Source organism: Acipenser ruthenus, chromosome 6 (genome assembly GCF_902713425.1).
Source record: "Acipenser ruthenus chromosome 6, fAciRut3.2 maternal haplotype, whole genome shotgun sequence".
Taxonomy (NCBI): Eukaryota; Metazoa; Chordata; class Actinopteri; order Acipenseriformes; family Acipenseridae; genus Acipenser; species Acipenser ruthenus.
This window is the reverse complement of record NC_081194.1, coordinates 46,523,711-46,667,889: the sequence shown is the minus strand read 5'-3', so window position 1 is coordinate 46,667,889 and position 144,179 is coordinate 46,523,711. Positions and strand designations below refer to the sequence as shown.

Here is a 144,179-nt window from a genome sequence, read left to right as displayed (position 1 = left end):
AAGCTGCTGCAGGCAGGAGATGGCAGCAGCCTGAACAAGGGAATCTGAATGGTCCTGCATGATTGCACAGCCTACCAGGCAGGAGGAGCGGATGGTAGAGATTGTGGCACTATTTCCTGAAAATAAAAATAAGTTCTTTCAATGACTGTGTCAGGTACATGGAGCGGGAATTAGATATATGATCCTAGGTTTTAATATAAAAATAACCAGAGACAAAAGAACACTGGAGATCACTACTTATTTTGTGTTCACCTACCCCTGAAGCTGATAATATTTTTGCTGCAATTAAGGGGCAGAGTCCCCTGTGATTCCCGTAAGTGCCGTTTTTTTTTATTTGAGCAGTTATCAGGATGCCTCAACACAGTGCAACTTCAGAAAAGTACTTTTGGCTAATGCCATAAAGAATGGGTCAAATCACCTTCTGGGGTGTTTAAATTAAAAAAAAAAAAGAAATCTATAAAGACAAAACATGATTCCCTAAAAGGTGAGTTGAATAGGTATTTTTGATACTCAATTATAGTGCAGGATGTACAATCTGGAAGTTTAGATACAAACCTCTCCTACCGAATTTAAAGTTATTGTTTATGCTGTTCATTACTTAAACCTGTGGGAGAAATATGTAGGTGTAACTGAATGTACTTTATAAAATGACATTTCAAATCTTAAACTGAAACTTGAGTTAATTAAGTTTCTCCCCCCTTCATCCCCCCATAACCCTCTCCAGATCTACTTCAAAGGACTAGATATTAGTAACAGAGGGTCATAAAGATTTAAATTGGAGAATAGTTGAGATTACCTGCTGTGCTGATCTTTACAGTCTAAACAAACAAAGCTGATTATTATCTATTAAGAATGTCTGTCCTAAAAACCAATATACCATTTTCTTCCTATAAATGGTTAAGAAGTGTGACACCTGGTGGATGAGGTGCCATGACTTTCTCCCATGAAATGAATTGTTACCATGCAACATGGAACATTTAAGTGAATAGAAATTATTGAATTTCCATATTCTAAAAGTTAATTGAAAAATAAACCTTTACAAGGGTATAATATGAACTTGTTTAACAATCTCAAGGTTTTAGATTTACTGAGATTGAAACATAACAAATAAAATAAAACTTAAGTGATAAATTGGTTTTAGAATAATTTTAATAATCTTGCGGACGGAAGTTTAAGAGTTGTTTAATTATGTTTTCCCAATAAAATTGAAATGTTTATTGTGTTAATGAAGTTTAAAGTGAAAATAGTTCTAAAATTAGTTTACTTTAATTATTTTGGAACGGGTTTAACATGCTTGTAATGGTAATTTAGTAAGGAGAATGAAACATACAATCATATCCTTCTATGATCAATATAACTAAGTTAGAACAAAAAGTTCTATAAATGTTAATGTTTTTACTCATCTCTCTGTGAAGGAGGGGTCGCTACCTGTGCTAATGACACACCTTGCTTGTGTAAAAGGACGCGTCATGCAAACTTTGTAAACCAATGAAAGGACTGATTTTGGTCAGGGATTAGCTTCCTGTTTTACCTGGAAGGGACTGGATCACCAAAAGTAAACTCCTCTTTGGGCGCTATATTTAAAGAAAAACAAGCATTAACTCGCTCTCTTTCTATCTTGGATCCGTACTCTCGTCTCACCATGAGGCAACCACAAAGCCTTCGCTTTTAATGGGGACCCATTCAAGTGTCATACCTATCTTCGTCCTGAAGACGACTCCTCGCCACTACATCCTGCAACTCTACCTGTTATGAGAAGCCCAACTGCATTCCAACTTTGTTTTTCAACAACGACCACATCTCCAGAACAGAGATGGAGTCTCGAGACCTGGTCTTGGTCTTGATCTCAACATGTCCGGTCTTGGTCTTGATCTCAATCTTTTTTTTTTTCAAAATTCACATGCATTCATAGACATAAAACGGTTTATGACAAAAGATATGGTTTGTAAAATACACGCCAGTAGCATTTAAGTCCTCTCAATATAGACCATACAATTACCATGGGTAAAACCATAATAACGAGAAAAGATGACCACTGATTGGCTAGAGAGATGAGAGATTAGAAGGCATACCAATCCCGTACTAGCAAAAGAGAATGTGAGAGTGACGTTACCTTTTCTGGTTATTTATTTTTCAGTAATATTTTGCAACGAAATTACCAATAAATAATAGAAAGTCACTGTAGGCACATAAAAAATTGCAGCAACTATGAAAAGTTTTAGTTCAGTTTCTGCAACAAATTCACGCCCCTCAAGTTTTTTACAGCTTAAATATTACTATTAGTAAATGTGTCAACATGTTTGAACACTTCAGAACTGAAGTGGCATCCAAGCAGCCAGTCATCGTCCAATTTGCCTTCATCAATTTTGAAATTGTTGAGAAATATAAATGGAAAGCAAAGTGCAAGCATTGCCACACAAAGGTGTCAGTAGAGTGGGGATCTTCTCCCTTTTTAAGGTAAGCCAATTATTGTATATGTGTATAGCTTGTATGTAAAGATATTGATGAGTCCTTTTTATTTTCTATTACACAAGTAATATTACAGTTACTAGGAAACTGTGCACAATAAAAACGAGTCAGATTGTAGCGTAAACAGGCCCCCACACAAATCCAACTGCAGCCATCGCAGACCAAGTTTTTTTTTCTTCTCTTATGCATTGAGTTTTATAAGGAACAAATAACATCAGCATGGTAAACAAGTAAGTAATTATTGGCTTTTAACTAGTCTTTCTCTTTACTACTTTAAACCATGTTAAGTTTTTTAAGCACTGTAGAAATACATTTGTAAAACTGCATTCTTGAAAAATACGTAAATTTGATTTTGCTGAGTTCCCTGAATCTCTGGAATACAATTTATTTGTTTGCACTGAAATCAATACAACATCAATACAAAACAAAGTTGAATGAAAAAAAGAATAAATCATATAAGTTATAATTCATACTTTTAGAGTTTCTTAATTCACATCAGAAAGTCAATGAATCAGAAACGTCAATGAATTCACCTGGCAAATTAGTGAAAATCTAGGCACTAAAGCCTCAAATCGAAAACTGCCTACCATCAAACAGGCAGATATCAGACTGATATTGCAGAAGGACTGATTGATTAAAAAAACAAAGAACGGCAGAATAAATACCACTTAATTTACCAAAATGAAAATAATTTATAATGGATGGGGGAAAAACACATTAACAATATGCTGTGACCGGAAAAGGCACTCTGCGTGGAGTGCAGGATGTGCCCTGGAGAGCGCAGGTTCGGGTCCAGGCTATTCCACTGCAGACTGTGGACGGGAGTTCCCAGGGGGCAGTGCAACATATCAGATCTTGGTCTCGGTCTCGGTCTCAACATATCCGGTCTCGGCCTCGGTCTCAACCTCAACATATCTGGTCTCAGTCTCGGTCTCAACATATCCAATCTCGGTCTCGGTCTCGGTCTCAACATATCCAGTCTCGGTCTCGGTCTCAACCTCAACATATCCAGTCTCGGTCTCGGTCTCAACATATCTGGTCTCGGTCTCGGTCTCGGTCTCAACATATCCGGTCTCGGTCTCAACATATCCAATCTCGGTCTCGGTCTCAACATATCCAGTCTCGGTCTCGGTCTCAACCTCAACATATCCGGTCTCGGTCTCAAAATTTTGGTCTTGACTACATCACTGCTCCAGAAAAAGTACTACGTTTTAAGATTCAAGTAAAATACTATGTTTGTATAGGAAATATCTACATGCAAATCAGAAGTAAAAGCGTTTAACACAGCGTATCACTTTGCTAAGATTAACAATACAATTATACTTTGATGAACAACTGAAGCAAGATAAGACTTTAACTGAACAGATTATATTATGTACATTGAAAACAACAACTATGAACGTCAGAACCATTTAAACATTTGAGTTTATCTACAAGTTTGAACTAACTCTGAATTAAAACGCAGAACGAAATGCAATTGAAACTGCTTCCGAACAGAACTTGTAAAAACTAAAATGCAGTCTTCATTCCAACACAACAGACGCTGTTTAACACAGTGACTGTGCGTAATGTGCACGGATCCTGCTTGCACGTAACCATACTGAAGCCTGCTTGCTTACAGAAATATTTGTTTCAATGTTTTATTCCTTCTTGTGTCTAATTCTGGTACCATGATTTCTAACTTCTATATTCTTACTTTTGTGAGCCTTAATAAACTTAATAATTCTGATGTGTTGACTTTCTTTTTTGCCGGTTATGAGTACTAAAGTAAGCATTTATGATTGACTTGAGATCCATGAGATCAACATTTTGTTGGCACCTGAGCGTACTCCACGCTTTCAAATTATACTTTACATGTAGAATCTACACAAACTACTCCACATTGATAAAGTTAAAAAATGCATATAAAATATAAAGTAGTTAGATTTACAGGGAAAAACAAATTAATCTCAGTTGCAGAAGTATTCAACCCCTTTGCTAGTACAGCCCTAAATCAGCTCAGGTGCAAATGATTTGTTTGAAAGGTCACAAAATTAGTGAAATGGTTTCAGCCTGTGTGTACTCAAAGTGGTTTAACTTGTAGATAATATCCCTCAGGTATATAAAGACTTTCAAGCTGCAATTCACATAGTGATCCAACAAAGCAACCATGATGACCAAGGAGCTTTTAAACAAGTCAGGGATAAAGTGGCACAGAGCAGGAGAAGGGTACAAGAAAATGTCAAAGGCGCTGATTATCCCTCTCAGCACAGTGAAGTCCACCATTAAGAAGTGGAAGATGCATCATACCACCCAAACACTACCCAGATCAGGTCACCCTCCCAAACTGAGCAGCCGGGCAAGCAGGAAACTGGTTCGGGATGTCACTCTGAAGCCAACAATGACCATGAGAGATCTGCAAAGTTCTGTGTTTGAGATGAGAGACAGTGTTCACACATCAACAATAAGCCAGTCCCTACACAAAGCTGGCCTGTATGGACGGATGGCAAGAAAGAAGCCATTACTCAAAAACCCTCATCTTAAAGCACATATGGAGTTTGCGAAAAAGCATGTAGATGATACTGCAGACATGTGGAAAAATGTTTTGTGGTCAGACGAGACAAAAATTGAACTTTTCGGCCTAAATTCCAAGCGTTACGTCTGGCGCAAGCCCAACACTGCACATCACCCAGTCAACACCATCCCAATTGTCAAGCATGGTGGTGGCAGCATCATGTTATGGGGATGCTTCTCTTCAGCAGGGACTGGGAAGCTTGTCAGGAAAGAGGGGAGAATGGATGGTGCAAAGTACAGGCGAATCCTTGAGGAAAACCTGTTTGAGTCAGCTAAGACTCTGAAACTCACATTTCACATTTCAGCAGGACAATGACCTGAAGCACAAAGCCAAAGCCACACTGGAGTGGTTGAACAAGAAGAGAATGAATGTTCTTGAGTGGCCCAGTCAAAGTCCTGACTTGAATCCAATCGAAAATTTATGGCGAGACTTGAAGATTGCAGTCCATCGACGATCCCCAACAAACTTATCAGAACTGGAGCAATTTTCCCGTGAAGAATGGGCAAAAATTTCACGATCCTACTGTGCAAAGCTAGTAGAGACCTATCCAAAAAGGCTCATAGCAGTAATTGCTGCAAAAGGTTCTTCTACCAAGTACTGACTTAAGGGGCTGAATACTTATGCAACCAGTAAATTTCATTCTGTACATTTTCTTTGTAAGTTTTGCTGACATTTAACCTCCTCCTCATATAACAGTGTTCAGTTTAACCACTACCGCTTTGAATAAATAAAGTTTGTTCGAAAAACTGTGCATAAACTATTTGTAATTCAACAAAATGTGACATTATTGGTAGGGGGTGAATATTTCTGCAAACCACTGTATATATTAACATTTAATGTTTGTTTATTGACTGGTTAACCTCTCGAAATTTCTTTTCTATTTTGTTCTTTCGATATATTTGAAAAATTGAATAATGGAATTGTAATAATAAATTTTAGAAGAACTACAAAATTTGTTTAGGACTAAAACCCTAGTTTTATATTTAAATATTAATCACATAATGGAGGTATCGTCCTGTATATTAAGAAATTAATATTAACCACTATGTTTGTACACCAACAGGGTGGCCTAGAATATTGCGGTATTAATGTTAAATATTATATCTTCATAAATATGCACTACAAACCTTTGCACTTAATTTGGCTTCACACTTGTCAAATCAGCTACAATATGTTCGAAGGCATATGTATAAAATGTTACTCATCCCTTCTACAAGTTTCGACTTGGAAAAAACACACATAGAAAAACACAAGCAGGTTTGTTTTAATTAGTAGGCAGATATTTTTGGTCCTTTTTTCCTGGCACAAACCCAGTGGTTGTGCCTTTCATAACTTTACTCCCCTGTTGCCTTATCTTTCCATTTGCTCTCCATTTTATTTATGCAGACCTTTCCATGCTTTTTAAAAACCATTAGAGAGAATACAAAACTCTGTACCATTGTTTGGTTTCATTTGTTTAGAGTGTATGATAAACTAAAACATTCTGAAACAATGTATTTAACTAAAAATAAAAGACTGTTCCCTGTAATCATAAGTCATCATTATTATCTCAGTTTAGAAGCTCTGTATAATATTAATGCATTTTTTTTCCTTAGGTTACACTGTGCCATCAACTAGACACATAGTTAATAATTTAGATATCCTTCAACAGGTATATCAAAACACCAGGTTAATTAATTACCTTGGAGCTCAGGTCCTACGGTTGTGATCAAAGCTCCCAGGCAGCGTCCGAGACACTGATGCACTTCTGTGTGCGATGGAGGAACTGTCAACAGGAGGGTCAGCACTAAGGACAGCGTGGGCTCCACGTAGCCCCGGTACATCGGGCCACTGGAGTCCACGATCAGGGCAAGGGAGTGAAGAGCCCAGGTCTGAAAAATAACAAAAAGACACTCCAGCCTCAAATCTCTGTAGCCTCAAAGTTACCAAAGTACCATCACAACTCTACTGCTGCCTAGCATGTAAATGCTTAAACATATCTACGTGACCTGAACCAAGTGACCTCAATAGATTAAAATAAAAATAAATTAGAAATGGGTGTTTTTTTTAACAAACAAAGCATCCCCAGGAATAAATGCCAGATGATCATCTGTAATGGCACTTTATTGTGAGACTCATGGAATACAGTTGAGTATCACATATTAAGATATTAAAGCAAAATCATATTGTCGCTATACCCCAGAAACTTGTCACAACAAATTATGATGTTGTCAAAATCAAAATCAAAAAATACAAAAATGACCACTATATTCACTACATAATTGAAGACTTCTTCCTGGCTTTACAGCTAGATAAATTATAGAAAATCTAATTATAGAATACAACATTGCTGAATAAACTATGGTGACTAACAATATGACAGGGTTCCAAACTGTTAATTAGTACAACTATATACAACTGTAAGCCTTGTCATATAAGGTAGATTGAGTGCACAGGGCTCATAACAAGAAAATATATTATTGGACTGGAGGTCAAAGGTCTATCATTGCCACAAGTAATTTCACTTTTAAAATGTTTAATTCAACTCAAGGTGTGCCTCAGTGCAGTAGCTTTTATTTGTAGGCTCAAAACCATGGTGTCCAACAACCTGAACAAACTTTACCTGGACTTCATGGGAGGTTCCGTCCTGAGCGAGAGCCAATAATATGCTGACACTGGTCTTTAGATGCTGCCCTGAGCCTATTCCTCCGACATACCGATGAAGACATCCTAGAGCAAGGGAGTGCCCAGTACGGGACACAACATCCCGAGCAGATTTAAGCCTGAGAAAAGAGCAAAAAATGAGAACTTATACCAAGACGTGTCTGTGTTTTGCCAGCGTGACACAACCATCCCTTTAACCAATCCCAATAGCAGGTTTGCAGTTGCAGTCAAATCCAAATGCCAATTCAGTACTATTGGTTGAGAAAAACCTGCTAAAAAGGCCAACCAATATCAGCAACAATTGAAACGGGTGTCAAAACTGTTCACTTCAAATGGGCAAAATTATTGATCTGGTTCTCAATAAAAATAAAAATTCTATTCAGTAAGAGAGCTTGCACATTTCAACTGACAGCCTTTCCATAAATACGATGAATATGTCTAATCTGGAGAAATAAATAAACATATCCTTAATCATTTATGCACTTACTTATCAAAGCTGAACTGAGCCATTCTAGCAATAAAAGTGGCTTCTCCCACCACTTGAGCCATCCTGCCAAGAGCTTCCCCGGCAGCACATCTCAGGATAGGATTAGGGTTGTCCAGAGCTCCCATAACTAGCGCCAGGGCAGACTTTCGAACCTCCTCTGGGCCCAGGCTGCTCTTATTCTCTGCTAGGCCCTGAAGACAAACAGGAATAAAAAGGATTGTTGTTATATTAAAAGGTACATAGAGCTGACAATGCTACCACCATATTTACATTGCCATCATTTTGTAGGTCTCACATTTCACTATATAATAAGAGAGACACACACATTATTTTAGTGAAGGCAATTTATTGATTTTGCAAATATACAACACTTCCAGGTCACTGCATTCTACTTCAAAAGGCTGCATGGCAGAAATATACTGTATATTTTAAAAAAAGAACTCCGAAGCAACTCTTAAATTCTCTGTCATTGACCCATCACTGCATTCCCTATGACTCAGTGTTTTCATTGTCAACAATGTTTTTCATGATTGGAAATGAACCATTGAAATATGTACTGTTCTCAATTTTTTTTTGTTCACTAATTGCCAAGAAATACCATTAATTATCAAATACACATTCACAATAATTTGTGCATCTTTCGTATAGGAAAAAAGCAAGATGTACAAAAGTGATGGCAATACATATTAGGTAAGATTTACTGGAATTAACGTGTTGGCTCCATTTACAATACTAAACACATCTTTTTATTAATTTATTTTTAAGTAGATCTTACTTCATTGCAAAAAACAAGTCTCTCCATATTATAGGAGGAGTCTTAGAGCAATGGACTAAGGACACTGGGTACAATTATCAGATAAGTCATTCCACAGCAAAGTTTCAGGCGTGACCCAAACTTGGCTATGTAATTTGGTTTTAAGCATCTATATATCTATCTGTCTATCTATCTATCTATCTATTTTCTTTTTATGAATGCATCTCTTACCTTCAGTGCACTGAGCACTGCAGTAAAAATGTTTAGCTGGACAGCTTGCTGCCGAACACCTTTGGCTTGTTTGATGCATTCAGCAAAGTGATCCAACATCTGAAGCCTGTCACAACGCACACAAAAGCCTGTTACTAATAAGTTAAAGTGGTAACTATGGTTGTAGTTTGCTAAATCATTTTCAACTCAGCATTGCAAACAGAAAAATCAAGGTGAAAACTTTTCATTCAAGCTGACAGGCCTACCAACCAATGCCTCTGACAATCAAGGCCAGCAACATTAATATTTAAAAAAAAATAGTACAGGATAAGATAAAAGTATAAAAAAAGCATGAATACCTTCAACTTAATTTGACATTTAGTTGTGAAATTGAGAAATATCTAATCTGAAACATTCTGTTGCATCTGCAGCTGACATTGACTGTATGGCATTTACCTTGAGTATAGTTAAGAAAGTTTATAAAGACAGGATTGTGCTATATTTTGCTTGGCTGCTTTTGCAATGGAATGGTTCCAAGAAGACCACATTAAATTTGCAGCCTTTCACTAAACAAACATAATTCATGAATACAAAAATAATATCTGTTAGGTTCTCACCGATGTTTAAAAGAAACATGAGGAAAGACCACACCAAATAAGGCCACAGAGGCATCAATGACTGAGACTCCCAAAGGCAGTGGACCAGGTATAGCTTCACCCACTGGGACTCGCAAGTAAATGGAGGAGGGGTCATGTTCCAAAGCTCCGCTCCCGGACGCGCTGTTCGGCTGCAGCTACGAAACAAGACAAACACTCTGAATAAGGCTAGAGATTATACACTGTATTGTTATAAGCAATACTGTGTACATGATAACAGAATCACTCTTGAATAAAAGCTCCTTAAAGATCGAGTGAACGAAGGCATACAAACTTCAGAAAATCCATATGCTTTTTTCTACACTTCAAAAAGGGAGTAATAGACATAAAAGGAAAATATGTCATTTCAAAGTGGTAAATAATCCCTATCATACAAATTGTCTGATTCTTACATACAGTATATATATATATATATATATATATATATATATATATATATATATATATATATATATACACACACACATATACATATACACACACACACACACACATACATACACACACACACATATATATATATATATACAAGCAAGAAACTAAACATACATTTGAGTACTGAGAACACTTAAGAACACCTCAGTTAACCACATTCCATTCCTAACAAGTGTGTATAAAGTTGGCCAAGCTAATCTAGTGTTGCCTTTACACTGGAGGAAAAATAAGGCAGAGTTCCCTTTCAACTGAATTAACTAATCCTAACCCCAAAGATAGCTTTGATGCTGAATTAAATCCTTCAGGAGTAAATAATTCAGAATTACTGTGTGTGTGTTCTGCAACCCACTATCTGCACTGCACATGCATAAATTAAATAAGACTTAATGTGCTGTCAAAAACAATATTCAGGGTGGAAGAGTTCTGGACTAGTTCCCTATTGTGAAGGCAAAAAAGAGTCATAGCAAATTAACTAGTAAATACCAAATTACAACTTCGAGTAAAAGGGTATGGTGTATGCAAACAAAATAATTCACCTGATCTTCAATAGATTTGTGGTCTGTTTCTTGAAGCCAGGATCCGAGCAGTACACTGTCATCGTAGTGGCAAAGAGACCTCAGCAGGGACGTGGTGGTGTTTGCTGAGTTATCAGTCAGGGTGAACTCGGCAACCAGCTCGCGAAGGAGTGCATTGAAACTTCCTGTGAAAACATTTTAAGACAAGAAGAAAAATAATTGAGAAAAATAATTGACTTAATTCAAATGTTACTAAAATGTTAACTTCAAGAATTATGGTACGACAGGCGGTTGCGATATGCTGAAATATCACAACGGCTGCGGGCAGAGAGCCTAAATATTTTAGCATCTCACAACACCTTGGAGTACCATGACTCAATTATAAAACGGCATCAATGGTGATATTGTGACATTTTCCAATGGCTGGAATATGTGATAGACCAATCAGAAAGCAGTATCTCTGCCTGCTATTTCATAATCTTCACTATGAAACGTAAGCATTACTGTAGTGTATTACAGTACATTATTTACCTTCATATGTTTTTGGTGGTAACAACGCCAGAATATCATAGAGTCTCAACCGAACCATTGCAGCACTGGCCTTCAAATGAGCTCCATGTGCCTTAATGACAGAGGGGATGCTAGGGGACAGAAAGTTAAATTCAGAACAAGTACAAGACCATCTCTTTCTACAACTTCACACAACGTCTTATATTCATCTTGTCTTTACAAACAGTTGGCAGACTCTGAGCCAGACTAAACGTTGCCCATTATTATTTCTTTACATTTCAGGTCCATGTTTGGACGCCAAAATACGGTCTTGGGTTCCGGATTATTACAATCACTAAAACAGCATTGCACCTCAGCAAGACACTGACTTCTGCAAAAAGTCTGTCAAAAATCACACTGTTTTCAGTAAAACAAAAATAATGAAATGACAAATTAAAATGCAGGTACTCACTGAGACATCATTGTCATTGCACACTCGATGGGTGTCATTAGTCTCCGGATGACATCTTCTGTAAGCAGCTCAGGGCAATGAGCAACAAAACTCCTCATTGCTGTTGACAGAATAGGCTACAGTGTCACCATCTTCTCTGCAACAAAGTGTCTCCTTCTGAAACAAAACTACACTTTCATTCTTTATTAGCCTTATGGAAAGTTGTTCAGGAACCATAAACCTGTCACACTAATGGACTTTGATAGGAAATAATGAACACAGTCAAATTCTGCAATAGGCTATTTTCAAACACTTTGTTTCTGGTATACTACTTGTGTTTTCATTCATGTAATATATTTTTTATAACATTTTCATTAAAAGTCATGGGAACTATTTAGCTATCTTAGGATAGTCTACCTAGTGCTACAAGAGCTAAACTTGTGTTATAGTACAGTATATAAATAGGTATATATACAAGTTATTTATCAAGCTAAATAATTACCACAGAGTGCTCCAGCACGGCCTTCCAGAGTGACCTGCCAGGTGAAAGAGTCTCCTCTCGCCTTCTCAGCCTCCAGCTCCTTCTGTGAGCGGGGAAACACGTTTCGCCAGAGAAGCAACATCTTTGGAAGGTGGTAGCGAACAAGAGAAGGGCCTAAAAGTAGCAAGATCACTTACAAACCACTTCAACCAAGGACAATAGATCCCAATATATTATAATAAGGTAGGTACATAGAACTGCATATCATACAGTTGTGTATAGATTTTTTCTGTATCAAGGTACTTTAAATTTGGCTGGGCAACCTGGCTTAGCATTGCCTGTATAGTAAAAATGAGTTGAATAACATGGAATATTTGAAAAACATGGAATATTTGTTTAGAATGTTGTTATAACAGGACAAGCCGATTACAATTTTGCACATGAATGCTAAAACATTTAACTGACAATAATTGAAAGAAACATGTTGCAAATTTGGTTCTATAAAAGTATGATTTTCCACTGAAAAATCAAAATGTCACGACAAACACCTGTTGAAATGTATTGCATTATAATGAAAACAAGACAGATTAAGACAACATCATTGCCTTATGTACGCACCTAAAGTCATCAGTGCACCCAGGAGAAGCCATCCGGCCTGGGTGCGCTGTAAGGACAGACGGCTGTTCTGAGCAGCAGTACGCAGAAGATCTTCTGCAATGCTGACCACCATCTAAGAGGAGAGAAAAAAAAAATGTATGGTAGCCTTTTGGGCAAAAACAGACCTTGTTCTCTTGCAATGGTGGGGAAGATAGATTTGCTATTTGACAATTGCCATGAGATCTGATACAAACTCTACACCATGCAGATGCTCAATATTGGCTGGGTTTGCTTGCTTCCAATCTGTATTTGAATCACTGCCATGTCAAGAATATGAAGACTACCTGTAATATGGTTTCTTCGTATGATGAACTCCACACAAAGTGAACTCCCAGTCTCCATGTTGCTTGGGTCAGGAGAACAAACCGATCTCTTAACCAGAGATCATTGTGATATAATCCTTTATTTGGTGCCAAAGTCAGTGTCCATAAAACCACACGTCATTTCCAGATCATTGTCTAAATTTTGAAAATAAGACAGCATAGGAAAAGGGGGGAGGTGGGTGGTGTTCATCATCTCATCTTCATAGTCTTACCTCCATAGGAACCATAGGAAAGGATGTAGACAAGATGGTGGTAGGTTAGATGTTAGGAGAGGAAGACACAGATAACACAGAGTGAGCAAAATTAGGCAGACACATACTGAGCATCAAAAGAAACTTATCACTATTATAACACATTTATTTTCGAAGAAAAATAAGGTATATAAATGATGGACATTGATGAAATGTTTATGGGTTCTTTTTAATCACTCGATCATTCATCCTTGACCATGACACGCTTGAGTGACTATGACTGAAGCATATGCACTTAATCACCTAATTAGTGAGACAGTTGATTGGACACTGGATATGGAGTGATTTCAGCTGTTGAATTGCAAGCTTGAGTAAAAGCAATAAATAAAATCACAGAAAAAAACAATATGTCTGTCAAGAGAGCAGCACCTTTGTGCAATCGGCATGTTGGAGTCTGAACTAGGGCAGCATATTGTGGCTCGCCGCCTTGGGTGCTCACAGCCAGCAATTTCAAACCTGGCGAGACATTATAAATCAGACACACTCTGTCAACGACAGGCCACAAACTGGGAGACCAAGAGTCACAACACCTACCCAAGATCGACAGATCATTTTGCAGCATCTTCGTGATGTCAATTGTTAATCAGCACAATAAAAAGTCACTGCACCTGCTCTAAAACAGAGTTTGTCATTTTTCGATCTAGTGAATTTTATCCAAATATAAGTGATACGTTTCTTTTGATGCTCAAATATAAGTGATGAGTTTCTTTTGATGCTCAGTATACAATTAGGAACAAGTGAAACCCAGAAAGACAGCTAGCTGAAACCGAAGGGGGCAAAAATACTTTTATTATTATTATTATTTTTTTTTTTTTTTAATGGTTTACCAAGAAAAACAAACAAAAATGCAAACGCTTACACTGAGTCTGTACTCAAGCAAATGCAGGAGCAATTTGGGCAATAATCTGGAAATGACATCTGGTTTTATGGAGGAAGGACACTGTCTATGGTGCCAAAATTGATTATATCACAATGATTTCTGGGTAAGAGATCGGTTTGTTCTCCTGACCCAAGCAACATGGAGATCGGGAGTTCACTTTGTGTGGAGTTCATCATATAAGGTAAGAAACTACTTTAGATTTATGTGGCATTTCAAAAGCATTACCTGTAGAACTCACATTTTTTGATTTTCTGAAATAAAAAATAATAATAAAAAAAGAACCAATGGTCTACATACAAATTAATTTGACCACCAAACAGTTACATGAGAGCCATTTGAAACCGAGTGTTTATCTAAAATGTTTAATATGAAGACCCTCACTAACCTTTCCTTTAGCATGAGGAATGCCCAGAGGACATTGGTGTACCCCTCCCAGCAGTGCTGCCATAGCAAAGCTGTAACCACCGACAGCTTCAGGCGAGGTTTTCAGGTTGTTTATACGTTCAGCGCACCGGTCCAGTAAGGGTGTGAGCTGATAGGGCAGTGCTACCACAATGCAGCGCAGACACCACGCAGCTGCCAGCCGTGCAGCCATGCTAGGGTGGAGCAGCACTGAGGTCACTGTCTCCAGGAGGCCTGCAAACATAGCAAAGAGGCACAGTGAGCAAACAGGGACGAACTTCACAGTCATTTACAATAAACTGAATTCATCCAACATACCATTAATGTACTCAGTTTCATTCCCCAGTTGACCTAGGATGTGTGAACAAACATCATAATAATAATCATTATGTTGAAATATTTATTGCTGCAACACAGGATACAGCAAAGGTAAAGTAATGCAGGTTGTTCTGCAAACCTTAAAACACATGTTGTGTCATGTCATTTCACTGGGGGACAGGCAAATATTTCCACTAAATGGAGAAGTCCAGCACAGAATACTAAAAAAAAGGTTAGAAACGAGAGGAGGCCATTCGGCCCATCTTGCTCGTTTGGTTGTTAGTAGCTTATTGATCCCAGAATCTCATCAAGCAGCTTCTTGAAGGATGCCAGGGTGTCGGCTTCAACAACATTACTGAGGAGTTGGTTACAGACTCCCACAATTATCTGTGTAAAAAAGAAGTGTCTCCTATTTTGTGTTCTGAATGCCCCTTTATCTAAATCTCCATTTGTGACTTGGAGTGAAACTTTTAACCATGGACTGACATTTTTACTTATGGCTACAGCAGCAGGCCTACAGAAAAGAAACTACACTTTATTCCTCAACACAGGTAAATGAAAATATTTAGTTGTCTAAAATCAAAAAGCTAGAAATATTGGGAGGCACCTTCATGTATCTGTCGCTCAGAAGCTTCTCTCACAGCTTTACTAAGTAGCGAGGAAAGTGTATTTTGCACTGGTGCAGCTTTTACTCACCAATGGAGGGCTCCTGTATCAGGGGTGATGCCGTGGCACTCAGGCTCCGCACCAGGCTGCCCAATTCTTTGAGGGCGCACACCATTACATGCTGGCTAGCAGAGATGTCTGCTGCACCTGCTTTGTTTTCACTGTTAGCATCATTCACAACAGCTTCTGAAAAAATATAAATATAAAAACTACATTTTTTTATATCCATAAAACCATTGTAATGTATTACTTTATATATTATATCAAAAACAATAATGATAAAGACATCTATTATAGCAATAATAATAATTTATACTCCATTAACTACAGACCGCTTGACGTTAACTATCAGAGAAGAAAAAAGACAGGGTTTCTGAGGCAAGGCTGAATGTTGCAATGTTTATTAATGCTTTAGTGTTATTAAGTACATTTAAGAGCAAGTAGCTTCAAATGTCATTTTAATTATTAACCTTTCTCTTGTCTTTTTATGATGTTTGCAATTATTATTATTTTATTTATTTATTTATTTTTTTTTAATTTAGTCGTTGCCAATTATTTTTTATTATTTTCTCCCAATTTGGAATGGCCAATTATTTTATTACGGTCAGCTCACCGCTACCACCCCTGCGCTGACTCGGGAGGGCGAAGATGAACACACGCTGTCCTCAAGCCGTCAAACCGACCGCTTCTTTACACTCTGCAGACTCACCATGCAGCCACCCAAGAGCTACAGCGTCGGAGGACAACGCAGCTCTCCGGCAGCTTACAGGCAAGCCTGCAGGCACCCGGCCAGACTACAGGGGTCGCTGGTGCGCGGTGAGCCGAGGACACCCTGACCGACCTAACCCTCCCTCCCCCCGGGCGACGCTCGGCCAATTGTGCGCCGCCCCTTGGAAGCTCCCGTCCCCGATCGGCAAAGGAATACCCTGGATTCGAACTCGTGACTTGCAGGCTATAGAGCGCATCCTGCACTCACGTGGAGTGCCTTTCCTGTATGCGCCACTCAGGAGCCCCCTGCAATTATTTTGAATGTTTTTGGGTTCTGTTGATCCTAAATTTTTTCTATATCTGTCCTTTATCTGTGGTCTGGACTGAACAGACTTCCTCGTTCCATTCAAATTATGTGACAAAATGGCCTTTCATCTTGGCCTGCCCAGCCAACGAACCCTCACTAGTAGGTACAGAGTACAGAGTTTAAAGGCACCATTGTCACATGATCTGAATTGAATGAGGAAGTAAGTTTAATGTTATGCAGTTATAATTCTCCAGACAAGTTTGAAGTCAGTTCAAAGCCAGGTAAAGACAGATATCGAGACAAATGATAACTTGATATTGAGCACCACTCAATATTATGACTGTGAATATCATAAAAAGACAATGGCAAGCAACAAAAAATGAAAAAGACATTTGAAGCTACCGCACTTGCTCTTTCTGATGAATGAATTTGTCAAATTGAATACCGTATTTCTTCGAATTTAAGACACACGGTTTAAACCCAATCTCATATCATCCATGACATACAGGCAGCCATTTGCAAAGAAGTGGGAGTCATTGTATGGGAGATGTCAAGTAACGAAGAGGACTCCTCCAACTCAGAGGATGATAACTAGAAGAGATTTGTTGTTGTGACAGGCATGTTAATTTACCAATCAACAATATGCTTTACCAATATGCTTCACAGAAGAGTTTGTAGCATTTGATTGCAAAAGATGGAGTATTCCTTTGTATAAATGGCTCTTATAAGCGTAATTGACTTTCTATCTTTGTAAATGCATCTTTATATTATGTATTATTTTTTCCTGAAATTGAGGGTGTGAAATAATTTGAGGGTGTCTTAAATTTGAAGGAATACAGTATTTTTGACAAGCTCCTGGAATTAATTGTTTTCCGCAGTATTTAGGAACTACAATCCTAAAGCGATCCTGGTGGGAAGGTCGATAGTGGTGTGTGCATGGAATCAGAATGAATAAAATTGATCTGTTTTAATCTTTCAGTTACAGCCAATAAACTGAATGTGTGCTTTGTCATCTGAAACCCCTGGCTTTTTGTTTCTTAATAATAAAACAATGAAAGTAATTTTCTTATTATTTAAAACATATAATAACAGAACATGTTCCAATATTATTCAGTTACATAATTCTTGGTATTTTTTTAATTTAAATTATACATCTGAAGCAATATTCTAAAGTAGTTAGAAATTAAATACCAATATACATTATATACAATAATTGTACTTTTATAATGAGTTTATTATAAATTAGCTGTACAAATCAAGGAATTATAGATGACATCAAAACTCAGATGCATCTATTTTGGACTTTAGCTAGCCAATTTGCAGGTGGTGAATAATTAGCATATCAGCTAGCTAATTAGATACAATTTCTGATTATAAATTAAAAGAATTAGAAGTAGAAATATAAATAGTTTAACAGGTCATAATACAGTCAATCCTGTATTAGACAACTTATCCATGATCATTCTTGTTTATATTTGGGTTGATCCAAGCCAGAGCCTACATTTATCATTCGTGCTTGCACACATTCGAACAGACAGTATGTGATTTATCAACACATACTCTGGACCTTGCATACGATTGTTTCCTTGTGTTAGAATAATGGTACTGCAAGACAAGATCAAACTCCTATTAAATTGGCTCAGGATATGCAAGCAGTGCAATATGTAAAATAATAACGTTCTCATTAGGTTTATGTTATTGATAAGTATTGCTGAAATTGCAATGTTTGTCATGTATAATTTCATAAATTATTGCTGTTATATAGTAAATATGTTTTTTATTAAGAGTGTTACTAATATTTAGGCAGTAGTATGATATAAATGTTTGTTACCACCACGATTATTGCTTAAGAAGCAGAAGGTAATGTTTTTGTGACTTATTTCAGTTGTGCACTGGTAATTACAGAATATGATAAGTTGTAGCAGGTGTGTAGTCTATTAAGATATTTGTTTCTATAAATTCACATACGGTAATACGTCAAAATAATTTCAAAAAGGCTGATCTCATACTTCTGGTAGACCTTGCTAATGCTGCTTTTCGGCGAGAGTTTTTCAGGATTGATAGGACTTATCTTCAGCAAGTACAGAAGAACTTTTCACAAGATACCGCTTTCCAAAGGCAGTCCTAGTAGAATTGTGTGAGATGTTGGGGCCACTGGTAGCTTTTAAAGGCAGATCGGAGACATAACTGGCATTTCACAAGCCTGTTTTAGAGCATTGATACCTGGGATTTTGGCCTCGATCATTTAATTCTGTCCTCAGCACGTTCAATTTCCCTACAGGGAAGAACAGCAGATTGGAATAAAAAGGGATTTTCAGTCAATTGCTGGGTTCTCCAATACAATTGGTGCTAAAGACTGTACTCATGTAGCAATTAAAGCACTGAGTGAATTAATTGAATTTTGTGAACAGAAAACAGTACCATTCAATTAATGTGCAGGTTATATCTGAGGCCTGTCTCAGTCTTCTAAATGTTGTCGATAAATGGCCAGGTGGAACCCACGATTCATTTATTCTTCAAAATAGCAGTGTGGGCTTTCGCCTAGAAAACGGAGCAGTGACAGATGGCTACATTTACAGTATAATATCCACCACTTACACCATACAGGGTTTGTGACGGGGGACTGCCCCGTCTTTATGAACGTGGTTGGGACTGGCAGGGAGGGGGTTAAAATTCCTCCCTGCCAGGAAAACATGTGAGAATGGGGATAAAAGCCAGGGGAGAGGCCCTGGCTAGAAGAGAGAGTTCTAGAAGAGGATAAGTGTTTTTGTGTGTGATGTGTTTTTTGACCAGTGAAGGCAACGCCCAGCCTGGAAACTTTATTTGTAAGTTTTGTTTTGTGTTTATTTTGTGTTGGAAACCTTTTTGTTTGGCCCTTGTGCCTATTTATTTGATTATTTTTGTTTATTAAAAAGCTTTATTTTGAACTTCAAACTGTCTCTGAGTCTCAACCTCTGCCAATCCTGTCACAGGGTTATTTCAGGCAGCCGTTTATATCGGACAAATAGCGTTTGCCTTTTGCCATTCCCATTGATTTCAATAACAAAAGGCATTGTTTATACCGTGCTAAGCACGCCATATATTTCGGGCAAACTCAACTGTTTGGATCTCGTTTATGTGTGATTCACATATTTAAATACCCCGGTACTGTACCATGGCTATTTAATACCTGTACGCAGTGTCGGGTTTACAGTTTGAAAAAACAGCGTACGCACAAGTACCTTACACAACATTGATAAATCAGGATTTAATTATGCGTGCAACAATTCCAAACTTTATATGTACAAACTATTCAAGTAATTTATTCACCCACGAAAGATAAATATAGGCCCACATTGTACACGTTAGTCTGGTTAGGCTCTTAAGAATTGTTCATATCAAATGATGTGGTTTAAAAAAATCCCTGTATTACAGTAGCCATTTCTTATATTTCAGTTAAGTTTTCTATACCTTGCACAATCATAGTTCCAAGATTCTGAATCACCATTATATAAAAGGCCACCAATTTAAAAAAAAAAAAAAAAATATATAAACTTTTCAATGGTCGTTGCTAGCAGGTTGGACTGTATTTAAAAGATAGGGAGGAGCAGTTGTTGCTTTAAAACACAGCCTAGGACACCAATTATCCTTCAGATAGCTTTGTTGGAAGTATTCGCAAAGCAAATCACAGAGTAAGAATTTGAAATGAGAAGGGAAACCAAACAAAAATATGGAAAAAAAACAGAACATTAAACAATGTTATGAAATACAGAAAAGTGAAATGGTCTATTTTTGTTGAAATGTGGATACAAGGTTCTGATATCCTGAGGCAGTTAATGCCACCAGTGGAAATTGAACACTAATAGCTCACTGACCTAGGGATATCTACAGTCTGTAAAATTAATCAAGTTTGCAACACAACGGAGCATCAAATGTTTCAACCATAGCCTAGTTTATGCATAAATAGATTTGTGCATTACTGATGCTCCAAATGTATGTTGACTAAAGATCTAAGAAATAGTTATGGCACAGCATAAATAAAAAAATAAAACTATGCAGGTGCGTATTTATAGGTTTTGTTTCAGTAGGAAGTCACTGTAGGTGCTGAACTTGTCAATAGTTTTCAAGGTTATACGAACCAGTGTCTAGTTACCAGCATTTATCTTGAATATCCTCAAAACAAATACAGCCTTATATTTGAAATCATAAAACACAACCCAATTTAAGCAGTTTTTGGCTCGGAAAGTTTTGAGCTGTGTCTCTTCTAGGGTCAATTCAGTCATATGTCATAGGCTGCATTCACACTGGGTCCGTTTCAAACGGACTTGGTCTGGCTCGTTTCGTTTGAAACAATATCAATGTGCTTGCTGTTCACAATTATCTGTGAGCAAAGGGACCGAGTTTGTTTGGATGCAAACTAAAGTTCGTTTTTGGCCCCTTTCCATTTTTTTCACCACCGAGTCTGTTTGTGTTCAACAATGCAGTTTTCAGGTGCACTCGGCTCGTTTATATGGTGTGTGAACCAGATGTTTACAATATCCTAAGATGGCAGCTACTGATGTATTACTCTGGTTTTTAATACAGCATGTTTAGATTCTTATATATTGCTGTGGAAGAAACCACTGGGGAGCACGTCGCTTACAGTGGTTTGCAGAAGTATTCACCCCCCTGCAAAGTTTTCACATTTTGTTGGCACCTGAGCGTACTCCACAACGCTTTCAAATTAGACTTTACATGTAGAATCTACACAAACTACTCCACATTGATAAAGTTAAAAAATACATATAGAATATAAATAAGTAAGCTTTACAGCGAAAAACAGATTAATCTCAGTTGCATAAGTATTCAAGCCCTTTACTACTGCAGCCCTAAATCAGCTCAAGTGCAAATGATTTGTTTGAAAGGTCACAAAATTAGTGAAATGGTTTCAGCCTGTGTGTACTCAAAGTGGGTTAGCTTGTAGATGAATTTCCCTCAGGTATATAAAGACTTTCAAGCTGCAACTCACATAATGATCCAACAAAGCAACCATGAAGACCAAGGAGATTTCGAAACAAGTCAGGGATAAAGTGTTAGAGAGGCACAGAGCAGGAGAAGGGTACAAGAACATTTCAAAGGCGCTGATTATCCCTCTGAGCACCATTAAGAAGTGTCTTGAGGCACACTGATTGGTTTATTAAATCTATCCACAAACGCCGTCATATCATTGAGTCGTTTTGTATTCTGATTTCCAAGAGTGCACCTCATCGCTACAAAATGGCACATAAACAAACAGCAAAATGTACCGCTGTTTCTCTTGCTAAAAAAAGTTAAATTGTTCAAGCTCTTGAAAAAAACCTGAATCAGACACAAGTTGCCGAGCAATTTGGTGTTTCCCGTTCTGGTGCGTTGTTTCACCATTCTGTTTAATAATGTGCATATCTTGTATATTGCTGCTGCATTTTTTTTTAATATAAATTTGGAATTGCCAATTATTTTTATTGTTTTCGCCCCAATTTGAAATGTCCAAGTATTTTTTATATTTCAACCCAGCTCACCACTGCCATCCCCGCGCTGAATCGGGAGAGACGAAGACATGTGCCGTCAGCCGTCTGCTTCTTTTCACTCTGCAGGCCTGCCATGCAGCCAAATCAGAGCTACAGCGTCGGAGGACCATGCTGCTCTGGGTAGCTTACAGGCAGGCCCGCAGGCGCCCGGCCAGTCTACAGGGGTTGCTGGTACGCGGCAAGCCGAGGACACCCTGGCCGACCTAGGACCTCCCCCCCTCGGGTGGCGCTTGGTCAATTGTGCGCCGCCCCCTGGGAACTCCCGTCCACGGTCGGCAGTGGAATAGCCTGGACACGAACCGGCGACATCCAGGCTATAGGTCGCATCCTGGACTCCACGCGGAGTGCCTTTGCCAGATGCACCACTCGGGAGCCCTTGCTGCTGCATTTAACGTGTATAAGGGTGCTGTGTTAATTTAGTTTGACAGTTAGTTTATTAACATACACTTGCCTATTGCTTTTCTTTTAGTTATTCAGTTAATTTCATATGTTGATCCACATGTGTCATGTACAAGTAATACATATTTATGTATTTATTTATTGATTCATATTGTGTCTGGTGGCTAACTCTGTCTTAGAGAACACTTCGGCTATAAGAACACTGTGCTTGTTCTCCAAGGGATGTTCTTTTAGCCGGAGACTACTGTAGTTTAAAAAATTAAACATTGGGTGAATTTATTGCATATCATAACAACTCATTTTCTTCATATTGTCATCTACACATGTTAAATGTACAAAAAGCCAGACTTAAATAGATCAGCTATTACAATTTAAACATATGGTATTGTGATGGGGTGCAGCCTATTTTGTGGTGGTTTTGTGTTTTTGTATTGTTTAGAGTGGATATGAGTGAGTTTGGGGTGTGGTTCAGGGAGTGAGTTTGTGTGAGGAATGTGTGGAATGTGCCTGGGCTAATGAGGTGCGAATTGCCCAATTAGCCCAGGCACCTGTATAAAAGGGAGTGGTTGGGTATGTTAGTTGGTGAGTGTTTGTGAGAGTGAGAAGATCTGTGTGAGAGAGTGAGTGGTTCTTTTTGGATAGTTCGAGTTTAAAGCCTGTTTTTGTGTTTTTTTGGTTGGCCATCGTGCCTTTTGTTTTGTGTATTTTGTTTAATTAAAAGTCTTTTATTTTCCCTGCAGATCCTAACTCTGAGTCTCCTTACCCCTGTCAGCCTGTCACAGGTATACACAATCAGAATGACTAAACAAATAATCCATATCATTGTTTATTTTATTTTTGAATGGTGCTAACACAACCTAATACATTACTCTTCTATTAATTTGTAGCGCACACTGATGCAGTTTTGTACTTAATAAAAATAAAAAAATTATATATCAAAATAGCAAAATCCCGGTTTCCGACCGGGACAACCAATTAAGGCTGAAACTGTAACCCTAATGTAGTTCCCAAAGACATTTTTTGCTCTACTTGTTTCCTAAGAATATGAACTAAACTAAGCGCGAAATGTTTACTTCCGGGTCAGGTTACTTTGTATAATTCGTCCAGCAGTTGCTCATATTGACGTTTAGCAAGCGATGTGTTTGCCAAACGGACGAGACCACCTCTTTAGGTGGACTCTGTATGATTCGTTTCCCCAACTGGACTTTGTTGTTTACACATCATACCAAACGTACCAAACCATACCCAGTGCGGCCCAAACCCTCTAAACGGACCCAGTGTGAACACACCCATAGACAGTTTAGCCACTGTAGGCCCATGGGAGAGATTATGGGGTTTATCAGGAGTTTGTGCCTACAGAGATCACACCTTACAAAATGCTGCTAACATATTGGAATGAGCAGATTTTTTAGCTCAACTGTCAGTTTATTTAGTGCGACATAGTTGGTTTTACTATATGTACTGCAGGGTAGTTTATGTGGAAACAAATTAGTTAGCCAGTGCGAGCTGTGTACTTATGCCAGTAAAGTGTAAGTGGGAATATATTTAGTATATTTCATAATATAGATTAGTAAATTGTACAGTCTACAAGTAAGGAAATAAGTACAGTGTAAGGGCAGGTAAGTAAATTGGCAAGTATAAGTTAATTAATTTGTTAAAAAACTTGGAATGGAAGTTCAAGTTAATGATTTAACATGCAATTAAAAAACATATGAAGGTGTAATCATTCTGTATTAGTATGTTAATTAGCCTAAGAAAACTGTCCTGTGAAAGTCATTAGGATAGTAATGGTGTATATAAGTGTTACTACCTGGCAAAATTATGTTGACAGAATGAGGGCTACTTAAATAACTACACTGTACAAAACCACAAATTATTCTTTTAAACCTTGTATTTATTTATGAGTGCAGAAAATACCAATTATTCCAGGGCAGTTGCCTTAAAAAGTAAGTAGCGGGGTTCCAAAAAGTATAGCATTATATTGTAATATTTATTTTCATTGTTAATATCCTGACAACTTCTTACACTTTAAAGTCTGTTTCAAAGCTCTTTTCAAAATTGCTCTAGTGCACTGGGGTTTGAGATCTGTCCTCTAAATCACTGAAAGAAGATAAATTAAAATAAACAAATAAATCAAAAATTAACTGTGCTCTGGCTTTTCTGTTCCATTACCTGTTTGACAATGTGGGCAATAATCCTTACGCTATCAATGCACTAGAGCAGACATTTTGAAAAGAGCTTTGAAGCAGACTGTACAAGTGCAAGTTATAAGTGTAAAAAGTTGTCAGGATGTAACAATGAAAAGAAAAATTACAGGTACGTTATTTAAACAGGGGACGTGGTGATGTGTAACACTGTATTTTTTCAGAACTCCATTACTTACTCTTTAATGGGGAAGTATGACTGCACGCAGAAGGTAAAAGGCAAGTATATTAGTGTAAGCTGGTAAGAAAATTAGTAATTACGGAAGTTACTAAGGAATTATTCCGGAAGTTAATGGAATAAATAAAAAACAAACAAATTAATAAATTAGTAATAAAAAAACAAATACTTACTCTGTAATGCTCTGAACCTTGTAATTTCCCCCCCCATCAACAATCTGTTCCTTACCAACTGCCCTCATCTGCTTGCTGATGGCCTGGCAGATCTCTTTGGTGGCTGCAATTTGAGCTTTCTCCCCCAGCAGGCTGCCCAATGTGGCCCGGAGCAGGAAAGAGACGCAGCGGCGTGAGTACACGGCCTCCACATGGGTCTGAATGGCCCGGGGGTGGGACACCAAGTCCAGTACGTGGGACAAGAATGTGGCAAAGTTACGCTCCAGCCACTGGCCACCCAGTGTGGTGACAAAGACGACGTAGGCCTGTGAGGATGTAACAAACATAAGCCAGGAAGTCAAATTTTTTTTTTTTTCTTTTACATCATTTTAAACCTGAAAATTAACAATGACATATTCTACATGGATAGTACACTCAGCACCTTTCACAAAATGCTACCCACTTTCTAGGAATAAAAGAACAAGAAAAGCCTACATTTTTATAGCCCATTAACCCCACTGAGGCCCAATGTTTACTAAATATCTTGGTATCTCTGAATTATCACCTGTTTAAAAATGAGGAACAGATTTTAATAAGCAAGACTTCCGATAAGACATCTAGATGTGAAGTTTGTCCTTTTTGCAACCAAATTTGACTGCCAAGACAGATATCGCACTGAATGTTGCATCAGTCTTGATAGTCATATTTGCAGATTTATTAGAATGTGCTTAGTGTTGTGGAAAACCAAGTCAATTATTCTAACAAAATAAATAAGTAGATTACTTATTGTCCGCAGCTACATTAGTTTACTCTTGCAAATATGTATGCTATCTGCTGCACAGTACATTTAGAGAGGCTTATGTACTGACCTGTGTGACACCAACCCGCACCTCCCTGCTGACGGAGCCGCCTCCCTTCAACATCTCCCCCCCGCTCTTCAGGAAGCCCGACCCCCCACGCAAGAATCCAGTGGACATAAGCTCCAGCACTTCATCTAGCGTGGCCCGCTTCACATTCTGTCGCATTACTTTGTAGGAAAGAGGAGACAATGACATCATGTTTGTCACAGCAAAAGTATCATGTAACACTGAAGCAATCAAAATGGCTAGCCATTCATTTATTTGTGTGCCCCACCACCAGCTTTACTTACGGCTAATGCATTAATGTTTATTAAAGCAGAGCCATTCTGTATTGTGCTGTGTTGTCACACCTGAAAACCCACAGTATCAATAGAAATGATTACTTACCAGCTGCTTGCTTTGGCATCAAAGCAGTAGCCATCACCGTTCCCAAAAGCTTGGATACTGCTACACGTACCCCATAGTTCGACCCTTCCAGAGCTTTGAAACACAAGGTAGCTACATTTTCCAGTTCTGTGGTCCACATAAACACAGCTTCATTCTGGAGTTCAAGCAAGCACTGATTTGGATAAAACAAGACAATCATTACATCATGATTTTTTTGCAACTGTTTTAGAACTGAAAACAATTAAAAAGGTCTAATTAAAACAATTCAGTTAAATTATGGGTCTAGTTAAGTAATTGAGAGATTAGTTGGAATGAAAACCAGCAGACACAGGGGGTCACTGTCTGAAAACTTTACGTCCATCATCTGGAACCCCCCCCCCCCCCCCCCCCCAAATAAAATAATAAATAACGGTCATTATTTTTCCATACCTTTACTGCACATATAAAGCTACAATTTATAACGTGTCTAGTTTCTTATTGTTTTGCCTCAACTTGTATACTCACCCTAGCTACTGCACATCGAACTGACATGGATCTGTCCGTGAGTAAAGAACGAGCATTCTTGTAAATGTCGCGGTGGCAGGAAGCAGCAGCACCTCCCAGTCCATTTAACACTTTCTGCAAGCTGAGCAGAATCTCTCCACGGCCCTGAGACTGTGGGACACAACACAAATACAATGGGGATTCATTACAGCAAATGTTATTAATCTTCTACTGTACATTATATGTTTCACAAAGAGCTTCTAAAGTTAGAAGCCAGAAGGCTGCTAAATCAAGATTTAGCGTGAGTCTATTAGCGCTTCTATCCGATTTGACAAAGGCTCTGCGACTGTCCTGCTAGCTAGTATGATTCTAGGTGATGCGAATGATCGGTACCATGGTAACTGTACGTGTGTGAATAAAAGTTGAAGATGGAGTACACTTCATTGAACAGACAAAAAAAAACGAAGAAAATTTTTAGAAACTAAAAAAAAACTATTCCGAAATCTAGGAGGTGAATGAAATGAAATGTATAAATGAAAATAGTGTCTTATGTATATGTACCTGTATATAAAAATGTGATGCTATATTAAGGATACATACATTGGTTAAGCTTAATGTAGATAAAGAGAGAGCACACATTATTATTTTTGTATTCATTTATATTTCTCTTTCAAACAGCCTTTGAATTAATTCCTCTCACTTTTATTCTATCTTGTTCTCCAGCAATAAAACAATCATTTTCATTTTCTATGTATGACCTAATATCATTATCATCATCATCATCAAAAAGTCAAATATTGTGCAGTACAGCTACAACAACCACCACCATCACACAGACACGCTGTGGGGATTAACAAATGGCTCCTCCAAACTTACTCAGGCACATAAATCTGGACTTCATTATCCCAAAACATCTTTTAATTGTGCATCAAGCCTTTTTGTGCTTTCTATTAATTTCCGTCCGCTGGTGTTACAAGACAAAGACTTGGTCTCTTGGCAAGGCTGCAGGAAACACAGGCAATAATCCATGAAGCCGTTGTCTTACTAATTTCTTTGAAATTTACCAGATACATAAAATGCCAACGCTACAGACGTCTGTATTTCAGGTTGGTACAGCATGGCTTCTCTTTGTTTCATATTCAAGAGCTGGTCTCAAAATATCAGATAATTCTAGCATAAAAATTCCAGTCAGTCTGTTACGTTGTTTGAGTTCATGATGGTTATATTTATGTAGCGAATTTCTTCTTATGAAATTTCTGTTGGCTAAAAATAGTAGTAAAGCCACGATTAAAGGTTTGCCATTGTTGGTCAATGTAATACGGTATTAATTCAGATTTGTTGACACCATTAAAAGATAGCAATTAGAAGACCCTCTGGTTGATAGTTGGTGGGAAAATCTTAGTTTGAGTCATCTCCCACCACAGCTGTAAATTGAAAATTAAAGCTATCAGTATGTTGAACAATTTGATGACTATGACATACATCAATAGTATGTACAGAAGAGTACAGAATAAGAATTAGCAATGAAATGTTTAACCACAATTGTATAAGCGATTCTGTAGACATATGAAGAAATATCAGTGTGACATACAGACAGGTGGATGAACGGATAGATAGGCATCACCATATATCCCTAGAATAAGAAGGAACCCTCACATGGAGGAAACACCTCCCCAAAATGTGGTCTACTTGAGCTGGATAAACCTCAATGGGTTACATAAACAATCCAGTATATATCATTTGAGTCAGATATGGTGGAAACCAGAAATATAAGGGTTGTACATTGGGATACTGAATCACTGAATCACTTGCTACACAGCTGCTGCTCTGGAGCTGCCTGTGTAAACAAAGTCACCACTGTCGCTAAACATTAAGAAGATAACAAAATCACCAGTTTAAAAAAACATTTATTTCAAATAATTTTACAAATGTAGATTGTTTTGTTTCCAAAAAATTGAAACAAATGGATGAAAAATGCAAATCTGGGCAATATTCATCACCGCCTACTGCAAAGGTGTTAATTTCTGCAAGATCTTACCTCTGCACTTTTCAAAGCCTTCAAAAGATTGTTAATCGTCTCTGGGAAGGAGCTGCCAAGCATTCGGCCCATCTTCTCATAAAAGGCACCAACGCAAGATACTGCAGCCCTGTAACAGCAAGAGAAGAAATGGTTATTTTGCTCTATTTACATATTTGATCAGCCTTTTAATCCTGGACTGAAACAAAAACATGAACATAGTTGTACTCATGACTGGTTCAAAAGTTTGCAGCAAATGCAAGGAAAAATGGTGTGGCAAGAAACACATCTGCAATTTATCAGTTGAATGTCTTACATATTTTATTTGGATTCATAAGCTACAGTGGCTTTCCCACAATCATGTTTTATGATTCAGTGATGACCATTTATTATTTTCTTCAACAGTTTATCCTTCTGCAGACCTAGCTTGAATCTGTCCGTTTAAGAGCCCTCGCAACACCAAATAAGATACTGATTGCAACAGGTGCTTGTAAATAACACTGTAAAGCTATTGTATCTCTATTAAAATTAGAGCATGTGAACAACAGAGTAATGAAGTGATCACATATACAGTGCTACCTCGTTATAAGACAGCCCTTTATACCACAGAACTGGATACACAGTGTGATGGTTATGGTTACCAATTTTTCCCAGTTTTTACTCACAGTTTGGTCGGCAGGTAAGCAGAAGTGTCATCCTTGCTCTTGATAAGGTCATTACACTTGTCGAGTGTCTGGAAGACTGTGAAGGTGTCACCAATGCTATAAAGAGTAGCCATGTTCTTAGCCAGTAGTTTCCTGGTGGGAGGTCCTGGGGCACTGCTGATCAACCCAGTCAACTGCTCCACCAGCTTTTTCTGCTTCTCCTTCACATCAACCTGAATAACCAATGCACACACACACACACACACAGAAGTAATAAGAAACCACTTCCCAAATAAAAAGCCAAAGATGAGCACAAGTCAGTCTACTTTGATCAGATCCTCTCCAGAATCATATCAGCACACCTTTATATGAAGGGTCAGTCAGCTGCATTGGATTTGCATTTATTGCACTTTCAAAATTAAAAAAAAATACCTTATTAGCAGCAACAAGTACTTTATCCAGGAAGCGTAACCATTCGAATATAAAGACTGGTCTCTTGGCCTCTGTAATCTGAGCCAGGGCTTCTTCATTGAGCAATAGACTGTGGGCCAGCTCCATCCCACCTCACTGTACGGTAAAGCACTGCAGGCTGCAAATACACTTCTGTTAATCCAGTCTCCCTTTGCCAAGTGCTCGATGAAATTAGCTTGTACTGTGAAACAGAACAAAAATAACTTTATAAACATAGACGTCTGATATGTATGGTTTTCTGGAGAACAGACATCACTGCAGATGGTCATGTATTAATTTAAACACCATACAGAATTTCAGAATCAGTGCTTTTCCATGGTAGGCATTTCTATATTTTTATCCAACCCATATACTGCATTTCCTCAACATTAAACATTTTCTAGAAGAATATTAAATGCATGTAAGCTAGCTGTATTATATATAGGGCCTCTGATTTTCTATTTTTATTAATTTCATTTTTTGGTGCTTAATTTTAGCTATTTTTCAGTTTTATGTAAATCGTTTTTTTTGGGGGGCTTTCGCTTGTTATATACTATAGGAAATTATTGTTTTCGGTTACTTTCCAAAATGCTCTGCCATTTTTTTGTCACAATATGTATAGTAACTCGACAGTACTCGCACACTTAAGTTGTACCTTCTTTGTCTTCCACAACAAAATCCTTAGTTCACAAGCACATTCTTCTGGGGTTTTGCATGTAGGCTTTTTTTTTACATTTCGCTACAATTTGCAATTCTGCTTTAAATCTTCTGTATCTTGACTGTAATACAGCTTTAAATCCTGTTAACAACCCTCCATTCCTAATTTGTAATCTTGTTTTAAATCTCGCAAGTGGAGTCTCCAATAGAAATGTAGGAATGTGCTGTCACTCAGTAGTTGGGGCGGGTTTAAATTATTCAGAATGAATCAATGATAGATACAAGGCAGGAAGGAGGGACATTGCCCAGCTGCACTGGGAAAGGTAGTTTTTTTGTAGTACTTTTTATTTAATTTTTTTTAACGGGAAAGGGGTGAAGTCAACGTGAATTGAGTAGCCATTTCCAGTGTTTTTCCAGTATTTATTGGCTATACATTGATTTCATTTTTTTTTGTATCGGGGTGTTTTATTGGTTAAAACCGAAAATCAGAAGCCCTAATTATATATTATATTCCTAGTGTACCTGCAAAATCAACTGCCATAAAACAAGACATTAGTTTAAATGACAAAATAGCTAGGGAATGCTAACTGGTGTATGCTAATTTCCATTGCTGAAGGGAGAACTCATTTGTAGGTGGAGCATGACAACTCTCAATTACAAGGGACTGAGGAGAGTTCTGCTGGCATGGTTACTGTATACATATATATTTCTCAATTACCAACTATCTTGAATTCCTATTTACTTTTTTTCATTAGTTCTTTAAAAGTGATCTTTTGGAAGTGTAATAGTAAAAGTACTAGGGAGAAGCAGACAACATTGTAATACTCCACACTATCTACAAAAACAATATCCTTTAAAGCCGATCGTTCACTCCTTTCAGGATTTGAATCCTATTGAGCTTCCTATTTTCTTGGAACCACTGAAATCCCCATGTGAACATATCACTGTCTTATACAGTACATGCATTGTAGCATGTAGTACCACAGCAGCACCTATCATCCACTGTAAGGGTAAGATTGTGTGTACCAATCTAAACTACTGTACATATCCTTTCAACAAGGGTCTAGCATCAGAATGCAACTAAATCGCACCAGTTTCATGTGTAGTCACAATACAAGCTATAGCTAGTTGCACAAAAGTAAAAAAGGTGACTACCTGTATCATGTTTTTACATAATTCTTCATTTTAAATTCCTTCACGTACCTTCAACATTTTCCTGACAGCATAATAAATGACAGCATTCCGTTATGCCTGCTTAGTTTTGTTTTACTGTATTTTTCAGGGAAATTACATTTCTCATCACTTAGACTGGAAGCTCATTACTGTAGGTATCTTTCAAGAGACCATTGTCTGCCATCCTGCCACAATCTTAAGTGGGGCTGATCTAATTGTGATGCCTATGGAATTAAACAGGTTTCAGATACAGGGAGAAAAAAAGACATATGATCTGATTTGAAGAGATAGATGTAGAACACAGAGAAAGCAAAATTGTTTTCCTGAGCCATGAACTAACAAATAACTGCACCACTGTCCAACATACAGCACTGTTCTGGGAAATAGCAGACAAGGCAACAACATATATAGTTGTTTTTGTCTCAGAACATGTAAACCAATTAAAAGTCATTAAAATAACTACTGCAGTAAAATAAAAGTGGCACACTGAGTGAATTAAAGAAAATTACAAAGAACACAAACTGGTATGCTGCAATTCATGTATAGGTGAAAAAATGGTGCATTTTTTGTCAATTGCACCAATCTGGTTCACCCATGTGGGCCTAATTGGGTCACAGTGTAATGTGCATTCTATATCCATGAACATCTCATGTTCTTATAGTTTGTTGTATGGAATTTATCAGAATATCTTTAGAATTAAGGACATGGTTGTAACAAACACCTACACTTAAAGGGTCTATACCTCTGCCTAAGTTATGTCATGAATAAATAAAAAGGCAAAGTGATTTTAAATCATGACGCTTTTTTGTTTTAAAGACGACTTTTACCTGCCAGGCAAATACACCTTGGGGTCCATTATTATTACAGTATACAATAATTACCCCAACTTAAAGAAGCCTTTGTATTATCTAATCTCTGCAGATCAATTCTTCCATTACCGAATGCGTTTTTCGAGGATTTAGCATCAACAAAATAATCAAGACGGCCTCTGCATTTACCTGACGTAATTGCATTTTGACAGACCTACAGTATGTAGTTGAACAGTATTGATAGGCCCTTTAGTTACTGGATAAAATGTATTGTAACCACAGCTTGTCTGCACTGAGCTCATGAGATTGTATTTACAAAACAAATATGTAGGTTTGTTTATTATTTCAGAGGCTTGAACTTTAACCTGCAGACGAGATGCCACAATACCTCATCTTTTGAACACAGACACTATTTCAATTAAAAAATAAAACCTTTTTTTTTTAAATAGACGCCTCTTCTTTTATCTCAGCTAGGCAGTAAATAATGAATGACTGAAACGATCACAATTGTATAAGTAGAAGAAACGACAACACAAACCGTTTTTACCTCACATAATACAATAGATGACAACACATGTAATATTTTAATAGCACCAAATAGTATATTAATAACCCAACTCGTTTATTTCCTACCTGCTGTTTCACCACCAACTCGACCGGCACAGGCGACACTGAAATGTTTCCGACCAGAAACCTTGTGTTGTTTGTAGTATATATAAAATAAAATAAAACACCTCATATAATGGTAAAACTAATGTGTTCTACGTGGCAATATGGGGTCAATTAAAAAAAAAAAACACTTAACACATTTGTTAAAAAGTTTACATCATTGTAACCATCATTTCAGTAATATAAGACAAGTTGTATGTTTTAAACCGGAACACAACGTTATTCTGCTCTCAGTCCTCGGGCGGATTATGTAAAATGGAAACCATCACTTCGTCTTAATAGTATTTCCTGCATAACAGACCTGCTGAAGTACTGTTGGTTTTGTTTTGTTTTTTCCAATTTTTTAATTACAATGGCAGAGGAGGAAGAAGATGATTATATGTCAGACGCTTTTATAACTAAACAGTAAGGCGTCATTTCTCTTTTTAGTAAACGTGTTTAGCAAGTCCATTTAATCGTAGATGTACTGTTTCAATGTACCACCTGGTATGTGCAGTTATGCATTAGATCGATTTTACTGACAATTATTAACTTGACAAACTGTAAGTTGGGCTTTGTTAATATAAAGCAATATAAACCGTACGAACCACACACACGTTATTATTATAAAATGAATTGTAAGAACCTGTAAGTAATTTAACGTTTCAAACGATGACATTTATTTCTGCACGTCTTTATTACAGGTCATTATTTGTGTATATATTGAGTTGTATAGACTTTTTAAAATTATTTTTATTTTATGTTATATTTTTATTGGAAAAAGGCCATATGGCTATAATTAGGTCGTTTACAACGACGTCCAACAGCAACTTACAATCACATTAAAAAAAAAACACGGAATACACATTTACAATTCTACACATCATACACATACACAGGGCTTCAGATAGTGTAACAACATTTTTTTTGTTAATTGACGATGGTTAGTCTCGGATCTAAGTCCCGTCGGCAGTGCATTCCAAGGTGAAACTGTAGCAAAAGATTTTCTTCCATTAGGCTATGTAAGATAGCAGGATCCTTTTGGAGATCTGAAATGGGAAATTGGTCAGCTTAGCAGTGAAGGCATTGACCATATATCTTAGATGAGACCCTTGTAACTTCTTCTGTCTGACCCACCAGGGAGGATCTGAGGCCGGGGATGCCCATGTTGCGGAGAGAGAAAGAAGCCCTGAGGAAGGAGGTGCACCACAAGGAGATGAATATAAAGAACAGGCAAAAGAGCTTCAAGGAGGAAGAGCAGGAGAGGAGGGAGGCAGTGATGAAGAGCTCATTAGGCAATGAAAACAAGGGCTTTGCTTTACTACAAAAGATGGGGTACAAAGCAGGTCAAGGGCTTGGAAAAGCAGGTGGGATTGCATTAAACACATTAGGTTTTCAGACGATGATTAAAAAATAAAATTTTCACCACATATGTGTATCAGACATTTATACCAATGCCTGATACAGATGTATGTGGTGAACATTTTATTTTTTAAATTCATATCCATATCACACACACAAACTGGCAGATACATATATATTAGACAGCTGTATTTTGTGGAGGAGCAGTCAGACACTGAATAGTTCTTATTGCAGTTAATGAAATATAGTGCATTTTTGTGGTCTGTCTTAAGGTGTTTTCACAGAGTTCAGTAGCTGCTCTTCATTGTAGGCAAGATCTTCCAGTGTTTTTATGCTAGTAGCAAAAAAACAGGAAACTTTTGGCCGCTGGCTCTTCTATACATACCTTATACTACACAGATCTGACTGCTCCTACGTTTCGGACATAAGAAACGTAAGGAATGGAGTTTTCAGATGTATTAGTCATTTCAGGTGGAAAATGCAGTTGTCTCTGCAACTGCTAAGTGCTTCACAGTACTAAGTTAATCCACTTGAACAGGATCATCACGAATCTGATTTGGTATGCTGCCATTAGGATCTTGTTTAGTCTGATCCACCTGTGATGATTAACTTGTGGTACGTTGCAATCGGGATTAGCAGGTGTACCAACATTAGTCAAGTGGACTAAACCTGCTTAATCCACTAGTTAGACACATCAAGTGGACTAAATGTGGTACACTGCAGTTGACCCAGAGATTTTAAGCAGTTGTAAAGACATGCTGAATAATTGTAAACATCATTTAAAAAAAAAGTGAATGGGACAGTACATAAATTAAATTTTAAAGCTACTAATTGTGTCAGGATAGCATCAGGAATGAAACTCAGTGACAAGAAGAGCTGCAGTTTGAGCGCTGTTGCACACTTTTAATATTAATATACACACACACACACTTTTAACAGGCACAAGGGCCAAAATAAAAGGCCGGGCACATCCACCCACCTGACAAAGGATCGTTCCCTTCTTTTATACATGTGGCCACCCCAATTAGCACTGAATTACCTAATTGAGGAATAGCTACACCTGTGATTTCGAGCAGGGACAGATTTAACCCCATCCCTGCCAACTTTACATTCCCAGGAAATCAAGGATGTTTTGTTTTTGTTCATGCAGTGAGTCATTTATGATGCAGCATGTACTGTAGATGACCATTGAAAACATGTTTGTGTACTTCAGGAGCTGGCAGGGTTGAACCTATCCCAGTGAACATTAAAACAGGTAAGCACATTTTAAATGTAAACCCTAATATTTCAGCTATATCCCATTGCAAATGTTATCTTGTAATTATGGCAGGTGACACCAGTTGTTTGAATGCACCTGAGTAGCACATTGCCCTGAAACCTAATGTTTGTGTGCATTATGAGTTCATTCAAATACTTAATTGTGATTTTTGTGTATATGCTCCTGACCCCAAGTTAGCAAAAGTCATAAAAAATTATAATTGTAAAAAAGACAAAATTCAACCATTGTTGGAATACAGTAAACAATATCTGACCATTGTTCAGTTGCTAAAGTGGTCAGTCCATGTCAGGTAAATCACCCTCGAAAGGTCATGGATTTTGATACTGTTTGGCAGGTGATGTTGGTACCATAGAGATATAAGATTTCACATCTCAAAGTCAAACAGTTTTTATGTGAGGTGTCACCAAATATTTGATCCAAAATGGCTCCCAGATCAAACCAATAAAAAGTACATAAAAAGTACCAATAACTTTTTTTTTCTTAATGCTACAGTAAAAAGTAAACTCTTGCTTGAAAGATGTCTTTGTGCTCTATCCAAAAATACAGAATTTTGACCTTGAATTGTTGAGCTTTGACCTCACTTGGACTGTGAGCCCCAACATGGATGACCAAAATCAAGGATGGATACTGAAAGTTCACACCATCCTCTAAGTTTGTACCAAAAACTGTGCTTGCCGCCTCAACTCTCTCTATGCCAGCCTTCTCTTCGTTTTGAGCATCTTTCTATCAATCTCCCCTCTCCCATGTCTCTCACCGTTGCTGTTATCTATCGTCCAGAATAACTCTGCTTTTATTGCTGAGTTCTCACAATTCTTCTCCCTAATCTGCACTTCAACTGACAAAATTCTACTCCAAGGTGATTTCAACATCCATGTCGATTTGCCTTCTTCCCCTCTAGTGACCGACTGTCACGCTCCTGGACTGTCTTGGACTCTCTCAATCTGTCAGCGTTCCCACTCAGACCCGTGGACACACCCTGGCTCATCACCAGGGGTCTTGAGATCTCCAGTCTCTCAGTCACGGATATCTCTCTCTCTCTGACTATTTCTTAATCACTGCCAATATTAATCTTCCCGCACCTTCAGCTACTACTGATACTGTTATTTCCTTCCGTCCCAAAAATCTGTTAAATCCTACAATACTATCGGAATGTGTCTCTTCTTCCCCTCTGACTGGTACTCTTCCATCTTTGGTCGATGATGCGGTGTCCCTCTACAGCGCCACCCTTACTCAGATCATCGACACAGTTGCCCTGCTTACAACCAGAACAGTGAAGAAACATTGCAACTGTCTATGGTATCCCCTTTAAATTCGACTGCTTAAGTCTGCCTGTCACAAGTCTGAGCGCAAATGGAGGTCATCTGGACTAACAGTTCACAGAGAGATTTGGACCGATCACCTCAGTAGCTACAGGCGTGCGCTCGCTGCTGCCAGGGTGAAGTACTCTCTAAGATCATATCCATGGGACACGGTAAACCAAATATTCTCTTCAAAGCCATTGACCAAATCCTGCATCCAGCCATCGATAAACCCACCTGCCATGATTTCTCCTCTTTCTTTTGGAACAAAATCTACTCCATCTATTCTAAGCTCTCCTGCCACAAACCCAGTATAGTACTTGACCACCTTGACTCCCCTCCAGTTGCCCCTCCTGCTCTCTCTTCCTTCTTTCTACTCTCCATTACTGATGTCTCCAGCCTACTGTTGAAATCAACTACTGCCATGTGATGCCACTGGATGTCCCTCTGCCATGGTCCGGCTCTCGGCTTGCATCCAAGACATCGAGGCATGGATGTCTGCCAATTTTTTTCATCTCAACACTGACAAATCTGAACTACTTCTAGTAGGATCGAAAACTCAACTCAAGAATCTCAATACTGCTTCCTGAACCTCGGAAACTGCTGCTGCCTTCCACCACGGTACGAAGCCTTAGTGTACTTCTGAATAGTAACCTCTCCTCCTTTGGTGTCCAAAATCTCCTCTGTAGTCAAATCCTCCTTCTGCCACCTCCAAAACATCTCAAAGGTCCGTCCCTACCTTTCTCTCCCGGATGCAGTGATACTTTGTCATGCATTCATCTCCTCTCGACTCGACTACTGCAACTGTCTATGGTGGTCTTCTGTTACGCGCCATAAACTGACTGCAGCTGGTTCAAAATGCTGCTGCTAGGATCCTTACCAGATGTAAAAAACATGATCACATTACCCCCTGTATTGCCCAGCTGCACTGGCTACCTGTAAAGTTGAGGATTACTTTCAAAATTCTCCTGCTTGCCTATAAGGACCTTCATTACACAGATCCAGAGTATCTCTCCATCCTGCTGACTCACGATGTCCCTGCAGGCAAGCTGAGGTCCTCTGACTCTGGCCTGCTTGTTATACCCAAGCAAAAGTGCACCACACTCTGAGAGCGCTCTTTTAGCTTCATGGCCCTGACTCTGGAACTCTCTCCCAGCTTTAGTGTGTGCAGCTCCCACAGTCGCTTGCTTCAAATCAACTCTCAAGACCCACTTGTTCTCGCTTGCTTTCAATGCTCTTTAAGCCTGATGTCTGTGATTAGCAACTCAAGGTCAAAGGTTATAATTCTATTTGACGTTAAATATAATAAAGTTGCATAGAGCACAAAGAGCTTTCCAGCAATAATTTACTTTTTACTGTAGCATTAACAAAAAAATTGTTAGAAATAGTAAAGTTATTGGTACTTTTTATGTCATTGGTCTGATCTGGGAGCTATTTCGGGTCAAATATTTGGTGACCTCTCACATAAAAACTGTTTTACTTAAATATGTCAGACTTGGGGAAATCTTATATCTCTATGGCACCAACATCCCTGCATCAAAATTGGAAGAGGTCAGGTCAGAAACCTTCCTGAAGTGATTGATTTGACATGGACTGACCCAAAGGTTGCCTGCTGTCTTCCACAGTATTCATCAGACCATAGAGTTGTTGAGTTAGTACAATATTTAGCCTGTTGTTTTTTTTTTTTAAGAAAATTATTTTAATGAACCTTTGCTGCTCAAGTGAAAAACATGTGAAGTGAGTTAATTTCATTTCTTTAGATCGAGGTGGGATTGGGCTAGAGGAAGTGAAAAAGAGGAAAGCTGAAGAAAAACTTGAAAACTATAGGCGAAAGGTTCAAGTCAAACAGCAAGTAGAGAAGCAAGATCTTGAAAACTTCAGGTATGCATTAGACCTCTACTGTATAAGTAGCTCTATTGGGTCTATCTGTTCCATTATACTAAACAAAAGGTAGTCATAAGGGTTGAATAGTGAACTACACATTCAGTTAAAGATACTTCATTCAGAACTTCCAACACTGATAAAACTGATTAAAAGAATCCATCATTTTTTGTAATATTTCATTTCTTACCTGTTTATCATATTATGTGTGTTCTGTTTGATCTTATATTGTTTCTGCTTACTTAATTATTTTCTATTCTTAATTATTACAGCACAAATCGATTCAAGGTGATTTTAAAAGTCAAGTAGGGAAGCATATTAGCGTTGCACTGTGCACTGAAGTCCATAGTTCCTCAGATTCTGAGTTATGTTCTGTCTGTGATGGTTTTTCCAGACTAAGGATGAGAACAGAAAAAGAAGAGCGGCAGATAGAGGCAGACCTCTGGAAAAGCCAGCGGGCTTGTGAACAGCTTGACAGCCAAAAGGTTAGTGAAACAAAATACTGTGCATTTAGTTTGTTTGTTTTTTTCCTAAAAATGTAGCTTGACCATTGGCCAGTTTTGCCAAGAAGAATGGGTGAATATTGCATGATCCAGATGTGCAAACCTTGTAGAGACTTACCCCAAAAGACTCACAGCTGAATTGCTGCCAAAGGTGGTTCTACCAAGTATTGGGTACCAAATTCTCTTGCCTCTTCAAAGTGTTGAGTAGGTTATGTAAATCAAAGGAAAAAAAATCTAATTTAAATGCATCAAGATTTCAGGTTGTAACACAACAAACTGTGAAAACGTCCAAGGGGGGTGAATTCTTACTATAGGCACTGTATCTATTCTTATTTTTTATTTTGTTTAAGTCACTGATGGTGAAAATAGAATGTCTTTAAAGATGGACTTAAAAAAACCAAATATACTGTAATTTAGCATTTACTGTTCAGGTAAGTATTTCAGTATTTAGGAACATTTGTTGTATAATAACTGTAGAGAAAAAATATGGATTTTGAATGTGACAACGCTACTTCTTTCTGCTTCACCCATTCCAGGTTTTACGAGCTTGAATAGCCACAGTGTATAGATAACAAGCTCAGGTGTGTCTTATTAAACATAGTAAAATCATGAATGGACCAAACTGCTATGCAATGGGAGTCTTATTTCCATCCCTGTGCTTTAATAAATATTATGTTTAATTGTGAAATATCTATTTTTAGACAGTGATGTGCTGTGAAATAATCAATTTTTTTACCATTAACAAATATAGCCCAGGTAACAGGACTTGACCAGACCCCCATATAGCCACCCTATGTACAGTATATGAATGCCTATGATCTGTAACATGGGAAGTGAACTTATTGTGGTGTTAATAGAGAAAAGATTCTGGAAAACAAAGATTAAAAAAAATAATAAGGGACTTGTAAGAATACTAATAAGAAAGAAAGGGTTTTTTAAAGCCATGGTTACGTCTTTTAGACCAAGCTATTTAGCAATGCAGATTACATTACAAATGCTTAGAATTACCATTTTGGCACTGCCAGAAGCAATATGTGCAACCTATTTGAATAGCTACTGACACTAAATTTGAATATGTGCCATTCAGAAATTGATGTAGTTATTTAGACCAAACAATACATAATGCAGACAGGTATTGTTGATTACTATTCTGATAGATTAACAAAATGGGTATTTTCCTTTATTAATAATCTGACCAAAAACATGTTGTGATATCTAGAAAAGAGGCCAAGTTATACACTGGGGACGGGGTTAGCCACAGTTTTTCTGTGCCCCTTTTGTACATAGCACATTTATGGCTGACCTCTTTATTTTATTGTAAATGTGAAATGTTGTGGAAGTATCCTGGTTTCCCCATAAAGTTTAGTCCTATATGTCACAATGGTTACTCCAGCTAATTGGAATAAATGGTGGAGTTCAATGTCAATAATCACTGTAATTGGCTTATTGTATTGTGTTTTATAGGGTATCACAGAGCCCAGGGATCCTTGGTATTGGCCTGCCTCTAAAACTGAGGAAGTGGAGGAGGAGGAGGAGGACAATGACAATGACAATGAAGAAACAGAGGAGGAGGAAGATGAAGCAGAACAACTAACTGTAAGTAATTCCCTCAGCTAGTCGTGCATTTCCTTGGTGATTTCACTTGGAGAGTGGTGGATTGACCTAGGACGTAAAACAGTAGCAACAAAACATCAAACAATAAGAGATGTTTACTAACATTTTAAAACTGCTTAGTCCAGAGATCTATGTAGAGAATTTATGAAAGTATTTTGTTAACAGATATACACTTTAAGGGACCTACAATTTTTAAAGGATAACCAAACATTTTAAGAGGTTATGTTTAGAATGGGGTCATTATGATTAATCTGCATTGCTGTTTTCATATGTATGCCAGAGCTCACATGACATGCTCACATTTTTGGCCCATTGGCCATTTGTGGAAGTAAAGGTGATTTGTAGAAGTAATCTGTAGAAAAGCTGGTAAAAATCCACTGGGAATTCCCTTTTTTGTCTCTGGAATCATAAAAGGAGCTTTCAAATCTGAAACTTTCCACCACACCCTCCAATAATAATATTGAAAGTATCTAAAAGCAGGATTGTGATTTTGCATAACAGTAGGTTTTGCAACTGAGGCTTTTTAGCATGTCTAAAATGAACAGCTATGTTTGTCACGATTTTCATAATTGAACTGCTTACCAAACAACCTCCTTAATATTGTTGTATTATTATGCTGTGAAACATGCAGCAAACTGAAACTGTTTAAACTTGAAAGACTTGAACAGTTTTTATGATGGACAATATCATATTACATGACAAGTGACAATTTCTCTGCCAAGAACTTTTATTTAGTATTCCAAATCCCCTTATCTTATGATAAAATGATACAGTACGGTTTGGATAAACAGACACCATAAAGAGTCCGTTGACCTCAGCCTGTCCCCCAAGCAAATGACAGTTTCAGTTGAAGTCAAATTAAGAGCACAAGCTGCACTTAACTGACTTTTTTATTTTTTATTAGAAACCAGGACTTTAAAACACAACCAAACCAGTTGTCAATAGCTGTACTAAGTAAACATTAGAAAATATGTATTTTTCACTTTGTTGGGTAATACATGGTACATAAGTTTGAAACATTTCAGTAGTTACAACAACCCTATATTTTTTGTTTCAGTCTTTTGAAAAGTTGCAGATACTGACATCATATTTACGAAACGTTCACTTCTACTGCATCTGGTGTGGAACATCATACGATGGTAAGATGAGAGGGTATCCCATCCAGTCATTCTGAATTGGTTGTAAATGGATAATTCTTGGATTGCCACAGCACTTGTGTGTCGTCTTATTTATTATTTTGCCTATTTTTTCAGGGGGTATAATTATCTACTCAGGGATGCCAAGATATTTAATAAACAAGGGTTTGATTAGAGTTAATGGCAAATATATTTCCCACCCCAGGTTCTTCATCATTCATAGATAGCATTTTGGGGTAACAAGCACTGTAATTATACTAACCTCTCTCTTCCTTTGTAATCCTACAGATGACGAAGACTTGTCTTCAAATTGCCCTGGAGAGACTGCTGCAGATCACGACTAACTAAGGGTACAGAGGACAAAGACCATAAAAGCAAGATTCCCTCTGTAAAATGTTCACACAAAAAAAGATGTAATTCATGTGTAACAGGTGGCGACGGTAACTGGCTCATCAATAACATTCACAGTCACTTGACCAGGACCAAGAAGCTGTCTTCCCGTATTTTATCATTTTCTTTCTGTTTAAGCTCAGTTTCAGTGGTCATAATGTCTATTAGAATGTATTATAAGAGCCAAGTATCTAATTGTGTGATCAATGTATGTTTTTTATTTTATTTTGTATTCCACTTTCTTATTTAGACAGAAAAAAGTGTTGTGATAAACACATTCTGATATTTCAAAGTATTGCATGAGATTTGCTAACAAGAAAGTTAATGCGTACAAATTACCTTTGATGATTCTTGCGAAGAAAAAACATGTTCAGTTTTGCTTTCAAATAAACCAACCAATCGTCAATAATTTGTTCAAAACAACAACTGTGTACATTGGTAAGGTTTCTATTTTATTTTGTTTAGATTTTGTATTTATTAGTTTTATGTTTTCTGGTGAAAGCATCAGGAGTGTTCTCATAATTGTTAAAGTAGACTGATCTCTCTTGTGAAGATGTGGCACATTGACCATAAAAGTGAGCATAAAAGTTAAAATAAGGTTTGACGTTATATAAATACATATTTTGTCAAGCTTGTGGATGATGGGGGACTCCTGGTAAGCTCACAGGAGACAAATGGGTCATCTTCAGGCAAATGGATAAAGACTATACAGGGGGGTGGTTACTACTAAGAACATAAGAAGAACATAAGAAAGTTTACAAATGAGAGGAGGCTATTCAGCCCATCTTGCTCGTTTGGTTGTTAGTCGCTTATTGATCCCAGAATCTCATCAAGCAGCTTCTTGAAGGATCACAGGGTTTCAGCTTCAACAACATTACTGGGGAGTTGGTTCCAGACCCTCACAATTCTGTGTAAAACAGTGCCTCCTATTTTCTGTTCTGAATGCCCCTTTATCTAATCTCCATTTGTGACCCCTGGTCCTTGTTTCTTTTTTCAGGTCAAAGAAGTCCCCTGGGTCGACATTGTCTATACCTTTTAGGATTTTGAATGTTTGAATCAGATCGCCGCGTAGTCTTCTTTGTTCAAGACTGAATAGATTCAATTCTTTTAGCCTGTCTGCATACGACATGCCTTTTTGAACCCGGGATAATTCTGGTTGCTCTTCTTTGCACTCTTTCTAGAGCAGCAATATCCTTTTTGTAATGAGGTGACCAGAACTGAACACAATATTCTAGGTGAGGTCTTACTAATGCATTGTAGAGTTTTAACATTACTTCCCTTGATTTAAATTCAACTCTTCTCACAATATATCCGAGCATCTTGTTGGCCTTTTTTATAGCTTCCCCACATTGTCTAGATGAAGACATTTCTACATCAACATAAACTCCTAGGTCTTTTTCATAGATCCCTTCTTCAATTTCAGTATCTCCCATATGATATTTATAATGCACATTTTTATTGCCTGCATGCAGTACTTTACACTTTTCTCTATTAAATGTAATTTGCCATGTGTCTGCCCAATTCTGAATGCTGTCTATATCATTTTGAATGACCTTTGCTGCTGCATCAGTGTTTGCCACTCCTCCTATTTTTGTGTTGTCTGCAAATTTAACGAGTTTGCTTACTATACCAGAATCTAAATCATTAATGTAGATCAGGAATAGCAGAGGACCTAATACTGATCCCTGTGGTACACCACTGGTTACCTCACTCCATTTTGAGGTTTCTCCTCTAATCAGTACTTTCTGTTTTCTCCATGTTAACTACTCCCTAATCCATGTGCATGCATTTCCTTGAATCCCTACTGCATTCAGTTTGAGAATTAATCTTTTATGCGGGACTTTGTCAAAAGCTTTCTGGAAATCTAAATAAACCATGTCGTATGCTTTGCAATTATCCATTGTCGATGTTGCATCCTCAAAAAAATCAAGCAGGTTAGTTAGACACGATCTCCCTTTCCTAAAACCATGCTGACTGTCTCCCAGGATATTGTTACCATATAGGTAATTTTCCATTTTAGATCTTATTATAGTTTCCATAAGTTTACATATAATAGAAGTCAGGCTTATTGGTCTGTAGTTACCTGGTTCGGTTTTGTCTCCCTTTTTGTGGATTGGTATTACGTTTGCTATTTTCCAGTCTGTCGGTACAACCCCTGTGTCAAGAGACTGTTGCATGATCTTGGTTAGCGGTTTGTAAATAACTTCTTTCATTTCTTTGAGTACTATTGGGAGGATCTCATCTGGCCCAGGGGATTTGTTTATTTTAAGAGCTCCTAGTCCCTTTAACACTTCTGCCTCTGTTATGCTAAAGTTATTTAAAATTGGATAGGAACAGGTCGACATGTGGGGCATGTTGTCCGTGTCCTCCTTTGTAAAAACCTGTGAAAAGTAATCATTTAATATATTTGCTATTTTTTTCATCATGTATGATTTTGCCATTTGTGTCTCTTAGACATTTGACCTCCTCTTTGAATGTTCTCTTGAAGTTATAATATTGGAAAAACATTTTGGAATTGGTTTTAGCCCCCTTAGCAATATTGATTTCTATCTCTCTCTTGGCCTTTCTAACTTCCTTTTTGACTTGTGTTTGCAGTTCTAAGTACTCTTTCTGTGTACTTTGTTTTTGGTCCCTTTTAAACGCTCTGTAAAGTGCCTTTTTTCGCTGAATATTTTTTTTTAATTGATCTATTAAACCGTTTTGGCCATTTTGTTTTTAGATTTAGATTTGTCTACTTTTGGGATGTAATTGTTTTGTGCCTCTAGTACTACATCTAGTATTATATTTTTAAAAAACAGCCTTTTTCTGTGGATGTTCTCTCTATTTTACTCCAATCTACTTCTGTTAGTCTCTGTTTCATACCTTCATAGTTTGCTTTTCTAAAATTGTAAACCTTAGCTTTAGTCATTACTTTTGGGGTTTTAAAAAATACTTCAAATGAAGACCATGTTGTGGTCTGAGTTTGCCAATGGCTCTCTGACCTCTGTTTTAGTTATTCTGTCTTCATTATTTGAAAAGACTAAATCAAGGCATGCCTCCCCTCTAGTCGGTGCCTTGACAAATTGCGTTAGGAGGCAGTCATTTGTCATTTCCACCATTTCAATTTCGTCCGTCATGCTTTCCACCGGGTTTTCCCATTTTATACGGGGGAAGTTGAAATCCCCCATTAGTATGGCTTCTCCTTTTCTACACGCATTTCTAATGTCATTGTATAACAGATTATTTTGCTCAGCATCTGAATTTGGTGGTCTATAGCATGCTCCTATTATTATGCCCTTTGAATTGTTATCCATTATTCTGACCCATATTGATTCTGCATTGTTTTCATTGTCCTGATTTAACACCTGGGCTTCAAGACTATTTCTTATGTATAGCGCTACCCCTCCGCCTCTTCTGTCCTGCCTGTCTTTCCTATACAGTGTGTACCCACTTATATTATATTCGTCTCCATCACTCTCAGACAACCAAGTTTCTGTAACACCTATCACATCGTAGTTACTTGTTAGTGCAGTAGCTTCAAGTTCTAACATTTTGTTTCTGAGACTTCTAGCATTAAGATAAATACATTTAATAGTTGTCTTACCTGAGTTGCCCTTGTTTTGATGTGGTCTCCCTTCTGTTTTTTTGTTTTCTCCCCCTTCCTTTCTAGTTTAAATGCTTCTGGACCTCTTCAAGGATCCTTTCTCCAAGTAGATTGGTTCCCTTTCTGTTTAAGTGCAGTCCGTCCGTAATCTTTAGTGCAGTCTTTTGAGTGGAATTATACTATTAAGTTCCAATTTTGATCTATTGACTGGATAATTCTATTTATTTTTGTTTTCATTGTATTAGTGTGAATTTTATTAGATTTTAATGCTGTGTATTTTTGTATATAGTTGCCCTACCTACAGTACTGCAGTTACTTACAGTATTGCATTCTGGTACTTAACACATTATGTATGGAGGATAATTTGTGCCAAAATTATTTTATTTTATTTATTTATTTATTTATTAAATAAAAATCAAAATACATTACATTTATTTCGTTTTTTTCATTTTGGCACAATCTTTTGCTGATTGTGTGTCAATCATACTGGAAGGGCGGTGAGTTTGATTATCTACCAACTGGTCTGTTGGTTAGTCAGCGTAGAATTGAGAACTGAAGGCTGAAGAAACCATTCAAATGAACATCCTCAAAAAGAGGTTGCTAAATAGATGAACATTTAACTCATTTTAGAATTTTAAAACGCTTTTTTTAATCTACATACAAAGTAATGATACTCTAGTGAGTCTATCAAAAATGTAATTTACATTGTTTTAATTGCGAGTCAATTTAATGAAAAATATTAAACGTATAATTCATATTAGTACCACATTTTTAAACAAACTGTTGAAAAATGTGTATGCTCCTAATCGGCAAAATGTAAGTAAAGTTTTCTTAAAAGTAAAAAAATAAACTAGTTTATTGCTGTCTTTCAGGTAGTAAAAAGTAACCACCATGATTTTTGCAGACATTAAAGGTTTGCTGACATAAGGGGGTCTAACCTGGTTGTCATGTGTTTGTTTGTTCATGCTCCCCCAATGAGTCAATATTTCTATTCTGATTTCATCAATAAGCATAATGGCTGTGGAGAGCAATAAACTAACAAAAATACTGGAAGAAAAAGTAGATTTTCTTGACCACTTCTTGTCTGCATATTTCGCTTATTCACTTACAATTTTTTAAAATGTTTAATTCTTAAAACAGCAGAGGTGAGATTTGAACACATGGTGTCACAAGAACATTTCACCTATATACAGTATTAACTCAGTACAGACACTGTTTGTTGGTAGTAGTTATATGCATTACAAAATTATCAAAAAAATGTATACATTTTACACTACAATCCTGATGTAACGAATATACGTTACAGGTATAACGATTCTGCATATAACTAACAACCCTTTTTGGATACCTCTCTTATAACAATTATTGAAGAATGCATAAGAATTAATTTAGCATTGACTATCGAGAGTCACAGCAGTGTTACTCCAGCCTTTCTTCTAGGGCTTCTGCTAAGAAATAAATAATAAAATAATAATAGTCATTATAAAATACCTGCAAAATTAATTCCTTGCCACTCTATTCCCATATGCAATGTTTTTTTTTTTTTTTTTTTTTTTTCAACAATACTCACAAATATAATATACAAGATAACAACAGTGTCAGTACCAGGGGCTGTGGTACATTACAAATATATTGTTATTTATATACAGACAAAAAAGAAAAAAATGCATCTTCATGCATAGGTCTCAGCTACATATGTATACATATATAGTACCCACATATGCACATGTACATAAACACACTAACACCCCTTTCACACTGGCATGCTCTACCCGGGTCAGGACCCGGTGTCATGCAGATCGGCTACACAATTTCACACTGCTTTTATTAAAGCAGGGTTGACCTGGGTATCAATGCCTCGGAAGCAGCTTGTTATGGATGCTTCTATCCAAGCTTCTCTGGATTGAACCGTCGGCCCAAATGTTGATTGTACAGCAAATGTTTCTTCATCCCTGCTGAAATCTGGCTCATGCTGTGACTCAATCAACACAAATATAGCTAAACAGAATAAACAAATGAAATGTTCCTTGCGGAAGTGAAACCTTCCCGCAGGCGTGGCTGTTTGTTATGTCGTCAGCTTCCGAACGGCCGTCATGCATTTTGTCTCGTTCAACCCAGGTCAAAGTGTGTCGACCCACATCCTGAGGTGGGTCGCTGCGACCCGGGTCAACCCAGGTACGAGCCAGGTACGTAGTTTCACAGTACATGGGATTGTGACCCAGGTTGGAGGGCCAGTGTGAAAGGGGCTTTAGATACTTACATATATTATAAAAGCCTATATAAAAGGTTTGTTTATAATATCCAAGACATATTGAGATTTCCTAGAATTTAAAAGAGAAAGGGATTTACTATATTCTGATAACTCCTTTTTAAAGATGATAATAGGTTTCATATAAAGAAATGTACATTTGTGAATGAAATACTTTCCAAGTAACAAGATGAGGGCCTTAGTGTTCTCTGTTTTATTAAAGTACCACACCACATCAATAACTGATCGTTCAGATACATTTGAAATTTTTAAAGACAATAATGTATGAACATCATTCCAGAAAAAGTTTTGTAAAAGGGCACTCAAAAAATATGTGCATTCTTGTTTCTGTCATAGTCACAAAAATGACAAGCATCATGAGGGATACTGAGCCTGCGATTCAGCAGCTCCCCTGATGGGTAAATTGCATTCATAATTTTAAAGTGAGTTTCTTTTACTTTAGGATATATTGGGCAGGACTGATAGAAATTAACAGCTTTTACCCAAATCACAGGTTCAACATCTCGGTATACTGAAGGGTGACATATTGTATATAATTCTTTCTTTAAATTATTTCTTATCAATTTGAGTTTATGAAATCAATACCATTTATTTTAAGCAGTCTTTTAGGGGGAATTATAGTAATTTAAAATGTTTTGAATTTGTTGTAGGAGTGAAGATGGAGTGATCCACTTTGTTGTATTGAGACGGTGTAATGTTATTATTGTGCTATCTAGTTCTTCATATTTCTTTAAAGAGTAATTACCATCTAAAACATCTCTCACAAAAAACGACATTTGATTCAAACCACTCCCTATAAAATATTGATTTGTTTTTTACAGTTATATTTCTATTATTCCAAATAATGGTGTAAAATTATGGGAAAATATTAGTTTTCAATACATCAATGCTTCTTTGTGAAAACTGGCCAATTTAATAGGAATTTTAGACACCATAAAATCACAGTATAATAAAAATGTCGGTCCTCCCAAGACTTTTAATATATAATTTGGAATGTGAAACAATATTGATTCACTATCAATTAGGCATTGTTTAACCAATTTAATTTAAAAGCATTGGAATTTGCACTGTTTTATCTGAACAAGGATAGTGGGCTCCAGGCACTCGCCGTTTTAGCTAGTTCGCCCATCTATGACATCATTGTCCTAAAAAGGATCGGACACAGTGGACGGGGCTTAGATGGGAGCCCACTCTGCTAAGTCTGTTGTGGAAAGAAACACGTTGAATGGGCGTTTCGTATAATGTCTACTGGATTGATATATTGTATACTGTCATTTTTAATGGTTGATATTACCAAACCAGAATTGTTATTTTTTATCTGCTTTTACAGCACAGGCTTTGCGTACGTCTAACAAAATTGAGGATTTCATAAACTCTGTCACTGATCTGAACTAGTTGGATGTTGCATTGAAAATGTGGTAATTACTTTTACAATAACGTGACCGACCCTAACATTTATTTAGCCTAATCCGTTTATGTAACGTATAATTAGTTATACTCGTCAGTACAGAAAGTATTTAATGTTTACGACACTTAGTTTATATCTTGTGGTTGTACGGGAAATGGAAACCGATTCTTGAGCTGCAGCGCGACAGCAGAAAGAAAGGAAAGTGAAACTAATCTGTCACGGGATAAATGCAGCAGTGAAGGAGAAATGCAGCAGTGAAGGAGACTGGAACATCGTGAGTAAGGTAACTGATATATTTTTTTTACCATTTTATAGACTTTTAAAAAATGTCATTATGCTAGAGGATATGAATCATTGTAACTGCGTCCTAATTTGTTTTTGACGTAATGTACAGCTGTGTCCAAAAGTTTTGCATCACCCTATTCAACTAACTAATTTTGCTTCATAAAGTGAAATGAAACCTGCTGAATAATTAATGTGACGTTAGCATATTGAATTACGTACCGCATTGTAATAAACAGAGGATAATTTGAACATTACTGCAAATCAACATATAGCGATTTTGATTGGGGTACCGTAAATTGATACCGATTGGATTCCACAAGTAAATCCAAATGTAGAGGCCTTTTTACAGTATATTATTACAAATACTATCATCCCTGGTGACTACCATGGCTTACAGTGTGCTATACAGAGTATATTAGTATTTTTTTGCCACCCCTCTCTACAAGCTAAATAAACAAAATCGGTGCAACCTTGTGTAGCAGTTAAAGTTGTGATTGAGAAAAATATATGCAAAACGTAACTAGATAGAAATCTGGAAGGTGTTTTTTGAATGGTTAAGCATGTGCGAGACGTAGTGGTCTGCTTAGTGTCTGACAAGTACTTATTACTGCAATGAAGGAGCTTTATTTCAGCACTGCATATTTATTTAAGTCTCAAATAACTCAAGATATTTAAATACATAGATGATAATATATGTAATGTTGAACGATACAACACACAGGAAAATAATGCTTAGGGGCCTAGGCTATTTGAATATGAACAGCAATCTTTATAACAATTTTTGAATTTAACGAAGTCAGTACTTAAAAAATATTATATTATTCAATTTCTCAATCTTTTTTGTGGACCCAGCGTAACAAACCTAACGTCAAGTTGGCCTACGTTTACATGAGGTCAAGTTTTCAGAAAAGTTAATGTATTCGGAAATCTGAATCAGAAAATTGTTTTTTCTGAAAAGGACACACCTATGTGGAATATGCAGAGTTACAGATTCCCGCATCAAGCCAGTATTACAAGACGCAATAAAATAAAAATAATAATAAAAAAAAAACCTGGTGAAAAAATACTGGATTACAGTATTAATGAAAAGTATATACATTTTTAACACGAACTGCGACAAAGGACGTATCATGTTCTGACATTCACGCGAACGGGGAGTAGTTAATTACAATGTTGTTATTTTGTATATAAATAACTTCTATTTAATTAGAGCTCAACAATACACGTTTTATAAAATAATTAAAATAAGCACTGCATTCTGCACAAGTTTATTAATTTAACTGCTGTGGATAGGGCTTCCCATCCATGCGACTAAACAAACTAAAAACACACGCACGGCTACATCGTCATAAATAAATATAAATAACCAATAACAAAACCCACGGCGCCTCGCTGTCATAAATAATAAATACATAAACAAACAAACAAATACAAAATAACACAGGGGCGGAGGGGGAAACCCTGTTCTATAATAAATACACACATTTACACAGCAAGGCTCTCTACCGCCCTGCTACAGACAGTCAAACACTTTGATAGGTAAAACTTTCTAAGTTGATCTGTACTTGGTATAACACCTACCTTGCTCTCTAAAAACCCTCTCAGTTTTGAATTGTCGAGGGTATGCAGGGGTATATTTGCAGCAGAGAAGGCTTCTGTTAATTTAAACACATCATTTCTCCTGTAAAGCTGCTCCTTGGTCTTAGTATTAAGCAGCTCTGTAACCATTTTCTGTTTTTTTAAATTTCTGTCTTCGTCCAGTTTTAATGCCTCTCGCTTGCGCTTTTGAGTTGCACTTTGAAGATGCTTATCACAGCTAGCCTTTCTCGTAAAATCAACAGGTACATTCCGTGACCTACAAACAACTTTCCTCCACTTTCATGGAATGTTTTGTGGTACTGCTCTGCACGCTGCTTAGCACTTAATTTTGTCAGTTCATAATATTTTCAAATAAAAGTAGCTGGCGCAAATACCGTTTTACACTGGCTTATTTTGAAAACCCTGTGGTTGATGGTCTTAGCCCTTTGTCACAGATGGCACAGGAGACTATTCATTAGGAATACTACTTAATAAATCGTCTTTCATGGTCTTATTTACTAAAATATTGCCCCAATTGAATTAGGGCAAGTTCCAAATTAAATCAACAAGCTCAACTATGTCAGCCAGTCAATTAAACGTCAATGCCCCCGCCCCCAAAAACAAATTCAGTGTTTTGCAGGGGTCTAAATCCTGTATATCCTGGGCCTAAATATGTGCCTTAACCACTTCAACTCCAGATGTAAAAATGAAACCCCTTCCCATGTACCAGATTTTGAAAATAATAATAATAATAATAATAATAATAATAATAATAATAATGTTTTCAAACCTGTAATTGCTATAAAATGTTAACATATGACAAATAAATGACCTAAACTGTGTTTTTCATTAACCCTTTATGCTGCTGTTTACTACATACCCATGTTCAATATCGAGATAAAAACACGTTTTTTTTTTTTTTTTTTTTTTTTTTGAACAATGAAAACAAAAGCACTGCTAATAAAGCTAATAACAATAATAATAAGTAAACAGTAATTATCAAATAAAAATCAAACCTCAAGACGTGTACCATTATCGACTTGCTCTGTGCCATTTATTGAAATGTTCAATACAACAGAACCCGGGGTTGCCTTCGCAACCACTGCACATTTTTCCTGTGTTCTTTCTTTTCATTTTCGTTGCAGACCCTGCACCTTTTTTGCGGTCTCAGCTTCCCTTGTGTTGGAGGGATAGTCAGAAATGCATGTACACAGTTACTTTGCACAGGCATTGTGATGGATCTGGCTGCCGCATTGCCTGTACCCAGTGCTGTGTTTTGATAGTATTTCATCACAGCACTGCCGTTTCAAACCAAACAGCTTCCCGTTTGCAGCTGACTTACCTGTAAAGTAGCTGTGTGCTCTTTTGTTTGTACAGTCACAAAGGTAAGTGATAAGCCAAAAAGCACTCCAATGGAGAACGCAAACTCTCAAGTTCCATGGCGGGGTGCACACCTGTGTAAACATTGCAAAATCAAATGATGGAGGACTGCCATCATGGTAAGGATCAGTGATAAACACCCGGTCCCCTGCTGTTTTTGGCTCCACATCCTCTTCATCATCATCGCTGAGTGATAAGTCAGCATCACTCTCGCTGATGTTGAAATCCTCCAAACCAGCTTCGAAATCTTCATCACTCCTGTTGTCGCTCTCCACGTATGTTGCCATGTTTAGCTTTTGCTAAAAACTATAAACTACAACTAAACAAGTAAAACTAATAATAAAACAAAAAATAATAATTTAAAACACTATATATATATATATATATATATATATATATATATATATATATATATATATATATATATTATATATACTTGTAAAAGTTGAATGGCTTCCCGCAATATATCTCAGTCTTCTAAACGCCCACAGATTGGAATCACTACATGACATGCAATTGGATACAAATGTCACCTGATCCTCCCCTGACTTTCATTGCACATTCCACAGTATTAGCACTGCTTTAGAGAATGAAACCTGAAGCGCTGGACTGAGAAACCGGTCATAGAATAGAATGGGAAACTTGACGTACGCAGGTACGGCATGGTACTGTAAGTGGGTTTTCATTTGACGTACGTGCGTACGTCATGGTGTTGAATTGGTTAATAGGGCTTCAAAATTTTAAATAAGTGTATAACTGTTCCTTTTATATGATTTTAGATGTCGATATTTAAAGAGCAAGTAAAAATTACTTATATGTGTCTTTGAAAAGTAATTACAAAATAATATATTTATATGAGAATTTTAAAATCACAAACTTAGCACACAGTAAATTTCAAAGTAAGTAAAGTCCACATATTTAAGCAAACAGTTTGGTTTTGCAGTAATTTATTACACACAGAAAAAAAGTGGGGAAAAGAAAGACACCAATGAGATATTATAGAAATTATATTTAAGACACAAAATCACACAATGTCACTTTGTATAGATACCATAATAACAAGTGAGCCAAAAGAGAAATGTGAAGCAATTTCTAAATTAAAAACACAAGATAAGAAGCAGGATTAATTGGTAGTAAATTTCAATACAGGAAAGGTAAGCCATAAGATGTGTTTTGTTTTCTATTTTTTTCAAGTATTCAATTTTTCTGTTGCATTTTATAAAAAAAAAAAAACAAGTGCAATTTTAAGTTTCTAAAAATATTCATGGAAGCACCAGTCCTGACATTTTATTTTTAGTCTTCCAAGATTATTTCCCATGACGCCGTTTCTCATTAACTACCGAGTTCGAGAATGCACAAGTGCATTAATAAATAAATAAATAACAAATAAATAAATAAAAATGCGCTTGAGAGAACTGTGATTTTGAACAGTTTATTTTACAGTTTTCAGAAGTTCAGCAAGTTGTATTTTTTTTTTTTTTCATTTCTAATACTTTTTTAATTCTGTTAACTGTTGGGTAAAAGGGTAAAAGTCATTAACGTAGATTGTATACAGTCTAAGACTTTCAGTATGTAATACTGTTGTAGCTCAATGTTGCAAGAACGTGAGGCACTCAGATCGATGAGCCAACTATACAGCTGGTGAGTGCCTAGGAGTAAAAAGTTTCAAAGTGAAAGCAAACCGATATGCATTAATGGGTTAAGATATTTCACGTTTGATATAAATTATGTCGTAAAATATAAAAATATGCACAGTTAAATCAGTAAAGAATCTTCTTTTTAAGAAAACGGCGGTTGATACAGCGAAAAAGAGGAATTTAAGCTGCTGACAACGGGATTCAACTGAAGTCACAGAAAATGACTGGCATGTCCTGAAATACTAAAACAAAACAGCGCTTCGTTTATAATCAAAATGGTGAACTGGTTCTCAACAAAAAGAGCAAAACTGGAGAAAAAAAAAAAAGATTCCTGTTTTTTTTACTATGGAAATCTGGTAACACTAGTTTTGATGGCAAAGAGATACCGTGCACTCAAAAAGAAGATTCAACGCAAAAGCTTAATTATAGCTACTGAAAGTCTGCAATAAAAATTATGAATAGCAATAAATTGTGGCATTAGTCACCTCCACAGTCATTTGTTTTCTTGGGGGGGGGGGGGGGGGGAGGAGGGAAAATCGATGATTGATTTCATAACTGCTTCATCGTTCGCTTGTAAGGTCGAAACTGACTGGTCCATCGCGATTCATGGTGTCCATGGAAACACAAGTCCGGAAATGAAATGCCCTCAGGAGAAGGAATTATGTTACTCGACTTACATATGTAATGAATTGTGGAAATTGCTCCTATTTTATTGGAAGAAAATAAACATTTTGAATACTATTCACTGGAGCATTGTAAAAACTTTCTTTACTCAACCATAAAAGTTTGTTGGTATTACTGTAATATAAACATTTTGTTTTGCAGATTTCCACAATGGCTGGACAAAATTATATTGGTGACCTTAATGAATACAGACAGAAAAACAACGTTACACTAGTATTTCAGGAGGTTTCTAGAAATGGACCAGCCCACAATCGAACGTAAGTATATATATATTTTTTTAATTGTTTAAATTGAAAACCAACCAAACTACTGTTCAGGTGGACTGACGATTAACAGGAAACCTAATTTTTCACTGGCAAGTCAATTGCCCTTTTTATGCCCACCAAACCAAAATAACCGATGTTACCAAACTAACTCTTGGATCCTGGAGGCCTGAGTCCATCAGGATATCTCCGCCTGGATGGCTGATCCGTAGGGAACACTGAATGTGATAAGGTGAACTGTGACCAGTCAATCCAGGTTTCATTGTTGCAATCTGTTGTATCATTGTAGTTTCCTTCAAACATAAACAATAAATTCCTCATGGGGGGGTGATGAAGAACAGTTGTATTAATATTGAATAAAGATGTGCAAGCCCCCCCCTTGTCTGAAATAAGATTTTTCCATGTAAATAGGTTTACTGAATTAAAAAATGTGATCTGTGCTAAGATATGATTTTGTTATCTTTTTAGATTCACCTTTAAGGTTATTGTTGATAATGTTGAATATCCTGAGGCCACTGGTAAAACCAAGAAAGAGGCAAAAAAAAATGCAGCTAAGGAAGCACTTGAAATAATACGTGGCCAATCCAACACATCTAATGACATGGTAAGGACTGTATAATGCTTCTTGGTCAGTCATCTCTGTGATCCACATTTTACTGTGAGCTTTATTAGCCATACTGTATAGGTAATGCACATTGGTGTTTGTAAGATAGTGTGGTCAAGTGGCTGGTGTTGTGCAGGAAACAGTCAGGAGAAGCAACAGAAATGCAAAAAATATATAACAAAACAAAAACTAACAGTTCAAACGCAATCCACACTTGGATATAAACTATTAAAAAAAAAAACAGAATACACAGGACTGTCAAAGGTCACTCAGCATACGCAGCTACTCAGCAGACTCAACAACCAGAGCCTACAACCTTAACTCCTTACAGCCTTTGGTATAATGCAACTAGTTAACCTTAAAAACAGACTAGAGGTCTTCACAGGTCCAAATTAATCAACCCGACCCAACCATGAACCGACAATTATTTACCCGATTATACAGACCCGGATCCGACCCAGCCCTAAAAAACAGTGGAACGCTTTTCCTTTCCCCAGCTTAGTATATGCACTGACTAGATACAGTATTAAAGCAGAGTTTTTTTCCAGTCAACCTGGAAATCTGGCTGAACTACAAACAATGTTTATTCCATCATGAACCTACATAGAGGACCGTCAAATTAAATATATATGTTTGTGTAAAAGATACAAAGATAAATACATTATCTGAAAATCAAATTAACTGAAGTACGATCTCGTAAATGCGTGATTTTATTACAAACTTAACACAAGAGCAAATTGAATTGAAATGTAACATTTGTGTTTTGCAAAACTTCTTTTCCTTCTTTGTTCACAATAACAACAAATGATTCCCACACCGCAGACTTGCATTTTTCTGTAAGCTTTTGTTCATGCAATTAGATTTTTCTTAAGTTTTTCTTCCACGTCCTTTATAAACAAATCCATTACTCTGACTTTTAAGAATGATCTAAAAGAAACAACTTCGATATGGGTCACGTGTCTGCTGCTGCGCTCTGCAAGCCATGTTATGTGATACTGGGGGAAGCCAATCCACACAACAGGAATTAAAAACAATGATTTTTAGTACCAAAGAGAGTCTATTTTATGTAGTCGACAGTTTGTGTATTACTGAGTAAACAAAATCGGACTGACACGACCAGAATGTTCCGGTAGACCCGTGAAGACCTCTAATACAGACCCAGTGCAATTAAATATTAGTTTCCCCACATATACTAATATCATGCTCCTGGCTATACTAGAGCTTTACTTCACTGTGTGTACTTTCTAAGATGGCTGCACCTGGGCTACACACTCTTGCACAAAAATGTACAAAAACAGTCATAGCGTAATTTCTTTTTACAGGCTACAAGCACACCAAACCCAACACCACAAACACCCCCCCCTCAGGTAAGTCTTTCTCTCTTCCTTAACGAAACCCTCATTCATATTTATAATGTTTACAATGTTACATAAAAACAGTCATAAGCACTGGCTTTGCAAAAAATGTCCTTTTTTATCCCAGGTAAGGTACTAGTGATGGAACGTATTTAATCCTGTGGCGTTCGCTCCATCACATTTCCTCACCCTAAGCATTTTCATCCTTGGACAGAAAGTCTGCAGTTTGATTCAAAGTCCCAGATCGGTATTTGATCTTAAAATGATATGGCTGCAAAGCAAGGTACCATCGGGTAATGCGAGCATCAAGTCCCTCATATTGTTCAATCATTGAAGTGTCCGATGGTCAGTAAAGTCATTACCCACCAGGTAATAACGAAGGGTGCTTATGAGTGCCCATTTAATGGCTAGGCACTGCTCCATGTTAGAATACTTGGTTTCCCTGCGAAATAATTTCCGACTGATGTAGATAATAGGGTGCTGATTCCTGGGTTCCCCCTGCAACAGAACAGGACTCAGACCCACCCCTGAAGCATCAGTCTGTACTGTAAAGGACTGGTCTGGACTTTGCGGAACAGGTTCTCGACTCAAACACTCCTTCAGGTCTTGGACGGCATTTTCGCATGCCTCTGACCAACAGATTTTTTTGGGAGCCGATTTCTTGGTGAGGTCTATTAGGACAGCTGCCCGAGTGGAAAGACCGGGTATGAACCGTCTATACCAGCCAACCAATCCGAGAAACGATCTCACCTGCCTCCTTGTTGTAGGGGCAGGACAGGTACAGATGGCATCCACCTTTCCCGCCTGCGGCTTGATGATGCTGTCTCTTAGGACATAACCCAAATATTTGACCTCTTTCTTTCCCAACACTTGCTGGGATTAAGGGGAAGTCCCGCCTGTTGTGTCCTCCGGAATATGTACGCTACATGAGCGAGGTGATCCGTCCAATTCTCACTGTAAATCGATATATACTGCAGCATATGCCTCTGCTCCCCAAACCGAAGCACTTGATACATAAGACGTTGGAAGGTAGCAGCTGCGCCATGAAGACCAAACGGCATTACCGTAAACTGAAAGAACCCAAAGGGTTTTCTGAAAGCTGTAAGGTCTTATGCGGCTGGATCGAGGGGTACTTGTCAATAACCTTTGCACATGCCCAGGGTACTGATATACTTGGCTTTGCCCAAACTCAATCAAATCATTAATCCTGAGCATAGGATAAGGATCGAACTTGAAAATTTTGCTTCCAAAAGTCGAGGCAGAAGCGTAGGCTCCCATCTTATTTCGGAACTAATTCGACAGGGCTACACCCCTCTCACTCTTGGAGGGCTGTATACCTCCCATGTATTTCATCACTTCCACCTCTTTCTTAAGTGTGGTTAACAATCTAGCTGGTACCCAGTAACTGGGTTGTCTTACTGGGCCAGGAGAGTTCAAAGTAATGTGGTGTTGTGTCAGGTCGGAACATCCTGGTTCTTCCCAAAGCATTCCAGGTGCAATGCAATCGTCCAACTTGCATTGCTGTGTCTCGTGGAAATGCAAGATGTTCATGCTTTGAGTTCTGATTGTTGCCGTCACTTTTTGTGGTCTCCACTCCTTCAGCAGGTTGACATGGAAAATGTTATTTTTCTTTGATCTCTCCAGCATAGAGATCTAATAGGTGACTGGCCCCATCTTCCGTATCACCTCATACGGCCCCTGCCATTTGGCCAGCCGGCTACTCTCTTTAGTACCCTTTGGTACTGTGTAGCATAGTCGCAGATCACCACTATAAAGCGATTGTTAGCTCTACATGCGTGCCAAAGGACCCACTATGTCCATGGCTATAAGAATAAAAGGGATGTCAATAATAGGTAGGGGTATAAGAGGGGCTTGCATACCCATCTTCCCGAGACCAGTAAGCTGACACTCTGGGCATGTTTTACAGTATTGGGCCACATCTTGATACATTCTCTGCCAGTGAAACCACTGAGCTATCCTAGCCAAGGTCTTATTCTGCCCTAAATGCCCTGCCTATGGTATCGAATGCCCTAACTCCAATACCTTTGCCCCCAAGGTGGATGGTACGACCAACTGTTCCCATTCTGCACCCTCACGATACAGCACACCCTGCTTTAGTATGTAATCCTCCACCTTCATGGCTCCTATCCCTGCCTCGGCATTAACTTTCATCTTCCCTGCCTTCTTAAACAGTGTGTGACTCTAGTGTGTTATCCTCATTTTGTGATTCTCCGATATTAGTCAGTATGTCTCCCTCCCCCATTACAGGCGACTCTAGCAACTCTTCCCCCATTTGGGTACCTTGAAACTTGTCCCTACGCCTTTGACTTCTGGACTTTGCTGGTTTCACTAGGACGTCTAAGAATTACCTTGGGCTGGTGTACTGGACTCCTTGACAAATCAGTAATCCTTGGGACCTCTCCTCGTGGCGATGAACGCTTTGGCAAGTTGGATGGCTTCCTGGGCTGTTTTTGGATCATGCTCCTTGATCCATACTCGAAACTGTGGGTTAATCATACGCAGTAATTGTCAACAAAGTACTAAGTATATGGCCCAATCCTCTGTTGGCCATTTACACACCCCGGCAATACGCTCAAAGGTTGTCAGGAAATGGTCAGTGTCCTCACCCTCAGCAAACTTTGGCATCGTTGGTCCCTTCCATGCCATAAACTGCCCTCTTTCTGACTGCTCCGGTGTACAGACTTGAACGGGTGGATCCACGGCTGTATTACTCATTGGCTGTCTCTCACGCCTGCTCTTGTCCACCTCCTCCTGTAAAAGGCTAAACTTGTGCTGCATGGTGAAATGAGATGTAGAGTGTTTTAAATCTCTTTTTTGTGAGCAATTCTGGATAGGTGATTCTTCTGTGTTGAGCGTACATCAAAAAAAGTCTATTTCTTCTCAAAAAGTTGGTTGTTTATTCAGTATATATGCAGGGGACCCCCTTTCCAGGCACATAACAGGAGAATCCACTGAACAAAAGGCACATTACATTTTTATAGCAAAGCCCAGATTGGGTTTCTCCTCCCCAGTTCTGGCCAATCACCTGAGACTACATCCTGATAATTTATGGCAATTTCAGGGTCCCGTGTGCAGTGTGTGTATCTGAAACCTAATGGTTTGTGTATGAGATATAGCTGGTTTAAAACTGGATTTTTATCTTGTACACTGTTCTACCTAAATATCTCCTTAGAGTGCTGGGGCTCCTTGTAGCTCCCCAGTGCTCAGTTACATACCTGCTGCTTGTTTAGGAAGCTCTTAAACTCCGCCATGCTCTCAGCTGCCTCCATCCTTTCTTCTCAGGCTCTCTTGGGCGACATTTTTTTTCTGCTTCTGAGCTGCAGTGGCTGGTGTTGTGCAGGAAACAGTCAGGAGAAACAACAGAAATGCAAAACAATATCTAATTTTATTTTGAGGACCAGGCAAAAAAATAACAAAACAAAAACGAACTCCAGACTTAGATATAAACTATTAAAAAAAAAAAAAACAACAGGATACACAGGACTGTCAAAGGTGGGACCCTCGTACACAGCTACTCAGCAGACTCAACAACCAGAGCCTACAACCTCTCTCCCTGAATGACCCAGCTCCAGGTATTTATACTCCTGCCCACACTAGCCCCTCCCCTGGACTAGTCTGACACAATAAAACAAAAAAAAAAGTACATGCAGTTCCACTCCACTGGAATTAACTCCTTACAGCCTTTGGTGTAATACAACTAGTTAACCTTAAATACAGACCTAGTGCAATTAAATACATTCATGTAACAAAACCACTTGATATTAGTTACCCCCATATACTAATATCGAGCGTGCTCCCAGCTATACTAGAGCTTTACTTCACTGCGCATTCTTTCTAAGATGGCTGCGCCCAGGCTACACACTCTTGCTTATCCCCAGTTAGCTCTTCAAACTCGAGAGGTATTACAAATGATTACCGGCTCTTCTTAACCTTTTTCCCCCGAAGAAAAGTAATCTTAACATTTATTACTGCGCCAGCAACCCATTCTGCAATTGCAAAGAATATGTGCACCTATTCTTTCCAATGCACATAAACAATCACAGCATAACCCCTAAACTCACACATGGATTTCTCTTTACAGTCTACAAGCACACCAAACCCAGCACCACAAGCAACCCCCCCTCAGGTAAGTCTTTCTCTTTTCCTTTACCAGTCCCTCATTCATATTTATAATGTTTACAATGTTACAAATGCATAAAAACAGTCATAAGCACCGGCTTTGCAAACAACGTCCATTTTTACAACAGGTAGGGTACTAGCGTATTTAATCCTGTGGCGTTTGCTGCGTCACAGTGTTCCTGCACAGTGTTAAACAGTCTCTGTTTGTTTTTCAAAATATATTATGTTTGCCAAGCTTCTTGTTTATGTTATGAAGCATCCACAGCCCTGCTATGGGCTGACCACTACTTTTTATGTATCAAATAAGTAATGTTTGCTTTCTAAATCATGCCAATAGTTGCCTGTTTGGGGTCCCCGAGTGGCTCATACAGTTAAAGTGCTGCTGCGGAGGAGCTCAGGATGAGTCACTCAGTTTGGATGACGCCGGTTCATGTCCAGGCTGTGCAAAGAGGCCGAACTTTGTTGGGGACTCTGAAGGGGGTGTTGCATTGGCTCTCGCTCCCAGGGGTGGGAATGGGAAACCGTCAGGGGTTTATTCTCCTCATCGCACAACAGCGAACCCTACTGGCCAAACACCGAGCATATTCAGACTGGATAAGAAGCAGGACTGATATCTATCTTCCGGGATCGGTAGCCCGCCCACTTCTGCTCTCGGCGTAAAAGCGATTCTGGCTTTAGGCTAGTGAAATCGGAGGACACTCATACGCTCTCAGAACAGCCATGCTGTGTGGGGACTCACTGCGGAGAGGAGAAAAAAACATAATTGGACATTTCAAATTGGGGGGGAAAATAAATAAAAATAATAATTGGTCACTCTAAATATATATATAATAAAACAAAACATAGTGATAATTGCCTGTTTAACTATATTTTTTGTTGTAGACAAGTGACAGAAGAGAATCATGCACATCCCAATCTGTACCTTCGAATCTGATCAACTACGTAGCCTGCCTTAATGAATATGGCCACCAAAAAGACCTGGTAATCCGACTAGTTGAGAGCAATCATGTGGGACCTGCTCATTTACCTCAGTAAGAGATTCTGAATAACTACTAGAAATAGATTTCTGACGATATTGCACAGTATTGCAAAGTTATTTCTTTAATGGTGTTGCTTTTATTTGTGTGATTTTCCATCCATTTAGGTTTTCCTGCAAGTATAAAATAGGGGAAAGAGAATTTCGTGAGGGAAAAGGCAAAAATAAGAAAGAGGCCAAAAAGGAAGCAGCAAGGCTTGCTTATGAAGAATTGCATCTTGAGGAAAATGCACAGGTAAGAGAGACTCCATCTTTGGTGACAGGGATGTGCTGGAGGTTTATAATGTAATGTAACTGACACAATGAAGCGGATACTGCACTACTATGATATTTGTGAGACACAGCAATAAGAACATTTTATTGTATTGTATCCGAGTGGCTGTGATTAAAGGTCTCCACACACTGGCGCGATGCGATTTGTCCTGCGATAATATGATACTACGCTGTGACACTACCTTTCACACCAGTGGCGACAGAGGTGGGTGCGATGTGATAGACAACTCTCATCTGCTTGTATCATCAGCTGGAAAAAATCACACGTATGATAGTCCTGTAATATAGCTAATAAAAATGTAGAATACATAATAGCGTTTCAGAATACTTATTTCAGTGAAGGTAAACGAATCATGCACACCAGCTATATCCATTTCCCTGGAAATGGACTGCCAGATGTTCTCTCTCATTGTTGTGTCTTTATAATTTTTGTGTCTGCAAGAATTATCTTTTCTTCTGCCTTTGTTTACTGAAGGTGCGCAAGGACAGCTGTTCCTCATTGGTCAGTTCTGTAGTGCCGCGCACCAAAATCGCAAAAATAGACACCAGTCCTATTTTTTTTCAGATCACTTCAGTGTCGCTTGTCGCATCGCAGGCACTTTGAACAGCTCGTATAAAAAATACATGTTTTATTTTTTTTTGTCGTGGTGCGGTGTGTTGTATGACACATTCGCTTGTCACATTGCGTCCGGTGTGTAGAGGCCTTTAGTCTAACTTGCTATCCTTGCTGTCTGAGGCATGCAATTCATCTCAATATTTTTTTTCCAGACTTCAGGCCAGAAGGACAGTGTTTCAGGACTTGATTCTAGCGGCAGTTATTCATCATCAGGGTATGTTAAATTTGATATATTTGATATATATATATTTTTTTTTTTTTTTAAAAAACAAAAAAAAAATCTACATCAAAATGGAATGTGTTTGAATATTATGTTAATGAGATGTATTGCCTCTTAAGGCTATCTCAAAGTGGTCAAAATAGTACTGGTAATTATTTTAGAATCTGTAAAATGTCCATCCTAGCAGCTAAATGTAAGAATAACAGTACCTTTTTTAATTCAAATGTGTCCATCTCTTTGCTAGTGATGCAGTAATAATAAATAAAATAGCAAATGTAAATCTGGTAAATGACAGTAAGTGAGAGTGCATGTGTATTGCAGTTATTAATGCTAAAACATACCATATCTAAAAAAAATGAAATAGGATTTGGATATATTTTTCTGTAGATTATACTTATGGTGCTCTGTGTACTATTAGGGCTTACATGTTCGTATATGTTGTGAATTTGTAGCGTCGTAGAATTGATGCGTGTGATGTACAAAACGTCTCTTTTTCGTGGACAACCGCTGTAGCTGTCAGCACAGATATACGAACAGCATCAATGGCTGCTCATTATACAGGACAGGTTGATATTTATATCTCATTAGGTTTGCAACGCCGTACATGAAAGTTTAGAACTTCCAGCAAATTTAAATGAGTTCTGTATACTGAACAGAAAGAAATCATATCATTTACAAACTCAGGGGCTGATGCAAATATGTCTCCAGCCAAAAATCAAAGGAAAACAAATTTCCAGTATGACGAAATCGATATATTGATAATCAAAAAAAAACAAAACAGGAAGTAACACTGCCAGAGCAAAAAAAAAAAAAGATAAAGAAATCAGTGATTATTTAAAAGACATTTGAGCTGCAATCAATGACTTAACTCTGCTGTAGACAATTAACTGACATACTTCCCAGAGTCATTCAAATGACTTAACATGAGCCATATTTACAATGCAATAAGAGTGTAATACAGAAAGATTATAGTGTTGTAATGTATTCTGTGAAACGGATTGTGATGTTTTAAACATAGCATGCAGACAGAGCATGGACAGGACGAAAGTAAACAAAAAGGTAGACCGAAAAGAAAGGGTCCCCAAAAAAGGAAAGCATATTATAACTAAGCTGGTTTCTCAATTTCACTGTACTGCTATTATTTTACTTTGGAATACTGCAGAACACTGTTTAGGGTATATACTGTATATATTGTAAAAGACTTGCACCCACTCGGGTACTTGCCCCCTTTACAAATAGACCCAGGACACAGGAGATTGAGGTTTAAAGCGCTTCACATTATTTTTTTAATAAACAAAACAAACACCAAGCTCTTTTTTGAGCACTAAACAAAAACACAAACAGCAACCTAAACTAACGCTCAGGATGGCTAAGCCGTTTACCCGACCAATAACAAAACACTGTTCTTGAGACACTTTTTTTTTTTTAATGACTGCTCAAAAGCAGCGCACTCCTTCTATTCAGCAGCCCTATGCAGACTGACTGCACCTCTTAAATACCCTGCACCGGGTCTTAATTTACAATCACTACCAGGTGCAGGGGATAATTAACAATAAAACAATTAAATTAAACAATTAAACAATTGTGGCTTTTCAGCCTGTGTTTTTCTGGGAAGTGTAGTCCTTTTTCTTCCCCCAGGACTACACTATCTCACTATATATATATATATATATATATATATATATATATATATATATATATATATATATATATATATATTATACACACACACCTCGGTTAACTCGACACCCCACAGGGATGCCATTTAGTGTTGACTTATCCAAGGTGTCGATAGTAACAGAACTCGCATGTTTACAGAATTACAGTATTTACAAGTTTATTTTTAGTTAAATGTCCTAATGAAAATGGTTGAAAGAACTGCAGTGAATTAATCTGTTATAGTCAGTATACAGTACTGTACAAACTTGGTAGAACTCGTATAGTTCGATTGAAATAGGAATAAATAAAATAACCAAAGCGTTATTTTTATGAAAACAATCCAACCACAAACTATTGACTGTACTTTTAGGTATTGGCTTGTACTGTGTAATTTGATGGCTTAAATAGCATAAGTTAACAAAAACACACGCTTTGAAAGTTCTGCTGACCAGCTTGTTTTCCAGAATAACCTGAGCTTTAAAGCCAATTGAACAAGGACTAATTTTTCGCTTCTGACTCATTGAACTGATACTAGTCTGTAACCAGCTGCACTTGGTAGTTGCAAATGAATGAATGAAAGATCTGTTTCTGTCAGAGTTCAGTCACGTGACACGACAGTGTTGAGTTATCCACTAGTCTTTTTAATAGTTTTTATCCCTTCGGTACCGGTATAAGTGTCGAGTTACGATTAAAGTGTTGCAATGACCCATGCATAATGTTATTAACTGAAAAGAAGACTCTGTGATTCTACTGATGCTTGAATGTGTGTTTAATTAAAGAACTCTGCAGTTATTTGGTTTTTTGTTTCCCTTCCATTGTCATTATATTGGTTCGCAAGAGTGTGATCTTCATTTTCATCTTCACCCCAAAGCACCTCCTCCACATCAACGATTCCCTTTCTTAAAGCTAGGCTGTGAAGCATGCAGCATACTACAAATACTCCTCCAGATTTATCCAAACCCCTGCTTCTCATTTTTAAAGTTCTAAAAGGTGCAGTCTGTCACATTTCTTGTTCTTTATTTGTTTATTTAGAAGACGCCTTTATCCAAGGCGACTTACAGAGACTAGGGTGTGTGAAATATGCATCAGCTGCAGAGTCACTTACAACTACGTCTCACCCAAAAGACGGAGCACAAGGAGGTTAAGTGACTTGCTCAGGGTCACACAATGAGTCAGTGGGTGAGGTGGGATTTGAACCAGGGACCTCCTGGTTACAAGCCCTTTTCTTTAACCACCGGACCACACAGCCATTTATTATAATAATAATAATAATAATAATAAATCTTTTTTTTTAACTATTTATCTATATTTTTTTAATGAATGGGCAACATCCTCATTCTCCATATACTCCCAGAATCCAGAGCGCTAGCTATGAAGGCGTCGTAACAGGATCCTGAGTATTTTGAAACAACATCTATTTTTAGTCCTTGAACATCACATGTGACTTGAATGTTTACACTGTGAAAGTTCTGTCTATTAATAAAAGCCAAGCTACCTATAACATTTGAGAATCCTGCAATTGAGTAGAATTTGATCTTGGTTTGTCTGATTGATTCAGCAGTGTTAGAGAATATAGGGCGCATTTTTAAACTCAATAATGTAGCTTAACAATAGCCAATGTTAAATAACAATACAATCAAAAACATTTGTATTTGTTTTCTTTTTCCTCCTATTTTAAGATGCTTTATTTTAAAATAATTAAAAGCCCGAAGCATTCAAACAAGAAGTATTACATACAAAGTGCATAGTGGCAGCTACACCAGTGACAGGCAGATGCAAGAAAACAGATGCAAATCAAACAGTCAGAAGAAAATGATAATACATCAGGAGTAAGTACAACAGATATATATTATAATGAGATTTGTAGGACATGTATACGAAATTAGTTTAAAATGAACTGACATAACAAAATTAGCGCAGCAGTGTGGGTGAACCTAAGTTACGGTAGAGAAAACGGCATTAACCCTTTAAGGACCGCGATCGTGTAAACACGATAAAAAAAAGTACTTAGTTTTGATGACTTACAGGGCCACCGTACTTTGCAGTACAGGCTTCCTGATGGTGTGACATCACTGAGGGGCATTTCGTGTCTAAAAGGTGGAGAAAGTTTTGGCAGTGTGGAGAGAAAAGACATCACAGCCTGCTTCCTAGAAACTGTCAGAAGGGCAAAAAAGACAAGGAAAAACGCTGCAAATCCGATGTGTTTGACATAGTTATATTAGAACATTTATTCTGTCTCATGTTTTTTAATATATGTTTTTACAACATTTATAAATATCAAGAATCGAGTGAATATAAGCAGATACTATATCGTACGTTTTTTTTTTAACTAATGTTTTATTTATAAATATTTATTTTGAGAAAATAAATCGAGAGTAGTGTCCATTATTGCTTATAAAGACCCTGAGAATAAATGTGTATTATATCATTGCAATCACTCATTTGAAACAATGTCTTGTAATTTGCCCACACATCAGTATTTTTCCCTATAGTCTGGACGTCACCGGTTCGAGTCCAGGCTATTCCTTTGCCGACCGAGGACGGGAGCTCCCAGGGGGCGGCGCTCAATTGGCCCAGCGCCGTCCAGGGGAGGGAGGGCTAGGTCGGCCATGGTGTCCTCGGCTCACCGCGCACCAGCGACTCCTGTGGTCTGGCCAGGCGCCTGCAGGCTTGCCTGGAAGCTGCCCAGGGCTGCGTTGTCCTCCGACGCTGTAGCTCTGGGTGGCTGCATGGTGAGTCTGCAGTGTGTAAAGAAGCGGGCGGCTGACAGAACACGCTTTGGAGGACAGCGTGTGTTCATCTTCGCCCTCGCGAGTTAGCACGGGCGGTAGCAGTGGGCTGAGCCTAAAAATAATGGGACATTACTAAATTGGGGAGAAAACAATAAAAATAATTGGTGACCGCTAAATTTATGAAAAAAAAGAAAAATCAGTATTTTTGTAAGGTCCCTCGTATCATAGATGAACACACTTTTATACATGTATCTCTAAGCAGAATACATAATAAAAAATACTTCACTTTAAAAAAAATAATAATCTCAGCAGTGTTATTGGCAATAAAAACATTGTTTCAGCAGAATTAGAAGTAAAGACGGCTACCAAACGCAATCATTTCGATGCATCCTGATATTTTTTTAGTTTCTTTTTAATCAACAATACAGTAAACGCAGGTAGATGGTACTTTTAATGCAGATGTAACATCAGACAGCACAGACAGTGTTTTACATTATTGGGGAAAAATACATGTATACCAACATATATGATTGACATAAAACTGTTTTAGACAGTTTAATTAGCTGTAAATACAATACCACTTACCTACGTATGCTACTGGACATAATTAGATATGTGATTTGTTTTGTAGTTCAGTCTATATTTAATAATGAGCCTTACGTTTGATTCAAGTCAATACCATTTATTCCACATTATACTGTTAAGTTTGCTTCCTGGTTTACACTGAACCTTGTTAGTTTTTGTGCAGCAAACTAACAAAATTGACTTGTATTAGAATGCTTTTCTGTAATTGTTTTTAAAAGCCTTGGGTATTATTACCTCTTTCAATCAAGACCACGCAGTCTGAGTATCTATAAATGAGGCTAGGACATTTCATAGCTGAGTATCTCTAAATGAGGCTAGGACATTTCATAGCTGAGTATCTCTAAATGAGGCTAGGACATTTCATAGCTGAGTATCTCTAAATGAGGCTGGGACATTTCATAGCTTTCAATTATACATAAACCATATTGCTACAAACCTAAAAAAAAACATAACAACCATGTAATCAACTTTATCTTATGATACATATAATTATGTTTTTTTTTTGTTCTAGTGCTACACCAGTTCTTGAAAGTCAAACGAATGACACAAGTACATCAAAACAGGTAAATACATAATACCTATATTGTATTTAAGAAATGAAGCCTCCAACTTCACTTACTTTGCTCTAAGCAACTTAAGCCATTAAATCTGGGTAACTTTTTAAAACTCATAAAAGCACCCCTGTGGCCTAATTTCAGCTCTTAATTTGAATTAATCTCCAAGTAAAGCTACACCAGAGTTTTAACGATTAACCTGTCCCCCCTGCAATACATCGTAAGAAATACTGCATAAAGAAAATGTGTCATTTATTACATCCACAACAGTGTTGCAGGATAAAGGTGAAGGGTTGCTTTCTGGTATACCTGCTGTACTTGTAGATTTGACGTGTTTGGAACTGTGTTGAGTTGTGAGTTTTTAAAAGTTATAATACTAAAGTGAATCTAAACAATAAGAAAAAAAAAACATTAGTTAAGATAACTCAAATTGTGGCGCACATATCCAAGGCAATGTTAGAACATTAAAGGACATCACATATTTTATACACTTTTATAACTGATATTTGTGATTATCGTGCACATAACAAGTTGCTCTTTGATTTTATCTTTCTGCTTCAATTTCAAGAAGTTGACATACATTCTGTCTGATCTTTGATATAGGTGGATTCTTCACAGACTGAAGGCTCTTTCAATGGCACAAACTATATTGTAAAATTGAATGAGTATTGCCAAAAAAGAAGTAAAATGCACGATTTTAGATGTGTAAGACAAGAGGGACCGTCACATAACCCTGTGTGAGTATATAATATAGGACTGCAAGTTTTTGTGTATGGGATATATCGACACTCACAGCACATAAACATTTAGATTTTCCCTTCAAAACAGACTTTCTTCATCCTTAAACCTTGTAGTAAAGGCTTGTTTTGTAGACCCCAATTAGAACTAAACTTGGGCAGCCTTATTTAAGACATTAGTAGTAATTTGAGTATTTAAGTCATATATAAGTGAGGTCAGCTCATGTTGCCTTTTATCTTCATATATAGATATTATTATCAAGTAATGATTGAGAAAAGAACGTTTCCAGAAGGTCAAGGGAAGAGTGCAAAGGAAGCCAAGCAAAGAGCAGCCCAGTTGGCCATGGAAGCTCTATCATCAGACCCTAAGCCCTCCAGCCAGGTACAGTACCCTATCTACTCTTATTATCTACTACTTGCTCTTATTGTATTACTCTTGCTCTTATTGTATTACTTGTATTGTAACGCTTGAAATGTTTTTGCCTACGATTGTAAGTCGCCCTGGATAAGGGCGTCTGCTAAGAAATAAATAATAATAAATAATACAGGGGAATGAGCAGTCCTTTAATTTACTGAATTCAAATATTCAGATCTACAGTGAAAACCTCTAACCCCTTCACAGCCAAGCATTCTATGACCATTTTTACTACACTATCTTTAGAGTGCTATAAAAAAAATCTTATTTGAGATAATAGATTGAAAAAAAGATTCCCAGACTCTTGCCAGAACATGACACATTTTTCACTCCAGATAAGGTTTTGGGTTATTGAGTAATTTACTCTGCAATGTAGGCACTGTGGGGTAGGTGTACTAAGATGGGCCAGTCGCAGCGCAAACATTTGCATTTTCGTTGCGACACTTAGCAAAGTGAAACTTTTGATGTATGTACTAAGAGAAAATATGTTAATGAAGACAGCTGCAATATACTAATTTAAATATTTGTCTTCTTAGCGAGATCTCTTGCATTAAACATTGCGAGAGTCATGCAACATTGTTCAACTAATTAGTGGGAGTTGAGTTGTGGTTTGCTGCAGCAGAGGGTGCCCGAAGGATAATGTCTATATATGCAAGGACGCAAGAATCAAAATAACATTGTTTTTGTTATGTGTAAACGTCATCTGTACATTGCATTCTGTTCTGTCTTCATTTTACCTATTTTAATACTATATATAGATTCGGGTGGGATTATTATTATTATTATTTGTTTATTTAGCAGACGCCTTTATCCAAGGCGACTTACAGAGACTAGGGTGTGTGAACTATGCATCAGCTGCAGAGTCACTTACAATTACATCTCACCCGAAAGACGGAGCACAAGGAGGTTACGTGACTTGCTCAGTGTCACACAATGAGTCAGTGGCTGAGATGGGATTTGAACCGGGGAGCTCCTGGTTACAAGCCCTTTTCTTTAACCACTGGACCACACAGACCACACAGATTAAACTGCCTTTCATTTATAAGGGACTAGCAACAAATTTTGCATTATACCACTAATTCGTATTATCATGAGTAGCCTATAAGCCAAATGTATACTGTCCGTTTTTCTTTTAGGGGTGCAGTGCTAAATTGTGCACAATTACAAACCACCTGCACATTAATAGAGTAGGTGTGTTTCCTATTCCTATACAGATGCTCAGAATGAGCTGGAGTGGTTAGCACACATGTGTGCAGTCTATTGCTCCCTGGATTTAGGGAAAAATAGGTATTTTGCTGTTCGCCTCAAAAAGAGCACAGCTGGCAATGCACGAGAAAAGGCGGACTGGGAAATGCCAGCAACAATTGTGACTGTTTAAAACATGCTTTCAAAAGTTCTTAAACAGCTGATGCAATTGTAAGTGTTGGGTGTTAACACGCCGCACAAGTGCGCAGCTGTAATATAACACAAGTACTGCCGGGTCTTTTACTGGCTGGGCAGCGCCTTCACAGGCAAGGTCTTCTAGTTGATGGGTTCCATAGTATTTCCCCTGCGGAGCGGGCGCTCACCTCCTCGATGTAAACAAAGCGCCTGTCTGTGTAGCCATGGCGATGCAATCGCCTCGAGCTGTGGTGCAGACGCTTTCTGAGCTCCGTGCAGGCTCCCTGGGCACACCCTCTAGCCAATTAGGACCTCCCGATCAGCTCAGCACCTGACGAGTCTTCCTGCTCAATTGGTTGCCTAGCAACGCGTTTCTTGTTGCGCGTCCCAGCTGCTTTCATAAAGGCACACGTCCACGCAAGAACCAGTGACGGTCTTCCGTGTCACAACTATATACAGTAGAACTCTTCATGGCCGCAATAATTGGGACAGAGCCCTGTGTGGTTGTGAAAACATGCAGTTGATCAATAACCACCCAAAACACGATCTGTTTAGATATATAACCCTCCAAAAAAAGAAAATATTGGTAAATGAAATGCAGATAGACCCGCTTTATATCATGGTCGCTGTGCAGGGATAGTTCATTATAAAAAACGGGTTTGGCTTTCGACTATGACAGCTCATCATGAGTGCGAGAAAAAAAAGAGCAGTGAATGAAAGAGCAGTGTTTTATATACCGTTCACTGACAGAAAATCATTAGAAAAAGTATGTTTTGCGTCATTTGCATGTAAACAAATGCAAACGCGTTTTATAACAAAAAGCTTACAGAATTTACTGGATTTTAATACAATACAGTATCATTTTTTGACTTTAAAAAAAATAAAGTTTTCTGTCATTTACTGCAAATGTAAACAAATGCAAACAATTTTTATATAAAACATTCGGAACGTACCATGAACTGAAATTTGTTTTAGCTTTCTTTGTTTCAAATTAACATAGAGCCATTTTATAAGTGAAATAACTCACTCCAGGGTGTGTGCTAAGTCAAGACATATTATTATTTTTGTATTATTATTTGTTTATTTAGCAGACGCCTCTATCCAAGACGACTTACAGAGACTAGGGTGTGTGAAGTATGTATCAGCTGCAGAGTCACTTCCAACAACGTGTCACCCGAACATACCTTGACCTATAGCGGCCTCGTGCCTCACAACGCAGCCAGGCGTGTGTATGATAAGCCTATGTCTTCCCGCACACCCTGTCGTGGGTTATTGCTTACTTAACTAACTGTGACTTCCTTTTTATTATTTATTTATGCTTGTGATCTTTGCATGCCAAACCGGGCTATTAAATGTCATCTTTTTTAGGAAATTGTTGAACAGAGCCCTGGAGGAGCCAGATTAAAAAATAGGCAAGTGTCTTTCTTTTTTGTACACATTCAATGTGTTAATGATATAAACTGCCTTATAAGATAGTTTAAATAACATACATACATTTGTTTCCAAAAAGATGAGTTATTTCAAAAGTCAATACCATTTATTCTACATCACTGTAAGTTTGCTTCCTGGTTTACACTGAATCTTGTTAATTTTTGTGCAGCAAACACTAACAAAATTGACTTGTATTAGAATGCTTTTCTGTGCTTGTTTTTAAAAGTTGTGGTTATTATTACCACTTTCAATCAAGGCCACGCAGTCTGAGTATCTCTAAATGAGGCTAGGACATTTAATAGCTTTCAATTATACACAAATCATACTGCTGCAAACCTAAAAAACGTAACAACCATGTAATCAACTTTATCTTATGATACATATGATTATGTTTTTTTTTGTTCTAGTGCTACACCAGTTCTTGAAAGTCAAACAAATGGCACAAGTACATCAAAACAGGTAAATACATAATAACTATATTGTATTCAAGTAACCAACTTTACTTACTTTGCTCTGTGCAACTTCAGTCATTAAATCTGGGTAACTTTTTAAAACTCATAAGATTAAATCACCCCTGTGGCCTAATTTCAGCTCTTAATTTGAATTAATCTCCAAGTAAAGCTGGTACACCAGAGTTTTAACAATTAACCTGTCCCCCCTGCAATACATCGTAAGAAATACTGCATAAAGAAAATGTGTCATTTATTACATCCACAACAGTGTTGCAGGATAAAGGTGAAGGGTTGCTTTCTGGTATACCTGCTGTACTTGTAGATTTGACATGTTTGAAACTGTGTTGAGTTGTGAGTTTTTAAAAGTCACCAGGATGAATTAGAAAATAATAATAATAATAAAGTGAATCTAAACAATAACTAATTGTGGCACAGATATCCAAGGCAATGTTAGAACATTAACCCTTAGCGGTCCATTTATTCAGCGCGTCTCAGGTGCGTCAGGTTCAATTTATTTTCACACGCGCAGTTTATTTTAGACGTGCTGTTTAAAAGTATTTTTCTTTCACAGTAAAACAGGTTTAAAAGGCACTGCATATCAACAGGACACTCAGTATTGCATCTCCAGCCCCGCACCACCCCTTGTTCGCTGTATTTTTCACATACCTCTTCATAGTAGTGCATACCGATAAATCATCTCCTGATCACTCATTTTAGCGAAAATGCTGCGTGTGTCAACACTGGCGGCGGTAATGCTGCCCTCAGCGCGCGACACTCCGGCAGTGATACTACTGCGGGTGGAGGTGGTTTCCTCACCTCTTCCCCCTTCTCTGTAGCCGGCAGTTCCCTTTTCTTGGGCTCCAGCCCCAGAATCTCCGGTAGCGCAACTGCTGCTGCTGGATACAACAAAGCCCTGGAAATACCAGACACAGTGTGGTGAGTGAAGGCGCTGCTGTGCAGATTCACACACAAAACGAAACACTTATACAAAACAAAACAGCATAGCGGCCAAAACAAACAAGCAGATACCAAGAACAAGTAATGTGCTGGATTATATCCAGCACGAGTAGCAATTGTTTTTATTCTTACTTTCTTTATCTCACGACTCACAATCTCTCATTCTCCACTCTGAACACCCACACCGAGTGAGATATTTGTGCTCCTTTTAAGCAGCTGTGCCAGGACCTAATTGCTAATTATTCAATCTGGCCCCGGCACAGTCTGCACGTGAAGTAATTGTGACTTCCCCATGCCCGCATACCAATCGTACATTTTAAATCACCCATGCTAAATAACCCACACTACAAATAAACCAAATACACCCAGGGGCTGTCAATTAATCGCAGATTAATTTTTTTAATGTGCATTAATTACACTCCTCTGACTTGACCCACTTACCATGCTGTAATTAATTACCTGCGGCACCATTTTAGTACTAAAAGTGAAGGACTTGTGAATGGGAAGCTTATTTAAAAAAAAAAAAACCTCTTACGCATCTACTGTCAAATTGAGATTCAGTATCACAAACGTAGGTTACATCTAATCTGAAGCACCACCTGCATGGTAAACAGGCTTTCACTACTCAAAATACACTTCCTTCAACAAATGAAACCCGTCAGTTTCGACAGAGTACACTTAGAAATGCAGGATCGCTGCAAGCCCATGAATCAAGTTAAGTATGATAATATAACTAATATATATACACACTTTTATAACCGATAATTGTGATTATCGTGCACATAGCAAGTTGCTCTTTGATTTTATCTTTCTGCTTAAATCTCAACAAGTTGACATGCATGTCTGATCTTTGTGATCTTTGATATAGGTGGATTCTTCACAGACTGAAGGCTCTATCAATGGCACAAACTATATTGGAAAATTGAATGAGTATTGCCAAAAAAGAAGTGAAATGCACGATTTTAAACGTGTAAGACAAGAGGGATCTTCACATGACCCTTTGTGAGTATATAATATAGGACTGCATATTGTTTCTGTATATGAGACAGACCTGGAAGTAAATATTGATTTCATTTAAATATTTCACATTTATTTTATATGATTCTAAACAATTAAATATTTCAAATAATGTTGTTGTGAATATGTATAAATATTCACATATTTTTATTTCTGTTTCAACTATATTTATACTTGTGTTACAATGATGTGAAACATAATGCCTCAAGTTTTATATGAAATATCTATTTAGTTTTATATTAAAATATTTTCATATAAATTTTTGAGGGCGGACAAAATCTTGAAATATTTTATATTTTTTAATTAAATCTGACATATAAATATATTTGTCCCAGGTCCGGTATGGGATATATATCACAGCACATAAACATTTTTCCTTCATACACAGACTTTTTTGTAAAGGCTTGTTTTGTAGACCCCGATTAACACTAAACTTGGGCTGCCCTATTAAAGATACTGGTAGCAATTGGAATATGTAAGTCATAGTTCAACTCATGTTGCCTTTTATCTTCATATATAGATATTATTATCAAGTAATGATTGAGAAAAGAATGTTTCCGGAAGGTCAAGGGAAGAGTGCAAAGGAAGCCAAACAAAGAGCAGCCCAGTTGGCCATGGAAGCTCTAGCATCAGACCCTAAGCCCTCCAGCCAGGTACAGTACTCTATCTACAGGGGAATGAGCAGTCTTTTAATTTACTGAATTCAAATATTCAGATCTACAGTGAAAACCTCTAACCCCTTTACAGCCAAACATTCACAGAGGCACACTATCTTTAAAGTGCTATAAAAAAACATATTTCAGATAGTAGTAAAAAAAAAAAAAAAAAAAACATTCCCAGAACATGACTACATTTTCACCTAAACAATTTTTTTTGCAAGTTCATAAAATATACAAAAAAATTTGAAACCTAGGGCCTCATTCACTAAACAGTGGTAATGTGTTTTGCACGCAGTAAGCCCCTTTACTACCTGCTTTATACGCCTGCTGTATTCACTAACCAGTGGCAGACAACCTAGTGCGTGGAAAAGGTACCGTGTTCGAGTTATTTAAATATAATGAATAATGTTAATGGCTGGAAATGCATGCGAATTACGTCACAAAATACCGTGAGGGAGGTATTTGATATGCAAACCATATTCACTACCGCTTATTGAAACCAGGCAGTGTCACGGAACCAGCAGAAGAGCAAGAAGAAGAGAGGGAGAGAGTATCTCAGACCAGGCAGACTTTACTAGGGATGTGTGAGGAGGAGGTAATAACTAGATACAGATTGAGCACAATATCACAAATTTGACAGAAATCATGTATTTGACGGCCTACCCTGAAAAATATACATTTTATTTTCCTTACAGTATTTTACATTACTCTTCACTCCCCTGGTCATGTCATACTTTTATCAAGTAGAAGCAGCGCTACAGTAGCTGTACACGGTCTGGCGTCAATGCCGTGCATTTGGTTACTACGGCAAACGGGGTCAAACAAATACCGGCTTCATGATTGGTGATTCCTCATATTTAGTGTTCCGCGTTTCCGGCTTATTCTGAATTTTACCGAAAAAGTACAGGATTTTTTTTAAATCGACGTCAATTTTTACTGATTTATACCCGATTTTTGTCTATTATTCACTATTATCCCAGTACAATTTTCTAGAAAATACACAATAATTTGATTAAAATGCTGTTTTATTTTGACTCCAACATTGTAATAAGCAGCCCTACACTATATCCTAGGATATAGCAGATGTTTAGTCGTCAGATGCTCAAATAACGTTCAACTGTGGTTCTCTGTCCTTCACAAACACACTATCATGTGATTATGTTAGCCAATCAAAGTCTGATTATTGTGGCAATTGCTGGGCACAGTAACTACTAGATTGATCAAAAACTAAATTGAAATACTTACACGAAAATATAATATTTTTAGTGGATGGGGAATGGTGAGAAAATGTAAATCAGTTTATGAATATTCAAAAGCAAATGAATGTTTTGAAGTATACAAAAAGCAAAAATAGCAGAAGTGGGTCAGATGAGTGAGGATGCATAGTGCTGCAAATACTGTTGCATGGAGGTACATGTTCACACTGACAATAAAAGAACATGCTGAAAAATAAGCGACACATTAAACTAAAACAAGAAAGTGAACTGAGAGACAAGCAATCCATTTATGCGGCTTTCACACACGCTTTAATAAAAGAGAGCACAGAATGACTGTTAATGAGTTTATCAGAGCACTGTGCTTTGCTGGACAGCCACTGTTTATTGCAGAGGTATGTATCGGTTACTTCGTGCGACAGTACTGTCTGTCCATCAGCTAAAACATTGCCTAACGCCGACAATCTTAATTGTAAATATTTGACAGAAAATGGTGATGCTTTAGTTGGTAAACTTACTGGAACGCACTGATGGAAATGTCCAGTGTGATTTTTGACGCGTCTTCCGATGGCTTGCACCACCCAGTTCTGTCAATTTTATTTTAATTTTATGATTTCGAATAAACCTGGCTTGTTTTGTGCTGATGTCATGTTCATACCTTCTGTAGATACTGTTTCTATCAGCACAGCAATTGCCCAAACAATTGCAAAGTACCAGCTAACTTGGGAAAATGTGGCCTCGACTTGCACAGATTGTGCTTCATCATACATGCCAAGACATTAAACCTAATCAGAAACCAGAACTGCTACACATCATATTCCACATGTAAAGTGTGTCTACTGAGATTTTGATGGTATCTGTAAAAAAATTATTTCTACATACTACTAGAAATGTACAGTGTGTATAAAGAAAAACACAAAAGCTTCGGTTTTGCCATTTCAGGTTTGCAGTTAACATTTCTCCCGTTTTTAATATTTTGGGATTACAGGCAGCAAAATAGGCTATGGGAATTACCCTGCCATTGTAATGAATGTGTCAACATAAGTTTTAAAGGTTTACAAAACGCGGAAATGTTGCTGAATATGTCATTTATGGTTGTTTTTAAAAAATCTGTTTTGTCTGCTTGTTACTTTTTTTTGCAGCCAACACAGACCATTTTAAACAACTCTTGTTTCCAACAGAAGTTTGTTACATTTTTAAAGATTGTTTCAATAGCCACTCAAGTTCCAATGATCCAATGTACATTTTAAAGAGTTCACTCAGTAGCTAGGCTACATGTTAAAATGTTTCAGCCTTGGTTGTTGGGTGATGTTCTTGATGAATATTCAATGATAACATATAGGCAACTTACATCAGTAGACTATAATGTAAAGAGAAAATGTGTTTTCTCTGGTGAGTTTTTTCTTTTTGTTTATAAAATGACGGTTTCATGACACTGTGAAATGTGTTGATTTTTTTTTTTTTATTGTCATTCGTGAATTTCTTTAAATAATACATTGAATTTTTCGGGCTCTATAGAGATCAAATCTGATTTAGAGCCACTTACAGATGTCATACAGTGCCAAGTCTAGTGAAATTGCTGCGAGACAGTCAAAGCGGGAAAACATGGGTTGGGATATCCCACCAATTGCTGACACAGTTGTGTGAAACGACCAAGGTGCTAAATAATGTAGTGTACCCAGCAATTTCACTAGACCTGGCACTGCATGACTCCTATCTGTAGTGGCTCTAGATCAGATTTGATCCCTCATATAACGCCAGTATGATCTCTGTGCTCAATCTGTATATAGGCAAATTGGTAGGTTTGGTTTAGGGGCACTAAGATAGTGCTGAGAAATTCAGAATCCAAAATCAAGAATCCAGTCGGTTATTCACCACTCAAACATGCATTGCAAGGGAGTGGATTCCACAGTATGTTGATTTTTTTTTTAAATTGAAAACCCTGTGATTATTGGTCACACATTTCTAGCAATTCCCAGGCATGCTACAATTAGCTGTCCCGGCATTCCTATGATCCATTCTCTAGCTACCGCATGCAGTATATTCACAATTGTCCATTGAGACGCCGGGAACCAACAAAGTACAAGAAGCTTGATAACATGAGAACTCAGGCGGTGCAGCAAAATTGCTATGCGTATTTGTTACACATTACATTTAAATGTCATGTGCAATTCATATTTTTTCAACCTGTAAAGCGCTGATTCTACCATTTGGAGTCATTTTTTCAACAAGAGAACTTAAAAAAAGTACCCTGGGAGTAAGGGATTTTTTTTCACAATTTAACCATCAATTATTGAACCAACATAAGCAACTTCAGCACATGGTAAAATAGTAAACAACTGTAATGAAAAGGTCAACATGTTGCATGTTGCAATACAAATCTAATTAATTATTGTAACAGGGATGTTACCTGCATGTGTCGTCACTGAATAATAATGAGTCGGACACAGAGCAGTGACACACTGCAATGCTGAGCTTGATTATTGTACTAGGGAAATAGTAAAGCAAAATAACTCACTCCAGGTGTGTGCTGTCAAGACATATCTTGGCCTATGGCGGCCTCGTGCCTCACAACGCAGCCAGGCGTGTGTATGATAAGCCTATGTCTTCCTGCACACCCTGTCGTGGGTTATTGCTTACTTAACTAACTGTGACTTCCTTTTTCTTATTTATTTATGCTTGTGATCTTTGCATGCCAAACCAGGCTATTAAATGTCATCTTTTTTAGGAAATTGTTGAACAGAGCCCTGGAGGAGCCAGATTCAAAAATAGGTAAGCGTTTTTCTTTTTTAATTTAGAGTCGCCAATTATTATTTTTATTTATTTTTCCCCCAATTTGGAATGTGCAATTATGTTTTTTTCTTGTCACCGCAGCAAGTCCCCACACAGCACAGACATTCTGAGGGCGTGTGAGCGTCCTCAAATCTCAAACGCCAGAATTGCTTTTACACTGAGCAATCCACAGCCCTGCTTTTTATCCACTCTGAATGTGCTCGGTGTCTGGCCAGTAGGGTTCGCTGTTGTGTAATGAGGAAAAGCACTCACTGACGGTTTCCCATCCCCCAGCCTGGGAGTGTCCGAGCCAATGTGACGCCCCTCCTCGGGGTCCCCAGCAAAGTTCCGCCTCTTTGCGCAGCCTGGACGCAAACTGGTGCCGTCCAAGCTGTGTGACTCATCCTGCGCTCCCAGCCACAACGCTTTAACTGGATGAGCCACTCAGGGACCCCATGTCTTTCTTTTTTGTACACATTAAAAGTAATAATGATATCAACTGCCTTATAAAATACTTTAAATAAAATATACACATTTGTATAGGATTTATTGGTTTCCAAATATAAAGTTATTTTAAAAAGTTTTTCAAAGACTTTTAAATAAAGTTTTTATGAGTTGCAAAATCTAGTTTGATATTCATGAAACTATTCTAGTCTGTTGAATATCATACTCGTTTTATTAATTATATATTCATGAAAACAGACCTTGCTAACAGCCCAATGGTCTTTTCTTGGTTTCAAAAAAACAACTTTTGTTTGTGATCTTTTTGTTTTTTGTTTTCCAGAAAAGTAAACTTAGCTCCTGATTTCAAAAATGACTTGAAATCTACACCAAACAAAAATGATCAGGTATCTATAATTTTATAAAGTTACACCAAGCATGATTGTTATGACTGTATAATTAATCAGTCTTTGAATTTAAGATGAACCTCTCAATGTTCCTAACCAGAAATCAATCATGACGTTAACATGCTTTGGAAACTGTACCTATGGTTGTGCAGTATTTCTTACCTCATATAATGAAGTCCACACACAAAGTGAACTCCCAGTCTCCATTTTGCTTGGTCAGGAGAAACAAACTGATCTTGTACCCAGAGATCATTGTGTTAAGTCCTTTTCAGCGCCAAACCAGACGGCATAAAACCAGACGTCACTTCACGATTGTTATCCCAATTTCTCCTGCGCTTGCTTGGGTATGGAGTAAGTATAGGCGTTTTCCTCAGCATCTTTGAAGAAAGAAAGCCTTTGAAGGGGTCCACTTCCATGAGGTGGTCTGGAGGCCTGTTGAAGCTACATGTCTTCTTAGAATAGTTACATTCTAGAAGGTGCCAGCAGGCCAAAAAGATTACTTGTTTTAAACAGCCAGCTGAATTCCATCCTGGCTACAGCAGCTATGGGTGTGCCCCCCAGGTCCCCCACATCACATCGTGTGGATAAAAGGATTGACACCTTTCTGAAGGACGGCAGCAAATCCACCTGCAGCAGGTGCATTATCAGGTGTATGCCACCTAATATCAACACAAGCTGGGGAGCCAGCTGTCTGCTACCCAACAAACACCTACACCAGGTAATATATAACTGGCCATGCAGCTAGCAGCGGGGAAGGTAAGTATGTCACCATGTGATAACATTGACACCAACGCCAAAGCTGTGGTGAATGTTGTCACTGCAAGGAAGTGCCTTCAGATGAAGACATCTTTACTCCCAGCAGACACATATGCCACTGCTGGAATCTCCTCTTTGGGCACCGGTCTGAAGGATTCCATGTCCCATATGAAGGAGTCAAGACAGACAACCATTATAAGGAATTAGGTAAGCTTCTACTTCCTGATATCCCTACTACCAATCTCATTTTCTGGCAAGCTGGTAGAATACGACATCAGTTTCCTGGGTCCTAGAGAAGATACAGTGTTACTACGCAGGGACTGTCTCAACCACCATCTACAAGCGTAATCTGCACACTGAGGACTGGTTACTCCCATAGGGAATTATTCTACTAGAAGAGATCAATCCATGCTGTATTTACATGCCATAGAACAGGCTCCTTGTCCTTACAAAAGTTTCTACTCCAGGCTTGTATTCATAAAGGAAATGTGTAGTTCTGATCCATTTTATACCTCAAGGGTCTGAAAATATACGTTCTTTCTGGAAAATTCCAGATGGTTTCTCCTCTACAATCATCAAGGAAGCCCAACCAGTGGTCTGATTTCAATAGAGCTCAAGGGTGCCTTCACATACACTGCAGTAAATACCTCTGTTTGTCCATAAGGGGCCGTCAATACCAATTAAGGGGTTTCCTTTCAGGATTTCTACAACCCCAGGGTGTTCACCATGGTGATGGCCGAAGTAGCAGCGCATGCCTGAGGCATGGGCATCAACTTCTATCTGTATTAGATGACTGGTTAGTGAAAAAAAAAATTTGGACTGGCAGCAGCAGTCCTTTTGGTAAGGGAAGCAAAACTACACACGAGACACACAGAGGTGTCTTCTTTCTTCTTGAAACGTCACCTTTCCAGATTCCCTACGCATCAAGGTTTCTCTGGGAGCTGCAACAGAAGCCAGATGATGGTGACTTTCACCTCAGATGAACATGGGGCTGACACTATCTCCACGGCCTCCTAAACCCCATCTGCATACGAGGGGAGCACACTTATCATAGGCTTGGTCACTACAACTAGCACCTTCCCTTAAATCACCTTGAGTTTCTAGCAATTTGCCATGCGCTAAAAACATTTTACCCAGTTTTAAAACAAGGGGATACATCAATCACTAGGGAGGCAAAAGGTTTTGGGGTTTGCCCCCTAATAATAAGCACTGACCTGGTACAGGACATCACAATATAGACAACCTACTTGCCGGACTCAACAACAGCATCGCGGATCTGCTCAGCAGAGAGACGGTTCCACACTACTGGCAGATCAGCCCAGATGTGGTACAGGGGGTATTCAACTAAGTAGGTTTTACAAGTATAGAACACCAGAAGCCACTTTATTTGCTCCCACTTTTAGTAGAGAGCAGCCTTGGTTACAGACGGCCAGTCCATTTCATGGTGTACTGGCCTAATGTATGCATTCTCGCCCCTGCCACTATGCCAGCAGTGCTGTTACTATTAGCTGCCTGAAGATGGAAGGGCAGCTACTGAGGTAATAAGGCCTATCTGAACAAGTAATAAACATTCTACTTCCTAGAAAACTTCCACTTTTCAGGCCTATACAAGCAAATGGAAAGAAGCTGTTATCTGGTGCGATTAAAAATCCCTACACTACTTGGATATCTATTTCCTACCATACCGCAGCCATCTGTTTCACAAGGGTTCTCCCCCCACCCTTCATAAAGGTTCACATCGCAGCAATCTCCAACATGCTACCTGGCTGGTAAGGTCACCCTGTAGGTTCCCGTCCTATGGTGTCTAGATTTGTTAGGGGAGTTAACCATCCAAGCCCCCCAAGGAAACACATTGTCCCTCAATGGAGCATCTAGTATTCAACAAACTTATGGTACCATTGAACCCTGGCTACATGTGAAGACAAATTCTTAACTTGGAAAACAGCATTTCTAGTGGCTTTGGTGTCGAAAAGGACTATATCTGGGTAAGAGATCCATTTGCTTCTCCTGACCAAGCAAAATGGGAGTTCACTTTGTGTGTGGAGTTCATCATCCTACCAAGAAACTATATTACAGGTAATCTTTGTCTTTTTGGCTCTGTTCCAGCCATGCATGTTGCATTTTTTTAGGTTATCACGTAAAAGTAAAAGAAAATATATGTTATGGTTTCAGGATTTTTTGTGTATCACTCAGTGATTATGCATTTTAAATGTTAAAAATGTTATTTGCACTGTGCACCATGCATGCTTGGTATTACAGTATTTTTTCGTTAAGACGAATTTCAGGTATTTCTTACTCAGTCAAATACTGTACATTTATAACAGATTGTACATTGATGTACTGTAATTCCAATTATATATTTTGTTTTTTTTACTTGCGTGTATATTATATTTGAAACACATACTTTCCTGACCTGCATTTTACTTTTCTGACCTGGTCATACCTCTATATCACAATATCAACTACCTGTACATTCATATTCACTTACAATCCAGATATTTCGAGACACACTTGAGCATTCTTTAGCACAAGCAGGTAGTCCCATAGTGATTTACTTTTTTTATCATAGTGATGATGTATGTTACTGACATTTTTGTTTTGTATTTTAACTTAAAGGATAACATTGTACCCAATTTAAATAAGGACAGACACTTGGGCAAGAATGTCAGTGAGAGAACAAACTCTAATAACCTACAGAACTCAAGGTGAGTTTTTACAATGTGATTGCTTCATATGGATATATTATTTTTAGATATGGGGATTTTGCTGATAAACAATATATATATATATATATATATATATATATATATATATATATATATATATATATATATATATATATATATTTAATTTAGTAGTTGGCAATTATTTTATTATTTTCCCCCAATTTGGCATATCCAGTTATTTTCAAGCTCAGCTCAGCTCACCACTACCACCCTGCATTGACTCTGGAGCGGCTAAGACGAACACAGACTGTCCTCTGAAGCGTGTGTCGTCAGTGACCGCTTCTTTTCATACTGCAGACTCACTGTGCAGCCACCTCAGAGCTACAGCGTTGGAGGACAACGCAGCTCTGGGCAGCTTACAGGCAAGCCCACAGGCGCCCGACCAGACTACAGGGGTCGCTGGTTCACGGTGAGCCGAGGACACCCTGGCCGGACCTAAGCCCCCCCCCTCAGGTGGTGCTCGGCCAATTGTGCGCCACCCCCTAGGAGCTCCCATCCACGGTTGGCAGTGGAATGGCCTGGACTCGAACCGGCGACAGGCTATAGGGTGCATCCTGCACTTCCTGCGGAGTCCATTTACCAGATGCACCACTCTGGAGCCCCCCCCCAAACAATATTTACATTTATTCAAGAAAATCAGGGGTAAAATAATTGGGCACTAAATAAAATAAAAAATAAAAAAAAACATATTTAAACTAAGCAATACCAAATAGAATTCATAATTTAAGTTTTTTAAATGTAATATGTCCCTATAACTTAAAACAAATAGTTGAATGTCAATTTATAGATTTGTATTATTGTATTTTTAGATAAAATAGTACATGTCCCAGAAACAAAGCAATATTTGTTTGTCTTTCTTAACTACTGTAATTAATGGACTCTGTTTGGTTACCATACCGTAGCAAACACTTTGATACCCCTTGCTGCTTGTGCATGCAACCTTGCTGCTATAAATTTTACTGTAGCTACTGTATCTTACTTACAATACCACTCAGTGAGTGTCACACATGCAAACAAATACTCACTAAAACCATAAATAATAGTCTACCTTTTTTTACTGTCCACTTTTTCTTCTATAGGTTTTCCATGTTATATCTTTCATCTCTGTCCATGTTATCTCTTGATCCTCTAAAATCCTAGCATCCACAATTATGGTACTGTATTTTTGATCTCCATATCAAACATGCACTGATGAAAGCAGAGGGGCTGGGTAGCTAGGCAAATATGTTTGTTTATCTTTATCCATATGTGAAAAAAACAAACACTGTTAAAGTGTATACTTGCTCTGACTGGGTAATCTAATGCTACTTGTTGACAGTTATAACCATGGTCTAGTTTTGTTCACTTGTAATACCTACTGTATTTGTTGTCCAAAAACGGAATCATCGATCATGTTTCTCCTTGTACATCAAGACCACAGTATAAGTTTGATAAAAAATGTCACAAATGATATAATTTATTTTAACGGAACACATTGATAAAATTACAAATAAAAATTAAAGGGACATCCTAGCGCTGGTATTGCAGCAAATTCACACAATTTGCCTGCAGTGGCGATACTAGTATTTATCACACGCAGAAAGTTGTACACTCAAAACTTATGGGAAAACATATTCCTCACCATAACTTTTATTCCATATTAAAAGATAAAACATTTTTTTTAATAAGTTGTATTGAGAACAGTGGTTCCTTAAATTAGCCAGGAAGGCAGTGGAAGAACACAATAATCCTTAAGCAGACATATAAAAATGAGCTAAAAGAAAATGTAGAATCATAAACAAGATGTCTAGATGTGCAATGCGAGCAATTTCCAAACATTCCACTCAAAAGATTGAAGTAACAGTAGCTTATTGGTTTAAACCATGAAAAAAGAAAGACATACACCTAAACAAAGAAGCTGACCTGATGTTTCTTTTTCTTTGTTTTCCTTTTTTTCTTGGAGGAAAAATCTAAAACAACCTGCATTCTCAGACTTTTTCAGGAATTTGATGAAATAACCAAACTTGGTGAAGGTGGCTTTGGGAGTGTTTTCAAGGCGAGAAAAATACTTGACAGAAACTTTTATGCTGTGAAACTTGTGAAGTATAAAAAGTAAGTGTGTGTATGAATACTGTATGTGCATTTTGAAGTGTGTTTAATGATATACTTATAATGGTATACCATATGTACCAGCAGGACCAATGTTTTTGTAACTCCTTATCTGATGAAACACTAAACCAAGGTCAATGGACATTAAAATGGAAACAAAAGCATCCATGGAAACAATATGTTGCATCTCAGTGGGTTTATATATATCTAAATATGTTTTCGGTATATGTGTGAAACCTCTATTATCCAAAGTAACAGTACGATAGGTTGCGGATGCAACCCCGGTTCCCTGAAAGAGAAAATAACCATCAAGGTATGGGATATTGCCGTCAGGCAGTAGCGATTGGCTGAGCTTTTATAGCAAAGCTGCCGATAGGCCTCTGCGCGCGCTGCGTATAGTACTCACTTCCTCTTTTGCTCTTCAGGCCGTGAAGGCTTCTGGAGCGACCACGCGGCTTGATGGTTATTTTCTCTTTCAGGGAACCGGGGTTGCATCCGCAACCTATCGTTCCCTTTCAAGTCGAAAATAACCATCAAGGTATGGGAACAGTGTACCCAAGCCGTCGCGAGGGAGGATTCTCGGCAGTAGGACAGACTTACGTCATAACGCAACTGCGTAGGCAGTACATCTACGCATATGCCGAGCTGCGCCTCAGCGTCTATGCTCGCAATGACACCTGTCCTAAAGTGGAATAGTCACACCATATTGTCAACCACTCTACACGTCCGCAACCTGAGGCGTCATAGAGTGTAACACAGATGCTCCAAATGACGGAGCAGAGGATTCCAGTACATTTAACCGGTAGAACCTCGTAAATGTATGCGGTGTAACCCAACTGGCTGCAGCGCAAATGTCAGACATCGGCACCCCTCTAAAGAGGGCCCAGGATGTTGCCATACCCCTAGTGGAATGTGCCTTCAACTGCCCTTGTAGCGGAAAGCCCATTGTCTAAGCCCGTTGCTTAGACAACGGCTGACCCAAAGTCTTAGAACCATGGCATATGAACAGCTGTTCTGTTTGCCTCACAGTCCTTGTGCGGTCAATATAACACCTCAATGCCCGCACGGGGCAGAGCATGTGTAACCGCTCTTCCTCTGGGGAAGAAAAAGGAGGAGGATGGAACGCCATCAACTCGACTGGTTGGTTCATGTGAAACGGGGATATGACCTTGGGTAAAAAGGCCGGATTTGGACGCATGGAGACCTTAGAACCGTCTACTGCGAAACGAGTACATGATGAATGCACCAAAAGTGCATGTAACTCGCCCACGCGTTTTGCTGATACCACTGATAGCAAAAACGCAGTCTTTATAGACACGAACTTCATATCCACACTGTGGAGAGGCTCGAACGGTGCCTTGGTAAGGGCTTCTAGCACCACATCAAGGCTCCATGACGGTAAACTGGTCGACCTTGGAGGCCGCAAGCGTCTTGCGCCCTTTAGGAACTGAGATGCCAGAAAATGGCAACCAGGTGATAACCCGTCAATGCGTACATGGCAAGCCGAAATAGCGGCTAAATACACTTTAAGTGTAGAGGGAGATTTCCCCTCATCTAGCAGCTTCTGCAGAAACTGTAATATCACTGCCATAGGGCAGGAGACCGGGTCATGGCCCTCAGCCAGACACCAACTCTGAAACAATTGCCACTTATACGCATACTGCGACCGAGTAGAGGGCGCTCTCGCACTCTGAATGGTCGATATAACCGCCGTCGAAAGCCCTAAGGCTGACAGGCGCTCCCGTTCAGGGGCCAAGCCCATAACTGCATGAGTTTGGGGTTTGGGTGCCATAGCCCTCCTTGGGCTTGGGACAACAGGTCCGCTCGCAGAGGTAGCTCCCTCGGGCGACCGTGCAACAACTGCACCAGACTCGGGAACCATATCCTCCGAGGCCACCGAGGAGCGATTAGAATCACTGTCGCTTGCTCTACCCTGACCTTCTCTAAGAAGGCGGGGAGCATCGGAATCAGTGGAAACGCATATAGGAGCCCTGGCGGCCATTTGTGAGCCAGTGCATCGACTCCTAGGGGGCTGTCAAGATCCTTCACTGAGAACCATAGGGGGCAGTGCGTGGTCTCTTGCGAAGCAAAGAGATCTACCTGGGCTGTGCCGAACCATTCCCAGATGCGCTCTACCACTTGAGGGTGGAGACGCCATTCGCCGGCAAGAGGGCCTCCTCTGGATAGGAGATCTGCTGCGTAATTGACTCTGCCCGGTAGGTGAACCACACGCAGAGAGGTTAAACGCGGTTGTGCCCATAGCAACATCCGTGCTACCATCCGGTGAAGACTGGGGGACCGCAAGCCGCCCTGGCGGTTGATGTACGCCACAACTGTGGTGTTGTCTGACCGCACTAACACATGCTTGCCTAGAAGCACTGGCAAGAAGTGCTGGAGGGCGAGGTCCACCGCTCTGAGCTCCAGAGCATTGATGTGGGCTGACCTCCAGGGTCCTGACCACACTCCACGGGTCCCTGTCCCGTTCCAGACTGCTCCCCAACCGTGGTTCGAAGCGTCGGTCGTGATGACCTGCCTTCTGAAAATGGGACCCAAGCGTACGCCTTGGCGGAGGTTTGACGGAACTTTCCACCAGCGTAGCGCTTCCCAGCAGGCTCGGGATACCCTTAGCCTGCGGTGTTTGTCTCTCCACGGATGCAACGCGAAGGCATTGAACCAGGCCTGCAGAGGTCTCTGGTGTAGTAAGCCCAAAGGAAGGGCTTGTGAGGCGGCAGCCATCAACCCCAGCATGCGCTGACACAGCTCCATGCTGACCGTTTGTCTCAACCTGAATAGGGAAAGACACCGCTCTATTGAGGCAACTCTTTGTGTCGACAGGGTCGCTTCCATGGACACTGAGTCCAGATGCAGACCCAAGAATTCGGTCTGTTGGCTCGGCACTAGGCGGCTCTTTTCTGAATTGATCTTCAGACCTAGCCGCTGAAGATGGTCTGTAACCATCACTGTGTGCTGTGCCACCTGCTCCTTCGACTGCGCGCAGACGAGCCAGTCGTCCAGATAATTCAGCAGTCGGACACCTTGAGCCCGCAAGGGAGCTAGAATGGCATCCATACATTTTGAAAAGGTTCGAGGAGCTAGTGACAGGCCGAATGGAAGGACACAAAACTCGTATACCCTGCTCTGAAATGCGAAACGCAGATACTTCCTGTGACCTGGGCAGATGGGAACGTGAAAGTACGCATCTGTCAGGTCCACGGTGGTGAACCAGTCGCCGTGTCGGACTGACTGGACGATGTGCCTGTGCGTAAGCATCCTGAATGATAACACCTGCAGGTATTTGTTCAGTACTCGCAGATCTAAAATAGGACGGAGCCCGCCGTCCTTCTTGGGCACCAGGAAGTATTTGGAATAGAACCCCTGGTCGATCAGAGCAGGGTCTACTTGTTGAATGGCACGCTTGCTGAGCAATGCCTGTATTTCCACATTCAGAGCTGAGGACTGAACCGAGTCCTTCACTGCAGTTACAACCACTCCCCGGAAGGGGGGAGGTTTTAACTGGAACTGAAGGGTGTACCCGGTGGATATAGTTTTGTGCACCCAGATGTCGTTGGTGCATTGTTGCCAGAACTGGAGCTGGGAGACAGTGTAGGGGCGGGTTAACAGCTGCCTGGTGTTCTCAGGGCTGTTTAGGCTGGGCTCGTTCGCGAGGGGCCTGGCCAGAGCCCCGAGGGCATGGCCTGGCACCACCTCTAGGGCGCCACCCTCCGCGCTGCGGTCTTGAAAAAGGAGGTTGACCGCGCGCTGCTGTGCTTGAGGGAGAGGTCTTAGTACCCCCTGGCCGTGGCTGGTGCTGCGGTGGTGTCCTGCGCCACTGATGTTCCTGAGGCCGCTTCGGCTGGAACGGCGGTTTTGGCCACATTTTCGCCATTTGCTGCGACGCCTCCCGCGCCTTGGCGGAGCGTTGCAGCATCTCCTCCACCGCTGGACCAAATGTGTGTCCCGGTGTAATTGGGGCATCCAGCAACGGGGCCTTATCAGGTTCCTGCACTCTCGCCTGCGAGAGCCAGAGCTGCCTTCTGGCCACCACCAAAGACGCGATGCTCCTGCCCTGAGCCCGCGCGTTGAGCTGGGCCAGCTTCACCAGCAGTTGACTGACGGTCCCCAACTCGCTTCTGAGGGCCGCCGAAGGGCACTCAGGTAGGTCTTTAATTAGTGCCGCTTGGTAGACCGTCAGCAAGCTGGCCACATTAGAGAGCTTGACCGCCTCTGTGGCCGCAGCGTACCCCTTTTTGAGGTGTACCTCAGTGGTCCTGCACTGCTTATTGGGGCATGCAGGATCTTTCGTCAGCCCCGATAATGTTGGCATCTTCACCAACGCGGCGAACGCAGCGTCCACAGGTGGGAAGGACGCCAACCCAGCCTCATTTGCCCCCTGCATGTTAAAGGCCGAGGCCTTGCGAGAAGTCGCAGGGGCAGAGGCCGGAGCCCCCCAGGTGGACTGCACCTCCTTAATAAAGTCTGGGAATGCCGGAAGCATCCTGGACTGATGGGACTGGGCTGAAGACGACTCAAACAAGGAGCGCCGAGGTAGTTCCGCCATAGGCCACTCGACGCCCAAGTGGCGGGTTGCTCTGTCCACCACAGACCACGTTGGGTCATTGGTATCTAGCACGTGGAGCTCGGTGTCTTCCTCAGAGTGCTGGGAGGCTACCTCAGCCTCTGTACTGTCCCCCTCTAGGATGTCAGATGCGTCTCTAGACAGTGCATCAATATCCCACTCCCCTTGAGACTGCACTGGAAGAGCGACGACCGGTGCAGGTTGTGGAGGGGCCACTGGCTGACTAGCAATGGGCCCAGTCGGTTGTTCTGGGACTGGAGGCACCACATTTGCTAGGGACATGAGGATGGACTGCTGCCCCATCATAACCTCCATAAATTGAGACATTTTGGAGGTTAGCTCTGCCACCCCCGACCTGTCTCTGTATCGCCTGTCCCGACGAGGGGAACGAGAGCGTGCTCTCCGTCGAGGCGATCTGGAGTGCGACCTAGACTCCCGACGGGGACGTACCCTACGAGGGGAGGGGCTGCGTTCCCGAGCGCGTCTGGTGGGGGACCTCTGACCAGCCGTTAGCTGGGAGGACGGGCTCCTGGAGAGCTGCAGCTGCCCTGGCGGCGTCGCCGTAGACGACGGCGGGGCAGAAATGGTGTGGGACGATCCAGAGGAAGGAGAGTGCCCACCCACTGCTTTCTTCGCCCTTTGGCGGAGGGTGCGTGTCTGGAAACCAGCACAAAGATGGCAAAAAGCCCTATCCGCCAACGCGGATGCGGCGTGCTCTGGCCCCAGACACGCCACACAGTCCTCATGGGGATCGCTCGCTGGCAATTTTGCCTGGCAGGTGACGCAACGGTGGAACCCGGACATGGTTGCCACTCTGACCCTGAACGTCGAACGGCGAAGCGTTGAACGTGAAGGTACGTGCACCAAGCGACGATGCGCCGAAGCGTCGAGTGCGTGCACTGATCGTTAAGGCGTCGATGCGCCAAGCGTCGAGCGCCGAAGCGTCGAGGTGCGTGCACCGAGCGTCGAGCGTCGAGGTGCGTGCACCGAGCGTCAAGGCGTCGATGCGCCGAGCGTCGAGCGCCGAAGCGTCGAGCGTTGAGGTGCGTGCACCGAGCGTCAAGACGTCGAAGCGCCGAGCGTCGAGGTGCGTGCACAGAGCATCAAGGCGTCGAGCGCGTCGAGGTGCGTGCACCGAGCGTCAAGGCGTCGAAGCGCCGAGCGCCGAGCGTCGAGGTGCATGCAACGAGCGTCAAGCGTCGAGCGTCGAGCGCTGAAGCGTCGAGCGTCGAGTTGCGTGCACCGAGCGTCGAGGCGTCGATGCGCCGAAGTCCCCAAGTGCAGACGCGCTAGCACCAAGCGCTGATGCGCTGCACTAAGCGCCGAAGCGCTGCACCAAGCGGCAAAGCGCCGACACCAAGCGCCTAAGCGCAGCACGCCGGAGCGTGAGTACCGAGCGTAGAACGCTAGCACAGACGCCTAAGCGTCAGCTGACCCGCAGAGCGGAGACGCTAAGTGCTGGTACAGTGTCCTGGATGCTGTGCACTACTTACCTGTTGGTGCTGGGGATTGGGCTTAGTGGTCGTCTTCCTCTGTGTAGTGAATGGGATTTTTTTTTTTTTTTTTTTTTTGAACGCTGCAGCAGCACTAATGGTGGTGATTATGTGACTGGGGCACAAATATATGTGGGCACAGTACAACTACCACGCGGTTGTTTTTTTTTTTTTTAACACACCGCAGGCAGTATGTGGGAGACAGCAGTGCAGGCTCCACACGCGGTCTAGCCAAGGCAAGACCGGGGCTGCAGACACGCGCGCGGCCAAGGCCAACGCAACGTGCGTCCTTCACAAAATATATAATACACACAGAATATATACAATTTTAATTACAAAACCCAAAACACAACACTAATAATCAAAAATAATTATTAACACAGGAAAGACGGAGACCACGAGACAACGCGATGCAAAGCAAAGCGTGAAGGAAATATATAAAAATATATACACAATTTATATAATCCTTAACAAATAATAACGACTCCGAAGAGTGTAACTGAAATCAACTCAGAGAAGGGGCAATAACCAGCTTCTCAAGCTTAAGCTTATCGAGTACAATCAGCTACGAGCTCTAATACCTACCGCTACCAATGCTGAAGACAAAAGAGGAAGTGAGTCTCTGCGTGCTGCGTATAGTAAGCTCCCAAGGGGGCGGGCTTACGTGGCAGCTCGCGCAGAGGCCTATCGGCAGCTTTGCTATAAAAGCTCAGCCAATCGCTACTGCCTGACGGCAATATCCCATACCTTATGGTTATTTTCGACTTGAAAGGGAACCATGGTTAGTTTATAAAAACAGGATGAGTGTATGTTACACTTTTTTTTTTTTTTTTTTTACATGTATCTAGAGAACCACTTATGATCAAAAGGGACATTCTTATTGAGAGTATCATAGTCTGGGGTTGTATGGAGGCGAATGTCTGTATTTCACACTTTTTTTTATGTGCAAACGGTGGATGTCGATAATGGTGCTTTACTTTGACATGATACTGACAGCTCTAATTTTGTATTTACAGCCGTGTTGTGAATGTATTTCACTGATATCATTTTTTTAATCTCTCTTTAGTAATGCTGATCGTGAAGTTGCAGCATTGGCACGTCTTGAGCATGACAACATTGTACGCTATTCTACTTCATGGGTTGAAGAGTTAGCAGGAAACCTGCCTGAAACATCTGAAAGTTACAGCAGCTCAGAGTAAACATTTACCTTGTTCACGCTATCTGAGTACATTTAGAAGTCTGCATCTTGGAAAACACTGCTCCTGTTTTCATTTAACTATACATGAAGGGTCCTATTTTGAAACCATATAAAACTAGCAAGAAACCACTCTGAACAAGAAAACAGATTTTAGGCTTGGTTAACTCCCTTTTAGAATGTAATATGTGTGCTCCTTGTCCAACAAATGTTATTTTTTTAACTTGCAGCTCAGACCCCAGTGCTTTACAGAACTATCTCTTCATCCAGATGAAACTATATGAAAAGGGAACATTGGAAAACTGGATTAATGATAAAAATGACTTAAAGACAGTAAGAAGCAAGACTGATGCTTTGCAAATATTTAAGCAGATGGTCGATGGAGTCGTATATATCCATTCAAATAATCTGATTCATCGAGATTTAAAGGTAACCTTTTGTGCTTTATCTGATTAAAAAAAAAGAAATATAATGTCTGATCGTGACCCACAGAAATGACTTTTGACAACCTACTAGCTATTTATAACAGTTAGACTATTTGTGAATAATGTGAACAACAGTTTTAGTCCCCATAATATGCTACAGTACATGGTACAAAATGAATCATAAGTACATTTTTTAAACTTACATTTTCTATTAAAAGCATAAATTACTGTTCTTGTAGTTTTTATTTCAGAGGAAGGCAGAAAGGTTTGTTTGTTCACTCGTGAGTAGGGGGGAAGTAGGTGTTTAACTTGTAGACCAGAGAGATGTGCCAGTAATTCTGGTTTGATCGTTTCAAATCGTCTCCTTGAAAAAGGAATGTAACAGCAAAAACATGTCTGTAACGTCACTGATAACAATCTTCCAAAGTTGCAATTTTCATTTAAATGCTTCAATTTTTTCATGCTGGACAATGATATCAGCGTCCCTGCCCTGCATTGATTGGTTTAGCGTGTTCGCTTCACTAAAAATGTCTGCCAAGTATCCCAGTTTTGCCAACCACAAGTCATTTTTCAAGAAATCTGCCATTTTGTTCTTTTTTCAGATGAGAAACAGCTTAACTCTTCCTTCAATTCAAACACGCGACTTAGCATTTTGCCTCGAGATAGCAATCTTATTACTGCGCCAACTTCTGCACAAAATGCAGTAAAACATCTTGCATGTGTAGTCCTAGTTTTTATAAAATTAATAATTGTACAGCTGTATTCAGGTCACGATTGAGATCGGGTTCAGTATTCTTCACAGCAAGTGCCTCCCTATGCAAAAAGCAGTGTGCCCAAGTAGCATGCAGTGTTACACCTTGTATTCTTTTCGCAACACCAGTCTTACCGGTCATTGCAGGTGCTCCATCAGTGCACACCCCATGCAGTTCTCCCTGGAGAATGCATAAAATCATCCAAAAGTTTAAAGATATTCTCTGCCTTAGTTGTTTCGGTTAGCTTTTCACAAAAAAAAAAGTCTTCAGGGGCTCCCGAGTGGCGCATCCGGTAAAGGCACTCCGCGTGGATTGCAGGATGCACTCTATAGTCTGGACGTTGCGAGTTTGAGTCCGGGCTATTCCTTTGCCGACCGAGGACGGGAGCTTCCAGGGGGCGGGCGCTCAATTGGCGGAGCGTCGCCCGGGGGGAGGGATGGCCAGGTTGGCCAAGGTGTCCTCGGCTCACCGCGCACTAGCGACCCCTGTAGTCTGGCTGGGCGCCTGTGGGCTTGCCTGTAAGCTGCCTAGGGCTGCGTTGTCCTCCAACGCTGTAGCTCTGGGTGGCTGCTTGGTGAGTCTGCAGTGTGTAAAAAAGCGGTTGGCACAATGTCTTTATTCCAAACACAGTTTACATAAACAATTAAGAGATATGAGATATGTTGGCAATGTCAGTAGACTCATCCAGTTGGATACAACCTACTGAAATGGTAAGAACCGGGAAATGCAAACGTGTTACACTTTCAATTGAAAGAAAACATTTTTTAAAAATTATAAAAAATAGTGGTATCACACTTAGCAATGGGAATATGGTATCAGGAAATTGTCAGTGATATTTGCAAAGACAGCAGAGCAGTAAAAACAGATGTATCATACGCAAAGCTGATGAAATTTTGATAAAGCACTCCGTAAGCGCAATGCTGTTCACGGAGAAGGCAAAGTTCCCACCTTAGAACCATCTATGTCACAGTTTTCTCTGTAAGTCACTGTGCAACTTTCAAACCCTCAAACTTTAACATCAGTCTGCCTAGCTAGTTCCACCATGCTCTCTGAAGAAGGTAGAAGCCGAAACGTTGTAGCTAATTATTAAAATAGTGTAGTGTGCAGTTGTGGCAATGTGCCCCGCCCCTGTGTGCATATTATGTGTTGTATGTTGCGTGCGTGTGTTAATGTTGGTGTATAGATTGGTACACGGGATATAAACGGGTCTGTGTTTCACGTGTGATTTAAAGATGTAGATTTATATTTAGGCACGAGGAGGGCACAAATCACTTCACGTGCTGGTTAAATGTAATATGTGAGCACGGGGTTGCACGTAATGAATTCACGTGCTGGGATTCAAGTGAATAATTAATGAGTAATTGAATCCCAGCACAACAGTATATATAGAGACACATAGCTTGCACTCGGGGTTGGGTGTTCGGTGAGTGGAGAACGGGATTGGAGACGGAGGGAATTATAAAAGTAAATAGTTAAAATCTGCTCACCGTGTTTGTCTGTGTAGTACGTTTTGTTTGTCTATTTATTTTGGCGTGAAGAGCCGTGTCCTGTTTTGTGCTTGTGTTTTGTGTTTAAAACCTTTTATTTTCTGTTCTGTTTATTAAATGCTGAGCGAAAGCATTCGCTCAGCTCCACCAAACCACACCTCTCTGTTGTTTTATTTCCTGCATCTGGTCTGACGCCACCCACTCCGGCCGTCTTTGTGACACGTGGTGTCCTGCGTGGGATCTACAGCGCCTCCAGGACTCAGGCCAGAGCAGGAACCGCATTTTTGGATTAAAAAAAAAAAAAAAAAAATGGCAGAAGACGCCATCAAACTGCGGGACTGGATCCTGGAAAATGCTGGGCTGGAGGCCCAGTCGATACCAGTAGCCATCCGGTTCCTGCGGTTGATGGACGGAGCGATGGGAGGCTTACGAGAGGGAACAGACTCTAAGCACCTGGGAGGAAGGTGTGGAGTTGGTCCTCAGCTACCTGGAGGCAGTTATAAGTGGAACAGCAGCCCAGGTAGCAGGTCCACCAGCAGAGGAAGAATGCCTGCTGGTTTTGCCTCCACAGCCCAAGCGGGAGGAGACAGAGCGTCCACAGCCCAAGCGGGAGGAGCCAGAGCATCCACAGCCCAAGCGGGAGGAGCCCGAACGTCCTACGCCTGAGTGGGAGGAGCCCGAACGTCCTACGCCTGAGTGGGAGGAGCCCGAACGTCCTACGCCTGAGTGGGAGGAGCCCGAACGTCCTACGCCTGAGTGGGAGGAGCCCGAACGTCCTACGCCTGAGTGGGAGGAGCCCGAACGTCCTACGCCTGAGTGGGGGGAGCCCGAACGTCCACAGCCCAAGAGGGGGGAGTCGGTGCGTCCACAGCCCAAAAGGGAGGAGTCGGTGCGTCCACAGCCCAAAAGGGAGGAGTCGTGCGTCCACAGCCCAAAAGGGAGGAGTCGGTGCGTCCACAGCCCAAAAGGGAGGAGTCGGTGCGTCCACAGCCCGAAGAGAGGGAAGTCGGGGCTTCCACAGCCCTAGGACCCAAGCTGCCAGCAGAGGGAGAATACCTGCTGGTTCCACCTCCACCAGCAGAAGAACAATGCCTGCTGTCCCCATCTACACCAGCAGAGGAAGCATGCCTGTTGGTTCACCTGCTGCTGCCATCCCGAGAGCTAAAGGGGCAGGAGCCATCGCTGCCGTCCCAAGAGCCAGAAGGGGAGGAATTACAGGCTCAACCCCCTGAATTTTTCTGGGGGGGAGAAGGGCAGGATGCTGGTGTCCCCCAGCAGCCTCTATTTATGCTGCTGAAGGGAGCACGGCGCACACCAGCCCAGCCGCCACAGCAGAGGGAGCCAGCACCGCCACAGCCTCCCTCTGAGTGGCCAGCATCAGCCCCATGGCCTCTGCCTCCACCGCAAGGAGCAGAGCAGCAGGAGCTGCCTCTGCCTCCGCCACCTCCACCGCTTCCTCCACTAGGAGCAGAGGAGCAGGAGCTGCCTCTGCCTCCGCCACCACCACCGCCAGGAGCAGAGGAGCAGGAGCTGCCTCTGCCACTTCCAGGAGCAGAGGAGCAGGAGCTGCCTCTGCCTCCGCCACTGCCAGAAGCAGAACAGCAGGAGCTGTCTCTGCTTCCCGTACCTCCACCACAGGGAGTACGGTGGCCGGAGCCCCAGAAAGGGGAGCTGTCGGCCACGAAGAAGGGGGAGGAGGTCTGGAGACCACCAACCCCAGCAGCAGTTTCGCTGCCGGAGATCGTGGGGGAGGTCAGGAGACCTGCTCCCACGGCAGCACTTGTGCTGCAGAAGATACTGTGGCCGGAGCCCCGGAAGAGGGAGCTGCCGGCTACGAAGAAGAGGGGAGGTCAGGAGACCATTCCCCAAGCAGCCTTTCCGCTGCCAGGACTGCCCCGGCTGAAGGAGTCAGTCTGGGAGCTGTCAGCACGTCTGCTGACAGCATGGCCAGCCATGGGCCCACTGAAGCCTCCCTTCCCAGCCCGAGACTTTGTCCTGGACTGCTGGATTTTTAAGGGGGGAGGTGGCCGTTGAGGCCATGTGTGCTTTGCACAGGGGGGGGTATATGTGGCAATGTGCCCCGCCCCTGTGTGCATATTATGTGTTGTATGTTGCGTGCGTGTGTTAATGTTGGTGTATAGATTGGTACACGGGATATAAACGGGTCTGTGTTTCACGTGTGATTTAAAGATGTAGATTTATATTTAGGCACGAGGAGGACACAAATCACTTCACGTGCTGGTTAAATGTAATATGTGAGCACGGGGTTGCACGTAATGAATTCACGTGCTGGGATTCAAGTGAATAATTAATGAGTAATTGAATCCCAGCACAACAGTATATATAGAGACACATAGCTCGCACTCGGGGTTGGGTGTTCGGTGAGTGGAGAACGGGATTGGAGACGGAGGGAATTATAAAAGTAAATAGTTAAAATCTGCTCACCGTGTTTGTCTGTGTAGTACGTTTTGTTTGTCTATTTATTTTGGCGTGAAGTGCCGTGTCCTGTTTTGTGCTTGTGTTTTGTGTTTAAAACCTTTTATTTTCTGTTCTGTTTATTAAATGCTGAGCGAAAGCATTCGCTCAACTCCACCAAACCACACCTCTCTGTTGTTTTATTTCCTGCATCTGGTCTGACGCCACCCACTCCGGCCGTCTTTGTGACAGCAGTTTATCAGTTACTTTCCTTCTTTATTAAGTATTTCGAGTGCTTTATGAGTATCCTGTCAGTATGAGTATCAATTGCTTTTTATATATGGATTTAAATCAATCCTTACTGTACTGTAAGCAAGAGCTAGATAAAAAAAAGTTTATTCAACCCTGTTTTTAACATTTTCACTTTTTACATATGTAAATATAGATAAAGGATAGTTGTCATTAGTATTTAAAATAAATGCCCTGTGCAGTAACAATGTTAATTCCATTGCTGAGTCTTTAAGGTTTTTAAGATTTAAAATTGTAAGATTTAAAGCTTCAGATTAAACAAAAGCATGTGCATATCACATCACACCAATCCTCACCAGTCTACACTGGCTCCCTGTGCAATACCGTATTGACTTTAAGACACTCCTCCTCACCTACAAAGCCCTCCACAACCTGGCACCCACCTACCTCTATGACCTTCTCCCAGTCTATGTCCCCTCCCACTCTCTCCGCTCCTCCTCTGCTGGTCTCCTTGTTACCCCTCCATTCCGCCTCTCCACCATGGGTCCCCGGGCCTTTAGCAGCTCGTCACCCAGGCTCTGGAATGCACTCCCCCCACTCATACGACATGCAGACACAGTCATCTCATTCAAAAACCTCCTGAAAACACACCTCTTCCAGGAAGCCTATGCCTTTTAGTCTATGGTCTATGTTTGACTTTGTCCTACCCCCCCCTTCTGTGCCTTCCCAGTATCCCTATGTGCCCCCCCCAACCCAAACCTTTACCCTAAACCGGGTCTGTATCCTATTCCCAACCCTACCCTCTAAACCTAAACCCTTACCCTAAACCGGGTTTGTATCCTTTACCCAACCCCTCCCTCCTCTTTTTATCTGCCCTGTTTTGTCTGGTCCTTTGATTTTAGATTTTTAGATTTTATATTGCACTGTTGATTGATGCACTTGATTTTATGACTTTATGTATTGCACTTGATTTTATGTAGGCCTACTTTTAATGTAAGATGTCCTTGAGTGTCCTGAAAGGCGTCCGCCAAATAAAATGTATTATTATTATTATTATTATTATTATTATTATTATTATTATTATGCTGACATTGATTATTTAATGGCCTGCATTCTTTTCAGGAGGTACAGTGTAGTGAGAAAAGTGAGAAGAGAAGAATAAATGCAATTTGTTTCACTGTACTGCAGTTGTGCAGGAATGGCTGTGATATGACTTCACCAGGAAGCAATGTTAACAAGTTAGCACCTGTGTTACATGTTAAGAATACATACAGCTATAATGTTACAATAATAAGTCATTTTGGAATGTTGCAATTAACACGTGTTTAATTTGTTTTTTTCTTTAGCCCACAAATATCTTTTTAAGTGATGACAATAAAGTAAAAATCGGGGATTTTGGACTTGCAACTGCAATAATCAATGAAAACAATGGCAACTCACTTCAAAGGACCACGCGCACAGGAACCTTGTCATATATGAGTCCTGAACAGGTAACATGTCAATTTATTTTTTAATGTTTTAATTGCAGCTTGCCCAGAAGTGGTTTTGTGTATTTTAACAAACTTACCAGCTTTCCATTTTTTTTTCTAAAAAGTAGTTTTATTTTATGATTCCCTCAGTGAAGTTTTGTCACAGGTGTTTTCACACATCTGTTTCTACTTCATGTTTACAAACCATTTCAACAGAGATGCCCACAATTCTATTTACACAAATCCCTTTTTTTTTTTTTTACAGGAAACCCAGAATAAATATGGAAATGAAGTGGACATTTTTGCTCTAGGGTTAATTTGTTTTGAACTTCTTTGGCGGCTTGAAACAGTCAGTGAAAAAGCTAGTGTAAGTTTTCTTTCCTTGAATTTTATAAAGGGGAGTTGAAAACCTAAGAAAACTCCAGAACCTTTGCCACATCTGTGCCATGAAAAGTGAAATTAATATTTAGGAGGATACATTTAAAAGTATCTAAACTGGTTCGAGTGGTTCGAGCAAAAACGCTACATATTGTGGTCACATTTTCAGGGTTTACAGTAAATTCTAATTCAATATAAGACACATACTATACTGTCAAATGCATAGCGTAGTTAATTTGGTATAATTTAATTTACTTACATTTTGTTATTTGGTATAAGATAATGACATAATCTAATAGACCTTGCTTTTTGTCTAGTTCGTTGGTATTAGTAGGTTCTGGAAACTAGTAGAAATCGTTTTTTGGTCACATTATAATGTCGTTTTTAGCATGTGACAGAGATTTGTGAGAATGTCCACTGAGGGTATATAAGTTGTGTGTTATGTTCAGTGCTATGTAGAAGTTTGTACTGAGAGCCAGTCCTGATTGTGCATTAGACCAGAGAAAGAGAAAGCATGTGAATGAGCATGGACAGCAGGATCCAGGTAATAGAGTAAGAAAGTTGAAGAAAAGTACTGTAACAATATGTGATTCTTTTACAGGTGTGGGACCAAATAAGGAGACGGGAGTTTCCTGAAGTGTTTTGCACAGAGTACCGTTCTGAGGTAAGAAATTCTGTTTTCTCAGCAAAAAGAACAACTTTATCTTGTGTGGAATATTTTCATTTCTCACCCTCTACCTTTTAATTTTGCAGTCCAAATTAATAGAAAAGATGCTTTCTGAAGCACCAAAGGACAGACCAAAAGCTTCGAAGATTGCAAAAGATTTGAATATGTATTTCAAAAAGGAGGATGACTACAAAGAGTCAAAGACAGTATAAGGACAATGCTGGAAATGTACCCTATAGAAATGTTAGCAGGGGTGCCAACCATTAAAACAGTAAAATAAATAACTTCAAGTGAATTCTGGTTGTTGTTCTACATTTTCCTTACTATGTTAGGGTGTTTAAAATAATTGTTTCTGGGTTCTCTTGCTCCATTATTGAGCTTGTGTAAAGCTCATTTAGTTCCAGGACTGAATAGACTCAAATCCGCTCAAAGCTATGACCTTTCAACTATTCTAATATCAACTAAACAAATAGTGGGGAAAATGTTTTATGTAAAAACAAAAACAATTCAAATGATATTGAAAGATATTTTTAAAAAACCATTCCAGTTTGAAACAATTCTTATTAAATGCAGAGAAACAGCATCCAACGGAAATCCTGTGTTTCTAAGCACAAATAAATACTTTTTGTACTCGCTGTAGGGCTTCTGATTTTCGGTTTTAACCGATAAAACCCAATAAAACACCTGATACAAAAAAAATGAAATCGGTGGATAGCCAATAAACACTGGAAAACACCGGAAAAACTGTAAAAATGGTTCATCTATTCACATTGACTTTACCCTTTTCCCATTAAAAAAAATAAAAACTACTACAAAAATAATAATAAATACAATTCCCAGTGCTGCTGGGCAATGTCCCGCCTTCTTGACTTGTATCTGTCATTGATTCGTTCTGAATACTTTAAACCCGCCCCAACTACTGAGTGACAACACATTCCTAAATTTCTATTGGAGACTCCTCTTGTGAGATTTAAAACAAGATTACAATCAGGATGGAGGCTTGCTAGCGGGATTTAAAGCTGTATTACAGTTAAAATACGGAGGATTTAAACAGAATTGTGGCGAAATGTACAAAAATGCTTACACACAAAAACCCCAGAAGAATGTGGCCGTGACCATAGGGATTTCGTTGTGGAAGACAGCAAAGGAAAGAAGGTACAACTTAAGTGTGCAAGTACTGTCGAGTTACTATACATATTTTGACACCAAAAAAAAAAACGCTCATGCATTTTAGAAAGTAACCGAAAACACTAATTTCATACAGTATATCAAAAACGAAAGCCCCCAAAAAAACGATTTACATAAAACTCGAAAATAGCTAAAAATAAGCACCGAAAAATACAATTAATAAAACCTGAAAAACAGAAGCCCTAGTTATATGTAAATGCTAAATACAAAAAGTAATTATTGGATGCAGTCCCTCGTTCACCACCAGTACCTTAAAACAAGTTGACCAAAGATGTTATGGCAGAGTTGTGGTGTGCAGACTCCATTTCCATCTTTGGGTTGCATGGGTGGTAGATGAGCACAGTTGGTGGTCTGTGTAGAAACTGTAACTTATACATCAACATTCTCCAAGAAGGACTTTTTCCTGTCTATACCAATGGTCATCTCCAAAGATGGCAGTATTTTTATGGAAGATGGTGCCCCAACTCACACCGCCCGTGCAACGCAAAGAAAGTCGGGCATCACAACTCTGCCATGGCTTGGCCAATCACCAGACATGAACCTCATTGAGCATGTGTAGGCAATCCTTGACCAATCCCTGCAACACTTTATTTTAGCTGCATCACACAGACTTTATTATAGATTTTAACAACTGGCTTACTACAGTGTTAACATGTTGTTAATTTCCGTTAATGGTTAGAAAAGTACAGATGTCTTTAATAATGCCTAAACAAAATGAAACCCATTTCACTGAAATGGTTGATTCGGTAAATCTTTCCCTTCCCAGCAGCTAAATAATGAAACAGGTCACTATATTGCCTAGCCATTAATGATCCATTAACAAATACTGAAACATGCCTATTAAGTTGTTAGTTAGGCAATCATTAACAGTTAAGACATTAAAAAAAAAAAAAACTTCAAAGCATTGTTAAAGCATTAACACAACTTTTCATAAGTAAGAATCTGTCTTTGACAGAAAGAAATCTGATTTTATGCCTGTATCCTTAGGTGTCCCTCAGAGTCCAATTCATGATTCAGTGCATGATGTGTAGAATTATAAATGTGTATTCTGTGTTTTTATGTCATATAATTTGCTGTTGGACGCCAATTATAGCTCATATGGCCTTTTTAAAAAAAAAAAAAAAAAAAAAAAAAAAAAAGTAGGACTTGCATTATTGACTTCAGTTAACTATGACAATGTCATGATTGTCCTTTTAAAAGCAAAATTAAAAACTAGTATATCAAGTACAGTACCTATAATGTCCAGCAGCACAAAAGGAAATACTGTGTACATTGACTGCCCTGATAAATTCCAGCTAAAATATGACTCCCATCACAATCAAAGCTAGCATGTATGGCTTGGGGTGCTGGTTTTCATTGTTTTGGTTGACCTTTAAATGTTCTCAGATCTTAGCTCTCATCCCTTTGTCAAAACGAAGGGGGCCTTTATGTGGCGTCCCAAATCAGAAAACCAGGAGTTTCAGAAATTAGAAGTGCTCCCCGTGGCAGCATGGTTACCCCGATGCAGGGCTAGAAACTTGCACAAGTCCTGCATCCAGTCGTGGGTTTCAGAATTTACCTTGATTTGCGTATATTATTAAAATAATCACAGTATTTCAATGCATGTTTATCACATTATTTCGGTAGTGTGCATAAAGTATTATTCATCCTTTAATAAGTGTGATCTGTTCAGAGCAGATTTACCTGGGGCCTGATTTCTCAAATTCCTGGTACCTGGTGACTTTCAATAATATATCAAAACAAGGGGACTTCTTTGGGCGTAAGACTATTGTGAGTTTCTAACTCTGGCATGTTAAAGACAACCTGTAAAAAGATTGCTTTTAGATGATCCATCGAGTAGTTGCTTCAAACAGATTTAACTCCGATAGAAGTCTCAGATATAAATGTATTGATTTTTAAGAATCATGAACTTAGTCTTGTTTGCTTCCACACATCCAGTGTAATCATGAAAATATAATTGTTTATTTGGTTGCTACATCATTCTGTTAATTTTGATTTATAAATGGGTTTAAGAATCTATTCTTAAAAGGCAGTGTAAGTACTCATTTTACACTTCTGTTATCCCCATTAACCCGTTACAAACGGAACTGTATGTATTTTGACAGCTATATTAAAATTAATTCAAAATCACTGATTTAATGTTTTTCTTTGAAGCTACTAAAGCATGATAATGCTGCTTTGCCTTTTTATTGAAACTATACTTTCTACAAAACAGTATAAAGTAGAATCTTAAAGTGGTGCTATAACTGATTAAGTAATGAACCAGAATTTATTTTCATTAACATCCTGACAACTTTTTACACTCATAACTTTAAAGTCTGTTTCAAAGCTCTTTTCAAAATGTGCTTTCTAGTGCTCTGATAGTGTAAGGATTATTGCCCACATTGTCAAACAGGTAACACAGCAATACCGATCCATGATGTGGTACAGAACAGAAAAGCCAGAGCACTTTTTGTTATGTTTTTTTTTTGTTTGTTTGTTTTTCAGTGACTTAGAGGGCAGATCTCAAACCCCAGTGCACTAGAGCGGCCATTTTGAAAAGAGCTTTGAAACAGACTTTAAACTTATAAGTGTAAAATGTCAGGATGTTAACAATATAAAGAAAAATTACAGGTGCATTATTTAAGCAGTTGTAGCATCACTAATAACGTATAACACTATATTTTTCAGAACCTCGCTACTTACTCTGTAAGATATAAATGGACCTGTATAGTTACCATATGTTTACATTACTTCTTGTATTGGGTGCTCTGATAACTACTTTAAGAGAAAACTTATCAACTATTTAATGGTGTCTCTTTTTAATGATCTAAACAGTAGTAGATCTAAATACTGCAGATCTTTAATACTATTTGTATGGGGTTTTCTGCCAGGGTTTATTTACTAACCAGATTATTAGCATGACTATGTACAATAAAATACATTCAAACAATTTGAATATCTATGCATTGAAAGGAAACTGTATTACATTTATTATAATAGTGTAAGAAGTAATAAATGGTTAATAAAAAAAAGAGAAAAACTGTTTTTTTAATGCATCTCATTGTATATTTGCTTATTTACATGGAATGAAACGTGACAATCACTTTACTGCAGTGGCCTAAGGGAATTCTAAAGCCGAGTCACATACCCTGTTTATGCAGCTTAGGTTCAGCCCAGGTCCAGACCCGAGGGGGGCTCTGCGACAGCTTTGGTCTGTTTTTTGGTCTCCTGTGAACGTATCGGTCTCTGAGACAGCTCAGCTTTGCCACATACACTTGTGGGCAACGCCCCCATTGTCAATGGCACACAAGTTACAGACAACAGCACCAGGAAGTTTGGATTGTTACTCGGACAACAGAACCAAAAATATCTTTGATAAAATGCTGAGAGAGACAGAGGCAGAGGATTCCAAAATTCAAACAATATCATATGAAAAGACATTTAAACGTGTATAATTTATGTGGGATAAAGGTGATACAAGCCCAGTTGCCACAAAACTTTATTGTCAGAAATATAATTTTTCACACATATCTACAAACATGTTTAGATTTTTATCATTATGAGGAAATGTTAGATTTTGTGGGTACCTCAATCTAGAATGAAACCAATAAGTCGGTAATTCACGGAGCGAATACAGTCCTTTGTTTAAAAGTAACATGCTTTTAGACCTAAACATAGCCCTTGTTTAATTACATGCATCACAGCACTAACAATAATACCATTTAACAAATAAAGCCGCAAGCTTGTGGAAGTTGAATCAATTTAAATGTATAGGCTTTATTTTTCAAAGTGTATCATCGTAAGAGCCGTGATGTGAATACATGTAAGCAATAAGGCATGACAGTGTGTGATATACTCTAATATAACCACACCCTGGGTGTGTTGCAAGTCATGGGGGCAGCGGCAACAGAACATCCATTTAACCATGTGGCAGAGACAGGGTTAATGTGTCTGCCAGCAATCACAGGTGTGGCCACTCTCCAGTTAGTGCTAATTGGGGCGTGGCCACCTGCATAAAAACAGCCAGAAATCTGTCTGGGAGACGAGTAGTTGGGTGTGTTGGGTGTGTTGGGTGTGTTGGGTGTGTTGGGTGTGTTGGGTGTGTTGGGTGTGTTGGGTGTGTTGGGTGTGTTGGGTGTGTTGGGATGTATGTTAAACCTTTATTTTGGCCCCTGTGCCTTTTGTTTGTGTCCTGTTCTGTTTATTAAATGTCTGCTTTAGTGCTTAAACTGCAGCTTCCTTGCCTCTGAGTCACTTTCTTGCCGTGACCCGGCTACAAACCACAAAAGGCTCTTTTAAGAGCCACCCACATGGGATAGGGAAACACTGTAGCTCTGGCAGAGTTCAGGGAGAAGGGGCAGAGCGATCAGAATGGCAAGTTTTGAATTGATTTGAATACTTGTGCTTTTTTTCACTACTTGAATTAGAGTCCATGGTGTCCGATTCACACTCATTCAAAATCTCACGCACACTTCCCAAAATTATTTTTATTGTGATAACATCTTTTTTTTTCTTTTTTTTCTATATTCTATTGGCATATGGATATCTACCAGTGATTTGTCCCTTTTTAAAAAGAAGTGCCAACCCATGGTAATATGCTTCAATACCCCCATTTGACCTGTTTTGACCAATCAGGATAGAGTATTTAAAAAACCTATTTTATAAGAATATATAAACCACTAGCTTCAGGTCCAAAACACATACTTTTATACAAAAGACTGTATTCACCTCTAGAAGAAAATCTTTTGATTTAAGAAAGGCTTTATTTTTTTAAATTGCATCACCGATAGTACCATGATGCGTTGTTAGTACATGGTGGATAAACTTGAGTTCTGAGGGGAGAACGTACACATATGTTTCTGTTTAAGCTAGTTTAACTTTTGTTGAATGTCAAAAATAAGCCTTTCATTGGTAAATAATAAAAACATATTTTACATTTACATCGAAGAAGAGTTGTCGGACTGATGTATAAATGTATACAATAACACGTGTTTCTTTAAATGTCCACAAACCCCTGAAGAAAAGAAAATTTAAAGAAACAGGTGTTATTTATATTATTAATTAGTCATTCTAATGGCAAAATGAAATGTTAATTAGCACGGAACGACCACCTTGAAGTAAAAACACACAAGTGACACTGTTGTTGTTAATTTAAACACTTCTGCATCTGAGTTTTGGGGAGAGGAAATCTCTTCAAACAAGGGGTGGTCAATATGACGGCATCTGACACACACTACAGTTCAAGGTCTGTGCACGTGCATATGGGGCCAAAGCCAGCTTAGATCTGTGCTCAAGTGTACACGAGGTGGCTCAAATGATAAGAATCTTTTAATCTGATCAACCCTAAGGCGGCCCAGGTCCGAGTTGTAAGTGTAAACACACCATCACAGACTGAACTAATCTCATTTGAAGCCTCCCCTTTATGACTTAAGGGTAGATTCAATCAAACAATACTGCGCCTGCATTATTTCTCTGCTTTATGACGACATTAAATCAAATTTTTCAGACGGTGTGGTATAGAATGTTTTATATTCACACTCGATAAAGCAGGTCAATATCACAAAATTACAGGACTTTTTGAAAATGTAGTGATGTCTTCTCTGGTAGTTTGAGTGAATAGCACAACTGAAAAGGGAAATGACACAGGTTGTAAAGGGGCATCAACAAAGAAGTTACACAGTATAAAACTTACTTAAAGTTAACACTTCACTATGAGCATTAAAAGTTACAATCAATTAGTTAGCTATCATATGTCTATGATCTAAAGGCTGACACTGTTTAGATCATTCAAATAAGGCCAAGTTTTTAAAAATCAAACATCTAACCCTGTTTGAGTGCATTTCTGTCTTTAAAATATCTAAAATGCCTGGGTCCTATTTTAATTATTTAAACAACAGCATTATTTAGATCTCCCACTGTTAAGATTTTTGAATTAAGCCCATGATGTTCTTGTGCTTAACCACTAACCTGGTCGTCTACTTGTGAGGAACCTGTTATGTATTTAAACAATGTATTTAACGCATTTTTCTTTTTTAATAAACATTACAGTAACCAAACCGAAACACTGGGAATGCCAGGATTTCTGTTGAATGTCTTTTTTTTTTAAAAGCAGACTGAGTTTGCCTGACACACTCTTTGTTAACAGACAGTCAGCTTTGAAAAACATCAGCTATACGATACTGATAGATGTATGATAACCTCATTGTCTTTTTTTTGTCACCACTGTCTGAATATAAAGAGAATATTATTTGGTTTGGTTGGTTTTAACAATTTATTTAATATCTTGGGCAAAATGTCTAAGAAGTGATTTAAAGAACAGGCATGTTTAAGCTATGTTCATGAGGGTTAAATTATGCTATCAAAATACAAGCTAAACTAACCTACTGCTGTTGCTCCCGAAGTCTCGGCCTCCCTGCGTCTCCGGGTCTTTCCACCAGTCCTGGCTGAGCAACGCCTGCACAGGCACCGTCTTGCCGTTCAGGGGTTCCGTAGTAATTATCCTGCAGAGCGGACACTCTCCTCCTCGATGTAAACAAAGCGCCCGTCTGTGTAGCCATGGCAGTGCAGTCGCCTCGAGCTGTGGCACAGATGCTTTTTGAGCTGCATGCAGGCTCCCTGGGCATGCCCCCTAGCCAATCTGGACGAGCCTACCTGTTCAATTGGTTGCCTGGCAACACGTCTGCTGTTATGCACACATCAGTGGAAGAACCAGCGATCCTCACGGTCACACTCCTATAAAAAAAAAGATGCAAAGTATGAAACATTACCCTAAAATGAGCAAAATTGCTAAAGTTGACCTACATAGAAAAAATAAGAAAAATATGTTGCACTAGACAAGTTCAAACCAAACCCAAGGTATAAAAGTAAATGGATTCACTTCTGAGAGCATTCAAATAAAGAGAATTATGATTCTTGGACTCCTCTCATGGGAAAGCACCAGTTTCCAAATGGTAAGTAACACTTAATATTGTGTATGTTTAATTAAAGGTTAACTGCCTTTATCCAGTGTTTCAAAGTTGCAATACATTTCAAGTTGTCACCTTTTTAAGTTGAACATCTACTTATATTACACAATGTTACTTTTTAAGATCCAATGACCTGTTTCGACAAGCAGGCGACTAATAGACATAATATGGTCCCAGCACAAGCTTTAAAATGTAGTAAATTAAATCTAAAATAAATTCTCTACCTAACTGGAAGCTATAGCACAGAAGCAAAAGTGGGTCAAATATGCTCTATTAAGTCAGTCAACACATTTGGAAGCAGGATTGAGAAACGTCTACAGTGCAATCTAAAGATTAAAGATACCAGAAGCCTTGCAAGAAGAGAATTACTGCAATCCATTCTGCATGTTACAAAATAATTGGTCAGGATTTCAAGATCAGGTAATGTCAGGTACCAGTACAGATAAAGTCCAGCTGCAGTATATTCCTCAGGTATTAAAGGTAATAAAGCTAAATATGCGAGTAACATACCCAGTCACGGCTGTAAATTCAAACCTATTTGTCCTCCAGGGGCCGGTAGCTTGCCAACATCAGATGTCAAACTCAAAGGTGTAAAGCGGCTGGACATGTAAAAGTGCTTGAAATCTATCCCTTTGTCACATGTGATTCCTGCTTTCCTGAAAATTGCAAGGGTTCTCATCTGCATTCTGTTTTTAATGTCATCTCAATTGTTTATATTAAGAAATGAAACAGATAATGCAACAACAATCATGGGTGCCAGCTAAAGGGCCCCCTATGACCCATGGTGATGGTCCTAGCATCAAAACTGTTTGATATCTCAACTTGCCAAGTTTCATTGGTCTCCAGTATTTCACCCCCCCCCCCCCCCAAATAATGCTGCATTACATGGAGATGGGTGAGGCGATAAACCTGGTTACTGATTAAAAACTGGTGTAGAAATGTAAATTAAACTTGCAACGCCAATGCAATCTAAGCCTTATTTGCAAAGGGCAGCTCAAGTTACAATAAGATACTACACACACAGGCAACAATAGAAACGCACAATTCACACATAACTAGTTAATTGGTGTGTGTATTGGTTCATGCCATTGTATAAAAATGTACCATTATAGCTTCTCTTATGCAGGGCTAATTGCACCTTAGCACATAACCTTATTGACCTTGATGACCTTTTGTGGTGCTGCAAATCATTAACTTTCAAGAAACCTCTGGAAAATTCCTGACAAATAATGCTATGCAATATTAAACAGGCTGATCAAAAGTCTGTATGGGTAATATAAATTACAGTTTTACAAGTGTAGGACCTGTAACTATAACTACTTTGTGTCTCTCTGTTTCCTACCAACAGAAATGCAAGGTATTTCAATGATGGGGTGGGAGGGAGCACTATACTTGTAAAATGCATCATACAATTATAACAAACAGCACATCAAAATCCAAACAGCACATCAAAATCAGTGCAAAAAGGTGTTTTTATTTGTTGCTGCTGTTGTTGTTTTTTGCCTTAACTAACAAGTAAATCCCATATATCAGTAAATATGTACACAAACATCACAATTATCAAAGCCAAGTTATTTAAAACATGCATCTTGTAGCAAATAAAAATGTATAATGATAAAAATAAAAATAACATTGAGTTGATAAGTAATCACTTGTTGTACAACACAATTTATTTCATGAGTTAGAAAGGCTTTTGTAATGATGTACTGTGCTGTAGTTTATGTAATTTGATGTTTGATGTAATTGATTCAGACAGCCAATTCGATTAATATAACAGCTGTATGTTGGCAAATCAGTTTCGGACATATTAGTTACCACTACGTCACGGCAAATGGTCTATATAACTCCCTGTCGTACCCATCTCCTCTTCCTTATGCTTCGAATTGGGTGTAAATTAAGGTGTCTTGGTAGAGTCACACAAGTGTCAACATGCCTCCGTTACATAAAAGCCAGCACTCAAAACCCTTTAAACAAAGGAAAAGCCTAGGTAAGATTACATGTAACACAATATTTACATTAGTTGTCTTAATACGAGTTTTGGTTCTTAAAGAAATTGTCGTTTTTTATCCACAGCTACCAGAATGGAAGAGGTTGCCGGGATTCGGACTAAATTTCCAACTAAAATTCCGGTAAGGAAAAATTATGAAGTAATTGGTTGCTGGAACGATTTCAATTGCCTATTTTAAAAAAAAAAAAAAAGCGCATCAATGTATAATTAAATGTTAAAATGCACAGACAGATTTTAAAAAATAGATTAGCTATTAACATTTAAACATAAGAAACACATAATCAGAATGATTAAACGAATCATAAGATTGTTTATTTTATTTTTGAATGGTGCTAACACACAATCCAATACATTACTTTGCTGTTAACCTGCTGAGTACGATGACACCGTTTTGTACCTTAAAGAAAGAAAAAATACAGTAGTAAATAGGGAAGATTAACAATTTTACTGTACCTCTTGGTGGAACCGGTATGGTTCGTTTCCCAAGCGGACTTTGTTCACACTTAACACCAAACGCACCAAACCGTGTCGAGTGCGGACCAAACCCTCTAACCAGACCCAGTGTGAAAACAGCCAAACACGATTTGGTCAGTGATTTACTTAAGGTTATTGCTGTAATTGTTTGCAGGTAATCGTAGAACGGTATCAAAGAGAGAAATACCTCCCACCTTTGGACAAGACGAAATTTCTGGTGCCCCAAGACCTTTCAATGACTCAGTTCATCACTATAATTAGGTGAGTAGTTGTACTTTTTGAATTGCTTTAAGAGGCATATATGTAGATGTATAACTACAAAATAGTGTCACTGAACTAAATGAGGTGCTGTTGCCACTGATATCTGTCACCTGTTTATTTTGTAACTTGTTTCATATCCCTTTAAAGGGATTTGTTATCCTGTTAACTCCTTATAACATGCTGGGGGCAATTATTCAACAATTTAGTAATTGGAACATTTAGCTGCAAAGGTAGCTTGCAGTTGATGGGCTAGTTGGATGTCGGTTTCAGAGTTGTTCCCGTTTTTTTTTTTTTTTTTTTTTTTTTTTTTTTTTTTTTAAATTCAGATTTACACAGGCTTACAAACTTGTGTTTTGCATGTCTACAGTACATCTCTTTGGAATTATGCTTTTGATAACTGTCCAATGGTCAGTGTGTATTCATAATGTTTCTGAATGTTGCGAGGAAGTTATCCCTAAAAGATGGTGCAGAAATTGGCCAAAAGCTATTGACATTAAACAATACTGTACTGTAATAAAGCCTTCTATTTCAGAAACCGAATGTGTCTGCTGCCAAGCCAAGCGTTTTACCTGCTGGTTAACAATAAGAGTCTGGCCAGCATGTCCCTAACCTTGGCAGAAGTGTACAAGGATCACAAAGATGAAGATGGCTTTCTCTATATGACTTATGCATCCCAGGAAATGTTTGGATCTTCTGCTCACATTAACCATTGGAAGTCTTTAAAAAACCCTTTAGCAGCACAGTGATTTCTTTCCCCTCACCATCACTTTTTTTTTTTTTTTTTTTTTTTTTTTTAAAAAGATTGGTTTCCCATTTTTGTTGTCATATTGGATGCCCGTGCATTGGCAGGCCCAAGTATTGGTGCATAACTGAATAACAGAAACTTGTTTGTGTGTCTAGATATGTTTAGAAGACTGATACCATTTTATTGGTGCTTGTTTTGTACATGATTGGGAACATTGTTAAATTGTCTCAAATAAAAGATTACAGTATTTAATTGGTATGGAATTATTTAAGATGGTGGTTGATGGACTAACTCAATCATATTTCTAGCCTTCATGAAGGTTGTGTGGGGGGGAAAAAGCATAGATGGTCTAAAATGGTAGTTAATCTTCAAACTTATTTAAATATGTATGAATGGGCAAAAGCTTGCTTTCTTCCATTTGAATAGGATTTAAGTATCCTTTTTCACTATTTAGAATTAAGTGATGTGTCGGGTTTTGTTTTCACAGCATAAACAGTTTTTTGGATACAAATGGCAGTTATAGGGCTATATTTAAAGTCCTAATATCATTCCGCAAGATTACACAGTACAGATGAACCCGCTTTATATCGTGATTGCTGTGCAGTCATAATTTGAGATATAAAGCAGTTTGTGATATAAACCGGGTTTCATGTTTGCTTATGACAGCACATTTGCAAGAAACTGAATGGTGAATAAAGAGCAGTGTTTTAATACGATGTCGTTCTTTACTTTTAAACAAATGCATATAGTTTGCTACAAAAGGCATGAATTGTTGACAGAGCTATCAATTAGGCATTGCACTTGTGCTTTTTTTGTATGTGAATAAGACTGACTGTTAAATAAAAATTTGGTGATGTTGGTTTTTTGTAACTGAACTGTATCCCGTCAAGACCACCCACACAGCATTTGACAGGCTGCACAAAATATCAGTTTCAGCTGAGATGCTTATTGGTTGTTCGTTGCATTTGGAAATGAATTCTATCCTGTGGTTACTTGGTAAAGCCCAGCCACGTAGCATTTGACAGGCTGCACAAAATGTGAGAATAAGCAGGTTTGTGAGATATTGAGAGGTCATTTCTCAAAGAACCTATGGTGCATGACAAGTGGTGCTGGAAAACTTTTGTTATTTTTAGATGGGGGCAGCACATGGGTTGTAAATTTGTAACTAACATCATTTTCGCAGTAGTTTGGTGTCTGCTTAAATCAACAGAGTTAAAAAGGGTGATTGCCAATCAGGCCTGGAAATTCACGGACATAGAGTTGATTAGAAGTCTTTACTGAAACTCATGAGAGACTTTTAGCTGAAACACATGTCATTGAAGTTATTGTGTCTCTTAGTATTTCTAAATGTTGTGCTACTCAGTGTCAAATAGTTATGAATGATGTTCGAGTATACTGTACTGTACACACATTATTACCTTCTGCCTTTTACTGCGAGAGAGATTCTTCATTTGTGAATTAACCTAAAGTTTAAATCTTATGAATTCCTAGAATGCCTGAGCAAGCTCTGACTTGCTGACTTCAATCACACTTAGAACTTCATTGGAAGCCCACAGACTAATGGCCCAATTGACACCCTACAAGCACAGTCACAGTGACTCTGATAAAACGATGCAGGCCACAGATCAAGTCTGGCCTCAAAAAATCATACCTTACTTACAGCAACAATGTACAATTGGCTAATGGATTTCACTTTTGTTCTAAAGTTAATGAATAAGTATCCATGGGAACAGACATTGTCTAGCTCATAGTGGTAACTAACTTTTTACCTTCTAGCTGCTTTAAATTTTGCATCCTGTGAAATCTGCTTTAGTTACCAATAAAAACAGACTGTACTGCCAGACATCTCGCTAAGGAAGGACGAACCAGAACTTCTACAAGGACCCTATTGGCAATTCTCCCTACGGAACAATAAGGCTGTGTGGTCCAGTGGTTAAAGAAAAGGGCTTGTAACCAGGAGGTCCCTGGTTCAAATCTCACCTCAGCCACTGACTCATTGTGTGACCCTGAGCAAGTCACTTAAACTCCTTGTGCTCCGTCTTTCGGATGAGACATAATTGTAAGTGACTCTGCAGCTGATGCATAGTTCACACACCCTAGTCTCTGTAAGTCGCCTTGGGTAAATGCGTCTGCTAAATAAACAAATAATAATAACAACAAACACTTCTCTTCAATTTCCTGAATTAACTTTCCTCAACACAACAAAGGCTTTCACAGGGAAAGGTATACACTTCATTAATATAATGTATGGTGCATTTAGAATAGGACATATTTGTGTTTTATTTTTCATAATGGTAAACTTGTGATGATGTACCTTACATGTTTTATACTGAATCCCTACAAACAATATTGTGTTAACCACCCAGGTGCCCATTTATTTTCTCAATTACCATGTCAAAAACGCCCCCCCATTTTTTTGTTGCAGATGTGTTATTCTAAGCATTTAAGAAATCCTCTGGGACAGTTTTCAAAGTAAATTTTGCTTTATTTTTGAAAATACACACTGTTTATTGTTTTTGTGAAAAACGGAAATATATTATTTGAATAGAACAAAATAAGAAAATAACACTTTCTTTACAATTGCAGCACCACCCTTACAAAAAATACTGCAGTAATAAAGTGAACAAATACTGCAACAGTACAAATGCAATATTTTTGACGCATTAGTACTACAGTACTACCGTAAATAACTGCACTGCTCCTCATTGTCAATGCATCAGTACAGTCGTTTATTTTTGTAAGGGTATAATTGCATAAATAACAACGTGTAGGAGAGCCGCATCAGTCTCCAGAGCGAGATACGACAGCAATGCGCACGAGCGTATTGCTGTTGCTTGCGTCAGTCCCTGTAAGTGCAGGTATTTCGTGAGCAGAATAAATCGGTTTCTACTTATTACTTTAGTAAACATTCCTGTATGATATGCATCTCGTACCATTCCTGGCAGGTTTTCTCAACATAGATTGTAGTATCAATCAAGAGAACAAATAAAAAAATTAAAAAAGTAATTCAGTGTCTATGGCAATGAGAAGTTCATTTCTTAGGCAATGCTGCCATCTACCATCAAAAAACAGAACTACATGAGTATATTATGTCATTGGGATTACTGTAGAATGAGAAAATACTGTGTTCTGCTCTGCAGACACTTAAAACTCTGACCACGGCGTTCTGCCGTGCATGGCAAATTTTGACATGACAGCGCTCCACGTGGAAATGACGGGTGTGGCAGCTGGGTGGTTAACACTAGAATAGCTGTAGTTTAAATAAATTCCACTTTGTTTCATGAGTACTGTATTTGAAACCCATCCTTATACATACATATATATATATATATATATATATATATATATATATATATATATATATATATATATATAGATGAGCCATTACTAAAAATGTTAATATAGTACTGTAATATAAAGCGAGTTTGATTTATTTGTACCGCGGTTTAAACCTTCAGATTTCACTTTTGAAATTTAAGTACATTTTCTTTGATTGAAAAACATTACACCGAAAATCATACTGAAAGTAAGCTAGAAGCCAGTGTACCAACTAAACTAACTTTGCGGTACTACCATTATATTTTCAAACTGTGACTGTAATTGGGGGGGGGGGAAATATTTTGTGTTAAATGTTGTTTTTCGTTTTGGACAATTTAGTAAAATTGATGCTGTAAATCTGCCTTGCTGGCAATTATGCAGGACCACTACATTTCACGGCAAACCACAAAAAAGAAGGGTTGTTTAACCTGAAGGGGATATCAAAAACTATTTTCAAAACCAACTTCTTTAAGGTGTCTGAAGTTTTAATTTATAGCTCTTGTGTATATTACAATCAATTGCTTTATATGTAGGTCCCTTTCTTTTAACCTTGCACGAGGAAGATAGATAGGGAGGAAAGGGACCCTTTTTGACTGCTGCACCCTTACACTAATGTTAAATTAATGTATTTATGAATCAGTCTCTAGCTTAGATGATAATGAAATTTCCCTGAATTACTAATACTACAAATGCATTCTTGGTGATACATTTATTTAGAGCCCAAAATGTCATTTAGAAAGGGATGGATCTTGTCAAACCTCTGTACTAAACATTAATTGTACACAAAATGATACAATAAATATTACAATTGCATCTGATTAAAATGTAAATACAATTTGGAATCATATTTTATACACAGCACCAAAACAAAAAAAAGTATTTGGAGTACTTAAATCAAACTACAAACAGTAGTTTGCAATTGATGCCTAATTGCCATTCTGTAAAATAAGCTTATTTGTCTTTCAGTTGAAAAAAGGTTCTGATTTTAAACATCAAATATTGGTGGCCTGTTTGATATATATATATATATATATATATATATATATATATATATATATATATATATATATATATATATATATATATATATATGTGTGTGTATATATATATATATATATATATATATATATATATATATATATATATATATATATATATATATATACACTAGTATTGAGAAAATGTAGGACAACTTAGGTAAGAAGTGCTGTCTCAGGAACTATTGCTCAAACAAAGTTCAAACCTGTTTTTCTGTAATAGGGAAGTTTGGAACAAAAAAAACCGTGTCATATATAGGTCTCCTTAAGTGCATTTGTTATTGATAAACAGATAGCTTGTTTCCATCATACAAGGCGATCTTACATTTTTTAAAAGGGTGGACATCAAAAGTGCTTCAAAGAGTTGGTTCACATATTTTTTTAATGAAGATATCAATTGGTTTGTGATAAAGTGGCCAGACACTGTTGCTTCTCAGGCCCAATTTGCTAAAACATTGCAGGATTTCAGAAATGGTCAAAATCATCATTAGAATGATTTTTTCTTTAAAAGGTAACTATAGACACACAGATTTTACATGTACTGAATGCAGCCAGTGAAAAGCATGCCACAGCCACATATAGGCCTATTTTAACAAGCTGATCTCTAAGCACAGGAATCAGTATACAGTAGGAAATTGTATTATTATTATTATTGTTATTATTATTATTATTATTATTATTATTATTATTATTATTATTATTATTATTATTATTCCAGACTGAAACATACATTACAAAAAACATGAAACAAACATGCATTACACTAATAGACCATGCTAGTGTACACACAGTTATTGGTACCTATGTACTATAGTTGATAAAGTCATTTAAACATATGCATCTGCTTACATTGAGGTAAACTGAGAAGACAGACCCCAAAATCAAGGCAAATGTGTGTACCCAGGAGAAGATGAAATGAGGTCCAGTAGTATATGTTATTTGACAGGATGTGACTGAACAAACTAAACTACTAACAGCCACAAGGGGGCTCTCTTATTCTAATTGCAAATCTGACAGTGCACTGATAAAGATATGACCAAAGATTGTTCTAAAAAAAAATTGCCATGGCAAAAAATGTTGCATTCTAATGCTCTTCTGGTCTTTATTTTCTCACTCATAAATTAGGACAAAAATACCTGGAAAAGAAATGTTTGATCTCATACTGTATAAATATATTTTCAACAAATATCCACTTCGCTAATGTTGGATTAACAATGTATGTTTTGGGGGGAAAAAGCTTATTGAAGAGCCCAATAGTGAGTTTAATTGATGGTAGTGGTTAGATTGTGGCTTTCCTCAGGCAACAGAATGTAGTTATCATTTCAGTTGGTCACATAAAGGTTTCAATATTTCGATTACTACGGTCCACATATCATGCTGCTGTTTCTTTTAGTTTAGACAGAGGAGATGTTGAGCTATAACATGTCTGACAAATGTTTGCTAGCACAAATTACTGTGAAATGATTGTTCATCACTGATGATATCTAAATATATGACACACTTATCTTTTACATCTTTATATATAACGTTTAAAAATATATACACATAAGGGGGACCAATGGTTCCCTGTTTATAAGCAACATGATTTAGCACCCTGAGATGCCAAATTAGTCAGAGTGCTGGATGCTATCCTGCTTTGCTTGCCAACTGAAATGCATTAGAACTGAAGAGGACTAGTGTTTAGAGAAAGGAAGAGGAGTAGTTTCCAATATTATGTCTCTAGGCCATATGTAATTAAGGCTGACTAAATACACTGTTGCAGTACCATCTATAAAAGTTGCTTTAACTTTAGGCTACATGGCAAAACTGTTTTACGTTAAGTTATTGCCAACAGATTGCGTTTCTCTTTTGCTTTTTTACTTTGTAAATTACATTGCTTTCATGTACAAGATGTTGACAGGAAATGGGTTTCAATGTGATTTGAATGTCCTCCCAAGTACAGATTCACATAGTCTGAAAAAATACAAACTAAATAAAATGGCAATATGCAGAGTCTTAGGACTTTATATCCCCTGTAATAACCTCATATGCCCACTAAGGACAGTAGAGCTGCAGAATCTAGATTTTTTACTCAAGCAAAGTAGTCTGAGAGGATGGCCTAGCAGTCTGAAGTACTGTTGTCCGTTCTTTGAAACATCTGGATAAATAGGTTTAAATCCCAGTGGTGTGTTTTTTTTTCTTTTTTTTTTTTTAAATTTCTTATGCAAATAATTATTTTAAAAAAAGGTAAAATATGCCCCAAAACATTTGACATGTACCCAAATGTCCAAGATAAAGGAGCCAGCCATAATGATGTGATATCTACAACAGGGGCAAAGTTATATATAAAAAAAGACAGACATGTAAAGATATAATAATGTAAACAGTTAAACAAGACACACTTGGTGCAAAACTGACCTTCATTTTTTTAAATTTTTTTTTATTAATGTTGCCACTGGAGGCTCCTTAGAGGAGGCAAGGGTGGCAGTACCCCCTCAAAATTTCAAAGTAAAAATGATCAATAATATGGTATAAATTGACATTTTAACTAAAACCTAGATTCAGCATTCTGCTATTAATCTGCTATTAACCACAGTACTAGCAGTAGCATATCACATGATCTGAGCACAGGTTTTAATTGGAGGAGCCCAGAGAATTTTTTTTTTTTTTTTTTATCAGAGGAGACAAGCCTCCGTTATAAACTCCAATCTCTATAACCACAGTACTAGCAATGACAGGTGACGTAGTCTGAGCCCTGGTTTTAATTGGAGGAGCAACATAATTTGGTTTCGTATTCAATTTTATGAAGGAGATTTTTTAAAAGTGGCCACAAAAAATAAGAAATCCATCATAACGGTAGGACAAATTTAAAAACCTGACAGGAAGTTAAATACAAAGCCAGCATGTTGTTGACATGCGTGGATGACAGGAGTTGTAATTAATGTCCGAATTTCTGCTGATTGGAAGCACCTTTCAGCGCAGGTAAACTTTCAATTTCTTTTTGCCTGTACGGTATTGTGACAGAGAGAGAAGGAATTTGAACTGTAAATCTCCCTCCCAACCAGAAAGGGCGCTCTGTAAGGTTGATGGTGAGCTTTCCCCTAGACAGGCTAACTCGATGGTAGGTTGTGACAGGAAAAGAAGGAACCCCTGGCATAATCCACCTTCCTGACCGCTGGCAGCGTTGTGTAGGACTGTCCGTACTCACACCAGAGGGACGCGTAGAGGATAGCGTAACTGGCCGCGGTCGTGGACAAGATGGCCTCGGTGTGTGTGGCGGTCCAGAGCATGGTAGTGACCCAGGCCCCGGGACTGGCAGGGCCAGCAGCAGCAGCAGCGGGGCCAGTCCAACCGACCCCAAAGATAAGGCTCCAGAAGAAGATGCTGGAGGATGACCCAGAGGCCTTCCTGACCACCTTTGAGAGGGTGGCTACGGTGTTGGGATGGCCTGCCGGGTGGTGGGCTGCCCAACTGGACCCCTGCCTGAGTAGGGAAGCCCAGGCCGCTTACCGGGCGCTAAGCACTGAGGCGGCCCTGAACAACACCCAGGTGAAAGAGGCAATCCTCCGGCGCCTTAACATAACCCCGGAGACGCACTGTCGCAGGTTCTGGAGTTACCAGCGACCCGAGGGGGTTCGGCCCTGCATCGCGGCACAACAGTAGTGGGATCACCTGATCTGATGGCTCCGACCAAGCGAGTGATCTGCGCAGCAGATTATGGAGTCGGTGGGCGTGGTCCAGTTCATCTCTGTGCTGGGGCCCGACACCCGGGCCTGGGTAGCACATCACAGCCCGGAAATGATGGATAGGTCTGTTGAGCTTGCCGAGGCCTACGAGGACACGCTTCTCCGGACGGACCCCAGCCCTGTTCCACCTGCCACTGCTAAGCCCGACCACTGCCTCCGTTCTCAAAGCTGACACAGCTGAAGACAGCAACCCCAGCGACCCCCCCACCCCCACCACTGTCCCATTGAGCGCCTTGCCTCCAAGGTTAGCTCCCAGCTGGGCGAGAATAAACCCCTCGACCCCCCCCCCCCGTGGAGGGTCAAGGGATAAGCAGCCGTCTCCTGCAGCATTGCCAATCCTGATGTGCTACCGGTGCCATGAGGTGGGGCACATCGCCCAGTTCTGCCCGGCCGCCATGGAGTGCGATGTGGCCTCACGTTTCTTGACAGCGGAAGCTGGTGACTATCAGGGAAATGGTTGGGAGGGGCCTTGTATTATCAGTGTGCAGGTTGGCAAAGTGAGCACCCACGTGTTAGTGGACTCCTGGTGCGGGCAAACCATAATTCGGACTGCTCTATTGGAGGGTACGTCTTGGCGGTCACAGGGCTCGGTGGCCATCTCCTGTACCCATGGAGAAACCAAGGCGTACCCGACCACAAAAGTTAGTATGACCATAGAAAGTCAGACGTAGTTATTGGCCGTCACTAAAAAGGTGCGGTACCCAGTGATATTGGGTTGGGACTGGCCCTTCTATATCAAAGTTAAGGTCAGTATGGCTCGGCCACCCACTGTAGAAGGGGTGGTCGCGACAGGTAATCCTATTGGCCGGATCTTCCTGTTGCAAGCCAACGTATTTACCTCCGGAAAACAAAAAGAGAGCATCGGGCCAAGAAACTGGAAGGAACATTGATGAGACGAGGCTGGGGATTGGTGGGAGAGTCTGCTTTGCCTGTCAAATGTAAACAGAAGGGGGTGGGTGTTCAGTGTGACTGGCGGGATCGGGTTAATGAGACCCCCAGAGCTGTGGCTGCCGAGGTCCTGCTCAACGTACCGCAATTCTGGGAACAAAGTAATGATCATACTCTGGTTCACATCAGGGGGCGGGTTCGGTCTGTTGAGGTGAAGGAAGTTGACGGCAGCGGGCCACTCACATTTCCTCACTTCACTGTGGGCAATTACTATATAGCGGGAGATCATGCGGTTGGCTCATGATATTCCTTTTTCTGGCCACTTCAGCCGGGAAAAGACTCTGGAACGAATATTGGTCCAGTTTTATTGGGTGGGGCTTCACAGTGATGTGAGGAGGTATGTAGCAGAATGTCTCGACTGCCAGAAAGTAGCACCAGGGCAGGTTTGCCCGGCCCCGCTGGTCCCACTGCCCCTGGTTTGTACCCCCTTCGACCATATAGCAATGGACATAGTGGATCCGGTGATTCCCTCCGACTCCGGATACAAACACATTTTAGTAGTGGTGGACTATGCAACACGATATCCGGAGGCGGTGCCACTGCAATCCACTAATGCCGTTGCCATTGCTAAGGAATTAGTGCAGATTATTGCAAGAGTAGGGGTTCCCAAAGAGATTCTGACAGACCATACCCTAAAAAAAGTGTACAAAATTCTAAAAATCCGCTCCATCAGAACCTCTGTGTACCATCCGCAGATGGACGGTTTGGTGGAGCAGTTCAATCAGACTCTAAAGCAGATGCTGAGACGGTTTGTCGACCAAGATCAAAAACATTGGGAAAAACTCCTTCCTGATGTTCGCCGTGAGAGTGGTGCCGCAGAGTTCAGTGGGGTTCTCCCCATTCAAGCTTCTGTACGGCAGACAACCCCGAGGCATTCTCAATTTCGATGGGGGATCAGTTACTTCACCGTCAGAAACAAGAACTGAGGCAGTTAATTGAGGATTTCAGTGATGTTTTTTCTAAGTTGCCAGGTAGAACTAACATTATTGACTATGCTATTATCACTCCACCAGGTGTTCAGGTGCGGCAGAGGCTATAGCGGATCTCGGAGAGTCGACGGGGTGTAATGCACTGGGAGGTGAGTGATAAGCTTGAGCTTGGAGTCATTCAGCCTTCCCAGAGTAAGTGGTGCAGTCCAGTGGTAATCGTACCCAAGAAGGACGGCACCACTCGCTTCTGTGTGGATTTTCGTAAGATGCATGCCATCTCCAAGTTTGACGCTTATCCCATGCCCCGAGTGGATGAGCTCCTTGACTGACTTGGTAAGGCGAGGTACCTGTCGACCCTGGACCTGACAAAGGGATACTGGCAGATCCCGTTAACACTCCGCTCTAAGGAGAAAACCACTTTTGCTACCCCGGATGGCTTGTTCCATTTCCAGACCATGCCCTTTGGGTTGCATGGAGCCCAAGCCACCTTCCAGAGACTGATGGATAGGGTGTTATCCCCACATCATCAGTATGCTGCAGCGTATATTGATGACATGGTTATATTTAGCTCCACCTGAAAGGAGCACCTTAGTACACTGGCTGCCATCCTGCAGTCTCTGAGGGAGGTGGGGCTAACAGCCAACCTGGGTAAGTGCGCATTTGGCAAACATGAGACCCAGTACCACGGTTTTATTAAGGGTAATGGCGGGTGAAGCCAGTGGCCTCCAAGGTCCAAGTCTGGGCGGACAGCCCGGCCCTGCAAACCAAAGATCAGATGAGGTCACTCTTGGGACTGACAGGTTATTACCGTTGCTTTATCCCTGAGTTTTCCACTGTTGTCAGCCCCTTGATTGATCTTACCAAGAAGAACGCCCCAAATTCTGTTAAGTGGACAGTTGAGTGTCAGGGCGCATTTGACGCGATAAAGCAGATGCTGTGTCAAGCCCCTGCTCTAATTTCACCGGATTTCGACAGGGGATTCATCCTCCAAACAGACACTTCGGATGTTGGGATGAGGGTGGTCTTGTCCCAGGAGATTGACGGGGTAGAATACCCCGTGCTGTATATCAGCAGGAAAATGGTTCCCAGGGAGCGCAACTACTCTGTAATAGAAAAGGAGTGCCTGGCCATTAAACGGGCCATGAACTCGCTTTGCTATTATCTCCTGGGGTGGTCCTTCCTCCTGGTTACAGATAACGCTCCTCTTAAGTGGTTAAATACGATGAGGGACACAAACGCCCGGATTACTCGATGAAGTCTGACGCTGCAGCCCTTTAACAGCACAGTTAAACTCAGTGCGGGTAAGGAACATCAAAATGATGATTTTTTTTCAAGGGAGGGGGGTCAGTTAGGGGTGTTAGGGTTGGCCGAGTGTGCCTATGGCTCCACTCTGGTGGGGGTGGATATGTTACAGGAAAAGAAGTAACCCCTGGCGTAATCCACCTTCCTGACCGCTGGCAGCGTTGTGTAGGACTGTCTATACTCGGGCCAGATGAGCAGCTTCTGGGGATACTGGAAGTTCCAGGTCTGGCTCGATGCAGAACTGCAAGGCTGGAGGCCCACAACTGCAGTCAGCTGTGTTGTGCTCACAGATTGTCAGAGGCGGGAGCACAGGCTGATTGCAGAGATGGAGGCATGGCAGTATTTAGGCTGCGCAGTTCCAACCTTCGGGTTCCCAATCCTGTCCTAAATGAGATGTGCTGTGTATCTGTTTGTTGTTTGTGTTTACACCCCTTGTGTTTTGCAGCAGAACCTGAGTGAACCAGAGCAGCATTTGCTAAATCCTGGACAATCTGCTGTTTGACCAGGAGTATAGGACTGCAACTTTAAACCACCTTGGGAGGGAGTCGAGGTAGCCAGCTGGGAGGATACCCGCTGCTGGATAACGGACGATCGACAAGTCAGCTTTATTTTGCTATTAACTGTATTTTTTAACATTGGATTTATTCACTTTACCATTGCTGATATTCGTGGTGGTTCTTTTAGTTTTGTTTTGTGCAATACGGGATTCTTTATTGTGTTATAGTGAAATAAAACCCTGACCCGGATACCATTGTTGGTACTGGGGTCATTTGAAGTACAACCTCACTTCCGGTTTTCCTGTGTCGTCACTTCTGGGTCACCTGCACTCCTCCCACGAAGTCCACCACATAGATGGAAACCGGAAATCAGCCATCTTGGGGGAAGCATTTAGCTGCAAGTACACTGAGTGACTCCGATTGGAGCAACCATTGTGATGGGCTGATAGTGGGGAGGAGTTTTGGTAGTACAAAGGGGACACAGCTACGTGAGTACGACTCTTTACGCTGAATCATTAATCAAGCCGGAGACTCCATTAATAAACCTGCTCATCTCTCCGTCTCCATTAATAAACCTGCGTGCCTGCAGGGCGTGTCAGTCCCAACCTTCTGTCTGTATCTCCTGTCAATCCAGCAGCACGTCATCCAGAGAATTAAATTAATCATTCATTGCAAGTACTCCTTACATCACGGGTAGCAAGACCCCTGTTACACCGACTAACACGGGTTCAGCCCAGGGACTATTGTACATTTCCTGTATGATCTTCCCGGCCGCCTTGCGTCGGAACAGGGGTAGCCAGCCTGGTGGTTATTGACTGGGTGGGGAGTGGCCGGTGTTAATCCGGTGCTGGACCATTCCATTCCTTCCTCCATCTTCCGGCCGGACCGCAAAGAGGTGCCCGAACTCCTGTAGGAGTACACGGAGCTGGTCCCTTTTGGCTGCGTTGGCATTCACCGGGGCTCGGTTGGGGAAGGCAAGGTCGGTGGTGATGGCGGCCGTGGCTGGTCTTGTTCTCCCCTGTTGCTCTGCTTTTTAGTCGTGCTTTTTGCAAGAGCCCTTGAAAGGGCTGGCGTTGACCAGTTAAGTGTAGCCCTGTTACAGGTGCTTAAAAAAAGAAGCTGCACAAGCACAACAACAATACAGCTGTATTTTGATTTACTATATTTTTATAAATAAGTTCACTGGACTTCCCTGATCTACGTACCAAGTTACTGGATCCTCAGCTAATGCACTATCCTTGCACTATTGCACTATTATTATTATTATTATTATTATTATTATTATTATTATAATATTATTTATTTCTTAGCAGACACCAATTCTCTTAACAAGAATCACAGTACAAGTATTAATCCAATTAAGAGCAAGATAAAATACAATGACTTCGTGTGAGATGTGTGAGTAATAATGGAATGTCCAGACAGTAATTTACGTGTAACCAAATCTTTTGTTTTATTAATATTATTAGTTACACGATAAAATAAAAAATGAAAAAAAGAATGGCGTGAGGGAGGGGGTGCTGGAATAGATAATAACAAAAAGAAGGGTTTGTAATCTCCTCTGTCCTCTTCACAATATCCCCGAACATAAAAGGGATAAAAACAGAACAAAAAACATTAGTGCATATTCCAACACCGTGCCAACAAGGAAAAACAAACCAAGCCAATGCTTAGTGCCTCCCTCAGGCCCAGTAACCCTGCCTATCCTTTCTAGGACCAACCCGAACACATTAGTACGTTCCCTTTTGTATGCAACGCCCCGCCCCTCTAGTTAGTGGAACACCAATCCCCAACTGACAAGTGTCCTTATAACTCACTTGACTCCAGTGGCTGGAATTTACATACTCGTACTTCCGCCCCTCGCCAAGGTGCCGCCCCTCATAAAGATGACTTTCGTCATGGTCACGAGATCTTGGTAAGGGAAGTCCCGAGTTGGTTTGATGCCTTCTACTGTCGGGAGGCTGAATTACAGACCGAAACCCCTTTGACTCATCACACTTCGGTTCTAGCAAGTAGAAGTATATGACAAAATACGATTCAATAACGGAGCAGATAACACTGTCAGTGATACTTACATCAGGATATAATTAAATACAAAATACTACAGATTAAGTAACACTTGTGACAGATTACAGTACTCTAAAGTACAGGATTAAATGCAGTAAAATAGGGAGCAGATAAGAGCAAGTAAAGCGCATTAAGGAAGAGTGATAAAGTGTCCAGAGGGAAAAGAGGAGTTCTACAGGTGCTGTCTGAAGAGGTGAGTCTTAAGGAGGCGCTGGAAGGTGGTCAGGGACTGGGCAGTCCTGACATCTGTAGGAAGGTCATTCCACCACTGGGGGGCGAGGGTGTAGAAGGAGTGGGCTCTGGAGGCAGGGGAGTGTAGAGGAGGTACAGCCAGTCTTCTAGTGCAGGAGGAGTGGATAGGTTGAGTGGGGGTGCACTACTGTACTATTATGTCATTGTAGATATAACCTCTTGTAATCCTAACTAGTTGCATCCTATTTCATATTATATTTTAGTAGTATTGTTATTTTGCACTTACTGTAAACTATACTGTATTTAAATATGAATCTTGCATTGTAACCCTGTACTGCCCTGTAACACCTGTAAGTCGCTTTGAATAATAATAATAATATGAAAAGTGTTGTCAGTCTGAATACAATAATAAGCCAGATGCTCTCGCCAGGTGGAGCTGTAGGTAACCACATCATCAATATATGCTGCTGCATACTCACGATGTGGGTGTAAGACCTGGTCCATCAGTCTCTGAAAGGTAGCAGGCACACCATGTAGCCCAAACGGCATGGTTATAGTGGAACAGACCAACAGGAGTTGAAAATGCAGTTTTCTCTCTAGAGCTGCGGGTTAAGGGGATCTGCCAGTATCTCTTCGTCAGGTCCAGAGTGGTGATAAACCTAGCCATTCCCAGTCTTTTGAGAAGCTTGTTGGCCCGAGGCATGGGGTAGGCATTGGACTTGGCAATAGCATTTACCTTACAGAAATCAACGCAGAAGCGGTGGGTGCCGTCCTTTTTGGCAACCATCACAATCAGACTGCACCACTCGCTCCTGGAAGGTTCAATCACCCCAAATTTGAGCACCACCTGTACCTCTTTGCTAAGGCCACCTTGTCGACTTTCTGGGATCCGGTAAGGTCTTTCTCGTACTGTGACACCTGGAGGAGTGATAATAGTATACTCAACAAGGTTAGTTTTACCAGGCAAGTCAGAAAAAACATCATTGAACTCCTCAACTTATGCAGCTCTCTTTGCTGATCTGGAAGTAACTGCTCCCCCATTGGAATGCCACTGGGGCTAGGGGCCTCTAGACAGGGGCCCAAATCATCCTCTACTTTGCTTGGGGCTATACATAAGGCCTTCTTTGCCTGCCAGGGCTTCAGCAAATTAACATGGTAAATTTCACATTCATTTCGGTGATCGGGCTGCTTAATTTCATAGTTTACCTTTCCTATAGCCTGAATCACTTCATATAGCCCCTGCCATTTAGCACACAGTTTCGATTCCAACGTGGGAAGGAGCAGCAGTACTTTGTCTCCTGGTCGAAAAGTTTGAATACGTGCATTTTTATTGTGCTGTTGCTTTGTCGGTGCTGAGCCAATTTTAGATTGTCCTGGGCCAATCGACCAACCATTTCCAGGTGATTTCTTAGTAGGAGCACATGCTTCACTACATTTTTGGATGAGCCTTTGTGCTCCTCCCACCCCTCTCTCTCACCAGATCGAGGATGCCACGAGGCTGTCGGTCATACAAGAGCTTGAAGGGGGAGAACCCTGTCGAACTCTGCGGCACCTCTCTCACTGCAAAAAGGAGGTAGGGAAGAAGCGATGCCCAATGATTTTTTCTCTTGAATCACAAAAGGTCTCAGCATCTGCATTAAAGTCTGCTTAAAACATTCCACCAAACCGTCTGTCTGTGGATGATAAACAGAGGTTCGGATGGCACATTTTTTGTATTTTATATACTTGCTGTAATCTTTGAGAAAAAGTTTGTTCCATGATCAGACAATATCTCTTTGGGGATCCCTACTCTGGCTATAATCTGCACTAGTTCTTTGGCTATCGCAGATGCACTTGTAGACCTCAATGGAACTGCTTCCGGGTATCGCGTTGCATAATCTACCACCACTAATATATGCATATACCCGGAATCAGAAGGTAGTAATGGGGCCTACAATGTCCATCGCAATGCGCTCAAAGGGGGTACTAACCCCCTTTGTTTGGCGTTTGCTACCATCACAGCGTTCTCCCACCAGACCCCAGCCTTGTCTCATTGATGCTTTCGATCCATCTCTCTCTTTTTGTTTTTCTAGGACGAAAAGTGGGGGAAAACATATCAGTTATAAAGAGGAAAATCTCGCCAATCGGTTCCCCTTTCTCTTTTTCTACAACGTATACATGTGTGATGTGGGGCTGCCATTAATTTCATCAATTCCTTATAGTTTGGCCAGTCCCGGCCCAGAATTACTGGGTGTGGTAGCCTTTCCGCCACCCCTACTACCTGGTGACGTTTGATCGGTCCCATCGATAAATATACTTTTAGTACGGGGTATGTCGGCGTGTCTCCATGGATATAGGAGAGAGTCACCTGACCTTGAGGCTGCCACAACACACTGCAGAATTAAGGTCTGCTCACACCCTGTGTCCACTAATGCTTGGGTTTTCACTTTCCCTATAACCACATCAACAATACAAGGCCCCTCCCGACCGTTTCCCCATCGTACACGCTTCTGATGCCAAACAACACATCACCACATCACACACCATTGCCGATGGGCATAGCCGGGCGATGTGTCCTGATTGTTGGCACATAAAACAGACAGGAGGGGCAGAGGGAACTGAGGCTACATATCTGTCCCGCTGACCTTCACTAAAACAGCCCATAAACACAGTTCATATACTCACAAACTCCTATACTCACATACTCACATACACCTAGACGCCTAGACGCCTAGACGCCTAGACACACATAATCACATACTCACAAAACTCCCACCACCAAACAAAGGCTTTCTTCCCTTTTTATACCATGTGAGTGGGTCTTAATTGATGATCAATTATTCAATTAAGACCCAGCCACATTCCACACATGTATTCAGCAGGGAAGACATTAACCCCATCCCTGCCAAACAAATAAAAACACACCACCCACATGTGGCGGAGTGTCCCGCCCCTTTGTTTATTATTTATTTATATTATGACTTATGTTTATATTACGGCGATGCGCCGCTTATTTGTTATTGTTTTATCATTTTAAAAACCTCGTGAGGATGCGTGACTGATCAGCTACTGATTAGCTGACAGAGAGATAAAAACAACTGCTGTGGTGGTTTTTACACCAGCACAATACTTATTTGTTTATTTGTTTGGCCAATGCGCCTTTTGGTTTTGTTGTTTGTTTAAATCTTTTATTTGTATTATTATTTAATAAAATAGCTGCGCGCCGTAGCACCACTCACACGCCACTCAACAACAGCTTGGCCACACCACACTATGTACACCAGCAGGGCTTCCGCACTGCCACAAGTATACAGTTGAATTCCTATGTTAAATTATATTTGAAAAAAAAATGGCTTCGCAACCAGTTTAACCAATATTACAATTACCAGTATAGTACTTTTCTGTACAAGAGGGCATGCTTTCTGTACAAGAGGGTATGCTTTCTCACATGTTTTAACATAGCATCTTATTACAATAGGGAACGCTGAGCAGTAGGATGTTATCAGTGTGTATTTGTAGACAGTGGCACCTTGTCATAGGAAACATTAGGAATAAAATGTAAACATTTACTTTATATACCACTAATTATGCCTCTCACAAGGTGCTTTACTGATCACCTTTCGTCCTTTTATTACTAACCATGTGCCAGATGATAACAAAAAGATTCTTCGCTACTACTCTGTTTACAGCATTTTCACCAGTCCTGCCTATGGTGGTCCCACTTAACACAACACTGTAAGTCGCCAGTGGTATTGCCATCCATTCGTCATGTTGAGCCAAGCATAGTTTTGACAGTTTTTGAGGAGGGGAGGAATTGAGTCTGATATGCTCATCTAGCTCCCACAGTGGCTTTGGTCAGAATTTCTTGTCCATTTATGATGAAACTTGTTGAAAGACCTTCTTCAGCACAAGTTATTGAGTGCATCATAATCTCTGTATAATTTGAATATCTGTGTCCGTCCATCCAACTGCCTGTCACACTTACATTTCTATATAAATATAGAGAATCACTTGTCCAATTATGATGAAACTTGATAAGAACCCCCTTTAGCACATTATTGAGTGTATCATTATCTAGTAATGTATGAAGGCTGTCTATATGTCACACTTCTGCTTTTGAATACATCTAGAGAATTGCTTGTCCATTTGTGAGGAAACTATTAGCACACGTTATTGAGTGTACCATCAAACCTAAATTTGTATATGTGCACACAGTGGATATTGATCATATTATGGATAGCTCTAATGGTTACTGACATACTTGTTATTATCTGCATGGTTACATATTCCGGTTTATGAATACAATGTTGCAAATTTCACTTTGACACTTTGGCAAGACCTTGCTAAATCTATATTTAAATTCCACAGTTCTGTAGCAAAGCTGGGACAGATGCTGAATTTTGATTAGAATTTCTGCTAGATGCATGGATGACATCAACAAGTTCAATTCAGAGAACCACCTGTCATCAGGTAAAAAGCACTTTTTTCAGCTATACTTGCTTGACACCATCTTGATTTAAATTGAAAGCAGCAGGAAAATAAAACGTACCCACAATGCCAAAGGAATTACTTTCTTAAAACAGTATCACATGGGTGTAAGAATTTGTCTCTCTAAATTTTCAAAATATGGATTGGACTATGACTGATAAACACTCAAAATTGGTTTTAATATACTTATTTAATTATGAAGTTAGTCACAGAATCGGGAGTTAAAGAGAGACATTTTTTATTTTTTATTTAGTGTGTCCAATTATAATGTTTCCCCCGATTTTCTCACAATTTGAAATGCCCAATCGCTTTTCTCCTCACCGCAACAATTCCCCACATGGCTCAGGAGACCCCAAATAAATTACTTAATAATGACCTTCTGATTACATCATTGGCTAGATGGTAAGTAGGTCCCAAACAGACTGTAAATGCCTTCTATTCAAAACAATGTTCCTTCTTTGGAGGACTTGGAACCCTTCCAATGGTCACCCATTACAGATAAACATTACTAGCACAACAATGGATTCATACTCACACTGCCTTTCATAATTGACACTGGTTGGATCTGATAGTGCTTACAGCTAAAAACCTCCCCGTAGACATTCCGTGTAGTAATACATCAAATCAGAATTCATACTCCCCAAGGTCAACTGTAGTTTAACAAGAATATTCTCTAATGTTTATATATGCTTTGTGTTTCTTGGGAAAGTTGCAGAAAACCAGTTTAGAACTAGAGCTACTGTCATAAATCATTGTATGTGACAGTACATCACTTCCAGAAAAAGTAAAAAACTAACAATATTAACATTCCTTAAATAGAGAGTCATGCCAACCACTTAGTTCACCGTTCTACTGAATGTTCATAATAAAATACAAACCACGGTAACAGTTAGTGGGATATTTGAAGAATAAAACTATTATACTGTAGCAGTCATACAGTGGGCTATTTAGGTACAAAGGTAAGATCAGAATACAACTATGGCCAAAGGTTTTGCATCACCTAGAAAAATTATTTATTTAACATTGTGTAATCAAAGAAACTACAAAATGATATCGCAAAAGTCTACCGGAAGCCATAATAGTAGTACAGTATTTCATATTAGATTTCAAAATTTTTGGCCATAGCTGTACATTATCACAGATTGAGGAGTTCAGCTTACAAAAGGATGAAGATAACAGTAAATAATCACATTGTTTTTTTTTCCTTTGTTCGCAACAGTGTTCACATTTTTTAAACTATATACAGAGTCGTTGTGGAAGCAACATTTGAAGGAGTCAATGAACACGTGGCAAACTAACAACATTATTATTTTGCGATATTTCAAGTGCAAAACTAAACTGTGGCAGTGTTATATAAAAATACTGGCTAATTCAGGATATAGCCAAGTGGGTTAGAATTATGTCACTGCATATAACTCATTCCATCTTCAATTAAAGCCATTAGTCAACTAAGGTTTGAGCGTTCACCACTATTCACCACTAATTCAATGAACCGGGCAACAGCTCAGATAAAGATTACAAATAATACAAGGTATTAGATGTAGTGTTATATTACAACATTGTGGACCAGCATCCCACCTGATGGCCAGCGGGAGCTGCGCTCTTTTGAGGTCCGCCTCTGACAGCAGTCAGAGGGCATCCAAGGCTGGGTGATGAGACCCACTGATTCCCCTAAAGGGAGATGTAGCTGCAAATGAGGTGGTGGGGTGAAAGAGAAAGAAGCTCCAGACATTTTGGAAAAGGTGACCACTGAATTTAAAACTCTGCGAGAAATGATATGATAGCGAGGCGCTGTAGCTTTGCCCCTAGAATCACGGCAAGCCTCCCAATGGCTGTGCACACAATTGGAGCTGTTCTTTAACATGTTTTACTGGGTGGTAAACAGAGTTGGGTTAACTTGTTATTAAGTAACGCGTTACTGTAATAATATTACTTTTGTCAATAACAAGGTAATATAACGCGTTCGATTTTTACTGGGAGTAATAATATTACAGTTTTTCTTTTTTTTTAAGAAAAGTTGTAGCCATAATGTGAACTGCTCTTTATTGTATTTTACAAACGCAACCTCAGTCACTGTTTGTAATCAGCAGCAGCGAGCAGCACCACACGCGGTACGCCGTCAAACTGGAAGCACTAACAACATGCCTTACGGCAGTGCCTTGAATATCACCACTGTTCTAAAGTTAAAGAGGGTATTACTGCTCTGTTCATGTATTTATTTACCTTGAACAGAGCGGCTTTCATACAAGCTTTATTGGCACGAGGTCTTAGTTTCGTTTTTATCTGGCTAATTGCGTGCGTGCACACAATCAGGTTAACTGGCTTGAGTACAGAGCTTAATAAAAGCACAGCGATCCTAACAGGTACATTTTGATGCAAAACAAGGACAATTTAGATTTATAAACAAAATGTTTCAAATAGTTTGACTAAATGTACACTTTGAAGAACTCAAACTACAAAATACATGTGTGTATCTATTACTGTGACAGGGTGGCTGGGTGGACAGAGACTCAGAGACAGTAAACCTGCAGTTTAAGTGCTGCTGCGCAGGTTTACTGAATAAAAAATAAGAAAACAAAACACAGCTCACAGAGCAAAATAAAGGTTGTAACAAAAACAATCACGTACCACAAAATATCACAGTGAGGTTTTTAAACAAACATTTCAGGAGCATGTGTCTCTCTCACAGGCTCTCTCTCTAAATGGAGTTCTTTAGGTCCCTTAAATACCATGTGGCCAGGGTTGATTGAGAACTAATAATTCAATCAACACCTGGCTACATTCTGCACATGTATTTGGTAGGGATAGGAATTAACCCTATCCCTGCCAACCACCACCACAAACACACCCAAGACAGCCAGGGCTGGAATCTTAATTTCCAGCCCTGCTATATCCAACACACACTTTCATATTTACACTTTACATTTACACATTATTTACACGTTAAGTGATTTATCTAACTGTGACAGGATGGCTTGGTGGGTGACGTCTGACCAGGAAATACACAAAAATAACAAACACAAAACACAAACGAAACAAAACGGCACGATGGCCAAAATAAATATACATAAACAAAACAAGTATTGTGCCGGTCTATACTCAGCACGAGTAGCAATTGTTTAGTTCTTACTTTCTTTCTCTCGGTCTCTCCTTCTCTCCCCCCAACCAAGGGATTAACTCGTTATCAATTACCTTGTTTATTCCGCAACCACATTCCGCACAGGTTTTCTAATGAGCGTGGTTGACAGCCAATTCGCCAATAAATTATTAGCTGACGACCACGTGTCTCACAGGATGTATTTTGGCAGAGACAAGAATTTAACACCGTCCCTGCCAACCACATTTAACAATTATTATTATTATTATTATTATTATTTATTTCTTAGCAGACGCCCTTATCCAGGGCGACTTACAATCGTAAGCAAAAACATTTCAAGCGTTACAATACAAGTAATACAATAAGAGCAAGAAATACAATAACTTTTGTTCAAGTAAAGTACAAGTTTGACAAACCACAATTCAATAATACAGCAGGTAATAGTGATAGTTACATCAGGATATGATTAAATACAAAGTACTACAGGTTAAAAACTTGGCAGATTACAGTATTCTGAAGTACAGGATTAAATGCAGTAAAATAGGGGCTAATAAGAGCAAAATAAAGCACTTTTACATGAAGGGTGATAGTGTCCCAGGATACAAACAGAGGAGTTCTACAGGTGCTCTTTGAAGAGGTGAGTCTTAAGGAGGCGCCGGAATGTGGTCAGGGACTGGGCAGTCCTGACATCTGTAGGAATAATAATTATACACAATTACTTTAAATAACCAAAATAATAACACAAATACATTAAGCAATAACAATAATAATCATAAAACAATACAAATAAACATAGGGATGGTCCTACCCCGTCACACTAACACAATGTTTTGTATACATTATGTTAGGTTTTCCAACGAACTCTCGCTATTCTCTTATAAAGCCTTTTAATGCAACTGTAATTGCGTTTTAAAATGTTCACTCCTTTATGTATACATTGGAAAGATTCTTCCACAAAGTCATATGTATTGTAATAATTACAATTTACTTTTGCAATATCCAATACATTATTAAGAGTTGTTTTTTTACTACAAAAAAATAAAACCTGTTTGACACATTTAATAAATTAACCAGATGTACAGTTAAAAGGTAAAGAATAGTTACAACAACTGTTTCTCAGGACAAGAGAAAGAAATGTAACGAATCATATGTAACGAGTAATATAACACGCTACTTTTTTTATTAAGTAACAAGTAAGGGCACTATATAACTTTTTTCTGAATATATGAGTAACGAGAACTAAGTTACTGTTTTTCAGTAACGTGCCCAACACTAGTGGTACATAAAGATGATGAGACATGGTAGGTAAATTGCATGAACTGTTTAATTACAACATATTAATACATAAAAAGTAAAGTACGATTTTCTGTTTTTCCCGCCAAGCATCTATAAACGTCATAAAAATTTTAAAAATCTATAATAATCTTATTCGAGTCACATTCGATGGATCATGCACACATGTTGTTTACATCACATCGTAATAACCAGAGTGGACTGTTCACACAAATCCCATTAGTGTGTATCTGTTGTTTCAAATGTGTTTGTCTCGGTTCAGGCACTGCTGACTTCAATTGTCCTCCTGCTGCAGTACACTACATAACTTAATTGACTTCATTCATTTTCAAACATGAAGATAATGCAGTTCATAGTTTCCCTGTAATCTCAGCAGACAGCTCAATGCCTCAGAACTAGTTCACATTGTTTGGATGCTATGCTTGATTTAGACTTTCTGTCCAACATATCATAAAGAACTGATGTTTTCTTCCTTTCACTTACTGACGATATACAGGTTGTACTGTATATAGTTAGTAATTGATTTCAAAGTATTTGAACTGCCTCTCGAATTTGTTCTTGCATGCCTTTGGTCACAAGGAAAAGCACAGAAGGTGAGAACACACTTGGTAGTTTCACAATGTAACTTTAATTAGTCCATGTATTTGAGACAGTTATTGTAGTCCATACAGTCTAAGTTTTACATCAATAGCTAATTGGGCACATACATAAAGTTATTTACATTTTAAATAGTGAGCAGATAGGTTTGTTGATTGTTTGAGTAGTATTGTTCCTTGGGATAACAAACCATGCCCCACTTGAGTAATGAAAATCTCCTGTTTGCTATCGACATGATTGAAGGCAGCCTGTCTGTGAGAGAAATTGCCCAGAGAATGAGATGTTCTACTTCAACAATCAGCAGACTAGTCTGGAGAAACCAGGAAACCGACTCTGTGAGGGACAGGCCACGTCCTGGAAGGCAGAGGGTCACCACACTGGCCCAGGACTGTCACATCCGACTGATCCATCTGTGTAATCATTTTCAGACTGCAGTGGCTACAGTACGAGAAATTCCAGGCATCAGCAGAATGACTGTAGCTCGCCGTCTGCATTAAAATGATTTGCATGCTCGGAGGCCATTTAGGGGTAACATGTTGACTGCTGAGAGACGGAATCACCATCTTCTGTGGGCCAGAGAACATCTCAGGTGGCGGCAGAGTGGTGGAGTGTTTTATTCACCGATGAATGCTGTTTTGCCCTTGACAGACCTGAAGGAAGACAACGTGTGTGGAGATGTTGTGATGAGTGTTATGCTGACTGTTGTGTTGTTCAAGTCAACTGGTGGAAGTGTGATGATGTGGGGAGGAATCTTTAACACAAGAACGCCTTTGGTGCAGATTGAGGGCAACCTTACTGCTCAGCGATCCAATCCAGAAGTGTCAATCCAGAAGTGTCAATTTTCCAGCAGGACAATGCAAGACCACACAGTGCTATGATTACAATTGCATGACTTCAAGAAAACAATGTCGAGGTCTTGCCACGGCCAGCTTTTTCTCCTGACCTGAGTCCAATAGGACATCTGTGGGACCAAATCGCCAGTGCCATCCACAGGAGACAACCGCAACCAGCTAACCTTCACCAGCTGGCTGCAGCAGCACAGGAAGAGCGGCGGAACATCCCACAGCAGTCTATCCAGAGGCTGATCGGGTCTATGCGTCAACGCTGCCAGGATTGTGTTAATGCTCCGGGAGGTCATACCCAATACTAACTTTGTAATGTTTTCATTCTGACAGTGTGTCACGTTTCATACGGAAAAATTATCATGATTCTTTGATCTGTATTTTTGTTTACATTTTCTGTGATTTATTTGATATCTATGTTTATTTTTTACTTTACGACACTTGAAGTTAACACTGACTAGCCAAAATAATTAGGAAATGTTAGTAAAATCCCCTAGTCTGGACTTTTGCAAATCTATATGGTTGTGTGAAATATCATGTGATCCATTAGATCTATAAAAAGTCAGAGGATAGTTGTTGCTTGTGGTCTCATACCTGCATTGACCTTTATGTCTATCAAAGTAGTCTTACAGAAAACAACCACTAGGTCATGCAACCAGGTCATGATGGAAGTCCATAGGTGGGTGCGACTTATTATGACAAGCAACATATTTGCTACACTGGCCAAAATCATACAAACCTTGGACAAGACACTACTGTTTATAAGCAACATATTTGCTACAGTGGCCAAAATCATAGAAACCTTGGACAAGACACTGCTGTTTATAAGCAACATATTTGCTACAGTGGTCAAAACCATAGAAACCTTGGACGAGACACTGCTGTTTATACTCCAGCAACAATATCATGAAAGTCACCTGGTCTAACTCATTTTTTGTCTCCTCAGTGTACTATAATTATAATTTTTATTTCTTAGCAGACGCCCTTATCCAGGGCGACTTACAAGATATCACATTATTTTTACATACAATTACCCATTTATACAGGTGGGTTTTTACTGGAGCAATCTAGGTAAAGTACCTTGCTCAAGGGTACAGCAGCAGTGTCCCCACCGGGAACTGAACCCATGACCCTCCGGTCAAGAGTCCAGAGCCCTAACCATTACTCCACACTGCTGCTAGTACTATGTACTAGTGTGTGCCACATGACATTACCAAGCCTCACAGTGCACACAGCACACAACATCTATTGCAGAACTGGTCTAAGAGATTCTCAAATAACAACATCCTTATATCCATTAACTTACCTTATTGAGTTTCATTAATTTAATTAACACAGGGCAGACCACTGGGAAGATTCTGTATCTCCTTACTTACGTATGAGTAGCCTAAAATACTATAAAGTGAATTGAAAATGTTTGTCGTTTTTTTAATTTCTGCCTTATTTACCAGAGGGTTTTTGGATGTGTACAACAGAGCAACATGCATACGTGCATTGTCACATCTGCCACACAAAAAATCATTAGCATGAATAATTATTGATGGCAGGAAGGGCAGGGCAAATCTTTTTTTTTTGTGTCTGATAAAATATCTTACTGTACCAATGTGGAGTCAATTTGTGGAACAGGCTTCTGAAATACAACAAATTCTGAGGTTCTATGATGTTTCTCTCAGAACTTCAGCACAAAAGCATGATAATGCAGAACAGGGCTGAATAGCATAAACCACCAAATCAAAATGCAGGGAAAAAATATCAGTTTAAAGATAAACACACAGATTTTGAATTTTTATTTAGTTAGACAGCAGGCATGACTCATGTCATGTTCTCAAGTTAGTTTATTATCAGAACAGCTATGAACATACTCTCCCTCTATCATTAAATTGATCACCATAGATGACATTCTTAATTAGAAAAAAAAGGATTAATTTCAGGGGTCGTTGTGCCGTTGTGCCCTTGAAACAGTGAACCTAGACTTAGAAGCTGCTTAGTTTAGTGCTTCTTGCGCACTTTTATTCATTAACAAAACAAACAAAACACAGGAACCAAACATATAAACAGAACTCTTCAAAACACCTTCTCTCCCACAACCATTTTCTTTGTTCCTTTTATAGGGTGTGACCAGGGGTAATTTACTGCAATAATTCAATTGCTACCTGGCCACATTCCACTTTTTCAATTAACAAATTAAACCAATTAAACAACCTAATTATTATATATTTTTATTATTATATTATTTATTTCTTAGCAGACGCCCTTATCCAGGGCGACTTAACATTATACATTATTTCACATTATACAGATATCACATTATTTTACATACAATTACCCATTTATACAGTTGGGTTTTTACTGGAGCAATCTAGGTAAAGTACCTTGCTCAAGGGTACAACAGCAGTGTCCTCCACTGGGGATTGAACCCACAACCCTCCGGTCAAGAGTCCAGAGCCCTAACCACTACTCCACACTGCTGCCCTAATTAATGAGGCTGGATGGTCCAGTGGTTAAAGAAAGGGGATTGACTGTTCAATACAAACTGGACCTAATTGCACTGTTCTGTGCTTGCTTCTCTGCTTTGCTGCACTTGAGAAACCTATAATATATGAGAAAAAGGCCAAAACAAGAAGTTGACAGACCCTTTCATCAGGCAGCAATGAATCGTTTAGCACAGAACATCCAGCAGGAGTTCTTGCCTCTCAACATACCATTATGGGAACATGACAAAAGCACTTTGTGTGTGTTGTATGGCAGCTGATGGATCTGACAGCACTCTCAGTAAACACAGTGTTATTGTCACCTTGTGTGGGTTGGCAATTTACAGGAGATATATTGCCTTTGCCTCTCTGACAGTCTGCCTTACACATGCAAATAGGAGACCCATCACATCTGTCAGATTGTATTTATTTTTCAACCTTGGACAATACTACTGGGATGCATATCCCTGCTGTGGGATATAGGTGTCCGTCCATTAGTAGGTATGTTGGTCACAAATCATTTTCCACATATTTAAAAAAACTGCTTGGCCAATTGTGATGAAACATGAAAAGGATCTTATTTGGCACAAAGTATTGATTTTATATCAGTATTGGGGTATATGGTGGTTGTCCATCTGTCCGTTTTCTGTATATTACACTAATAGCACACTGTGTATATGGGACACTATACCTCTCAGCAATAAGATTTGTCACTAGGGTCCTTACTATTCAGTGTACTGAACCTCATTGTGAATAAATGTAAATGATTAAAAAGAACTGTGCTTTTTTGAAGATCAGGTAGCTTAGTAGATGTTTATTCACCCACTATACCTTTTCCTCAGCATATCTCATAAACTGGATGGTCAGATCTATCCTTGGCAGATTATTTCCAGTTGTGCAGAGCAATACAATGCTTTAAAAAACGTTAAAGATATCAGTTGCAGATTGCATTTGCTCTTGGTTGACTCCTGTAATTGTGTCAATATTATTTTACTGAAACATATGTTTCAGTGTATCCTGATATATTTTGAAGTTGTGTTTTTTAATGAAAAATTGCTACAATAACAATTTACTAGCATACTCTATATTGTGCTGCAGATTGTAAACCATATACAGTAAACACGTAAGAGGCACCTGAACTAAGCAGTCATCTGTTGTTTATCAGCCTGTAAACCTCAGAACAGATTTTCAGAGGTTGAATGTTTGGTTAAGACCAGTACTGAAATTATTTTAAAGGGACTGTATAAAAAAGTCAAATTACAGATGCAGAAGAAAACAACTGGTATCAAAACTAAAGGCTTTGCCAAACAATTGTAGCCAAGTCTTGATGCAATTTACACTGATTTACAGTAGGATTACTTAAGTTACACTGAACAAGTGATACTCAGAGTCCCACAGGAGATTGAGAGACTGCTCAACAGTAATGGATGCCCTGTCATAGATAGCCGACAGAAGTTGAATATACAGGGAATTAAGTTTAATTAAACCTTGTATCAGCGAAGGCTAGTATCATTGAGATAACATTAAAAACAATGTAGCATTTTAACAGGGACACACAGCACTTGGTTGGCATCCTTCCATTTGGTTTGGAATGTGTTTTTGTTTTTCATAGCACCATTGCAAAGTTACCCACTGACATTATAACCACTGTGTATACTGTATTTCCCATTAAGAATAAACATCATCATTTATTTTCATGGGCTTACAAATAACTTTTAAATGATTAACTTCCCAACTTCATGCTTTCTTGATATAATTTATATGGAAAGCCAACATGTCCTTTGATGGTATCACAAACAAATGAAACTCTTTCTCTCTCTAAAGCTGCCTTTTAGAAATATTGTAATTGATGTTGATAGTTGCATAACTGTGACAAGCTGGCAGAACTCTTTGTTGGCCGTTTTGTGGAGCCTTTAAGAAGCTATAATTATTGGCTGATATTTCTTGCAACTTGATGATGTTAGCAAATGACTATAATGGATGAATTGAAGAATTGAAGACAAGATCGGATTTTTGTCTAGAAGTGACAGCCATGTAAATTGTTTCACCTTTAATGGAACTACCATTGAGTATGTTTGCAGAAATTAACTCGGTTGCTGCATTCTTGTTCCATGTGTATTGAATACTACTATATGCAGGCCCACTTGTGCAATTCTGCTCATTTTTAATACTTTGTGTCCATATTATTGCATTATTATTACTCTGAATTATTGCAAATACCTTACAATAGTGAGGGAAATATAAAAAAGCAATTACACTTTGATTTGAAACTACTTACTCTTTAAATATTTGGGCTGCTTGGATTGATCTTCTGATTCACAATATCTGGGGTGATGTTTTTTAACATTTACTGTATGCCTGTATGTGACAATTTGGCATACATACAGACCTGCAAAAATAAGAGTTAAAGTTGTTTAAATGTTTCCAGACAGTATTTACACAGCACTTCAAAAGATTTGGCTCTTCAAAATTCTCAATGAACAAACATTGGGTTCAAAGCCTCAAACAAGTTTTTTCGGCTTTTAACTTTTTTTTTATGTAAAACAAAAAGAACAAAAAACAAATCTGCAGGTTTGTTTTTAAATGGAACATGATGGATGGACAAACATTTTAAGTTAAAACAGAGACTCAACAGACAATAGTCTACAAAAAACACATACAGAAAGCAAAGTGTTTGTAGTTGGGTCTTCAGAATTGTGAATTATTGGTCCGTTGATTGGCTACAAGGCACTTATAAATAACTCAGGTTTTGGATATAAGTGGTTCTGGGTTGCTGTAAGCAAGTTTAACTTATTTTGCTAATGGCTGAGTCCACTTCCCAAAGTTTCTACACACACTTTTTTTTCAAGACCCTTTTAACATGTGTATTATTTGCTCTCAAGTACAGTTTTACTGCAAAAGGTATTAAAAACTGAGGAACCCCGTCCAGATATTTCCATGGAATGGATAGCATCAGATATGGTAATGTAATGAAGAGCAGACTGATCCGAGGGAATGAGAGAATTAATGCTGCTGATAGAAGGAGTCAATGCTGAGGTGCTTCTTGCTTGACATTTTCCTTGTAGCCACTCCAACAGGATTGATGTGAAATTGATGGAAGGGAGGGGCTGAAAACGGGCCCTCCATGAATCCCTGTGAGATCTCGGAATTGATGAGAGAATCGATGACTTCTGGTTCCTTTATAGCAGATTGGAGGTTTTTACAAGCAATGGAGGAAGAAGGGATGGATTTTAAACCAGTAGATAAACCATTAGTAAGGCCAGAAATTAAATAATTAACAAAAAAAAACGATCAGGGTGATATTGAAGAGCATCTGATAGAGCCGGGATGTTGATGGGGGTAGAGGCGATTAGTAATGATGAAGGTCATTTAGATGCAGAGGGCAGATGGACAATAAATGAGCATCGCCACACAAACAGCACATATGTAAAAAATGGCATCCTTTGGAAATGTAAATGTGGGACTGAAATTATTGCAAAGCTGTCTGCCGCCAGAATATTTGATGGGTTTTGTTGAAAAAGCAGGCAGAGCTGAAGAATGAATAAGCGAAACTGCAGATGCACGATTCCTAAAAAAAGGAGTGTTGTCGAGAGTAGGGGAAGAATCATTTGAGGCTGATGAGGAGGCTGAAGAGGAGGCTGCTTTTGGAC

The 144,179-nt window shown here is 39.4% G+C and overlaps 4 protein-coding genes and 2 long non-coding RNA genes across 10 annotated transcripts in view; 3 read left to right on the top strand and 3 right to left on the bottom strand.

The window, feature by feature from the left end:
- Positions 1–33,417, bottom strand: part of LOC117411520 (HEAT repeat-containing protein 5B) — a 76,750-nt gene extending 43,333 nt beyond the window's left edge. The window contains exons 1-21 of one of the 3 annotated variants that reach the window (XM_034019142.3): positions 33,228–33,417; positions 29,938–30,157; positions 29,527–29,738; positions 28,883–28,991; positions 26,866–27,015; positions 26,362–26,533; positions 25,984–26,141; positions 25,191–25,440; positions 15,672–15,827; positions 14,641–14,891; positions 12,763–12,874; positions 12,166–12,318; positions 11,685–11,784; positions 11,255–11,364; positions 10,745–10,908; positions 9,735–9,910; positions 9,139–9,244; positions 8,154–8,344; positions 7,626–7,785; positions 6,705–6,894; positions 1–116 (exon numbers count right to left, since the gene is read on the bottom strand). The exon at positions 1–116 is cut by the window's left edge and continues 54 nt beyond it. In XM_034019142.3, coding sequence (XP_033875033.3) covers positions 1–116; positions 6,705–6,894; positions 7,626–7,785; positions 8,154–8,344; positions 9,139–9,244; positions 9,735–9,910; positions 10,745–10,908; positions 11,255–11,364; positions 11,685–11,784; positions 12,166–12,318; positions 12,763–12,874; positions 14,641–14,891; positions 15,672–15,827; positions 25,191–25,440; positions 25,984–26,141; positions 26,362–26,533; positions 26,866–27,015; positions 28,883–28,991; positions 29,527–29,738; positions 29,938–30,063 — 3,162 coding nt within the window. In that variant the 5' untranslated portion in view covers positions 30,064–30,157; positions 33,228–33,417. Of the gene's footprint in view, positions 117–6,704; positions 6,895–7,625; positions 7,786–8,153; positions 8,345–9,138; positions 9,245–9,734; positions 9,911–10,744; positions 10,909–11,254; positions 11,365–11,684; positions 11,785–12,165; positions 12,319–12,762; positions 12,875–14,640; positions 14,892–15,671; positions 15,828–25,135; positions 25,441–25,983; positions 26,142–26,361; positions 26,534–26,865; positions 27,016–28,882; positions 28,992–29,526; positions 29,739–29,937; positions 30,158–33,227 lie in introns of those variants that run through there. The other 2 variants (XM_034019143.3, XM_034019145.3) reach the window with 2 other exon arrangements.
- Positions 33,418–33,498: 81 nt separating this feature from the next.
- gpatch11 (G patch domain containing 11) lies at positions 33,499–44,630 on the top strand. The gene is made up of 8 exons (XM_034017772.3): positions 33,499–33,668; positions 34,383–34,609; positions 35,818–35,859; positions 38,942–39,062; positions 39,457–39,547; positions 41,030–41,161; positions 42,237–42,318; positions 42,604–44,630. Exons 1-8 carry the CDS (start codon positions 33,616–33,618, stop codon positions 42,657–42,659), a joined length of 804 nt encoding a protein of 267 aa, XP_033873663.3. The 5' UTR covers positions 33,499–33,615; the 3' UTR covers positions 42,660–44,630.
- On the bottom strand, positions 34,170–42,643 carry LOC131737293 (uncharacterized). Its single transcript, XR_009328901.1, has 3 exons — positions 42,578–42,643; positions 39,684–39,755; positions 34,170–34,291 (listed from the first exon to the last, which is right to left on the bottom strand). It is a non-coding gene; the product is annotated as an uncharacterized LOC131737293 (long non-coding RNA).
- Positions 44,631–49,772: 5,142 nt separating the features above from the next.
- On the top strand, positions 49,773–105,442 carry LOC117410404 (interferon-induced, double-stranded RNA-activated protein kinase). 3 transcript variants are annotated; one of them, XM_059025445.1, is made up of 25 exons: positions 49,773–50,243; positions 55,671–55,786; positions 56,261–56,396; positions 57,719–57,763; positions 61,854–61,898; positions 62,774–62,922; positions 63,036–63,162; positions 63,969–64,030; positions 69,524–69,575; positions 70,170–70,303; positions 70,553–70,685; positions 73,467–73,510; positions 73,937–73,988; positions 75,807–75,940; positions 76,476–76,608; positions 80,557–80,600; positions 81,385–81,448; positions 84,821–84,909; positions 86,902–87,021; positions 94,154–94,282; positions 94,513–94,711; positions 100,957–101,100; positions 101,345–101,446; positions 102,059–102,121; positions 102,211–105,442. In XM_059025445.1, exons 2-25 carry the CDS (start codon positions 55,680–55,682, stop codon positions 102,334–102,336), a joined length of 2,433 nt encoding a protein of 810 aa, XP_058881428.1. In that variant the 5' UTR covers positions 49,773–50,243; positions 55,671–55,679; the 3' UTR covers positions 102,337–105,442. The 3 variants fall into 3 exon arrangements, with proteins under 3 accessions (XP_058881428.1, XP_058881427.1, XP_034777712.2); XM_059025444.1 differs by having other exon boundaries at positions 49,773–50,248; XM_034921821.2 differs by lacking the exons at positions 70,553–70,685; positions 73,467–73,510; positions 73,937–73,988; positions 75,807–75,940 and having other exon boundaries at positions 49,773–50,248.
- Positions 105,443–106,511: 1,069 nt separating this feature from the next.
- On the bottom strand, positions 106,512–112,889 carry LOC131737292 (uncharacterized). The gene is made up of 3 exons (XR_009328900.1): positions 112,721–112,889; positions 109,675–110,026; positions 106,512–108,919 (listed from the first exon to the last, which is right to left on the bottom strand). It is a non-coding gene; the product is annotated as an uncharacterized LOC131737292 (long non-coding RNA).
- LOC117411227 (microtubule-associated proteins 1A/1B light chain 3C-like) lies at positions 112,117–113,999 on the top strand. Its single transcript, XM_034018512.3, has 4 exons — positions 112,117–112,246; positions 112,333–112,388; positions 112,896–113,002; positions 113,535–113,999. The coding sequence occupies exons 1-4, from the start codon at positions 112,189–112,191 to the stop codon at positions 113,746–113,748; spliced, it is 435 nt and encodes a 144-aa protein (XP_033874403.3). The 5' UTR covers positions 112,117–112,188; the 3' UTR covers positions 113,749–113,999.
- The last annotated feature ends 30,180 nt before the right edge of the window (positions 114,000–144,179 follow it).

What these genes read in the sequence shown, in the direction of transcription:
- gpatch11 (XM_034017772.3), top strand. Translation starts at nt 33,616, where the DNA reads ATGGCAGAGGAGGAAGAAGATGATTATATGTCAGACGCTTTTATAACT. An exon ending in TCAAGGGCTTGGAAAAGCAG is followed by an intron (nt 34,610 to 35,817) that starts GTGGGATTGCAT and finishes TGTGTACTTCAG; the next exon opens with GAGCTGGCAGGGTTGAACCT. An exon ending in CCCAGTGAACATTAAAACAG is followed by an intron (nt 35,860 to 38,941) that starts GTAAGCACATTT and finishes TCATTTCTTTAG; the next exon opens with ATCGAGGTGGGATTGGGCTA.
- LOC117410404 (XM_059025445.1), top strand. Translation starts at nt 55,680, where the DNA reads ATGGCTGGACAAAATTATATTGGTGACCTTAATGAATACAGACAGAAA. An exon ending in CACAAACACCCCCCCCTCAG is followed by an intron (nt 57,764 to 61,853) that starts GTAAGTCTTTCT and finishes TTCTCTTTACAG; the next exon opens with TCTACAAGCACACCAAACCC. An exon ending in GGAGCCAGATTAAAAAATAG is followed by an intron (nt 73,511 to 73,936) that starts GCAAGTGTCTTT and finishes TTTTTGTTCTAG; the next exon opens with TGCTACACCAGTTCTTGAAA.
- LOC117411227 (XM_034018512.3), top strand. Translation starts at nt 112,189, where the DNA reads ATGCCTCCGTTACATAAAAGCCAGCACTCAAAACCCTTTAAACAAAGG. An exon ending in TAAACAAAGGAAAAGCCTAG is followed by an intron (nt 112,247 to 112,332) that starts GTAAGATTACAT and finishes TTTTATCCACAG; the next exon opens with CTACCAGAATGGAAGAGGTT. An exon ending in CAGTTCATCACTATAATTAG is followed by an intron (nt 113,003 to 113,534) that starts GTGAGTAGTTGT and finishes CTTCTATTTCAG; the next exon opens with AAACCGAATGTGTCTGCTGC.